The sequence below is a fragment of the Arvicola amphibius genome, chromosome 4 (assembly GCF_903992535.2).
Source record: "Arvicola amphibius chromosome 4, mArvAmp1.2, whole genome shotgun sequence".
Lineage (NCBI taxonomy): Eukaryota > Metazoa > Chordata > Mammalia > Rodentia > Cricetidae > Arvicola > Arvicola amphibius.
The window spans coordinates 24296384-24426203 of NC_052050.1; the positions used below are offsets into that span (position 1 = coordinate 24296384).

The 129820-nt window shown below is 41.3% G+C and overlaps 1 protein-coding gene and 1 pseudogene across 2 annotated transcripts; one reads left to right on the top strand and one right to left on the bottom strand.

Moving 5' to 3' along the window:
• Positions 1-26256: 26256 nt before the first annotated feature.
• Npepps (aminopeptidase puromycin sensitive) lies at positions 26257-121216 on the top strand. Of its 2 annotated transcripts, XM_038325741.1 has the most exons (23): positions 26257-26617; positions 42539-42623; positions 64102-64179; positions 72478-72599; positions 77235-77342; positions 80548-80748; positions 81307-81403; positions 81515-81548; positions 82455-82569; positions 86057-86221; positions 88891-88995; positions 89846-89906; positions 91270-91379; positions 97487-97550; positions 99569-99708; positions 101774-101908; positions 103128-103347; positions 106955-107097; positions 107808-107864; positions 114909-115016; positions 115454-115609; positions 116089-116136; positions 119762-121216. In XM_038325741.1, the coding sequence occupies exons 1-23, from the start codon at positions 26363-26365 to the stop codon at positions 119912-119914; spliced, it is 2760 nt and encodes a 919-aa protein (XP_038181669.1). In that variant the 5' UTR covers positions 26257-26362; the 3' UTR covers positions 119915-121216. The 2 variants fall into 2 exon arrangements, with proteins under 2 accessions (XP_038181669.1, XP_038181670.1); XM_038325742.1 differs by lacking the exons at positions 26257-26617; positions 42539-42623; positions 64102-64179 and adding an exon at positions 70350-70452.
• On the bottom strand, positions 73752-73957 carry LOC119811752 (annotated as a pseudogene).
• Positions 121217-129820: the final 8604 nt, after the last annotated feature.

Here is a 129820-nt window from a genome sequence, read left to right on the forward strand (position 1 = left end):
GTAGACCAGATTGGCCTCTGCCTCCCAAGTGCCAGGATTAAATACATTCACCACCACACCAGGCTTGAGAATTATTTTCTTACCTTTCCTTTATTTAAAGGTTCCAGTCACCTCTAAAGTAGGGCCGTGCTTCCTAAAGCCATTAAGTGGTTTCCAGGAAAGTCGATTTTAGCACTCTCCTTTGGCAGAGGGCGTGGAGTCATTGCAAACAAGCCAGGACATCCTTTCTGCCAGCACTCCCCATCTGGAAGAAAGAGAGTTTCAGAGTTTTCCAGAAGGGCTGCCTAATGGGGAAGAACAGCAAGAGAGCCTCAGAGAGAAGAAAGTCATGGGGCTGGACCCCTAAGCTTCATAGTTCGAAAAGATGATCAAATTCTGGAGACATGGCCCGGCACCCCTGTCCCTCTCTCATCCTCCTGACCCTCTGATGGAATTTCTCTTGTTCCCCATTCCTTAATGCAATCTTTTATTTTATTGTTTAGACAGGGTTTCTCTGTACCCCAGACTGGTCTTGCACTTGTGATGGGAATGCCTTAGCATCTCGAGTGCTAGAATTACAGGTGTTCACTTCCGTGTTTGGCTGGTTACTTAATCTTTCCTATGTGTTTACCTATCTCTCCTACCTCTACCCAGACATTTTGTTTTATTTATTTGAGATTTATTTTATGTGCATGGGTGTTTCATCTGCATAGATGTCTGCACACCACCTGTGTGTCTGATGTCCACAGGAGCCAGAAGAGGGCATCCAGTCTCTTGGAACTGGAGTCACAAATGGTTGTAAGCCACCACATGAGTGCACGGAATCAAACTTGAGTCCTCTGGAAGAGCAACCAGTGCTCTTGACTACCGAACCATCTCCTCAGCCCTATTTACTTATATTTTGAGACAGGATGTCGCACTGGTTGGCCTGGAACTCTCTATGCAGGCCAAACTGTCCTCAAACTCAGAGGGATCTGCTTGCCTCTACCTCCCTAGAGTTGGGATCAAAGGTGTGCACCACCATTCCTGCCTCTTAAACAATGTCTTACTATGCCATGGAAAAATAGGACTGCAGCCGGGCGGTGGTGGCTCACGCCTTTAATTCTAGCACTGAAAAGGCAGAGGCAGGCAGATCTCAGTGAATTCAAGGTCAGTCTGGTCCACAAAATGAATTTCAGGACAGCCAGGACTGTTACACAGGGAAACCCTGTCTTAAAAAAAAAAAAAATCAGGGTGTGTCGTAAAATGAAAGGCCATTGGTAAATATATCAGGGTGTGTCATAAAATGAAAGTCCATTGGTAAATTAACATTGACTTAGAAATTCATTTATAATAACATTATTTTTAAGGCAAAGCCTTGCTGTAAGGCCCAGGCTAGCCTAGAATTTGCCAGGCTGGTCCCAAAGTTACCAACCTCTTGTCTCCACCTCCTAAGTGCTGGGAATAGGACTATTTGTTCGTGCAATGACTATTTACCATGAAACAGGTACTTCTGTAAGCACTGAGGGTACAAGGATGAAAAGGACATGCTTCTGACCCAAAGGTGCTAGCATTTGACAGTAAAAATACACACACACACACACACACACACACACACACACACACACACACCTCACCAAACGCTGGCAAAGACTAAGACAAAAGCAATCACAAGGTACAAGGAGATACAAGGAGAGCATGGCAGTCCTTTGGAGGCATGCAGACAAGGCCACATTTGAGTCTGAAAAGACGACATTCCATGGGGACAGGCATGCTCAAAGGCACAGTAGTTTAAAATGACCTAGGATCAATTGGACGTGGTGGAGCGTGCCTGTAAACACAGCACTTGGGAGGCTAAAACAGGAAACTTGCTACAAATTCGCAGTCAACCTTGTCTACAAAACAACTCCCAGGTTAGATAGGGCTGTGAAGAAGGATCCTGTGTCACTAAAATGAAAACAACAAAACCACCTCTGAGAGGCAGAGTGTTCTGTCGGAACAGAACATTGCTTCCGGACTGCGGTATCCAGCTGCCAAGGTTTCAGATACAGGCTGGAGCACGGAGAGTCTCCCACCAAATGAAGAAATTCTTACAGCTGTAGCAGCCTGTCACCCACATCTGCCTGGACCCCCTCAGTACCAGGAAACCTAGATCTTTGTATGCACTCCATTCTGTTTCTGAATATCTGGTTGTGAGAGAGCCCTTTCTGTTCTGATGATATTTCCTTCCCTCTTACACATGGTGATCCTCACTACCCTCTGCAGCATCACAGGGTGACTCTATGTCCTGTTTCTATTGGGTCAAACCAAGTGAAATAGCTATTACTATAGGTCAGTTGAATACGGCCAGTTTCAAATCGTCAGTGTTCAACAGACAGTTTGGTATTTGAGAGCAGGTATTACGGGTCACCTTAGTTTTCCTTCCTGCATCCTCCTCCCTTTCCAGTGCTGCTGGGATCACAGGGCACGTGCCACGAAGACCAGCTTTTAAAGTATTTTATTTTTTGACTCAGTCTCACATGGACCAGGCTGGCCTTGAACTTGCAATTTAGTTAAGGCTCACCTTGAACCGCTGATACTCTCACCTCCATGTCCCCAGTGCTGGGATTACACATATACCTCACTCACCTCACAAGTCATGAGAGCTTCCTCACCGTGATCCCTCACTAAACACATCCTACCTTTTCCCTGTCTTTCTTAACTGACAAGGCCCGAGCTGGTCATCGTAACACACAGTGCGATTATGATCTCTCTACAGGACATTCGCCTGAAGCCGAGACTGGACTGTTTGTTGGCACCTGAACCTTTTCACCGAAAATATCTTGTCAAGGAAGTTCAGCTCCTTCCTGTGCAACTGTTTCTTTCTTTTTTTTTTTTTAAAAAAAAAAACAAAACAAAACATAACTGAGCCGGGCGGTGGTGGCGCACACCTCTAATCCCAGCACTCGGGAGGCAGAGGCAGGCGGATCTCTGTGAGTTCGAGGCCAGCCTGGTCTACAAAACGAGTTCCAGGACAGCCAGGGCTACACAGAGAGACTCTGTTGAGAGAAAGAGAGAGAGAGAGAGAGAGAGAGAGAGAGAGAGAGAGAGAGAGAGAGAGAGAACAAATCATCTCATAGTTTGACATGGGAGCCTTCAGATCAGAGACCTAAAAACTCAAGATGAACTATTTCCATATTCTATGAAATTTGGACTGCAGTGCGGGAAAGATGATTTAACACAAAGGGTGTGGCCAAAGAGGAATAGATTAAGGGGAAAACCCAGTGGGGCCTGCCTGTTGAGATTCCTGGCCGGTGTGTGCAGTGTTCTCCCTTCCAGAGTGGGTGGGGTAATAGGTTACAATCACAATTTAAGTGTAAATTTCTTCACTCAGGCGAGGGGTGGAGGGAGCTGCAGTAACAAGGCCAGGTTATGTGGCTGGCTTTGGGGGAAAGGGCTGCTCTTCCTCTTGTCACACTTGTGATCTGCCTCTGGGAAGAAGAATCCTGGTGTCTGTGGCTTGCCTCGGAGAGACTGAGAGGGTCAAAAGACAGTGGGGCAGAAGTCAGGAAGAAACAGCTTCGAAGATCTTTCTTTGGGGGTATTTGCTGAGTCATCCACGGCTTTCAAGCTCATTTTCTTGTCCTGCACCTTTCCTCCTTATTAATAACATGCTAATACCACCAGTCTGGGGCTGACCCATTAAAGCAAGCTGATCCCACTAAAGCAATCATTGAGGACCTCCTTGTTGAAAAGAAGTCAGTTTTCTTTCTTTCTTTCTTTCTTTCTTTTTTTCTTTCTTTCTTTCTTTTTTTGACTTTTCAAGACAGGGTTTCTTCCTGTAGCCCTAGCTGTCCTGCAACTCACTCTCTTGACTAGGCTGGCCTTGAACTCATAGAGATCCCTCTGTACCTGCCTCTTGAGTGCTGGGATTAAAGGTGTGCACCACCACAGTCCCTCCAGCAATTCTGAGGGAGGCTTTGTGATCACCAGCACTCATTTTCCCGCTAATCCCTGAAAACTGAAGTCTGGAAGGTTCTCCCCTTTGGCTCTTTCAAAAAACTTTTTTTTTTTTTTTTTTTTTTTTTTTTTTTTTTTTTTTTTTTTGGTTTTTCGAGACAGGGTTTCTCTGTAGTCAAAAAATTTTTTTTAAACATCAATTTGTTTATTTAGTGTGTGTGCACACACACGTGCGTGCCTTGTGGGTGGTTGTGCTATCCACAAGTGTGTATGCGCAGTCCTCACAGTAAGTATGTGGAGGTCAGAGGACAACTTGTGGAAGTTGGTTCTCAGCTTTTATCTTCTCGAGGCAGGATCCCTCATTTCTGCAGCTGCATCCTCCAGGCTAGCTGACCCTCAAGAGTCTGGATAATTCTGTGCAGGTCCTTATCCCACAGTGTGAGTGCTGGGATAACAGATGTGAACACCCTATGTTTGCACTGTGTAGGTTCCTGGGTGGAAGAGTTTTTACTATGCTAAGCTATCTCCTTAGCAGTAGAGAGGGTTTTTTTGTTTGTTTGTTTGTTTGTTTTTGTTTGTTTTTTTGTTTTGTTTTGTTTTTGAGACTGGGTTTCTCTGAGTAGCCGTAGACCAGGCAGACATTCTGTTCTTGGGCTAGTTTTACTTAGATCCCTACCAAATTCTAATTTAACTGCCCTAGTTCCTAGTGGTCCCTGCAACTATAGTTCAGGCTTTGTCTCAAGCTGGCCACACAGCCTGTTCTGTTTCTGCTCAGCGACGGGACCTAGCATCCTAAAGAGCACAGGTTCTGGGCTGCTTCAGCCTGTGCCTGAGAACGTGTCAGGTGGGGTTGTAGGCAGAGGAGTGTAGTTTAGGCAAGCTCTTACCCTCTGCAGCAGGGGGGCCTCTGTCTTCTGCTCTCTAGAGGATCTTCCAGACAGGAAGCAGTTGGCCTACCAGTCAGATTCCTGCAGTTTAGCACACTGAAGTTCGGAAGGTGCTTGAGGCCAGTTCAGGCAAGGCTATTCAGACGTCTATTAAGACCCCACAATGGGCTAGACGTTGCTGTGGTGTTGGGTACAACATAATCAAGTCACATTTTTTTTTTTAAGTGAAACGGATTGCCTGGGTTGCTAGCTGCAGGAGTGTGCTAAGTGTCTAAAGAGCTAGAGACTTGAGGGTATTGTTGGAGGAGAGGCAGTCAGTGGAGAAAGGGAGAAGGGAAAATAGGGTAAGATGTTTATCCCTGGGGTTTTTGATTCTTAGGAACAGCTGAGATTGAAGACCTCAGGAGCACAGGCAGAGGGAGGCACCTTCTGAAGTCTTCTACACCAAGGTGAGTCAAACATCTTGCCTGTTTATCTGGAATGGTGGGAAGAAGGGAAGGCAGGAGGGCAAAGAGCAGTCGGGCGGTGATCCAAGGCCTCTGAGTGTGTTTCTGCGTGTGGGAGTGGCTGTGTGAAATGCTAATTCCTGCGATTTCTTGGCAGCTTTTCTGGAAACTGTGATGACAGCTACTGGTGGGAAAAAATCACCAGCAACCACAGTTATTTCCCTGCTGCCAGGTAACTGGCTGGCACCTGAGCCATTTCTTATGGCAGACTCCCATCGACTCATTCCTTCTCTCTTGCTCATTTGATATAGATAGGGCATTATTTTCGCTGTTTCACATCTCTTGTTTTGGGTAGAGAGAAAAGTTCATTTTTTTTTTTCTTTTTCCTTTTGAGACAGGGTCTCACTATGCAGCCCAGGTTGGCCCGGAACTTGTTATCTGTAGACCAGGTAACCTCCCATTCTTAGAAATATTGCTCTCCTGCCTCTGCCTCCTGAGAGCTGGGGTTATAGGTGTGGACCATCATGCTCCGCTGAGAAGTTTGTTTTGTTTTGTTTTGTGTTGTGTTGTTTTGCGAGACAGGGTCTCTCTGTGTAACAGCTTTGCCTATCTTGGAACTCACTTCATAAACCAGGCTGACCTCGAACTCACAGAGATTCACCTACCTCTATCTCCCAAGTTCCCAAGGGCTGGAACTAAAGGAGAAGCTCATTTTCAAAGAGCAGAGAATGAGAATTGATAAGCCACAATCTCGATATAAACCAAAGAGCTTGTTGAAGAATAAAGAGCCCTGGACAGGAGACCAAGTCCACAGAAAATACAAAGTTAGTTAGTTTATATATTTATTTAATTACTTATTTACTTACTGTATTTTTCTGAGACAAGGTTTCTATGTGTAGCTTTGGTTGTCCTGGAACTCACTCTGTAGACCAGGCTGGTCTCATACTTAGAGATCTGGTTGCCTCTGCCTCCCAACCAAGTGTTGGAATTAAAGGCATGCGCCATCATATCCAGGGTCAAAGTTTCCTTTTCTTTTCTTTTCTTCTTCTCCTTTTTTTTTTTTTTTTTTTTTTTTTTTTTTTTTTTGCTTTTTTTGTTTTGTTTTTGTTTTTGAAGACAAGGTTTCGCTGTGCAACAATCCTGGCTGTCCTGCAACTCACTCTATAGACCAGGCTGGTTTTGAACTCACTGAGATCCGCCTATCTCTGCCTCTCCAGTGCTGAGATTAGACAAACTTTCTTTCTTTTTTTTAAAATATTTAATTATTATGTATACAATGCTGCCTGCGTGTATGTCTGCACTCTAGAAGAGGGCACCAGATCTCATTACAGATGGTTGTGAGCCACCATCTAGGTTGCTGGGAATTGAACTCAGGACCTCTAGAAGATCAACTGGTACTTTTAACCTCTGAGCCATCTCTCCAGCCCATAGACAAAGTTTCTTTAAAAAAAAATTAAATAGCACTCGGGAGGCAGAGGCAGGCGGATCTCTGTGAGTTTGAGACCAGCCTGGTCTACAAGAGCTAGTTCCAGGACAGGCTCCAAAGCCAGAGAAACCCTGTCTCGAAAAACCAAAAAAAAAAAAAAAAATTAAATTAAAAAAATGTTTTTTGATTCAGAAAAATGGCAACAAATGAGCACAGAACTAGTCCAGAATGCCACAGGTCCAGGGCAAAGGGCCCATGGAACTGTTTTGGTTGTAAGGAAGGCAGTCAAGGCTCTCAGGTGGTCTCTGCGAGCAGATGGTGAGGTTCCAGCCCAGGGAGACTTACCCCGACAGTAGCGCACACTCCCACAACTTGTACCAGCGTCCTGGTCTTCATCACCCCTTTCTTTGCCCCTTCGGCCTTTGTGTGTGGACAGGCTAGTTTACTGGAACCTCGGCCTCACCTTTCTTCTCTTGTGCTTCAGCCTGCGCATTCGCTTCTTCCTCCACTTCGCTCCCATGGCACAGGAGTTTCAAGGAAAATGAGCCTAAGGCCGGGAGCTGAACTTTTTATTTTATGTGTACAAGGGTTTTGCTTGTGTGTATGCCTATGCACAACATGCATGCAGTGTCTTGGGAGGTCAAAAGGGGGCACTGGATCTCCTGGAACTAGAGTAACAGGTGGTTGTGAGCCGTTCTGTGGGGGCTGGGAACAGAGCATGGGTCCTTTGGAAAAGCAGCCAGTACTCTTAACTCTTGAGCCATCTCTCCATCCCCTAAAGTAGATAAAAACAACAACAAGCAACAACAACAAAGACCTTTCCTTTTTCTTTTTTGTTCTTGAGATGGGTTGCATGTAGCCTAGTCGGGCCTTAAACTCAGTAGATAGTTGAGGCTGGTACTGAACTCTTCATTCTGCCTCCACCTCCCCAGTGCTGAAATTACTGTGTGATAGAGTTTTTATCGTGAGGTATGTGCGAACTAGCTTCAGACATTCCCAAGATATCTTTAGGTAATTTATTTGTGTGGCAGGAATTTGTGTCCTCCAAGATACCATGGAAAGGAAAAGAGAAGCTGAGCATGGTGATATACAACTATAATTCCTGCACTGGAGAGGCAGAGGCAGGCGGATCTCTGTGAGTTCAAGGCCAGCCTGGTCTACATGAGCTAGTTCCAGGGCAGGCTCCAAAACTACAGAAAAACCCTTTCAAAAAACAAAACAAAACAAAACAAAACAAAAACAAACAAACAAACTAAAAACTAGGACAGGCCTCAAAAATGTTTAAACTCCTAAGGAAGTAGTACCTTATAGAACATTCTTTTATTGTTTTCTCAAGCTATTCTGTTAAAGTAAACTGTCTGTGGCTGACCTGTCACTTTCTTAAGTGGATGCTGGGCATTGCTAGGAAGCCTCTGGAATAGTTTCCGCCTCTTAACTGGGCCCCAGATTCTGACTACTGACACACACAGAAGGGTCAAAATAGAACTCAGCTCTTCTCCTACCTCCGATTTTCAATACACGCCATGGATGCATTTAGTTCTGGATTCAAAGCTAGATCACTGACCAGGCATTGTGGCCCATGCCAGTAAACCCAGCATTTGAAGCTTGAGGCAGGTGGATACAAAATTTGAGGCCAGTCTAAGCTATGTACAGTCACCCTGCCTCAAAAGAAGAGAAAAAAAATCAAACGAGAGCATGTGGACACAGACCAGCTCTATTGACATGTGTGCTAGTGAAGAAATATGAATTAAGCAATGAAAGAAAAGAAAGCAAAGGCTTGATTGATGTTCACACCTGTAATCCCAGGACTCGGCAGGTGGAAGGAGGAGGATCAGGCACTAAAGGCCAGGCTAGGTTACGTAGTGAATTAGAATTTGAGACCAGCCTGGGCTAAATGAAATCTTATCTCAAAGGAAAAAAGAAACAAAACAAAACAGAGGGTTGGTGGTGGTGGTGCTGGAGAGATGGCTCAGCAGTTAAGAGCACTTGCTACTCTTGTAGATGACCTGGATTTGGTTTCCAGTACCCACATGATCATAACCAGGGGATCTAATGCCCTCCAAAGACACAGACATACATGCAGGCAAAACACCCAAATACATAAAATAAATTAATACACAACAACAACAAAAATGGTCAGTCACGGTGGCGTATGCCTTTAATATCAGCACTTTGGGTGCAGAGGCAGACTATGGGTTCCAGGCCAGCCTGGTCTACACAGTGAGTTCCAGCCAAGGCTACAAAGTAAGGCCCCTGTCTCAAAAAAGGAGAGAAGGAAAGAAAGAACAAAAGGATCCACATCTGGAAACAGATGAAAATACATAATAAAAGACTTGTGAATGTTACAATACATGGAATGCGCAGTAATGATATGCCTTGTGGTCAACATGTCACCTTTTAGGAATGCTGAGTTCACTGTGCTGAACCAACCTCAGTGCACAAAATGCTCACACAGCATTTGTTCAGCTCTGAAAATAAGTTTGCGGTGCTTTGTCTCAGGCTGTTGATCTTTGACTTTCACTGAATGAGTCTACAGATCCCATAAAAATAATCACCAGTTCGGTACTTCAAAAGTAAACCAGATTCTGTGTTTTCAGGCTTTCTGGGTATCCATAGCTTCTAGAGACATGCGTTGAAAATGAATGCAGTGAAGAATCTAGAGAAAGAAGGAGAAAGAAGAAACAGAAAATGGGACCATGGAAACAGGGTGGAGAGAATTGTTCATATGCAAGTAGCACACACGGGTCCTAAAAAAATACTGTAGTATATCCAAGGAAAGTCAGTAAGAAGGGCAGACAGGAACTGGGGAGAAGGCTCATCAGCTAAGGGCACTGGCTACTCTTATAAGAGCACCAGAGTTAGTTACCAACATCCACATTGTGGTTCACAACTTCTGTGACTCCATTTCCAGAGGATTCAACACCATCTTTGGGCTTCCAACAGCTCCTGCATGAATGTGGTGTTGGGATACTCATTTTTTTTTGTTTTGTTTTGTTTTTTGAGACTCTGTAGCTTTGGAGCCTGTCCTGAAACTAGCTCTTGTAGACCAGGCTGGCCTAAAACTCACAGAGATCTGCCTGCCTCTGCCTCCCGAGTGCTGGGATTAAAGGCATGTGCCACCACCGCCCGGCCAAGGGTTAACTTACATTTTAAGAGCTAATTGGGAACAAGCCTAAACTAAGGCCAAGCTTTCATAATTAATAAGAAGTCTCCATGCCATTATTCAGGAGCTGGCAGCCCAAGAAAGTACCTGTTACAACATGGCGCACATTCAGATGAGTATACACATAAATTAATTTGTTTGTTTTGTTTTTTTTTTTCAAACAAGGTTTCTCTATGTAACAGTCCTGTGTAGCTATAGCTCTGTAGACCAGGCTGCCTCAAACTCAGAGACCTGTCTGCCTCTGAAATGCTGATTAAAGGCCTGCAACACCACCAGTTAACACACAATTTTTTAAGTAAATAAAAAATACTGAGAAAAGGCATGTTTCCTGGCGGTCATCTCCTTGATTTCCAACTCTGCCTTCAAATCCTTTATTTGTCTGTAGACTCTAGAACCCCTCAGTGCCTTGACTTCGTCTGTGAAGTTGGTTGTTGGACTAGATAACCTCTGAAGTTCTTTCTGGCTCTGAAATTATATGTAACTTCTTGGTATGATATGTGTGAGTGTATGATGTGTGTGAATCATTCTAGACCATCAACATTTAAAGTTCTTTTTCAGACATCTTACAACTGTCTGTAACTCCAGCTCCAGGGGAATCCGGTGCATTTGAGGACACCTGCACTCATGTGCACAACCCACATGCAGACACACACACTTACATATAACTAAAAATACTAAAATCTTTAAAAAAAAAAAAACCTAAAAAACAAAAGAGGCCAGGTAGTGGTGGCGCATGTCTTTAATCCTAGTATTTGAGAGGCAGAGGCAGAAGGACCACTGTGAGTTCGAGGCCAGCCTGGTCTACAAATTGAGTTCCAGGACAGCCAGGGCTACATAAAGTAACCCTGTCTTGAAAACAACAACAGCAAAACCAACAAACAAAAAATCTCAAAAGATTAAAAACAAAGAGAATGAATTAACCATTAAAAGGGGGGGAATATTAATATTCATATACCCGATAAAGCACTTATATCCAGATATAAGGAATAGCTAAAAATCAACAACAACAAAAAATGATTCATTGAAAGGCAAGATTTGAACAAATACTTCATGAAGATGAACAATAAGCCCTGAACAGGCACTTTCAGTAATTGCTGTGATTCTCCTTTCAGAATGAAAAACCTTGTCCTCAGCGGTCGGGAAGGCTGCCCGCCAGCAAACAGCCCTCAACTGTCAGTCCACTTTAGTGGTGACCTCAGCTTGGCTAAGGTCACTCCCTTTCCTCCTGGTGGCCTGTATCCAAAGACTAATGAACATGGGTGTGTAAAGGCCCAGCCCTTTGCCCGAATTCAGAAAATCTTGAAGGTTATCCAGGTCCATTGCTTTCTAGAGGCCCGGCTGAGCCCTCTGATGGGTGATAGCTCTCTTCTCCTGTTTCAGACTTTTACACTTTTCCTTTCCTTTCTTTCCTTTTAGATGTGGTCTCACTCCATAGCCCAGGCTGGTCTGGAGCTCACAGACACCTGCTGCATTCCGCTCTGTGTGTGTGTGTGTGTGGGTAGGACATGCCACACTTCAGTGTGAAGATCATCAAATAACCTCAAGTGTCAGTTTGCCTTTCATCTTTGAGTCAGGATTTCATCCGTTGCTCCTGGCTGCATATAGACCAGACTCTCTACCTCGGGAGTTTCTGGGTACTCTCCACCTCAGTAACAGTGGCGGAATCATAATCGTGCCATCAACTCTAGCTTCTGGGGCTTCTGGAATTCCAGTTCAGGTTCTCACCTACTCATAGCGAGAGAGCTGTCCACTGAACCATCTCTCAAGCCCAAAGTCCACATCACAGAGATTTAACCATCGCTATGGTTTAGATACAGTTTCAGTGGGTGCCCTGGGGGTTCATGTCCTCAAAGTTTTGTCCATAGTAGCAGTGTGAGTAGTTGAACCTTTCAGGGGTGGAACCTAGTGAACGGTGATTAGGCTATCAGAGATGCTCTTCTTGGAAGAGATTCATAAGGTTACAAAAGCATCCTCATTAGTTCTTTTAGAATGTATCATTACACAGCAAGGCTACCCAGCATGCTTAGCCCTTTCTGCATACAGCCCCTTGTCTTTCTGAGTCTCTGCCAATGTTGTTACATAGATGTCACAACTGTGAGCTAAATAATCCTGTTTTCTTTCTCTTTCCTTCCTTCCTTCCTTCCTTCCTTCCTTCCTTCCTTCCTTCCTTCCTTCCTTTCTTTCTTTCTTTCTTTCTTTCTTTCTTTCTTTCTTTCTTTCTTTCTTTTTCTGGGTTTTCCAAGACAGGGTTTCTATGTAGTTTTGGAGCCTGTCCTAGAACTAGCTATTGTAGACCAACTGACCTCAAGTCACAGAGATCCACCTGCTTCTGCCTCCCAAGTGCTGAAATTAAAGGTGTGCACCACCACCGCCCAATCACAATCCTGTTTTCTTTATAAGGTATTCATCCTGAATTTTTTTTTTTTTTGATACAATCTCCAAGTTCATCTTTTTTTTGTTTTGGTTTGGTTTTTGTTTTTGTTTTTTTGAGACAGGGTTTCTCTATGTAACAGCCCTGGCTGTCCTGGAACTCACTCTGTAAACCCGGCTGGTAGTTAAGAGCACTGCTCTGCCAGAGGACCTGAGCTGGATTAGAGGACTTGGGTTCGATTCCCAGCACCTACATAGTGGCTCACAACCACTGATAACTCTTAGTTCCACGATATCTGACACTCTCTTCTGATATCCACAGATACCAGGCATGCAGACAAAACAACCATATACATTAAAACAAATAAAGTTGAAAAAAATACAAGGTCTTGCTATGTGTCCTTGTTTGGTACTTAGCCTCTAGTCCAGGATGGCCTTAAATCAAGGTAATCTTTCTGCCCTGGCCTCCCAAGTACTGGGATTACAGGCACATGTGAATAGGACTGGCTTAGCTCTATTTTTAAGTTAAGGTATTTTGTTATACCACCAGAAAATACCCTCATATGCTTCAGATTGTGAGCACAAAGACATCCTTTGAAAAGTTTCCTTCCAGGTAGCTGTGAAGATGGCTCAGCTGATAAACTGTCTACTGTATGAATATGAAGACCTGAGTTTGAATCTTTAGAACCTACATAAAACCCAGAAGTGCTAACACATCTGTAAAACCCTCACTCTGGGGCAGCTAAGGCAAGAACTTCTTGAAGCTCAATGGCCAACCTCCCTAGAAGGATTGACAGACTCTAGGTTTAGTTAAAAGTCCTGTCCCAAAAACTAAGATGGAGAGTGATCAAGGAGGATACCCAGTGTCTTCTGGCAGACACACATGTACACACACGTGTGCACATAGCTACATATATATGCATACGCTACCTATCCACAGGCTGGTACCGCTAGCTAAGCGCGGAGACACACGCCATAACCCCAGCACTCAGGAATCGGAGCGCTGAGGATGAGTAAAGTTAAAGGTTATCCTCGGCTACATAGTGAGCTGGAGCCAGCCAGGACTGCCTGAAACTCTCAAGGCCAAAAAGCAACAAACCAAGAAAGCAGCAATAGCAACAGAAACCCTTCCTGCCAACTAATTTTCTCCTTGAGTTTACTACCCAGGGAACCCGACTGTGATAATGCCCAAGATGATTAATGATCAAGGGATTTGAATTAAATGCAAATTGTGAACTGCCACTTCACATCCACTAGAAAGGCAGAAAAGACTAACAGAAAATGTTAGTGAAGATGTAGAGAAACCAAGACTCGCAGGCAGTGTGGTAAAACAGTAACACTACTTTGAAGATTATCTGGAAGTTTCTTCTTCTTTCCTTTTTCTTTTTGTTGTTGTTGTTTTCTTTTTTCTTTTTCTTTTTCAAGACTGGGTTCTACTGTGGCCCTGGCTGTACTGGAAACTTGTCTTTGTAGATAACCAGGCTGTCTTCGAACTCACAGAGATCCGCCTGCCTCTGCCTCCGGAGTGCTAGGATTAAAGGTGTGGACAGCCATAACCTGGCTGGCAATTTCTTATAAAGTTATAAAGATACTTAACCCATGATCCAGCTCTAAGTTTGCCAAGTGTGATAGCACATGCTTGAGATCCCACCACTTAGGAGCAGCAGGGTCAGAAAATCAAGGTTATTATTCTTAGCAACATAGTAAGTTCGAGGCCAGCCAGAGACTTATGAGACTCATGAGACAAATAGGCAAGCACATTGTTTGTTTGTTTTGGGTTTTTTTTTTGTTTTTTTTTTTGTTTTTTTTTTTGGGGGGGGGTTTCGAGACAGGGTTTCTCTGTGGCTTTGGAGCCTGTCCTGGAACTAGCTCTTGTAGACCAGGCTGGTCTCGAACTCACAGAGATCCGCCTGCCTCTGCCTCCCGAGTGCTGGGATTAAAGGTGTGTGCTACCACTGCCCGCCCTAGACAAGCACATTGTATAAAATAGATTTGGGCCACAGATGCAAACCATTCCAAAAGATCCCACTGCTGGAAAGTACAAGAACAAGAGGCAAAAATTACTCTGTGGCACTGGAAAGTGGAAAGTAATTGTCAGGTTATGTGTGAGTAGGGAATAGCACTGACTGAAAAGCACCATGAAGAAGCTCCTGGCTTGTTGCTCAAAGGCTCCATGTCTTGTTTTAAATCATAGCTACACTGCAGCTACAATTCGTTGTAGCTGACCACTTCAGACTTCCCAGTTCACTTCATGTACATTATTTTTTAGCAAAAGCTTATATACACATATGAAAAAGGTGAATTTTGGAGGGCTGGCAAGATGGCTCAGTGGTTAAGAGTACTTGTTGCTCTTCCAAGGATCTGGCTTCTATTTCTAGCCCCCCACATAGCAGCTCACAACCATTTGTAATTCCATTTCCAGGAGATCCAATAATTTTTCTGATATCCTTGGGTACTAGGCACACACATTCTGAGCAGATATGCTTGCTTGTAGGCAAAATATATACCTATGCACATAGAATTTTTAAAAAATGATGGCCTGGCAGTGATGGCATCTTTAATCCTAACACTCGGGAGGCAGAGGCAGGCAGATCTCTGTGAGTTTGATGCCAGCCTGGTCTACAAGAGCTAGTTCCACACAGGCTCCAAAGCTACAGAGAAACCCTGTTTCTTTTCTTTCTTTTTTTTTTTTTTGACATGACATGCAGAGTGAGGTTGAATATTTATTCAGGGGGCTATGAAGGGGGAACGGAGAAAGGGGGAGAGAGAGACAGAGAGGAGAGAGGAGAGAGAGGGGGGAAGCAGAGAAGTGGGGAGAGAGGCAGAAGCGAAGCTGCCTCTCGGAGAGGAAGATGGAAAAGAGCGAGAAACCCTGTTTCAAAAAAGCAAAAGAAGAAAAAGAAAAAAAGAAAGAGCCCAGATTTAATGGATGCCAGCGCTCCTAGGTAGCCTTCCAAGCCCCCCAGGGATGGAGATGGGAAGGAAGACTGGGAAAGCCACAAAAAGAGGAAAAGAAGACCGGAAGACAAAGTGTTCATTCTCTCTCTCTCTCTCTCTCTCTCTCTCTCTCTCTCTCTCTCTCTCTCTCTCTCTCTCATCTCTCCTCTCTCTCTCTCCTCTCTCTCTCTCTCTCTCTCTCTCTCTCTCTCTCTCTGTGTGTGTGTGTGTGTGTGTGTGAGACAGTTTAAATAGCCCGTGGGAGTGGTCTTCGCCCTCTCTAGGGAGGGGGCCACCATTTGGCTGTGGCAACTCCCAGGGGACGGGGCCTGGAATGGAAACCTCCACCCAAACATTTCAGACTCCTTGGACACATGGATGCCAGGGGCTGGGGTGAAGCTGGACCCAAACATTCCAGACTCTGGATATAAGGATGTTAGCTGCTGGGGTGAAGCTTCCAACCAAACCCTTCTTTTCTTAAAAAACAAACAAACAAACAAACAAACAAAAAACGACGACACATGGTTGTTTATCCAAAAATTAAAATGGATAGCTGGAGAGATGGCTCAATGATTAAGAGCATTGGCTGCTTTTCCAGGGGATCCAGGTTCAATTCCCAGCACCCACACGGCAGCTCACAACTGTCTGTAACTCCAGTCCTAGGGGATCTAATGTCCTCATCTGGCAGGAACCAGGCACTCACACAACGCACAGGCATAACATTCAGGCAAAACACCCAGACACATTGAATACCAAAAATAAGCTGTAAAAAAAGAAATTCAAATTTAATTAGGTTTCCTTTTATTTCCTGTCAAACCTCTGACCTGGCTGGTGAGTGTGCTGTTAGCCGTGATCATAATGAGGACAGAACTTTCTGCTCCATGGATTTTCACTCTGTCCCCTTTACATGGTGAAAAACATGTAAATACACTTTTAATCATTTGGTGCAGGAATGGATCGTCTGTTAGATAAAGTGGACAATTCATTTGCAGCTCTTCAGTTAGCGTTTGTGTAAGGGCTAAGAGCCTGGGATTAACCATACAAAGCTATGGCTAGAAAACCTGTTTCTCATGCTAGGTTTGCTGTTCCTACTGAATGAGTAGATTCAGTTCTGTAAAGCAGTTTGAGGCCTTCACAAACGCTGAATGGGAATATTTTGTTCAAATGAAGTCATCCCCGTCTCTTTTCCCTAATGGGTTACCCTATTGTTTGGCCTTTCAGGACTTGTCAGACCTCCAGGAGAGAAGCCTGCCAAACAGAGACTGGAACATTGTTATTCCAGAGGGGGCTTGAAAAACAGCTATCCTGGTTGGGTGTGGTGGCACACAAGCTAGCCATACCTGCACTCCGGGAGGAGGCAGACCTGTGAGGTCAGCCTGATCTACCCAGTGAGTTCTGGGCCAGCCAGAGCTATAGTGAGACTCCATCTCCGAAAGGATGAAAGGACTGGAAAAAGAGGAGGAAAGAGCCCTGCTGTGCTCAGCTAGAGTACTCCACTCAGCGCCCGCTGACTCTGCGGCACAGGATTCGGTTACCCTCATCTGAGCAGCCTGGCTAATTCCAGCAATCAGATCTTTCTGTCTCCTTCCTGCTTCTTGACCTTGACACTACCTATTCACGTGCCTTGACCCCAGGCACACAATCCTTTAGTTTTCTTTAAACTCAAATGCCAGAGTATTGGAATTTTCCAAATGTTGGTCTGTCTTAGGACAACCATGAAAAAGCGCATCTGCCATTGGGGAGTGCCCTGTAAAACGTAGCATAGGTGCTCTCTCTAATATTTGGACACTTATTCTCTATAAGTAACAGAAAACAGCAAGGATCTTCGAATGGGAGATAGGGCTGGGAGTTTGAACCCCCTTCTCACTGTGCTTTTAGTTTTTGCTCTCGATTAACTTGGGCAGACTGCTGGATATTTGTCCTGTGTCAGTTTCCTCTCCCTTTTATTTGAAGAACCAGTGACAATGACAAGAGAAATGAACTAGTTTCCAACTTCTTTTGGCTAGTCTTGAAATACAATCTATGAATCTTACGGTTTTGAGAGAGCACACTGTGTTTCTATGGCCCTTTACCACAAACTGGGAGAAAGGTTGTGTAAGAGAAAGGACTTGAAGATTTTCCCATTTGAAACAGAAGTCCTCGATTTTCGTCTCTGTGTGGTTTTGTTGTAGTGGTTGTTTTGTTTCATTTTGGCAATGTGGAGATGGAATCCAGGGCCTCATTCATACATGCTAGGCAAGTAAGCTTTATGCTCAGCTGAATTCTTCGTGTGTGTGTGTGTGTGTGTGTGTGTGTGTGTGTGTGCGCGCGCGCGCGCGCGCACGCAGGACCACATTGGTGCACATGTGAAGGCCAAGGTCAAGCTCATCAGGAGCCGTCTACCTCGTTTTGTTTTTTTTAAACAGGGTCTTTCATTGATCTGGGGCTTGCTAATTAGGCTGACTGATTGGCCAGGGAGCCCTAGGGATCCTGTTTCTGCCTCTCCAGAGATGGGATTCCAAGAACGAAGTACCACACCAGGCTTTATTGGATGCTGGGGTTAGAATCAGGCCAGTAGGCTTGCCTGATGTATACTTTACCATCTCCATAGTCCCAAACTTTTTGTTTTTAAAGATCAAAGGTTGTTTGTTCTTTTTAAAAAGACTTGTGGAGGCTAGAAGAGCAAGTCAAATCCTGGAGCTGGAGTAACAGATGGTTTTGAGTTGCCTGATGTTGGTGCTAGGAACTGAACTTAGGTCCTTGGCAAGAGCAGGAAGCCATCACTCCAGTGTGCCCCACCCCTTGTTCCAATTCCTTTTTTAGGAAAAAGAATGATACACGCCTGCTTTTACAGGAGCTAGTTCCAGGACAGGCTCCAAAGCTACAGAGAAACCCTGTCTCAGTGCAGACAGTCATACTAGCATTTTCTGTCAAACTTTGTTACCTTTCCTACATCTACTGAGCTTTTGTTAGTGTGTGTGTGTGTGTGTGTGTGTGTGTGTGTGTGTGCATAAAACCAAACAACAAAAGTAACATGGTTCAAGAGAGACAACATATTTTGGCATCTCTTGGAACATATACACCAGGTCAGGACACCCTAGAGTTCATTGTGTTTGCTGATGCAGACTGGATAACATTGTGGCTTCCAATTCTGAGTGTGAGGTAATAAGAACATAAATCTCTTCTGAATGGTTTAAATTGTGTCTTTTGTCTTTTGACTGAGGATTTTTTTTTCTTGACCTGTCCTAATTTCTGATGTCAGGTCCCTATGGCATTTGTGCCATGTCTCTCAGTTCTCAGTGAATGTGTATTTTATACAGTGTGATCGCACTTTGAATTAAAATAGACCATAGCCAGAACCTGCTTGGGCAGGCTTCTCAGGGCTAATGAGCAGGCTCAGTTGCTTTTTTGTCGCTTTAGTTTCTTTGAGTTGGTTAAGAATACAGAAATGTTGCATTTACATCTTAGATTGTATGTATAATTTTTAAAAAGATTCTTAAAAGCTGGTTCCATAGTTGGGTGTGGTGGCACACGCCTTTGATCCCAGCACTCAGGAGGCAGAGGCAAGCAGGTATCTCTGTGAGTTTGAGGCTAGCCTGGTCTCTAAAGCAGACAGCTAGGACTGTTACCCAGAGAAATCCTGTCTTGAAAAAAATCTGAAAATGGAAGTGCCCCAGATGGTGGCCTTGCAATCTCTCTTCGTGCCAGGTAGTAATAGCACACACCTTTAATCCCAACACTTGGGAAGCAGAGGCAGGTGGATTTCACTGAGTCTAAGACCAGCCTGCTCTACAAAGCGAGTTCAGGATAGCCAGGGCTCTTACACAAAGAAACCCTGTCTCAGAAAAACAAAAATGATCTTTATTTACCTCTATTATTGCTTTTTTTTTCCCTTAGGGACAAGACAACTTCCAGTTGAGTCACAAGCCAATTCCCAGCTCTCCTTCCACTTTGTTTTGAGACAAGGTCTCATGTAACCTTGATTGTCCCCAAATTTACTATGTAGCTGAAGATGACCTTGAACTCTTAATTCTACACCATCTCTCTAGTGCTGTGATTACAGGCATTTGCAACCATACTTGGTCTCTTACGCTTTTGAAGTGCCTTGAATTCAACAGTGACTCTACTGAGGCTGGCAGGAGAGAACTGTCATCTTCAGTTATTTATGTGGCTAAGACTCCAAGGCAAATTGCTGTTATAAAAAGTCACACCCCATGAGATGAGATTCTCCCAGGTGTTGGCAGACCTTTGTGTCTTGGATCTCTTTTCTTCACCACACCCTTAACCTGGGGTTGGTTGGGCTATTCTCTCTGCTAGGCATGGGATCAGATACTGAGGGAGGCCTAATTCTGATGTCAATTCTTCCCGTCAAGGACTTAAAAAAGAAAAAAAGCCAAGGGTGGAGAAATTGAGGCCTTATGAGTTATTGTCATGGTGTTGAGGCTTCTAATCCTCTTGGTTACACCAATGCTCTGGTTCAAGTTGAGTCTACAATGATTTTCTTTTTCTTTTTTCTTTTTTTCCTGCTCCCCTTCCCCTGATTTTCTTTTTAAAAGTTATTTTGTGTATATGGGTGTTTGGATTATATGTATGTCTGTGTACCATATGTAGTGAGAACTGGAGTTACAGATGGTTGTTAGGTACCATGTGGGTTCTGGGAACCAGAGCTGGGTCCTCTGAAAGACCAACAAGTGCTCTTACCCTTCCAGCCATCTCTCAGGCTCCTGTTTATTATTTATGCATGTGTGAGTCTATGTGCATGAATGATGCATGTGTGTGAGTGCAGGTGCCAAGTCAAGCATGTGAACAGAGGATGGTATCGTGGGTTTGCTCTCTCCCACTTTTACATAGAATACGGGGGTGTGGAACTCAGGTTGCCCGGCCTGAGTGACAAGGGCCTCCACCCACTGAGCCATCTCCTGGCTGGATTTTTTTTTTAAGTCAATGCAAATGTGGTTGAAACCCAATGCCAACATGCCAGCACTAGAACACTGTAACCTTTAAAGACTTGTGATTCCACGAGAATCATTGCAGCTGCATTCCAGAAACCCACACTGCAGACACAGACATCTGCCTTCTTGCCTGCAGCTGTTGGCTTCACTCCTTAACACACATTCTGCAAAGTCCCGGTGTCTCACACTTCCCGAGAGAACAGAGGTGAACAGGCCCAACTCTAGTTGAAGATTGCCAGTGAATGGGCTGGGTCTGCTGTGTAGCTGCCAGTCATTCGGGACTGACACACTTTAGTAGCAATTATGAGAAGGGTGATGGGTGTTCAAAAGGAAATAAGACAGGTGGAAATGTATGACTCAATTTCCTGATGGAAAGATACCAAGAGAAACAGAAATCTTTTGGACAAAATAGGATTAATCTTTGGCCTCAGTTGGATCTACACAATACCATTGCCATTCTCCAGTACACAAATACAAATCTGGGCTGGGATATATATATATATATATCAGTGGTAGAATACTTACCTACCATGAACAAGTCCTTGGGTTAGAATCTTCAGCACCATAGAACAAAGAAAGAAAAAAAAAAAACCTGAAAAAAATCTCTATCAGTCAGGCGGTGGTGGTGGCGGCGGCGGCGGCGAAGACCTTTAATCCCAGCAGGAGGCAGAGGCAGGCAGATTTCTGAGTTTGAGGCCAGCCTGGTCTACAGAACAAGTTCCAGCACAGCAAAGGCTACACAGAGAAACCCTGTCTCCAAAAAAAACAAAACCCACAAAAGACAAACAAGAAAACCTCTAACATATATCATAATATGATACATACATCATATAATATACACACATTATATATTATATACAAATATATTATATGATATATATTATGGCCCAGAACTCATTATATAGGCCTGCCAGGCTGGTCTCAAACTCAAAAAGATCCACTAGCCTCTGTCTCCTGAGTACTGAGATTAAAAGCATAAACCAATACTCTGTCCTGTACTGTTCTATAAGTATAATATGCTGCTTCTTTTTTTTTCTTTAGTTTCTCAAGACAGGGTTTCTCTGTGTAACTGCCATGGCTGTCCTGGAACTCACTTTGTAGATCAGGCTGGCCTTAAACTTAGAGATCTGCCTGCCTCTGCCTCCCAAGAGCTGGGATTAAAGGTGTGCATCATCACTACCGGGTAATATGCTTATTAATATATACTGAATTACCTACTTCTATTTCATGAACACAGGAGAGCGGCGACATACAGTTTAAATTTCCAACTGTCATTACAACAGCCATTTTAGCTTTTGGAAGGAAGCCAAGGCTGGTGTTGGGTCTAGACAGAGTGTGCTCCCACTCTCTGTGTCCCTGGCTTTCAGAACCCCTCATCATATTCCGCAGGTGAGACTCATGTTAGTAGAAGTAGAGCTATAATTTCTACCCTGGAAATTGGTGTTGAGGCCATAATTTCCAAGTCAGGAATAGTGATGTTTTGTTTTGATCTAACATGGTGGGTTTTATGGTATTCCATATTTTTTACATTTTTCTCTTCTCTTTCCATGGTCCACAGCCAGGGTTTCTTTTCTGTCTAGATATTTTCTCTCCCTACTCTAACTCTTTTATATTATCTTTGCTTTCAGTGATCTACATTTTTTTCATGTATCCTTCATGCTATCCCTTTACCCATTATATTACAAAATTGACAAGACTCATGCTGGGCGGTGGTGGCGCACGCCTTTAATCCCAGCACTCGGGAGGAAGAGGCAGGCGGATCTCTGTGAGTTCAAGACCAGCCTGGTCTACAAGAGCTAGTTCCAGGACAGGCTCTAAAAGCTGCAGAAAAAACCCTTCTCAAAAAGAAAAAAAAATTGACAAGATTCTTTCACAGAAAATTTCAAGTCACAAGTGAAAAGCACAGATCTCATTTATGGATGTTGAAACCAAGACAGGGAATGCATATGACTTGTTCTTGGTCAGAGAGGACACTGAATTATCTGTGTCCTCAGAGTCTTGAGCTCAGGGAAAGCAAGCACTGTATCACTATGTCCCTAGCCTATTTTCTTAGCCTTTGAAATTTTATGTAGGTTTTGATTATTATTGCTGTTCTTTTAAAAAAAAAAATGCTATGGAGTCCCAGGCGGCAGCTGTAGGCAGGCAGCGGACTCTGTGAGCAGCCAGTCCCAAGGCAGAGACGGCCCAGAGCGAGCAGTGATGGCGGGCCATGCGGCCGGGAGACAGAGACATGGATAGACACTAGACACGACTTGCAGAGTGAGGTTGAATATTTATTCAGGGGGGTTATGAAGAGGGAAGGGTGAAGGTGGGGGGGGAGAGCAAGAGAGAGAGAGAGAGAGAGAGAGAGAGAGAGAGAGAGAGAGAGAGAGAGAGAGAGAGAGAGAGGAGAAGAGGGATGGGGGAAGCGGAGAAGTGGGGAGAGAGGCAGAAGCGAAGCTACCTCTCGGAGAGGAAGATGGAAAAGAGAGCGAGTTCAGGCCAGAAGCTGAAGATCAGCCTGCCTCAGCAGATGAGGGAGTGGGCGTGGCTTGTCTCTTAAAGGGACCAGGGACCAAAACCATAACAATTATTTTTTTTTGTTTTTTGTTTTTTGAGACAGGATTTCTTTCCATAGCCTGGCTATGCTGGAATTCATTATGTAGACCAGGATGGCCTTGAACTTCCAGAGATACCATTTGCATCTTGAGCTAGGATTAAAGATATAGGACATTATACCAGTCTATTCTTTTTTTTTTTTTTTTTTCTTGAGATAGGGTTTCATGTAGCCCAGGCTGGTCTCAGACTATGTAAGGGAGAAGAACCATGAACTTCCGATGGTAGTGCTTCCACTTCTAATCACAATTGCTCCATCACATCACACCTGGCTAAGGCAGGCAAGATGGGTTTTTGATTGTTTGTTGTTTTTGTTGTTTTGGAAGATAGCTCAGGCTTTGCCTGGAACTTACTATGTAGCCCAGGTTAGGTTCAAACTTGTGGCAGTCTTGCCTCAGCTCTCTAAATATTTTTCTCATATGCCCTCCCAACCTCCTAGCCCCATGTGTTTGTAGGCTGTGTGTGTGTGTGTGTGTGTGTGTGTGTGTGTCACAGAGCAAACAGAGATCAGAGGACAATTTGCAGGAGTTGTTTCTTTTTCCCAGTATGTGAGCTCGGGGGATGGAACTCAGATTGTGAGGTTTGGAGGCAAGTGCCTTTATTCCCTGAGCCATCTTGCTTGCCCCCTTTCAAACTGTTGTTGAAACTTATGGACTAGAACAGGATTTATTATTTTTTTTTTCATAGTTGCATCTTTTCAAGGGCTTGGTAAAGATGCCTAAAAATCTGTTAAAAGTAAGGCTGACTCATGATCTCATGATAGCACTGACGTTCCTAGTCTGTGAGAAGCACTAAGGAGAATTTCCAAGCGCCCTGGAATTCTCCATTTCAGTTGTTCTAGAGAAGCCTTAGAAGGTTGGATGTTAGAGGCGTATCCAGCCCCAGGTAGGAAATGACTCGATACACTGAAATCTCCTGTGTTACGTAAATCAGGAATGGGGCTGAATAAGGTTGTTCTCTTCCTTCCCAGCAGGCTCAAATGACTGCTGGTGTGATTGTGGCGGGCTTGGAATTGAACCCAGGATTTTCTGCACGTGTCTGGCAAGCACTCTAACACTAAGCCTACACCTCCAGCCCATGCACATTTTCATTTTCAGTCCTGTGACTTTAAAAAAAGAAGACTGTCTATAGTCTTAGGTTCACAGTTTCTCTGTGGGGCCCAGATCTTGAACAGAAAGACAACACAGACTGAATGGGATAGTCTCTCCTGGCTAACTGTTAGTCAGCTCAGTAACTGAAGTGTACTTTGTTCAGGGTCTACTACTGAAAGCAATAAAGGAGCTAGAGAGTGCTCTTAAAGAAGTAAATGAAGCAGAAAGAAAATGGAGTGAGCTAGGTGTGGTGGCTCCAACCTGCAATCCCAGCACCCAGGAGGCCGCGGCAGGAGGATAACTATGTGTTTAAGTCCATGGAGGGCTTCAGTGTGAGACCCTTTCTCAAGAAGAAGAAACAGCATGGCATGGCGGTTACTGCCTTTAATCCTACTATTTGGAAAGCAGAGGCAGGCAGATTTTTGAGTTAGGAGCCAGCCTGTTCTACATAGTTAATTCCTTTCCAGTCAGGATCACATAGTAAAACCTCTTCTTAAGGGGGGCAGGGAAGAGGAAAGAAAGAAGAAAAGGTAAAATAAGAAAACAAACTGGTAGTGGTGCATGCCTGTAACCACCTGGGGGAGGCTGAGGCAGGAGAATTACCAAAACTTTTATGCCAGCCTGGTCTATACATGGTCTGAGGACAGCATGGGCTATAGGGTGAGACCCTGTCTCAGGACAAGACAAAACGAAAACCAAAAACAAAACAAGCCAACTCTTGCTAGTATTTATCCTACGAACAAAATCAAACCCAAACTCTAAACATCCAATTGCAAAAAACATTAAGAACAAGTCCAAAGGAGTCATCAGAGTCAGTACCAGAGCTAAGGGGGTGGAGGAGCTAGAGCTGGGTGGAGTTAGTCAATGAGGACTGTTCCTGGCAAGGTGAGGAGGGGGGGAGCAGGAGATTGAAGATGAAGAGGCCTTTCCAGCACTAATTTTTGAGCAATGGTAGAAGGCAAACGAGCAAGCTGTAAGGGCCAAACAGAGAATTTATGTTAAAAGATAAGGGGAAAAAAAAGTCACAAGAGCAGCGGTAGAGCACACCTTTAATGCAGCACTAGGGAGGCAGAGGCAGATCTTGGAGTTCGAGAACAAAGGAGCTCAGAGACAGCCTTAGATGATTAGAAATCAATTTTGCTTTCACACAAGGAAGCCTTTTGGGTATTTTTAAAGGTGAAAATGTTTTGAGTTGATGTACAGTTGGATTTAGAATAGAAGAAAATGGCAGAATTATGAAGAAGGGAGCTGTTGTAAAGCTCTCAAGGATTCGGAAGAAACGGCTGGGTCCCAATTTCAGCTCTGCGCGTTATTAGCTGTAGATAGGTCATGGGCAAGTCACAACCTTTGCTTTTTCTATTTATTTTCCAAAACAGGGTTTCCCTGGTCATCCTGGAACTTGCTCTGTAGACCAGGTTGTCCCCGAACTCACAGAGATCCACCTGCCTCTGCCTCCTGGGATTAAAGGCATGCGCCACCACTGCCCAGCTATTTCCCTTGTTTTAATTCTACCCAGTGGCTCAATGTGATGTTGTGTTGTCTATGGGACAGTGCTCGTCCAGTGTAGCATTCTCCACTGAGTGTTGGAAATGAAGTTTCTTATATATGCTTTTAGGAATGTCTTTTCTCTTGATCTAACTTAGACATAGAGATAACTACAGAATGGAGAGAGCCATATTAGGACATTTTTATGAAAGTCACAATTGGCAAAGGGTCTTTTCATTAAAAAAAAGCAGAAAAAAAAAAGAGGAGCAGCTTGGGGTGTGGCTCAGTGGCAAAGGGCTTGCCTAGCCTGTGTGGAAGCTAAGAGTTCAATGCCTAGCACCACAAGAAGATAAGATCCCGGAGACATATTTGATTAATTATTATCATCTATGTTTTTTTGAGTCAAAATCTTACTCTGTGCCCAGACTATCCAGGAACTTACCCTGGAGACCAGGCTGGCCCATGATGATTCCCCCTGCCTCAGTCTCCATGCCCAACTCTGAAGTACCTTGTTTTAAACATTAAATCATGGGATCCAACCTTTCTAATGTTTGAAATCACTCTCCCAAAGGTCCAGATTTCACGCGCTGGAGCGACCTGGAGAACTAAAGGTGTTCTGGTAAAAAATGTTTCCAGGTCATTCCTTCAACCAGCTTTTGAAACAGAAAAGAGCCTCAGGTTAGAACTGTTCCGCTGAGACACAATGGCTGTTTCCACACGTCACCCCGGCTGAACTGACCGCTGGGGAGGCTTCCATTTCCCACAGCACCTCCGAAGCTCCTCCACGCCCTTCACGGCTCGCTCCTGCCACAGGCCGAGCGGCGCCGACAGGTGCAGCGAGCAGAGCCGCGTCGCGTCTTCCCGTCAGCCGGCCGCGCCCTCGCTGCCCCGCCCCGCCCCCGGCGCGCGCCCTCGGCGGGGGCGCGCCCGCCCCGCGGGGCCGCGCACGCCGCCGCCTCCCTCCCTGCCCTCCTCCCCTGCCCTCCCCTCCGCCCCCTTCCCCGTAGGCAGCCCGCCCGCCCGCCAGCCCTCCCGCCCGCACCGCCGCCCGCCCGGCCCAGGCGCCCGCTGGGTCTGTCCCCCGCCCCAGCCTTCCCGGCGGCTCTCGGCAGGCGGTCGCCCGCGCCCCGGTGGATGTGGCTGGCAGCCGCCGCCCCCTCCCTCGCTCGCCGCCTGCTCCTCCTCGGCCCTCCGCCTCCTCCCCTCCTTCTCCTCCTCAGCCGCTCCTCTCGCCGCCGCCGCCTCCACAGCCTGGGCCTCGCCGCGATGCCGGAGAAGCGGCCCTTCGAGCGGCTGCCCGCCGAGGTGTCGCCCATCAACTATAGCCTCTGCCTCAAGCCCGACTTGCTGGACTTCACCTTCGAGGGCAAGCTGGAGGCCGCCGCCCAGGTACGGAGACCCCCGGGCGCCGGCGGCGAGCAGCGGGCCAGCAGTTAGGCCGCGCCCGCGGGCTGTGCTGGAAGCCTGGGCGGGCTGGGCGCGTGGGCCGCGGGATCGGGCGGGAGGCGGCTGCGGCGCGCCCCTCGAGGCCGGCGTACTGGGCCTGGCCGGGCTGGGACCGCATCGCTGGAGCCTGCGGGCGGAGGGCGCTGCGCCCCTCGGGGGCCCGCACACCTGTGTGCGGCGCCCCGAGTCCCCGCCTTCCGGGCCCCGAGCTCTGCGAGAGGCTGGGTGGGGGGTGGGGAATTGGTAGGGGGCTCAGAGTGTCTGCTCGGTCCCAGCCTGGCGGACTTGGTTCTGTTCCGGTTGTCCTTTCGCCCCTTCGGGGTTAGATTGGAAGGGGCGGTCATCAGGCACTCGGGAGCGAGGAGGGGAGTGTGGGGGGGGGGAGTGGAACGAGAATGTTAATCCCAGGCAGCCTCCCCGAGTTCTCTGGGCCTGATCCTGCCCAGGGGCCGGGTTTCCAGGATGATCCGCCCCCATCCCCCTTCCCCTCAAATGACAGTGCAGCGGTGACTTTGTTCTCCCCTAACCTCCGGAGAAGCTGCCGGGGGACCCTGGCTCCGCGTTTCCAATCCCTCTTGCTCGCGAAACCTTTGAAGCTGGTGGATTTACGGCTGCAGTGCTGGTGGTTTAGTCGTCCCCTCCTCTCAAAGAAAGCGCTCGGTTTTAGCCTGCCACTGGTGAAAATATTCCATTACTCTTCTTGGCAGTTTCTGGTGAATCATACTCTCCTCCCTCCTCCCCGAAGCATTATCTGGCAGTATTGTTTGATTTTTGGAGACCATTAGTGTAGATGGCCCATAAAGGTCCCAGACGGGTATAGATACCATGGTGCATGATGTGGTAGATGAAATCGGAGCTGAAAATTACGAGCGGTTTAATAACTATCTGCGAAAGGAATGGTGGTAAATAGAGTTGGTTCCGTTTTATTTTCCTACCCCAGCCAGGGGTGGGGGAGCCGGAGTGCTGGAGGAAGCTAGGCCAGTAGGCCTCAACCTGAGGGATGAGGGTGTGTGTTGCAATGAAGTGAGAGAACTGCAGACGAGTGCTCGTGAATTGAGAGCCAGGAAAGCATGATACTCAGTTTGAAAACTGGTGTAAGAGTGCAGGACTTACAAGTATACTGTTAGGGGCTGGAGAGATGGCTCTTCCAGAAGACTCTGGTTCAATTCCCAGCACCCACAACTCACAGTTGTGGCAGTTCACAACAGTCGGTAACTCCAGGATCCAGCCGCTTCACACAGACAAAACACCAATAAATAAATTGTAAAAAATATATATTGTTAGATTTGGGGCATTGGTTTGAAAGCTTGAAGGCTGTAGGCAGCATCAAAAGGCAGAACTTTTGCGAAAGTGAGATGATTTACAATTTTTCTATCAAGAATATAAATCACGATGAGTGCATGTTGGGTCTAAATGACTTGAAAGCGTTATTTATTTATTTATTTATTTATTTATTTTTGAGTCAGGGTTTCTCTGCAGCTTTAGAGCCTGTCCTGGAGCTAGCCCTTGTAGACCAGGCTGGTCTCGAATTCACAGAGATCCGCCTGCCTCTGCCTCCCGAGTGCTGGGATTAAAGGCGTGCACCACCACCACCCTGCTTGAAAGCGTTATTTAGGAAGCTCGGGTTTATGCCAAGTGACTTCAGTTTGATATATATTGGCAGGGGGCAGATAGAAGTAGAGTGTCTTGTGGCTTGGCAAACCTTTGGAAGAAGGACCTAGCTTTGGATGAGTTTGAATTTCGTGAAAAGACTAATATTTAAAAAGTTGACTTGAAGCCGGGCGGTGGTGGCGCACGCCTTTAATCCCAGCACTCGGGAGGCAGAGGCAGGCGGATCTCTGTGAGTTCGAGGCCAGCCTGGTCTACAAGAGCTAGCTCCAGGACAGGCTCTAAAGCTGCAGAGAAACCCTGTCTCGAAAAACCAAAAAAACAAAAAAAAAAAAAAACAAAACAAAAAAAAAAAAAAAAAAAAAGTTGACTTGAGCAGTGATGGCGCACACCTTTAGTCCCAGCACTGGGAAGGCAAGAGGCAGGCGGATCTCTGAGTTCGAGGTCAGCCTGGTCTACAGAGGGAGTTCCAGGACAGCCAGGACTGTTATATTGAGAGACTTATCTCAGAAACCTCCCCCCACCCCGAAAAAGTTACCCCGAGTTCATAGTTCTGGAGGGTGTACGTATTGAGTGAAGAAGTTTGAGAGAAAAAAAATAGTACAGATTTGTGTGCTTGTTACTGTTTTATTGAAGTGTTAGAACAGCAAGCAGCGACATGCTGCTTTTGCCCCCCCCCCCTTTAAAAATGTGTTTGTGAGTAGGTGGGGATGTGTGGGTGCTATGGCATGTATGGTTGGAGGACAACTTTTGGCATCTTTTATCCTCTCACTGTGGGATCTTGGGCTCTTAACTCAGGTTGTTTTGCTTCCATAGCAATGTCTTTTACCCCATTCTGCTTCTCTAAAGAGATGACAATGTGTGGATGATTGATTTTTGCCATTGGGAAACCCAAGGTTGTCTGTTAGCCATCAGTGGGACTTAGTAATTTTCTTTGAGATAGAGATCTAGTTGTCCAGAATGGCCTTGAACTCAACTATCCCATACCTCAGCCTCCAGAGTAGATTCTAGGTGAACACCATTGTGTCTGCCTTTTGGTGATTTGCTACCCAAGGAAATAAGTGAATCTTTTTAATAAAAGAGACTTCATAAAGAATTAACAAAACATTTCCTTCATTTATTTATCTTGTGTGTTTATCTGTGAATGCATATGTCTTTGTGCACACTTGGGTGACACGGTGTGCTTGTACAGGTCGTTGGACAACTTTTGGGAGTTCTGTCTTTTCATTGTGGGCTCTGGGATCAAACTCAAGTCAAAGAGTCTTGGCAGTAAATGCAGTTACCCACTGAGCCATTTTCTTGGCCTTCAATCCTCTCCCTTCACCCCTTACCCCAGGTAATTCTTTTAAGGGTAGGTGGCAATACAAAGATGGGGTGATAGTGAATCTTAGCAATAAGGGATGAGTGGACTTTTTAATTGTACTTTTGGAAGTGTAAGTGACATTAATAGTAGTTAAAGCAACTAGATCCACAAATTTGAAGCTATATGTTTAAGTTGTAGCATTAGGTGATCCATTGTGGAAATTTAAAATATTAAACTTTAGGGTGATTAATGACATGGGGTCATTTTCTTAACAGTTGATATTATATTGCAGAGTGTGGCAAGTTGCTTGGTTGTCCTAGTTGTTTAGAGTTGCAAAATTTTGTGGCAGAGTATTTGTACAGGTTACATATTAGAAACTTGGTGGATTTTTAACCTGACTTCAGGTGTTGGACACCTCTGAAAGTGAAAAGAATTAGACTGAGTAATGCTGTCAAAATTGTCTTTTACAATGTTTGTTTAGTCCTAGGACTAAGGAGGAAGAGGCAGGCAGATTTCTATGAGTTTAAAGCTAGCCTGGTCTACAGAACTAATTCTAGGATTCTAGGACAGGAAATACTGACTTGAAAAACAAAACAATAATAGCCACAACAAAATTTCCTTTTATATAGATGACTTTTGTCTCCTCCCCGCCCATGAGGTTTCTCTGTGTAACTAGCTGTGACCAGGCTGGCTTTGAACTCAGAGATTCGCCTGCCTCTTTGTTTTTTTCAAGACGGGTTTCTCTGTAGCATTGGCTGTCCTGGAACTTGCTGTGTAGACTAGGTTGGCCTAGAATTTAAAGCTCCACCTGTCTCTGCCTCCCTAGTGCTGTGATTAAATGTGTGTACCACCACTGCCTGGCTCATAGACACCTTTGTTGTGTTTTTGGAACAAGGCCTCACTCTGTGTGTGGTTCAGCCTGACTTGGAACTCAACTGTGCATTCCTGGCCACCCTCAAAAGCTCATCTCTGCCTTTTAGAGCACTAGGATTATAAGCATGAACCACTGTGCTCAACTTCAACAGGCTCTGAAAATGTTTTATGGGCTAGAGCGATTTTTAGGTCTTATAAATTAATTTCATTTTATTTTTCACTTTTATAGGTAACTTTTTGTTTTTTAAAATGTGCATTGGTGTTTTGCTTGTATGTGTGTCTATATGAGAGTAGTTGTGAGCTGCCATGTGGGTGCTGGGAATTGAACCTGGGTCCCCCAGAAGAGCAGCCAGTGCTTCTAACTACTGAGCCATCTTTCCAGTCCCTCATTTCACTTTTACATTGGATGTCTTGGATCAATAGATGTCTGCAGAAATTTCAAAACCTAATCTGCCTTTATCGGTGATTAATTAAATTGTATTCTAGGCTTATGTGAGTGTGACTGCAGTCCTTGGTTGAGTGGCTAGAACAAGAATTGGACACTCTACTGTGGAAATACTCTATCTGTATCACTCCAGAAATTGGAATATACTTATAAAGTCTCTGGGCTCTATCAACAAAATGACTACATTGGCAGTAAGAGGAGAGTTACAGATATGGGGTTGGTTTGGCAGGCCTAAAAGCTTGCCGTCTAAGTGGATGTTATTGCTAGCCCTGTGTTATGAAAATTTGTGCCCAAATTTTTCATACTTTTTTCTGTAATCATGGGTGACAGTTTTTTAAATTATTTTTAAAAACCAGCAAAATTAATAATTACTATTATGCTAACTCATTAATTGATCTTAAATTTGTGGTGTTAAGGGTATAGGTTAATGATAAGAATGTATGCTTCAAGGGCCTGTGTTCAATACCCAGCAAATAAACAAAGTTTAGAAGATGGTGTTTTAGAGTTCCTATTGCTGTGATGAGACACCATGATCACAGTGAATTTTTTTTTTGTTTGTTTTTGTTTTGGTTTTTCGAGATAGGGTTTCTCTGTGTTGCTTTGGAACCTGTCCTGGAACCTGCTCTGTAGATCAGACTGGGTTCCAACTCACAGGGATCCACCTGCCTCTGTCTCCTGATAGCTGGGATTAACTAAAGTGCATCACCACCACCGGCAAAGGAATTATTAGGACTGGTTTACAGTTCAGAGGATTAGTCCATTGTTGTCATGGCTGGTAGCATGGTGGCACTCAAGCGGCCATGGTGCTGGAGAAGGAGCTGAGAGTTCTGTATCTTGATCTTAAAGCAGCAGGAAGAGAATGCTACTCTAGGCCTGGCTTGAGTTTCTGAGACCCCAAAGCTCTCTACCAGTGACACACCTCCTCCAACAAAACCACACCCTCTCCAACAAGGTCATAGTGCTTAATAGTGCCTATTCCTTGTGGGCCAAGCATTCAAACACTTGAGTCTAGGGGGCCATTCTTATTCAAACCATCACAGAGGTTAATAAATTTGCTCACATTTTATGTTCAGCTTTTAAAAAGTGTATCTATAAAATTAGAAATATAAGACTCTAAAGTGGGCCTCATAATTTTAACCCTGATGGGGCAGGAGGGTTAATTACTACAGGTTCAAGACCAGTTTCAAGTCAGCCAGGAATGCATAGTGAAACCCTGTCTAGAAAGACAGAGACAGACTGACTGACACACAAAAGAAAAAAAAAGAAAGAGATAAAAAAAGGCACCCCCCCAAAAAAAACTGGGTGGTGGTGGCGCACGCCTTTAATCCCAGCCAGCACTTGGTAGGCAGAGGCAGGCGGATCTCTTGAGTTTGAGGCCAGTTCGGTCTACAAGAGCTACCTCCAGGACAGACTCCAAAGCTACAGAGAAACCCTGTCTCAAAAAAAAAAAAAAAAAAAAAAGAAAAGAAAGAAAGAAAGAAGGAAAGGAAGAAAGAAAAGAAAAAAATCAAAGAAGGGGGCTGGAGAGATGGCTCAGAGGTTAAGAGCACTGGCTACTCTTCCAGAGGTCCTGAGTTCAATTCCCAGCAACCACATGGTGGCTCACAACCATCTATAATGAGATCTGGTGCCCTCTTCTGACATGTAGGCATACATGCCAGCAGCACATTATATGTATAATAAATAAATCTCTTAAAGAAAAAAAAAGAAAGAAAGAAACCACAGCTGGGTGGTAAAGGATTTAGTCTGTGTAGGAACTTAATGCACAGTCCCCAGCTACACAACTCCTCAAAATACAACTTTTATGTATTAAGCTTTTGTCTGAAGTTGAAGTTAGTATTGAATTCTGTAGTGAATTTTCCATATAAATCAAATTTATATTTGAAACATTTAAACTTTATTCACTGATTTGGATGGAAATGTTTAAGCTTTATAATTCACACTATATTTTTTCCCTTTTTTAAATACTAGATCACTCTGAGCATCTATCATTGTTGCTAGAATACTTAGAGAAGTTATCTCTAACTGTGCACTATATAATTCATTAATTTAGTCCCTGTCCTTTAAAGTTGCTTTGTGTGTTCCCTGCTCTTGGCATATTGCTCACTGTGGATTGTGTCTTGTTACAATGCTTATTGTGCACTTTGTCCTGTCTTCTGTTTTATTGAACTTGTGCTGGAGACGTCTATGTAGTGAGTCAGGCCAGCTTGTTTAAGCCTAAACATGAGTTTTTAAGTAAGAGTTTGATGGATTCTCTTGTAAGTAAACGATATGAGTTTTAGTATATGGACTTTGTATTATCTATTCTGGCATTGTGTACACACCTTTTTTGTTTCGTTTTAACTTCCTGGTTCTAGATTATCAATGTCTAATATAGCCTGGGTAAATGTGGTCTTGAGTAACAAGTTATCTATGAAGCCTCTTTGAACTTTGCTACATAAATGAGCATGTTTTGTTGTACAGTAAATCTGTTCTAATCTGTGTGAGTCAGTGTCAGAGAACTGAGCCTTCTGATAGCTGTTGTGTTGCTAACTGACCTTAGCTTCCCAGATCTTAGAAATTTCTTCGGAACAGTGTATGAACCTGTGGTTTTATTTTTTTTATTTTTGTTTTGTTTTGTTTGTTTATTCTTTTTGATAATTTGTAATTTCTGAGTCTTTTTTAAATTATGAAATGTTTTAGAAATATAGAAATAACATACTTAGATTCAGTATTTTGCCTTATTGCTTCAGATTGTTCATACTACTTTTTGGAAAAGGTTAGAGATAGGACTGGGGTTGCAATTCAGTAAATAAGAATACTTTTCTAGTATACATAGGCTTCCTAGCACCACCAGGAAAGCTTGGTGCTTGGAAGGTAAAGGCAGGAGGAGGATCAGAAGTTTAAGGTCATCCTTGTCTGCACAGTGAATTCAAGACTAGTCTGGGCTACATGAGATCCTACCTTCCTGGACACGCCTCCCACCCCCCCAAAAAAGTCTGGATAGTGGCACATAACTTTAATCTTGGCATTTGGGAGGCAGAGGCAGGCAGATCTCTGAGCTCAAGGCTAACCTGATCCACATAGAAAGTTCCAGGAGACAGCTACATAGACTGTCTCAAAGGGTGGCGATAGTCATGAATACCCCTACAATTCATTCCCTTGTCTCACCATGTTCAAAGGTAATTTCTGTTGCTTACTTAGAGATACTTAATGTGTCTATACAGTTTTAACTTTATCGTTTATAAATAGTCACAAGGGCTGGAGAGATGCTCGGTGGTTAAGAGCTCTGGCTGCTCTTTTAGATTACCTGAGTTCGATTACCAGAAAGCGCATGGTGGCTCACAACTATCTATGGTGTGATCTGATACCCTCTTCTGGTATAAAGTTGTACATTCAGATAGAGCACTTGTATACATTAAATAAATAAATAAATAAAGTCTTTTAAAAAGTAGTAATAAATGTTAATATTCTGTGTATTTAAACACACACATCTATTAATGATGTTTATTGATGACTAGGAGTGGTGGTACATGCTTGTAATCATAACTTTTTGGAGGTAGAGACAGGTGATTCTCAAATTTCAGCCAGCCTGGGTTACCATAGTGAGTTGGAGGTCAGCCTGAGGTACAAAACAAACTAGCTTACCAAAAAAAAAAAAAAAAAAAAGCAAAAAAACTAAAACAACAAACCACACATACACACTGAAAAAGTACTTACTTGATTTCGTTTGACTTGCTTTTTTCAACATCACTTGTAAGAAAATTTAGCTGAATTCAAATTGACTGATAATTTGCTTCTCATTGACTTGAGAAATTATAGTTCTGTTCCACCAAGGCAACAATTATTGCAAAGTTTTAACAGTGGAGTCACTTATTAGGGAGTGCTTCAGACTTCCAAATGATTGTGTTTGTGATTTATAGCACTGCACATTTTCCTTTATTAGTTTATCTGGATTTGGCAGCTGGGGGAAAAAAAAAACTATTGAGTCTTACTATAGTAAATGCAAAATGTATTTACTATGAATCTGATTAAGTACAATACAAATCCATCTTCCCAACCAACAGCAAGGACCTGGTGGATGACAGAGAAGGCTGTCAGGAAAAATTGGATACACTTGCTACCTGTGTAGCGCCTGGGAATCTCCCACTGTATTATTGTTACCAAGGACCATGCTGCTTTAGTACAGCCATTTATGTTCATTTTAAGTACAGTCTGTATTAAAAACAAAGAAATGATATTCTACTGTTTTATGGCATTAAATAGAAGAATTGAAAGTGAGTTTATTATCAGCACAATTTGTAGGCAAACTTAAGCATTTCCCTTTTTAAAGTTAGAATTTGGTAGTTTTAGTGCTGAAATTCATTTAAATTATACCTGTTGCTCTTTTTTATTTTTGTGCCTGTGTGTGTGCGTGTGTGTGCATCGCATGTGTGCTTCATGCCCATGGACGTCAAGAGGGCATCAGGGTGGCTGGAGAAGAGATGGCTCATCAGTAAAGTACACTGGCTGCTCTTCCAGAGGTCCTCAGTTCAATTCCCAGCACCCACATGATGACTCACAACCATCTATAATGGGGTCTGGTGTCATCTTCTGTCTGATTCTCTCTTCTGTCATGCAGGCATACGTACATAGACCACTCCTACATAAAATACATAAATAAAATTTTTTAAATTAATCTTTAAAAAAAGAGAGAGAGAGAGGTGGCTGGGTGGTGGTGTTGCGTGCTTTGATCCTAGCATTTGGGAGGCAGAGGCAGATGGATCTTAGTGAGTTTGAGGCCAGCCTGCTCTACAAAGCAAGTTCCAGGACAGTCAGGACTGTTACACAGAGAAATCCGGTCTCGAAACACACACACACACACACACACACACACACACACACAGAGAGAGCAAAAAGGGACATCAGAGGGTATCATCCTCTGGAAGAGTTAGGAATGGTTGTGGGTACTGGGAACCACATCCAGGTCCTGTGCAAGATCACTAATGCTCTTTACTGCTAAGTCATCTCTCTATTGTTCTTGGTTTTTTTTGCTTCAGTTTTTGGTCTTTTTCTTTTCTAAATGGGTTTCTCTGTGTCTCCTTGGCTGTCCTGGAACTCACTCTGTAGACCAAGCTGACTCTCAGAGATCCTCCTGCATTTGCTTCCCAAGTGCTGGGATTAAAGGTGTGTGCCACCATCACCGGGCAGCATTTTTGTTTTTAATAGTAGAACACAGGTATTATTTACTAACATGATGGTATCAATATATGAAAAGTAACATGCTACTATCATCCGGTTCTTGCTGTTGGAAAGATGACTTTGTATTGTCTTAAAATTAGCACATATGCCTGGGTCTGCATGCATATTTTAAATTATCTCTGTTGAGTAGAACATTTGTGCTGGCACCCCTAAAACTATGATACAGCACAGAGTTCTTAAAGTTTAAATCAGGTACCGACTGGGTACTTTATATACTGTTGGGTGAATGCTGCTTTTTAAATTATATGAGACTACAGTTACTTTGGGGTATGTGTGTGTGTACACAGTATCCTTTAAAGTGGTTACTACTTACCAGGCAGTAAATACTAAGTCACTTTTTGTGGATTATCCTATTTTTGGTTGCCTTTTTAAATGCATCTCTAATAAGGGACAAAAAATTGACTTTTTTAATAATATTTTTATTATTTGGGAATTTCATATAATAGATGCTGAGCACACTCACTTCCCAGTCCTCCTAGGTTCACTTCTCTCACTCCCTCTACCTTTGTGACCCCCGCCCCCCAAAAATGTCCAGTTTGTGTTGCTCATGTACTCACTGGTGCATGGTCAAACTCCTGCTGCGTAGTCCCATAAAGAAAACAATCCTCCACCCGTACGCCACCACAGTTCAGCATTCTTACCACAGTTTTTTTCTAAAGGCTTATTTATTTATCATGTATACAGCATTCTGCCTGTCTGTCTGTCTGCAGGCCAGAAAAGGGCACCAGATCTCATTACTGATGGTTGAGAGCCACCGTATGGTTGCTGGGAATTGAACTCAGTACCTCTGGAAGACAAGTGCTCTTAACCACTGGGCCAATTCTCTAGCCCCTCTTATCACAGTTTTTAAGAGTTCTCTTTGTTGGCTTCTTGTCTAGGGTGTTACTGTTTTGGGGGAGGTGAAGTGATATTGACTAATATTTAAATGGTTTAATGGAGTTCTGTTTTTTTTTGTTTGTTTGTTTTTTTAAGGCAGGGTTTCTCAATGTTGATTTGGTGCCTGTCTTGGAACTATCTTTTGTAGACCAGGCTGGCCTTGAAATGACAGAGATCTGCCTGCTTCTCTGCCCCTTCCCCCAGTATTGGGATTAAAAGTGTGCACCACCACTGCCTGGCTGTGGAGTTCTATTTTTAAGGCACATGTTGTTTTTCCTCTGACTTTTAAAAATGTCAGTAACCTGAAAAGAAAAAGTTGCTGTTAAGTAACAAATAGCTTGGTTTATTAGTATAAGCAGGTAGATTTTCCCTAAACACAGGAGGAATGAGAAAATACTGGTAATTTGCTATTGTACACAATGCTTTCTAAAGTAAGTGAACATTTTAAGCTGACTGTGATTTGTGAATGTAAAGTAATGCAGTTGTGTTGACCTTGTTAGATCGGATGACGTCTGCTGTGAGAATCCACTGTCTGTGCTGATGCATGACAGTAGTGGTTGCCTAGATGAGGGTTAAGACCAGCAACTAACTCAGCTTTTTAAAAAAATAATATATTTTTATTTTATGTGCATTGGTGTTTTGCCTGCATGTATGTCTGTGTGAGACTGTCAAACCTTGGAGTTACAGGTAGTTGTTAGCTGCCGTGTGGGTGCTGGCAATTGAAAATGGGTCCTCTGGAAGAGCAGTCAGTGCTCTTAACCACTGAGCCATCTATATCTCCATCCCCTAAACCAAGTTATTTTGTTGGCATAAGCTTCAGACTTTGAAAAAATATTCTTTCAGTTCTGTCTTTGGAGCAAACTACAGTTAAGTGTCTCTTTCCCCCTGCATTTCTTTTTTCTAAAAAAGTTACATTCATCTGTTATTTGTGGGAGATGGTTTGGGGATGCCGTGGTATGTATATAGAAGTCCTGGGGTTCGGATTCAGGTTGTTAGGGTTGGCAGCAGGAGTCTTCACCTACTGAGCCATCCTCAGCCACCTTTTTGGTTTTTTGAGACAAGGTCTTGTTTTGTGACCCTGGTTGGTTACCCTCCTAGCTTTGCTTTCTCAGTACTGTAATTACATGCATGGCTCCCACTCCCCTTCTTTAATTCTGCTTATGAATAGGCAGAAGTTTTTTTTTTTTTTTTTATGACCAGTTGGGCATAAAGGTTTTGGTACTGATTGGGAATGTTCTGATGAAATACAATGAGAAAGGCCGGGCGGTGGTGGCGCACGCCTTTAATCCCAGCACTCGGGAGGCAGAGGCAGGCGGATCTCTGTGAGTTCGAGACCAGCTTGGTCTACAAGAGCTAGCTCCAGGACAGGCTCTAAAGCTGCAGAGAAACCCTGTCTCAAAAAACCAAAAAAAAAAAAAAAAAAAAAAAAAAAGAAATACAATGAGAAGGACTATTGCTATTTAAAAAAAATTAAAACTATGTGACATTTTCGTTTTGAAACAGGAACTTTTATAAACTCTGTGTGTGTATGTGTGTTGGAATTTGAAATAAGGACTCTGGATATTCAAGATATAACAGTTTAAACAAGAAATTTCCAGGGGGAAATACAAGATGTGTTTAGTAACCAGAGTATATAATTTGGGAGATTATAATTAAAATCATAGAATGCCATTTAGTATTTACCAGATTATCAGACATTAAAGTGGTTTAGAGGGTACTGAACTTCTTTACTCTTTGTGCAGTGGAATGTCAGTTGGAGCTACTCTGGAGGGAATTTGTTGAGTCTTGGTAATGTTATACACACACACACACACACACACACACGCATCCTGCAGTCTAGAAAAATTGTTTTTTTCTCTGAAAAAATTCTGCATGTGCACAAGAAAACTCTAGACCAAGATGTTTATTATAGTATTATTTTGTTTATATATAACATATAAACAAGTAGCAAAGCAATGTTTTTTTAAAAATAGAAATAAACTTCTTTTGGAAGCATCTTCATAAATAACTTTTAATCATAGGAACACTGCAAAGTAGTTCAAATTAATTAGATCATTACAGGTGTGGTGAAGTACTCCTATAATTTTAGGGGAGGCTGAGGGAGGTGACTTTCTGTGAGTTCTCCATAGTGAAATGCAGAACAGCAAGGGCTATATTGTGTGTGATAAAACAAACAAATAACACACACATTTGAATACCTGAAGTCATAGGAGCATATTTTATGGCTTTCCTATATGTTTTAGAGTGTTGCCACGTGGTATAAGAACTATTCTGTTCTCCTTTTTTGTTGTTCTTTTCTTTTCTTTTTTTGTTTTTGTTTTTGCTTTTCTACACAAGATTTCCCTGTGTAACAGTCCTAGCTGTCCTGGAACTAGCTCTTGTAGACCAGGCTGGCTTCAAACTCAGAGGGATTCACCTGCCTCTGCCTTCTGAGTGCTGGGATTAAAGGCGTGTGCCACCACCGTCCAGCTGCTTGTTGTTTTCAAGTCAGGGTTTCTCTGTGTAGCCCTGGCTGTCCTGGACCTCTGTAGAGTAGGTTGATCTTGAATTCAGAGATCCACATGTCTCTGCTTCCCAAGTGCTGAGATTAAAAGTGTGTGCTGCCATGCCCAGCTTGTTCTTTAATGGAAGAACAAGCTTTATATTACTATCTTTGTACTTTTGGGCCTTTGTTAAGTAAAATAATAGTTGGATACAAACCCTTGGATGTCTCTACAGTCATAAACAATTGGATGTCTCTAACAGTCATCTGATAACCTGGATTTCTAAGGTTATGACTAGCTGTAAATGGAATTATAGTCTGCCTAAACTGGACAAAGGATTCCTTGACAGGACAGGAGATTTTATGCTAAGCTGTGTAATTTTTTAAAAAGTAATTTTTATTTTTAGATTTTATTTTATTGAGACTTTATATTTCTATTTTCTTTTTGTTTTGTGTGTGTGGTGGTGTTTTTGCCTGCTATGTGTGGTTTTGCAGTATGTAGGCAATGCCTAGTGCCTACAGACTTCAGAAGAGGGCTTCAGAGCCCCTGGAACTGGAGTTATAGGTGGTTGTGAGCCACCTTGTTCTTCTTTCTTTCTTTCTTTCTTTCTTTCTTTCTTTCTTTCTTCCTTTCTTTCTTCCTTTCTTTCTTTCTTTCTTTCTTTTTGGTTTTTTGAGACAGGTTTTCTTTGCCCTAGCTGTCCTGGAACTCACTCTGTAGACCAGGTTGGCCTGAAACTACTGAGATTTGCCTCCAGAGTGCTGGGATTAAAGGTGTGTACCACTACTGGCGCCTTTTTTTTTTTTTTATATAAAGAAAGGAAGTGTGGCTGTGTTGTTCAGGCTAGCCTTGAAGTCTCTGTATATAGAGCCCAAATTGGTCTGTAACTTTTGTTCCTTCTGCCTTATTTGCCCAAGTACTGGTGATTACAGACATGAGACACTACCTACCTTAAGTGTACCATTTATCTATTTTATCTATCATGTGTACAGTGTTCTGCCTGCATGTATGCCTGCAGGCCAGAAGAAGGCACCAGATTTCATTATCGATTGTTGTGAGCCACCATGTGATTGCTGGGAATTGAACTCAGGACCTCTGGAAGAGTAGCAGTGCTCTTAACCTCTGAGCCATCTCTCCAGCCCCTTAGGTGTAAAATTTAAGATTTAAGAATTGTTCAAGCCGGGCGGTGGTGGCGCACGCCTTTAATCCCAGCATTCGGGAGGCAGAGGCAGGCGGATCTCTGTGAGTTCAAGACCAGCCTGGTCTACAAGAGCTAGTTCCAGGACAGAAAAAAAAAAAAGAATTGTTCAGATTTAGGATTTATCTAAATGGTAGAGTGCTTGTCAAATATAAGGCCGTAGTATCACAAAACAAATAGGTTTTGGAACTTTCCATTTAATATTTTCAGGCTGTTGATCAAGGATAAGGAGTAACCATCCCCCCCAATGTGATGACTGAACTCAGGACCCTGTGCTTCTAGGCAAGTGCTCTACAATTGAGCTATTCCCAAACCCTCCCCCCTTTAAATCTAACACAAATGAGAGATTGATATTAATATTGATGGTAAGTCATAAACCATAGTGTCTTTTACATTTCAAATGTTTCCTTGAGAAAAGAAAAATCTAAACTAAAAAACTTTTTTTTTTTTTTATTGTATATAGGTGCTTTGCCGCTTGTATGTGTCCCATTTACATGCAGTGGACAGATCAGAAGAGGGTTTGGATCTCTTAGGATTGGAGGAGTTACAGTCAGTTGTGAGTTGCTGTGTGGGTGCTGGGAACTAAACACCATCCTCTGGAAGAACAGCCAGTGGCCTTACCACTGAGTCTTCTCTCCAGCTCCTATTTTATGAGGTTTTTTTTTTTTTTATATCATAGTTTAGTCTCAAGGAAACCCTCATGTCTTCAATGTGCTGATATAGTATGTAACTAGTGTAATATGTAAGAAACGTCTTCGTATTAAATTTTTCTTGAGGGGCTGGATTGGTTCAGTGATTAAGAGTACTCACTAGCTGCTCTTCCAGAGGACCCCGGTTCAATTCCCAGCACCCACATGGCAGCTCACAACTGTCTGTAACTCTGGTTCCAGAAGATCTGACACGTTCATACAGATATACACGCAGACAAAAACACCATCAAAAGAAATAAAAATTAAAAAAACATTAATTTTTTTCTTGAAATTAAAATTCAGTTAGTGACTACGGTTTAGGAGACTGGAGGTTTGACTGGCTCAGTGGTTAAGAATGATTCCTGCTCTTCAGAGGACTGGACTTTGGCTCAACTTGTTTTTGTTTTTTTTTTTTTTTAAAAGATTTATTTGTTTATTTCAGGCTAGAAGAGGGCACCAGATTTTATTACAGATGATTGTAAGCCACCATGTGGTTGCTGGGAATTGAATTCAGAACCTCTTGAAGAGCAACCAGTGCTCTTAACCACTGAGCCATCTCTCCAGCCTCCTTAGCTAAACTTTTTAAAGATTTATTTTTTTAATATGTGTGTGTGTGTGTGTGTGTTTGGGGGTACAGATGGACGGGGGTACTTCCTGATGTGGATGTTGGGAACTAAACTCTGGCCGTCCTTTATTAATGGTGAGCCTCTCTCCAACCCCTAATATTAAAATGAATCTTTTTGATTTTTTAAAAATAAAGATGTAGGTATAAAAGATTTTATTAATTGATCAGATATTTAAATAGAATGAAAAACTTAGCTGAGTGGTGGTGGTACACACCTTTAATCCCAGCACTTGGGAAACAGAGGCAGGTGGATCTCTGTGAGTTCAAGGCCAGTCTGATCTACAAAGTAAGTTCCAGGATAGTTAGGGCTGTTACACAGAGAAACCCTGTCTTGAACACCCCCCTCACCAAAAAATAAAGTTTGAAAAACTTAAACATGTAATGTAATTTAGAAAATGTGAGTTGCTTGGAAGTATTAAAACAACTTATTTTACTATTGTATAAGTCTAAGTTTTAAAAAAATTGGATGAAACATTAGCCCAGGTTGAAGGTGAACGTATTTTTATGCTATTTCTGATAATAACTGTTTTTGTTTTCTTCTTAGGTAAGGCAGGCAACCAATCAGATTGTGATGAATTGTGCTGATATTGACATTATTACAGCTTCATATGCACCAGAAGGAGATGAAGGTAAGACCTGACTTCCATTTTAATTTGGTATGTGGAGAGACAGAGATTGAATGACTTGTACTTTCAAATTGAGACTTCAGTGCTGATTAGTTTAGAATGAGCCAGGCATGGTAGTGCATATCTGTAATCCCAGGATGGGAGGCTGAGGCAAGAGAGCTATATGTTTCTGGCCAACCTGTTCTATGTGGTGAGATTCTGTCTCAAAAAGCAATAGAACAAAGGAAAGCAAAGCAAGTTTGTTACTTGTTTATGGGAATATTTAAATAGTATTATCTACTATTGTATTGTGTATTGTAAGATAAGGGAAGGGTCAGAATTTAAATTTTACTTGAAACATTTTGTTGTTATCCTGGGAATTCACATTTTTATAATGTAAAATGAATATGATAACAAGCATAACAAAGCCGATTTTTTTTTCTTGAGACAGGGTTTCTTTGTGTAGCCCTGGTTGTCCTGGAACTCACTCTGTAGATCAGACTGGTCTCAAATTCAAAGATCTGCCTGCTGCTGAGATTAAAGGCCTGTGCCACCACCTCCAGACGTCAATAAATAAATACTTTGAACATGAAAGTTTTATCAAAGGATCTTATTTTTTATGTGTATTTTTATTTTTTTAAAAATATTTATTTATTTATTATGTATACAATATATGCCTGCAAGCCAGAAGAGGGCACCAGACCTCATTACAGATGGTTGTGAGCCACCATGTGGTTGCTGGGAATTGAACTCAGAACCTTTGGATTAGCAAGCCATGCTCTTAACCGCTGAGCCATCTCTCCAGCCCATGTGTGTTTTTCTTAAAAGACCTCATCACCTTGAACTGTATATTTAATTGAGATAGTAAATCTTATAACTGAAAAAAAAAATACTTGCTTCATGAGGCCAAGTGTTAAGGTTAGAAGCTAGATATTGGTGTTGTTCATGAGGATGTTAAAAAACAAGCACGGTGTATTTTTGTGGGTGCCCAGTTAGCATCTTTAAATGAGAACTATTGTAGATGTTGTAATTTCAGTAAGGTTGTAATAGATTTGGGGTTCAAATCTTATCCCAAATAAGATGAATGGAGCCAAATTGCTTTTTACTTTAGTGTTTAACATTTCTTGTCAGAATATTTTTTTAGTTACGTACAGAAAAATCTTATTTGACATAGAATAAGTTATTGATATTTTGAAAAATTCCCCTTTTGGTTTTTCGAGACAGGGTTTCTTTGTAGCTTTGGAGCCTATCCTGGAACTAGCTTTTGTAGACCAGGTTGGCCTCGAACTCACAGAGATCCGCCTGCCTCTGCCTCCCAAGTGCTGGGATTAAAGGTGTGCGCCACCACCGTCCGGCAAAAAATTCCTATTTTTTTTATTCTTCTCTTTTGCTTTACAGTGTGCTGAAAAAAATCATACAGATTTATTTTAAGGTCTGGCATTTGTGTCTTGACTTTTCTAAGATGCCTTGTCAGTAGGAAGATGAGGTAGAAGAGGTTGCCTATCCTGTTGCTGCAGTTAGGTTATGCTCAGTAGTTTAGTTTGTGATGTTGAACTGCTACATTTTAAGTTTAGAAGAAGATTCTTCAAATGAACTTGAACGAGAGCCAGTTTTTAAAAAATTGCCTGTCAAATAAGAGAAGGATCAATTTCCTCACCTCTTTGGAAAAATGGAAACACTTGAGACAGTTAAATCAAGGCTAGCTTTCAGTTAGAAAATTTAAGTCAGTGCAGGGTTTTAATGAAGTATCTAGTGTACATAGGCACGTTTAGTTTTAGCTCACTTAAAAAAACAAGGCATATGTATATCTGAGTTCCAAGTCAGCCTGTTCTACAGAACAAGTTCCAGAACAGCTAGGGCTGGCTACAAAGAGAGATCCTGTCTCTAATACCCAAAAACAAACAAAGAACAGACACTTCCTTACAAACTGCAAGAAAGGGTTCGGAAATTTAAAAGGTTCTGAGTGTGCACAACTGCATGGTGCTTAAATTGGCAATGAGCTGCCTACACTTTGTGCAACCTTAGTTATTGCTCTCACGGAGTCAGGAAAGCAGTGCACATTTAAGGAAAGAGAATTTGTAGAGAGATTTAGATAAAACATTACCATTTTTTAGATACTTAAAATATTTTCCACTGGCTGGTGGTGGCATATGGCTTTAATCCCAGCATTAGGAACATTTAGGAGGCAGAGGCAGGCAGGGCCAGCCTGGTCTACAGAGTGAGTTCCAGGACAGCCAGGGCTACACAGAGTAACCTGTGTCAAAAAACAAAACCAACAACAAAATTTTCCTTCAGAACTAGCTAAGACACATTTCGCAATCCTTTTCTCTTATAATATCAGGGGAAACCCAGTCGTGTGAAGCTTGTTTGATTTTAGAATATAATTTCCAAAATGTTATTTTTTCTTTTTCGAGACAGGGTTTCTCTGTAGCTTTGGAGCCTATCCTGTAAAATGGTAATTTTTGATTCGATATTTTAAGGATTGTATACGCAGCAGGAATAGATTTGACCTTCACACACACACATACACACACACACACACACACACACACACAGTCACATACAATCACATACAATTTAATTTTGCTCTTGGCCTAGTAGCATTTTATGGTTTTTTTTTTTTTGGTTTTTCGAGACAGGGTTTCTCTGTGGCTTTGGAGCCTGTCCTGGAACTAGCTCTTGTAGACCAGGCTGGCCTCGAACTCACAGAGATCCGCCTGCCTCTGCCTCCCGAGTGTTGGGATTAAAGGCGTGCGCCACCGCCGCCCGGCTATGGTTTTTATATTATAGGTGAGTATGGCATGTTGTCCCTTTAGAAACTGGTGGTTATAAATTCGACCCAGCTCTTTCCAGAGCTATCTACTGCTAACAGGGAACATTTTAACTTAGCTGATTACATCATGTAGCCATGAATACCTATTACCTTATGCAAGATTGATATTTCAGCACTGCAGGCAGAGGCAGGTGGATCTCTGTGAGTTCCAGGTCAGCCAGGGCTACACAGTGAGACCTTGTCTTAAAAATCAAACAAACAAAAAATTCAACATTTTGTTTCAGATATCAGGAGCCACTAAATTTTGATGCTTTAGGGTAAAACCAACTAGAAAAGTATCTGAAGCCCTGAAATTGCTGCGGTAGAAAGTTTTAATGGGTGAAGAGGCCATCTTGTGATATATGTATTAATCCTGAGATACTATTAGACGCTAAAGCATTGTCTTTTAGGCATGGTTTATTTTAAGAAACTATTTGAGATCTTACTTTGTAATATATTTTTTTAAATGAGAAACTAGTAAGCGAAAACGGCTGAAAACTGTTTTTTTACTGTTCTGCACTTCAAGGGTTGGTGAAATCACTAGCACTTAAGCCAGTGCAAGGAATGCACCTCCCTACACAGTTCAGGGATTAGTATTGTCATCAGCTTCTGCAAGAGAAATACGAAACTCTTGAGTGCCTGAACTCAGGTCCTGACAGGTAAAGAGTCTTTTAATTTATCCTTAATAGACAGCTTGAGTAAAGCCACATAGAAAATGATCATTGGAAAATTTTGTGCCAGGTGTATCCTATCTCATATCTGCTTTCAGCATTAGTGTGTGAGAAAGGATTGTCCCTGCTGGTGTCTCCATACAAAGCTCTAGTACATAATTACAGATATACCAGCTTCATGTTGGCTTATCTATATAAGGACCTAAATTACATTGTTGTAATATAGTTGTATATTTGAATGTGTGCTTATGGAAGTGTGCATGTGTTTAAGGTAACAAAAGAATATTGCCAAATACATTATCAGAACAAATTGTTAACTTGACAAAAAGTAATGGTTCTTTACACTTGACTATAAGCTCTTGTCTATCCTTTAGTAATGTATATTCTTTCATATAATTATGTATAAATAAATAACACTAGCCACCATCTCTTTGAAGTAGGCTTATTTAATTTCATTATTCTAAAAACTTATGTGGCCCTTAAGAAGGGGAGACTGAAATGACTATCTCTAAAACATATGTATTAACGTGATGGAGAATTTCATAAAGACATTTCAGTGGAAAGGAACTTGAGTGCGACTTCAGTTCTAGGACAGAGATGTACATTAGGGCCTTCGGTCAGAGTTACTGGGCAGTCAGACAAATAAGAAAATGACCAGGGCTGGAGAGATGGCTCAGCGGTTAAGAGCATTGCCTGCTCTTCCAAAGGTCCTGAGTTCAGTTCCCAGCAACCACATGGTGGCTCACAAACATCTGTAATGAGGTCTGGTGCCCTTTTCTGGCACACACAGACAATATCATATACATAATAATTAAAAAAAATTAAAAGAAGAAAATGACTAAATTGGGTTGGGATTAGGAAAATATGATGGGACAGAGGCTAAAGTAAAAACAATGTCTATCTCATAAAAACATGTTCAAGGTTTGTAGATACAGTCAGTGCTTCAGTGGTTGCCCAGCATTCATGAGGCTCCAGGTAATAGATTCCCAGCCCAACAAGATAAGTAAGTCAAACAATTAAAAATACATGTATTCAAATAAAACAAGAACAACAACAAAACACTTCTGAAAGGCACATATGGAGAGACATCTCTACTCTCAGCACTCAGGCTAGTGAGGCATAAGGTCACAAATTTGAGGCCCACCCAGACTACGTGGTTGAGACCTAGTTCAAGCAAACAAAAAGTCAAGAGACCTCTGCTCAAACAAAACATTTCTTTAAATGTTTTTTAAAAAAAATACTCATTTATTTAGCAGTGTTAAAGCTGGATCTTAGGGCTTCATGAATGTTAGGCAGGTGCTCTAGAACCAAGATGCATTCCCATTCCCAAATAAAACATTTCTGAAGGCCACATTGAACTTGGTTAAAACTTGGAATTTCTGAAAGAGTCCTGGGAACTGATTCCAAGGAACTGGAATATTCTACATCTTCTTCATCATTTGTACCTCAGTACAAGATGTGAGCATAAGCCATCCAAGTAAAAGGGAGTAAAAAAGAGGTTTGTTTATTTAATTTATGATGCAGGTCTTCCGTAGCTCAGGCCTGCTGTCAACTCATTGTGTATAGTTCAGACTGGCCTTGAAGTTGAGATCCTTCTGCTTCAACTTGCCAAGTGCTACAAATGCAAGTGTGTTCTGCCATTCCTGGTACAACCTTAAGGGCGTACAGACTTTCAGTGAAAATTAGCATAAACAGTGTATTAATTACAACGAAACATATTAACTAAGTTGTTTGAATTTATTTGCCATTGTTGTCTTTGTGATACTATAGATACCAAGATTTCAAGGCTGGCAAGACGGCTCAGTGGATAAAGGCCACATCCCCAACCTCATGACTTGAGTTAGCTCTCCTGAGCTCACATGGTAGAAGGTGACATGTGTATTAGCATGCTGCCACCTGAAAATAATGTTAAAAAATATTCAGCTGGGCGGTGGTGGCGCACACCTGTAATCCCAACACTCAGGAGGCAGAGGCAGGCAGATCTCTGAGTTTGAGGCCAGTGGTCTACAAGAGGTAGTTCCAGGACAGGCTCCCAAATTGCAGAGTTCTTAGACCTTTTGTATAAAAACCAAGGAGTATAATTGCTAGATCATATGGTACAAAGTATTAAGTCTCATCCATCTTCTTTCTGAGGCAGGTTCTAATGTAACTCAGACTGGCCTTGTATATGTAGCCAAGGATGATCTTGAATTCCTGATCCTCCTGCTTGTTTGTACCTCACTAGTGCTAGAATTGGAGGTATGTGATACTATGTCCAGGCTATTCAGTTTTTAAGCAACTTCTACTTCCAGAGTGACTGTTTCATCAGCAGTGAAGGAGTTTCAATTGCTCTACTGCCTTACTAGAATTTGGTGTTCTGGAGTTTGGACATTATAATGAGTGTGTTGGTTTTCATTTGAATTTCTGTAATGATGTGCATATTCTTTGCATAGGCTTATTTGCTATCTCTTCTTTGGTTTAGATCTCTGTCTTGCTGGGGATCTGACCCAGTATCTTGCACATATTTAATAGGAACCCCCACCATCGAGCTACAGTGCCAATGTCTACTTTGACCCCTTAAGTGGACTACAGGCTTGAATCATCCTTTCTTTCTTTCTTTGATAGTAATGATAAGGAATAGGATCTCACTTAGATTGGTCTCACATTCATGGTCCTCCTGCATCCCAAGTACTGGGATTAAGGAATGTAGAATAGCTTTATTTATTTATTTATTTATTTATTTATTTATTTATTTTTGGCTTTTTGCAGTTTGCTGGTCCCCTCCACCCCCCCCTTTTTGTCTTTTTTTTCCCCCCAGATATTCTCACTACATAGTTAAAGCTGGCCTTAAATTCAGAATCTTTTGCCTCAGACTCTCAGTGCTGGGATCACAGGTGTACTCTCTCCAGCTCTGTTATTGTTGAGTTTTTAGAGTTCCTTGTATATTTTAGATAATACTCTTTTTGTCGGATAGGTCTTCTACTAATGTTTCTCCCATTTTGTGACTTATCGTTCCGTTTTTAGTGTCTTTTGCAAAGCAGTTGCTTAATTTTAGTTAAGTTTATCTTATCAGTCATTTATTTCATGAATTCATGCCTTTGTTGTTAGAGATAAAAGTCATCACTGTACTTAAGTCATCTTGGTTCTGTCTGTTGCGTTCTGGGAGTTTCATAATTTTAACTTTTCTTTATATGTATGGTCCAATTAAAGTTGTTATGGAGGATATAAACGTTTGCTTTATTGCATGTGGACGCTTAGTTCCAGTGATCTGCTGAGGAGACTGCCCTTTCTCTATAAATTGCTGTCCCTTTGTCAAAGATTGGTTGAGTTCATTTGTGTTTGTCTCTTTCTGGGTTCTTGTCTATTTTTTTATTCTTTCACCAGAATTGCACTGCCTTCATTGCCATAGCTTTGTAGTAAGTCTTACAGATGGTTGATGTAGTTAGTCCTCACTTGATTCTTCTTCAATACTGTGTTCACGCTGGTGCATCTATAATGTGATCTGGTGCCCTCTTCTGGTATTCAAACATACATGCAGGCAGACCACTGCATACACAATAAACAAACAAACAAACAAATAAATAAAGATATATTTTAAAAAATTGTTCTAAAACTTACCCCGGGCAGTGATGGCACATGCCCATATCCCAGCACTCGGGAGGCAGAGGCAGGTGGATCTCTGTGAGTTTGAGGCCAGCCTGGTCTACAGAACAGCTAGTTATAGGACAGCCAAGGTTACACAAAGAAATCCTATCTCAAAAGAAAAAAGTTCAGAAATTAGAATGCATTACATAATTAATAACATGCTGTAGTGAAATTGATTCTTTTTTTTAGTGATATGTAAAAGGTTGATAGGCATTATGTATGTTGGTGTTGTATTTATTTATCATGTGTACAGTGTTCTGCCTGTTTGCATACCAGAAAGAGGCATCAGATCTCATTACAGATGGTTGTGATCCACCATGTGGTTGCTGGGAATTGAACTCAGGACCTCTGGAAGAGCAGCCAGTACCTTTAACCTCTGAGCCATTTCTCCAGTCCATTAGTGTTGTATTTATTAAATTTATTTTTTGAGATAGAATCTTGTTATGTATTCTAGGTTGGTCTAGAGCTCACTCTGTAGCTCTGGCTGATCTCAGGTGTGATCCCTTCCACATCAACTGCTCAAGCTGAGGTTATAAGTTTGCACTGCACCCCTGGTAAATTGCTGATATTTAGGTTAAATTAAATTTGGTAAGCTTGCGTACATATGCTTTTCCTTGACTTTAAGAGGAAGTTAATAAAGTCTGGAAAAAAATTTTCGAAGACCAAGCCTTTAAAACATTGAAAACATTTTTTCAAAAAAAGAAACGTTTCTTCAAATAGTGTCTATAACTTATTTTCATCTATTTCTTTTTAAATATTTTTAAAATTTATTTATTTTTTATGTATACAACATTCCTTCCATGTATGTTTGTATGCCAGAAGAGGGCACCAAATCTCATTATAGATGGTTGTGAGCCACCATGTGGTTGCTGGGAATAGAACTCAGGACCTCTGGAAGAACAGTCAGTGCTCTTAACCTCTGAGCCATCTCTCTAGCCCCAATAATTTTTTTTTTTTTTTCGAGACAGGGTTTCTCTGTAGCTTTGGAGCCTGTCCTGGAACTAGCTCTTGTAGACCAGGCTGGTCTCAAACTCACAGAGATCCGCCTGCCTCTGCCTCCTGAGTGCTGGGATTAAAGGCGTGCGCCACCACCGCCCGGCTAATAATTTTTAAAATATTATTAGAAACTGGGTGTAGAGAGCTAAAGAAAGCATCAGAGTCCCTGAAACTTGAGTTAAGCCACCACATGGGTGCTGGTAACTGAACCTGGGGCCTCTTCTAGAGCAGCAAGTACTTTTTAAAAATTATTTATTTATTATGTATACAATATTCTGTATATGTGTATGCCTGTAGGCCAGAAGAGGGCACCAGACCCCATTACAGATGGTTGTGAGCCACCATGTGGTTGCTGGGAATTGAACTCAGGACCTTTGGAAGAGCAGGCTCTTAACCTCTGAGCCATCTCTCCAGCCCCAGCAGCAGCAAGTACTTTTAACTACTGTGCCATCTTCCAGCTCCTATTGTGATTCCCTTACTAAAAAGAAAAGGAAAAAATTAATATTTTGTCTCAGAAAGTATTGCCACAAAAGCCTGATGATCTTAGTTGAATCCCTGGAATCTTCTTAAAATTCAGAGGAAAGAGCCAGCTCCTAAAAGTTGTCTGTTGACCCTCACATGCACATGTGTGGGTGCATACATACACAAAATAGTTAAAAACAATTTTTGTTGTTCTTCACATGGTGTTGATAATCAAACCCAGAGTCCCATGAATGCTTTGTAATCATACTACCACTAAGGTATACTCCAGACCAGAAAGGAATAGGGATATTTTTCTTTCTTTCTTTCTTTCTTTCTTTCTTTCTTTCTTTCTTTCTTTCTTTCTTTCCTCTCTCTCTCTCTCTCTCTCTCTCTCTCTCTCTCTCTCTCTCTCTCTCTCGGTACTAAGGTTAAAACAGAGCCTTACACATGTCAGACCAGTGTTCTGCCTATGAGTTATATCTTCAGTTTGAGAATATTTTCTTAATTTTTGGAGAGTAAATCTCATGTAAGCTACCTAGGTTGGCCTCAGCCTTGTTTTGTAACTGAAGGTGACTTTGAATTCCTGGTCCTTCTTCCTCCTCTACCTCCCAAGTACTGGCATTAGAGGGATGTTAACAATTCTGGCTCAGAAGTTCTTATTTATTTCATTATTACTTTTTTGAGACAAGGTTTCTCCATGTAGCAGCCTTGGCTGTTCTGGTACTCACTTTGTAGACCAGACTGGCCTTGAACTAGAGAGATTCGCCTGCCTCTGCCTCCCAAGTGCTGGGATTAAAGGTGTGCACCACAACACCCAACTATATTACATATTTAATTTTCAAACAATGAAACCATGCTCTGCTGGCTGAAAATATCTTCCCTTCTTTCTCCCTTTCTTCCTCTTTCCTTCCCTCCTTGCCTTCCTCCTTTCTTTTAGCCAGGTGTGATGGTCCTTGAGGAATTCAGAAGAGGGCATTTGATCCCCTTGAACTAGTATTAGCGCCAGTTGTGAGCCTCAGTATTGAAGTGCTTACTAACTAATGGCTAAGTCATCTCTCCAGCCCTCAGAATATTTCTTAGTAGTTATAACCAATATTATTTTGATCACTTATAGAATATATTATACATTTAATTATTTTTTTGTTTTGTATTTTTGAGATAGAGTTTCACTATGGAGCTCTGACTGTTCTTGAATTCACTTTGTAAACCAGGCTGACCTCAACTCACAAAGATCCACCTGCCTCTGTCTATCAAGTGCTGGGGTTAAAGGTGTGCACCACCACACCCAGCTATAATACACATTTAATTTTCAAACAATTAAGAAATACATAGGGCTGGAGAGATGTCTTAGCTGTTAAGAGCATTGGCTGCTCTTTCAGAGGTTCTGAATTCAGTTTCCAGCATCCAACTACCTAGTGTCTCACAACCATTTATTTTATAGTGGGATCTGATGCCTTCCTCTGTCATCCAGGCATGCATGCAATAGAGTACTCATATACATAAATAAATCTTTCAAAAAGTACATAGTGAAATGATTTTATTTTTAGAGGTAAGGAAATAGTGTTGAATAATAACTGTCTGATCATATGCTCCTGTTCCCATGCTTGTTTCTGTGGGGTTGAGGGTTAAACACAGGACCCATCTGTGCTAGGTATGCTCTGTACTACTTAACCTTATCCTTCCACTTTGAAGATTAATTTTTCCAAGTGCTTTTAGGCAAGGTCTTACTATATAGCTTAGGATAGCCTCCAACTCAGCTTCTTTCTTCCTTCCTTCCTTCCTTCCTTCCTTCCTTCCTTCCTTCCTTCCTTCCCTCCCTTCCTCCCTCCCTCCCTTCGTCTGTCTGTCTGTCTCTTTCTTTCTTTCTTTCTTTCTTTCTTTCTTTCTTTCTTTCTTTCTTTCTTTCTTTCTTTCTTTCTTTCTTTCTATTATGTATACAATATTCTGTCTGTATGTTTGCAGGCCAGAAGAAGGCACCAGACCTCATTACAGATGGTTGTGAGCCACCATGTGGTTGCCGGGAATTGAACTCAGGACCTTTGGAAGAGCATTAAAGCAGACAATGCTCTTAACCACTGAGGCATCTCTCTAGCCCAGCTTCTCTTTCTTTAGCCTGTAAGAGTACTGGGTGTGGAGGCATATTTCATGCCTAACCTTTAAAAGATTTTCCAGTAAAGTTTAAAATAAGTTTGTTAGCCAGACATCATACCCCATTTCTATAATTAATCCCGACACGCAGGTTGCGTGAGGTAGGATTAAGAGTTTGAAGCCTGTCTGGGCAACATATAAATAGTGTGATCTAAGATTTTTTAATTTTGGGACTGGAGGGTTGGCTCAGCAGTTAAGAGCACTTGTTCTTACAGAGGACCTGAGTTTGATTCCCAGCATCCACATGTTGGTTTACAGGCTTTTATGACTCCAGTTCCAGAGGATTCAAGGCCCTCTTTTTTGAGCTCCATGGGCTCCAGGCACACATTTAGGCAAAATATTCACATATATAAAACCAGCATCTATGCCTTTGTTTGCCTTTCTCTGTGTGTGTGTGCGCACATGTGTGCATGTATGTGTGTATTATCTGTGTATTTGATGCCCAAAGAGTCAAGAAAAGGGCATTGTGTTATCTGGAATAGGCAGTTGTGAACTACTACCATGTGAGTGCTGAGGATTGAGCCTGGGTCTTTTTCATGAACAGCAAGTGCTTCTAATTACTGAGACATCTCTTAGGACCCCACAAGATTTAATTTAGATGTGTACATTTAAAATGTGACTATAAGGTATCTCCTTTAGCACATAAATCTCATAAAATATGAATGTAAACTGTAAATGTAATGCTAGTTGTTATAAGTATATTAACGTTAGTACTAATGTAAAAATATCTTTGAATCAATGTTTGTTTTGCTTCAGAACATTTTTCTTTGATGATGCATATTATTTAGTCTTTTGTTTATTTGTTTTTTGAAATAGGCATGCCCCACTAGATTTGGCTCTTTCTTTAGATTTTTTATATTCATTTTTAGTATTAATGGTTTTCTACTTTCTGAACAATCTAATAGTTTCATACCAAATGCTATCTGTTAAAGTGTTTGAAGCAGAATACAATAGATTACAACTTGAAAACTTATCAAGTTAATTCATAAAACATCAGTGTTATCCAGTTGGTGGTGGCATGGCCTTTAATCCCAGCACTCAGGACATAGAGGCAGGTGAATCTTTGTGAGTTCAAGGCCAGCCTGGTCTACAGATCAAGTTCTAGGACAGCCAGTGCTACACAGAGAAATCCTGTCTCGAAGAAACCAAAAAAGAAAAATTAGCGTTATCAGATTTAGGGGTTTTCAAACAAACCAGGTTTGGCCACCTATCCTTGACAAACCAATTAAAAGAGCCAAACTAATAGATTAAAGCCGGAAAATATTTACTCAGTGTGGTTACATTAAGAAGAAGGGCAAAGAGAACCAGCAATTTCTCCATTCTTATCTTTGTGATTTTAACTTGCAGGTAAGGTTTAAATAGGAGGGAAGAATGTATATAATATGTATAACTAGCTGGGTGTGGTGTCGAACTCCTTTAATATCAGCACTCAGGAGGATCTCTGTAAGTTCAAGGCCAGCCTGGTCTACAGAGCAAGTTTCAGGACAGCCAGGGCTAAATCCCGTCTCAATAAAAACCATAAAAAAAATCAAACTAAAAGAAAAAATATGCACAACTAAGCAGTCTAGCTTCACTGAGTTCCATGCCCAAGCCTCTCTTGCAAGTTTCCATTTCCACAATCATCTTCAGTTGTAAACCTTTCTCCTTGAAACCAATTCCTCCTAATGTCTTCAGACTTCTCCACAGGGGATTACTGAGGAAATTCTGATTTATTGGAGTTCATTCTTCCAATGTCCAGTAGCCAAAGAGGGGAACACACAAGTGTCCCTTTAAAATGCATGTTTTCCTGCCAGGCAGGCCAGTGGAATTAGTAAAGGTAGTTTTCATTAGTACAGCTTAAAGGATGAACTCCGTGGCAGAATCACTGACTGCTTTATGAATTCATTCATTCCTTCTACAAATATTTGCTACTGTATCTACAAACTTCTAGCTGTTCTGTGAGAAAGGAAGCCAAAGCTCTCCTAGCATTCATGAGTCCCTGGGCGTAAGCCCCAGTACTGAAGGAAAAAAAAAAAGGCAACAATAAAATTATCAAAAAAAATCAAGCCTGGCGGTGGTGGCGCACGCCTTTAATCCCAGCACTCGGGAGGCAGAGGCAGGCGGATCTCTGAGTTCGAGGCCAGCCTGGTCTACAAGAGCTAGTTCCAGGACAGGCTCTAGAAACTACAGGGAAACCCTGTCTCGAAAAACCAAAAAAAAAAAAAAAAAAAAAAATCAAAACAACACAACCACATGGAAATCTCAACACTCATTCTTTTTCTTTTTGTTTGTTTTTTTTTTGTTTGTTTGTTTGTTTTTTTTCAAACAGGGTTTTTCTGTGTAGCCCTGGCCATCCTGTAATCGACTCTGTAGACCAGGCTGGCCTCAAACACAGGTGTGTCTGCTACTGCCTCCTGAGTGCTGGGACTAAAGGTGTGCACCACCACTGCCTGGTTCCAACACTCATTCTTTTCATATTTTTCTTGTGAATCTGAGTCTCACTGTGTAACTGTAGTACTGGAAAATTAGAAGCACAAGGTAAAACCACCCAGGTTTGCAACTTGTATCTGAAGAGAGGGGCAGTAACTATCTTAGGAACTGAACTCTCAAACTATAGGACCTGATAAGAACTATAGGTAGATGGCATAGAACAGAATCGGAATTAAAGGCATGACTCCCTAGTACTAGGATTAAAGGTGTGAGGCACCACCATCTGGATTTGCTTCTGCATTGATCTTGTGTAGCCCAGAGATCCATCTGCCTCTGTTTCCCAAATCCTGGGATTAAAGATGTATGCCACCACTGCCTGACCTCTAGTGACTTAGCTTTGCCCTTCTGATCTTTAGGCAAGCTTTACATAATTATTAAAACGTAAATAAAATATCACTACAGGTTCATCATTGTCTAGGAATTTCTCTTGTCTGGAAGCTCTCTGAACTCTGTCCTTTTGGCTTTTGTTTTTTTCTATTTCGAGATAGGGTTTTTTTTTTTTGTTTTTTTTTTTTTTTGTGTGTGTGTGTGTGTGTGTGTGTGTGTGTGTGTGTAACTGCCCTGCGGGTCCTGGACTTCTTTTCTGTAAGAACAGGCTGACCTTGAACTCACAGAGATCCACCTGTCTCTGCTTCCCAGGTGCTGGGATTAATGATGTGTACTACCACTTCCTGGCTTCCTTTTGGGTTTTTGTGGCGACTGTTTCATATCTAATGCTAATAAAATTAATTGGTGAGAAAATCCAGATTCCTCTTGGCATCTCCATGTAGCATTCTTTCCTGAAATGGAGGTGACAAAGAAAGGCAGGGAGGATTAAATTATGTTTAACTAATACCTACTTTAGGAATGGAGTTATGAACTAGTGCCATTGGGAAAAACCCCAGATACCTGTGTGTATTGATCAGTCATGGTAAATTTAGTTTATATTTCCTTGATGGCTAATAATGTTGAACACTCTTTCATTTTTGCTTTGACTGTTTATTTTGAGCTTAAGAGCATCACAGACTTTGATTTTGGGTTACAGAACGCTTCACTTACATCCGTTCAGCATAAAATGAATGCATAGTTCTGATAATACAAGATACTTAAAAAACATTCAGCTGGGCAGTGGTAGTGCACCACTTTAATCCCAGCACTCAGTAGGCAGAGACAGGCCTGGTCTACAAAGTGAGTTCCAGGACAGCCAGGACTGTTACACAGAGAAACCCAGTCTCAAAAAACCAATGAATAAATGAATGAATACGAATGAATGAATGAATACGAATGAATGAATAAACAAACAAACAAATAAATAAATTCAGATATGTGTCTGCTCTTTTCTGAGGAAGCTTTAGGGGGAGTTTGATTCCTTGGTAGTTAGTTAGCCTGGTTGTACTTAGAGTTGGAACCATTTATTGTGGAGTGGAGTGTAGCAATACAGCACTGGCTTGTTCTGTTCTCAGACATTTCATTAACATCTTGCCAGTTTGAAATGAAATGTTTCTGTAGATTTATAAGAACAAATTGGTTTTTAGTAGCAATACCTCAAAGCTACCATCATCCCATTTTCTCTTAGAAGAGATCTTTGTCTGGGGCGGTGGCTTAGTTAGTTGGTAAAGTACTTGCTGCACAGTTGTGAAGACTTGATCTCAGATCCACAGCACTCACATCAAAATGGACTTAAAGGTCATGACTTGCCAGCATAGCCAAGTTATGAGCCGTAGGTTCAGGGAGAGACAGTCACAAGCATGAAGTGGAGAGTGAAGCAGGAAGACACCCAGTGTTGCCCTCTGGTCTTCATGTGCACACGTTCATACCACATACTACAGAAAAGAATATTGTTTTCTTTGTTTGGTTATTTGAGGCAGTGTCTCACTATCATTCCAAGCTGACCTCGGATTCATCATGACCCTCTTGCCTTCACCTCCCAAGTGCTGAGTTGGCTAGTGTGTATGACCACACATCGCAGAAGTAAACATTTTTAGGTGTTGAGGTGATAATTGCCTTTCCTTCAGGTTATTGTAATTTTATTCTATGGAATCACTTTAAAGCATGCTTTTAGTTTTTGTTCTAATAGATAACAATTTTCTTTTCCCTAAAAAATATTTATTTATTTGTTTGTTTATTTATTTATTTATTTCACAGTGTTTGTATGTATGCCTGCAGGCCAGAAGAGGGCACCGAACCTCATTACAGATGGTTGTGAGCCACCATGTGGTTACTGGGAATTGAACTCAGGACCTTTGGAAGAGCAGTCAATGCTCTTAACCGCTGAGCCATCTCTCCAACCCTATAACAATTTTCTTTATACCAAAATTTTAGGTATCTGTTTAAATTTAGATGCAATTTTAGGATTATATAAAGAATTATTAGAAATAATTACAAGGTGGCATCTAATATTTAGTCTAGCCATGCATTCTTCATCATATCCTTAACTTCATTTTCTGTTTTTTTTTTTTTTTTTTTTTTTTTTTTAAATCTTTAAAATAAGGTTTATTTAGGGGATCAATGTAAGGTCTTCCAGAGTCTGAAGTTAAAAGACTGCTTTGTAAAGATTGTACTTCTAGTCAGGCAGTGATAGCACATGCCTTTAATCCCAGTACTCAAGCTTTCTCTCCAAGTTCTCAAATAACTACTCAGAGGCTTATTATCACTTATAAATGCTTGGCTGATGGCTCAGGCTTATTTCTCCAGCTCCCGAAGGTTTTTACTTTAACATAGTAAAATTACTTACAACAAAGCAATTATCAAGTAAGAATTACAGTTATAATATCTAGTCCATTAGTATTTGACAAAATTAAATATTCTGTCATCTGTCCTATCTTTTATGAGTCTAAAGTTTTATAGATAATTCATCTTTTATCATAACTAAGGAAAACTGTAATTATAACTATCTAGTCTTCTGTTCCTTCAGAGACCCGAGAAGGAAATAATATTACCTAAATAAGCAGGAAGTGCAAACAGTCGACTTGGAAAAAATGTGAGAAATGAGAGAAACACCTGGCTGCCTGGACAGTCACTCAGGGTTCCTGTGTAACATGGGGCATCCTTCTTCAGCCTACAGGCCTAGAATAGCTGACAGATTTTTCTGTGAAGCAGGATATTCTTTTTTAAAAAAACAAAACAAAACAAAAAACCCCGGAGGGACAGTTGTGGGTGCTGGGAACTGAACTCTTAAATTTTTGGTTGTGAGCCTAGTCTTTAACAGCTGAGCCATCCCTGCAGGCCAGCACGGTATTCTGAAGGCCTGTCCTGCCATGTCTTGCCAAAGTTTGAAAGTCATTTTCTCTGTGCCTGCTTGTCCAATTTGGACAAGATACTGTCAGCAGTTGAGGCAAGGGCACTTTCTTGCCCAGTGGCTAACTTTTGCCACAGAGAAAGTAAACTCTATATGGAGTTTCTTTGATGCCCATCATCTTCTCCAAAGCAGATTGGTGCTGCCAGGAACAGGCATGTATCATTGTCGTTAAAAAAAAAAAAAAGAAAGAACCTATGTTTTTAAAACATCTTAAATGCCACATTCAGTAGATCTCTGAAGTATTTGAAGTCTATCTAAAACATATCTCTGTTTGACCTTCAAAACATAACTAACATGACAAGTTTTATTGTAATAGGTAACTAAGTACTAAACTGTATTTCTATATTATCCTAAGTAGTTTGTAATAATAACTTGGGAGGCAGAAGCAGGCAGCCTGGTCTACAAAGCAAGTTCTAGGACAGCCAGAGCTGTTACATAGAGAAATTCTCTCTCGAACCCTTCTCCCCCTGAAATTTTAGTTTTACAGACACATGTATGAACCTTAGTGATAATATAAAACTCTTTGAAATTCTGCTAGTCAGTTTAAAGATTCTACATGACTGGATATGGTAATCCCAGTATTTGGGGTGAAGAGCTGAATCACTGCAAATTACAGACTAACCTAAACTATAGCGTGAGATGCTGCCTCATAAAGCCAAACATTATATTATGTTTTAAAAATTTATTTAATTTTATGTGCATTGATGTGAGGGTGTCAGATCCCCTGGAACTTGAGTTTACAGACGGTTGTGAGCTGCCATGTGAGTGCTGGGAATTGAACCTGGGTAGTCTGGGAGAACAGTCTGTTGTAATTTAGAAAAAGTGATGCGAGAGAGAAAGGTACCATGCAGCAGAGCTCAGGTGGAGGGGTTTTTATTGAGGGAAAGTGAATGGGAAAAGGGAGGAAAGGAGATCAGCCTCTGGGGACAGAAGAGAATAGAGGGGAGGGAGAGAGAGAAACACACGCATGGATGGGTGGACAGACGGACAGAAACAGAGAAAGGGAGGGATGGGAGGTGGGCAGGGTTCTTTTAAAAGGGAACATATTGAATGTGGCACCTGTGGTGCTCTTAGTGGCTACAGATGAGGATGTATACCCCAAGGTCAGGCTAGTACAGATGCCTGACTACTAACACAGTCTATTCTTAACCGCTGAGCTGTCTCTCCAGCCCCAGAGTCAAACATTTTAAAAATGAATAACGTACGTAGATTTCAACAGCTTTTAGTTTGTTCACAGACATTGTATGGCCATCAGCAGACACAATCAGTATTTCACAGCTTCAAGAAGAAAGTACTTATTGCCCATTTCCCTTCAGTCTGCCACTCATTTAGTTTTTTTTTTTTTTTTTTTTTGGTTTTTCGAGACAGGGTTTCTCTGTGGCTTTGGAGCCTGTCCTGGAACTAGCTCTTGTAGACCAGGCTGGTCTCGAACTCACAGAGATCCGCCTGCCTCTGCCTCCCTAGTGCTGGGATTAAAGGCGTGCGCCACCACCGCCTGGCTACTCATTTAGTTTTTAAGACAGTTATCTCATACTTGCAATGTACCAAAGGGTGGCCTTGAACTTCTGATTCTTCTGTACCTACCTCCTAAGGGCAAGAATTCTAAGTATGTACCATCATCTTCAGCTGTGTCTAGGCTTTTGTGTGTGTGTGTGGGGATTTGGAATTAAACACAGGGCCTTGCATATATAAGGCAAACATTCTGCTACTGAGCACCCTTAGCCTCCTATTTTTTTAACCCTAACCCTATTCTAGACATTTCATATGAATTTCTTTTATATATATCTTGTTTAACTTGGTATATATTCAGTTTCAAGTTCATAGGGACTGGGGATGTTGCTCAGTAGTAGGGTGCTTTAAAAAGACAAACAATATGGGCTGGAGAGAGATGGCTCAGTGCTTAAGAGCACTACCTGTTCTTCCAAAGGTCCTGAGTTCAATTCCCAGCAACTACATGGTGGTTCACAACCTCCTGTAATGAGATCTGGTTCATGCACGCAGACCACTGTATATTTAATAAATAAATAAATAAGACAAACAATAGGGTGGACTTACTACAATAGGGTGGATTTACTGAGTAAACTGCCATATGAGGGTTTGAGTTTGGATCTCAGCACCCATGTAATAAGCCAGGCAGGGCACACACACTTCAGTAACCTAAGAACTGGGTGGGCAGAGACAGATGAATCTTTGAAAGCCAACCTAACCAAATCAGTAAGCTCCAAGGTTAGTGAGAGTCCCTCTCTCAAACACACCTTTAATTCCATCCAGCGCTGGGGAGTCAGTGATAGACAGATCTCAGAGTTTGAGGCCAGCCTGCCTGATCTATATAGTGCGCTCCAGGACAGCCAGCACTACATAGTATAACCCTGTCTAGAAAGAACATAAACCAAAACCCAAAAAATTAAGGTGGAATTATTCAGAAAGACACTTGATATTGACTTAGCCTCTATACACACACATGCACACACGCACGCACACACACACACACTCCCTTTACCCACTGAGCCATCTTGTGTCACAGCACCTCATTTCTTCTCATTGTTAAATAACAGTTCATTGTTACTCACATTTTTTTTTTATATTTATTTATTATGTATACAATATTCTGTCTGTGTGTATGCCTGCAGGCCAGAAGAGGGCACCAGACTCCATTACAGATGGTTGTGAGCCACCATGTGGTTGCTGGGAATTGAACTCAGGACCTTTGGAAGAGCAGGCAATGCTCTTAACCTCTGAGCCATCTCTCCAGCCCCCTGTTACTCACATTTTATCTATTCATTTGTTGATGGACATTTGGTAACAGAAACCCCACTTTGGAACTATTAATAATAACATTATGAACATTTGTATACATATACATATACACACACACATACATATACAAGTCTTTGTGTAGACATAGTTCTTCAGAGTGAGATATAGAGAGACAGAGAAAAGGAGAGAGAAAACACACAGGAGAATGGAATTGCTCCATCATCAGGTGGCTGTATATTTAACCTTTTTGATGAAGTACCAAACTGTTTACTCGATGTCTACCATTTTATATTCTACCAGAAATATATGTGGGCTTCAGTTTCTCTACAGCCTCCCTAGATGTGTCTATAATTTTAATTATAGTCATCATAGTGGGTTTGAATTGTTTTTTTGTTTGTTTGTTTAATAGGGAACATCTTTTCACGTGCTTATTAAAGCCCTAACTTTAACCATTATTTTTATTTGGAGTGTACTTGGGATGTGTTGGTTGGAACTGGTTTATGAATTCTTAGTGTGTCAAATAAGCATCCTTAAGTAGCATTAAATTAAACAGTTTCTTCTCCCTCCTGGTTGGTGGTAATAATTGGAGTCTTAATGTATCTGTTCATGTTATTATTTAATTTATTTCTGTAAAATCTAAGGGTAAAGAATCCAGAAGAGGGTGTGATTTCTATCAGAGTTTATGTTGTTACTTATCTTGCAGGGATCGGTGTGTAAGACTCTGATGATATATTTTTTTAATATTTTTATTTATTATGTGTACAGTGCCTGCGTGTATGCCTACTTGCCAGAAGAGAGCACCAGATCTCATTACAGATGGTTGTGAGCCACCATGTGGTTGCTGAGAATTGAACTCAGGACCTCTGGAAGAGCAATCAGTGCTCTTAACCTCAGAGCCATCTCTCCAGCCCCTTCCTGATATCTTTAACAGTGAATTCTTGGCACTGTACTAGATCTTCTAAAGATTGGTGAGTAGGTGCAGCATAGAAAGTAATACTACAGTCTCTTAGGAATTATAAGTCTCACAAGACTATCAACTCTGGAAGCTGAGGCAACAGAATTGTTAGCTGAAGGATAGTTTAGGCTTTATAGCAAGACCCTGATGATGCATTTATATAATTATTCTTTATCAATAAAATCTCAGGAGTCGGGGGCTGGAGAGATGGCTCAGAGGTTAAGAGCACTGGTTGCTCTTCCAAAGGTCCTGAGTTCAATTCCCAGCAACCATATGGTGGTTCACAACCATCTGTAATGAAATCTGGTGCCCTCTTCTGGCCTGCAGGCATACATGTAGGCAGAACACTGTATACACAATAAGTAAATAAATATTTTTTAAAAAAATCTCGGGAGTCAGTTATGGGGTAAGAACCTGAATGATGAGAGAAGCAATGGAGAAGCGGCCAGTGATGTCCTGTGTCTTTTGTTCCTCCATCTAAAAGGGCTGAGACTCTCTCAGTGCCACCCTACTACTTCCTGTGTCTTATCTGTCCTTGGCCCTTCAAAACCTCCTTGGCTAATTTTGGTCAGCAGTAATTAGCTCCACTCTCTGATTCAAAACAAACTTTATTGTCAGTCTCAGGTATGTCAGAGTGCAATCAAAATGTCATATAACACCCTATCTCACAAAATGAGCACAGTATAAATGCATAAATAGAAAACGGTATCATTTGTAGTAATCCTATTTTCCTTATATCACCAAAGATGGCAAATTTGTAAAGAGATATAATTATTTTCCACACGTGTGTGTACACATGTGCATACTCGTGTGTATTTATGTATATGTGTAGTCAGAGGACAGTTTTGCAGAGTTGGTACTCTCCTCTTTTTGCATTATAAATTCTGAGGCTTTTGAACTATTATTACCAGTCACTTGTACAGCAACTGCCTTTACCCATTGAACCATCTCAGCCCACGAGTATTTCTTTTTAAGGAGAATATTTTACTCATTATTGAAACTTGATTTACTAAATTGTGAATGTTGCATTTTTCCCAGTTGGGTAGCACACACCTTTAATACCAGCACAGGATCTCTGAATTCCAGGCCAGCCAGAGCCACATAGTAAAACTTCATCTCTAAAACACAAACAAGAAAAAAGGAAGGTTGCTAGAGATCAAGATCAGCCTGGGCTACATAGTAACAGGGCGTCTAGCCAGACCTACTGTCTCACAAAACAAGCATATTTCATTTGTTTCAGTAGAAATTGTGTTAAAGGTGTTGACTGCGAAGTCTACATTTGTTCTTTTCAGCATACTAAGATTTGTCATTTCTTTCCTTTTTCTTTCCAGAAATCCATGCTACAGGATTTAACTATCAGAATGAAGATGAGAAAGTTACCCTGTCTTTTCCTAGTACTCTACAGACAGGTGAGAGACTCTCTGAAATCCATAGAAACTATCTATGTGTGTTAACTCCCCAGGGAACCTGTACCATCTCTGTCCTGAGTGTTGCTCACAGATTAAAGTGTTGACTTCTCTCTCCCTAAAAGTTCTGGGTTCTGAAAGTTAAAGTTTCAAATTTCTGTTTGTGTTTTACTTAAACAGAAAACTGGATGAAAGGCTAAATATCATTTACTATAGAATAAGATGTTTAATTTTTAATTGTTCATTTTGTTTGTTTTTCAAGATAGGATTCCTAGAACTCATTCTGTAGATCAGATTCGCCTCCAACTCACAGAAATCTGCCTGCCTCGGCCTCCTTATTTCTGGGTTTAAAGGCGATCGCCACCATGTCCAGCTTGGTTTCTATTTCTTAAAAATATATTTACTTAGCTCCATCTGCTGCTGGTTGAAATCTCTATAGACAGTGCTCCACTTATGATTTTGGTATACAACCAGAAAGAGAGATTTTGCTAGTGAGGGCACAGAAGGGAAGATTTGTTGGTATGTTACTCTTTGGCATATGTTGGTGAAAGAATTAGAATTAATATTTGTTCAACTCTGAGTTTACATTCATTGCGATGTATCATAAGTGAAATATATTTAGCAGTAAAAGTTTGTTAATTCTTATTAATATAATAAAATGCTTATTATAATACAGATTTTAAAACTCCAAAGTATATATCAAGTCGATGAATCCTGTCTCTAAAATAGTACAAATAGCATGATGCTCAGCTGGATATAGTGGCTCACACCTGTAATCTTAGCACTTGAGAGATAGGAGCAGGAGGATCAGAAGGTCACCTTGGATAGGGCAGACCCCATCTTAGTACCTCCTTCCTACTTACTCTGTAGATGTCTGGATTGTGTCTGAATATTTACACAACTGTTGTTTTTACTTCTGCTTTCCAGAAATTTTTAAATTTTTAACAAATTGGTGTGTGTGTGTGTGTGAGTCAAATGTATGTATCTGTGCATACATATAGTGTAACTTTTGGAAGTCATATTATGATGAAATAAATGTTTTAAAAATATATTTATTTTTATGTGTATTGGTGTTTTGCTTGAACATATGTATGCATGTGTGCATGTTTGTATGTGTACCACATGTATGTAGTACCCCCAGTGGCCAGAAGAGGATGTTGGATCCCCTGGGACTGGAGTCACAGAAGTTTGTGAGCCAACATGTGGGTGCTGGGAATTGAATCCTGATCCTCTGGTAGAGCAGTCAGTCATCTTAAGTCTGAGTCACCTTTACACCTCTGCCTTCTCTTTTTAAGTAAAAGTTTCAGAAAATGAAATTGAATATTTCTCAAACTACAGGAAAAAGCAAAGAAATGCAAAACAGAAAAATAGGAAAACCGAGAACCAGTCTATCAGAGCCAAAAGCCAAATAGTTTATAAAAGAAAAAATTAAAGAACAGAAAAAATGGGAAGAAGATTTTATTAAAGGAATAAATTCCGCCAGCAAGATGGTACTTGTCACCAAGCCTGCTTACTGTAATTTGACCCTGGGACCCAATCAGAGAGAAGAACACTGATTTCTGCAAGCTGTTCCCTGGCCTCCAAGCCACGGCACTCTTCTCCCTTCCCACCTGACTGACTGAATACATAAATGTTATTTTTAAAATTCTAAAAAAAGAATAAATTAAGAAGTCTCTGAATTAAACACAGGAGTTTTCAATCTACAAAAATACACCTTTGGCCGGGTGGTGGTGGCGCACGCCTTTAATCCCAGCACTTGGGAGGCAGAGGCAGACGGATCTCTGTGAGTTCGAGACCAGCCTGGTCTACAAGAGCTAGCTCCAGGACAGGCTCTAAAGCTGCAGAGAAACCCTGTCTCGAAAAACAAAAACAAAACAAAACAAAACAAAAAATACACCTTTGGAGACTGGGTGGGGGCTCACACCTCCCAACATTTAGGAGGCAGAAGTAGGATCTCTTTGATTTTGAGGTCAACTTGGTCTACAGAGTAAGTTCCAGGACAGCCAAGGCTACAAGGAGAAATGCTGTCTTGAGGGAAAGAAAAAAAAAAAAAAGAAAGAAAAGAAAAGACATCAGAGTTGAATCCTTGGTTTCTGGGTACTTATAGAGAGCACACTAGCTGGGACTTTTAGCCTGGGGCTGCTGTATCAGTTTAAAATGTGAGCTATTACTTCACAAAAATAAATCATTTTGGTCTGGCACATTCCTTTACTCCGGGCACTCTAGGGTAGAGGTAGGAGGGTCTCTGTGATTGGAGGTAATCATGATCCAGATAGTGAGCTCCAGGACAGCCAGGACCACATAGAGCAATTCCGTCTCAAAAAAACAAAGCAAAAACAAAAAGTAATTTTATATATAAGAGTGTTTTGCTTGCATATATAGCTTAGCACCAAGTGTGTTTTTGATGCCAGTGGAAGCCAGAAGAGATGGTCAGATCCCCTCGAACTGGATTTACAGATGATTTTGTATGACGTGTGAGTGCTGGAAATCAAACCTGGGTCATCTGGAAAAGCAGCCAGTGCTCTTAACTGCTGAACCATCTCATTCCAGCCTTCCTACTCAAAAGAAGTATGTACCATTAAGGGACTATATTTGCATTCATTCATTTGTTCATTTATTTATTTTTGTTGTTTATTTTATTCATTCATTCATTCATTCATTCATTCATTTGTAGGCAGACAGGGTTTCTCTGAATATCAGCTCTGACTGTCCTGGAACATCATCGCATATTCCATGTATACTGTGACAGTATTAGAAATCAATAGCAAAGTGGGTGTGGTGACACATACCTTAAATCCCAACACCTGGGAGGCATAGGCAGGTGGATCTCTTGAGTTTCAGGCCATGGCCTATAGAACTACATAGAGAAATTCTGTTTTGAAGAAAAGAAAAAAAATAATAGAAATATGTTTCCTTTTTCACATATTGAATAATTGAATCAAAACTTGTTTGGAAAGTTAAAATAGCAGAGCATTTGGTTAGTGTGTGCAAAGCCAAGTGCAGTCCCCAGTACTACAAAAATATATAAAAGGGAAGAAAATCAGAAAACCTAGACATGATGGCCTGTATTGTAGTCCTCGCTCCCTCAGAGGCCAGAACGAGGACCAGGGAGTGTGAGACCCTCGTGAGAAAACTAGTAAGATTCCATCCAAAATAATGATAGAAAATATTTTGAAGTGAATAAGAAATGTGCAGCATATCAAAACATATGGATATTTACTTAAAGATCAAAAAAAAGAAAGATCGAAAATTAATCAGCTAAATATCAAGCTCAAGTAATCAAAAAAATCCTTACAAGAAAAGGAGAAAGGTGGAACTTAACTATCATGCTCAACGACTCGGATTTAATCTCTGTTGGCAGTAAAATGAAGGAAGAAAAGAAATGTGAGAAAATACAGGTTTGCTACATATGAGAAGCCTGACAACCTCAGTTTGATCTCCAGGACCCACGTAAATAGCCAGATGAAGCTAGATGGGAGGTGGAAACAGGAGGATAACTTTCCAGCCAGCTCTCCTTTAGTGCCAACCCTGCCTGGGCATCATACTCCAGTTCAAAAATAAATAGAGCAAGCAAAAGTCTGTTTCATGCTTTGTAGTTTGCGTCTTTGTTCACAATACTAGACACTGAATCCAGGGCCTCATACCCAGTCATTTCACCTCTCATCTGTGTTGCCTGAGCCTCCCTCCCTTTCCCTATCCCTCACTCCCTCCATCCCTCCCTCCCCCCCACTTTCTCTACCTCCCCATCTCTCTCCCTCCCTGTCTTTCTCTTTCTCTCTTGTTTGCTTTGTTTTTGAGTTTTGTTTTTTGTTTTGTTTGTTTGTTTGTTTTCTAGATAGTCTTTGCCGTCCTGGTACTCCTTAGACCAGTTAGACCAGGCTGGCCTTGACCTCAGAGACCCACCTGCCTCCTGAGTGCTGGGATCTGGCACTTTCTGTTTTTGTGATAGGTCTAGACTGTGTTCCTCTGGCTGAATTGGGTCTTCCTATGTGAGCCAGACTGACTTTAAACTTATCTCTGCCTCACAAATGCTGGTATTATGGTGTATGCTGCTGTATTCTGCTTAGGTTTTTGTTTTGTTTTGTTTTTGTTTGTGCATGTGTGTGTTAATGTTTTTGTTTGTTTGAAGCAGTCTGTGTAGTTCTGCCTGGGCTACGACATGGTAGGTACATCATATTGGCCTTAAACACAGAAATGCCTCTGCCTCCTGAGTACTGGGATAAAGGTATGGGCCACTATGCCCAACTTGAGCTCAGAATTCAATCCCTACACTCAGTTGTGACCTGAACCTAAAGTTTACACATGCCGGACAAATGCCCTTACCACTGAGTTATGTTCTTACATCCCTACTTCTGTTTTATCTTAATTTTTATTTTATTTTGACAGTTATTGCTATGCTACATTGCTTGAAAATTTATATGCTACCTAAATGAAATTTTGCTTTGCCCTCCTCTCAGTTCATTTCTTAAATAAAATCAGTTTTCTCTGTATCCTTAGAAACTATATCATAGTCTTGTAGCCATCTATATATGCTGAAATTGTTTTTAAAAAACAATTTTATGTGTATGGGTGTTTTGTGCACCATGTGCGGGCCTGGTGCTGGAGGAGGCCAGAAGATTGCATCAAATCCCCTGTAACTGGAGTTACAGATGGTTCTGAGCTGTCAGTACTGTGGGTACTGGGAATCAAACTTGAGTCTTCTGGAAGAGCAGCCTGTGCTCTTAACTACTGAGCCATCTCTCCAACCACAGACTATATCATTCTTGATAATTCATAACACACATGATAAATGTCAAAGCCACTTCAAATAATAACAGAGAAAGTTACTTATGTAATAAATTATATTTCAGCATAGTGTTTTTATCTGTTCCATATTGTATTTGAAATTGAGTTTATATATAAAATATCTTGTATAGTGTTTAAGTTAACAGAACTTTTTTTTGCTTGTTTTCTGTTGTTTTGTTTTGTTGTTTTTTGTTCTTTGAGTTAGGGTTTCTCTGTGTAGCTTGAGTGTGTCCTGGAATTCACTTTGTAGACCAGGCTGGCCTCGAACTCAAAGAGATCCTCCTCATGCCTCTGCCTTCCAAGTACTGGAATTAAAGGCAAGTGCCTCTATCACCTAACAGAGTATTTCTTTTAAGAAATGTATTTATTTTATGTATATGAGTGTGTTCCTGTATATGTATGTGCAGAGATTACAAAAGTCAGAAGGGTGGATCCCCAGGTACTGGAGTGCCAGACAGTTGAGAGCCACCAGGTGGTTGCTGGGAATCCAGCTCAGGTCCTCTGGAAGAGTAGCCAGTGCTCTTACATTTTAAATTATTGAATATCTTTGATAATGTCTGTTGGGAAAAAAAATCACTGACTTCCAAGTTATAACAAAGAATCAGATAGATACCCAGTCCTTCGTTGCTTTAAATAATGGTCTTATTTCACAAATATCTGTGAATTAGGATGAAATAAAACAACTTAAGAAAAAGTTCTTTATCTTTTCAGATTTTTATCATATTATAGAATTGGTCTTGGGTATAACTGAGTAAATATAATCTTAAGGTTTTTAGCCTTCTTTTTTTTTTCCTTTTTTGAGACAGGGTTTCCCTGTGTAACAGTCCTAGCTGTCCTGGAACTAGGTCTTGTAGACCAGGCTGGCCTCAAACTCACAGGGATCCACCTGCCTCTGCCTCCTGAGTGCTGGGATTAAAGGCGTGCGCCACCACCGCCCGGCCTTTTTGTTTTTTTGAGACAGGGTCTCACTATGTAGTTTTGGCTGACTTGGAGCTCTCAATTTTAGACCAGGCTGGCCTCAAACTCACAGAGAGATCTGCCCAAGTGTTGGGATTATGTATAGGCGTGGGCCACTAAACTGGCTTTATATTATGCTTTTAAAGGTTTACCATCCAAACATCAGTAGTTTGCATATTGAAATTAAGTATCTAATTTGAGAAAACAATGTATTTATGTGTTAATAGGTGTAAAATTAAGACCAGTTGGCAGTTGATTCATCATGGTATTTGATAATCAGATTTGCCAAAAGTCCTTTTTTGCTATTCACATTAAACTTTTATGTTAATAGTAATACATGTGATTAGTATTGTATAATGTGAAACTAATTTATTCATGATTTAAAAAACATTTAACTTGTGTTTTGTTTGAATTTCAGGTAATTATCCTTTCCAATACTTTGTATTTTGTTTAGTAAGCCACTCTTTGGAAGTGGTCACTGTCAGTATCTTGTTATGGTTTGATGGCCTTGGAGATTTAAAACCAAGTAAAAGTGTAAGCCGCCTTTCTTATTTAGTTATGAGTTTTAAACCCACTTTTGTTCCAAATAGGAAAGACTGAAAGTACATTTACTGTGAATGAGAGTTGTATTAGAAAACATCTTGACAGTGAAAGCAGACTGCCAATTTCATCTGTGGAACTGTAACATAAAATTCCATCAGTCAGTTCCCAATGAGAGTAAGAGAATTTAAAAAATAATCTATTATATTTTCTTTCTAAAACTTCAGTAATGTTAATACATATTAAGTTCCTGTAAAGAATAGTGGATAAACTACACTTATTTTCTTACATTAGGTATTCTTTTTTTAAGATTTTTTATTTTATGTATATGAGTGCTCTGTCTACATGTACGCCTTTATTCCAGAAGAAGGCATTTGATTCCACAGTAGATGGTTGTGAGCCACCATATGGTTGCTGGAATTGGACTCAGGACCTCTGTAAGAGTAGCCAGCTCTTATCTGTTGAGCCATCTCTCCAGCCCTAGTTATTAATTCTTATTATCCATTATTAACCCATCAATAATAAGACTCTCCTAGAGTCTTATAGTTGTGATACTATTTATTGTCCTAGTAATCTGCCATTCGTGTTAAAGAATTGATTGGAGTTTGGGATATAGCTTGGCAGAGAACCTTCATATCTATACAATTGAGCTTCAGTTAAGCTGTTAGTGCTGTTTTCCAGCATGGTTATTTTAAGAATATGATAATATTTTAGTGCTTACTTTGCTATTGTACTCAGATTTATAACTGTCAGAATTACTTATTGACACATAAGAAAATGAGTTTAGCCACATGGCAGATGCACTTATTCTTAAGTAGAGTCAGTGCTTTTTGTCCTTTGTTTATTGTATAAACTTCTACTTATGTGACTTTGAACCTTTCCAAAGAACAAATTCTGTTTTAGGCATGAAATTTGACTTCAAGACCATACAAAAAGATATATGAAAGGAGAAAAAGTCAATGACATTTAATCAATGTCAGACATCTTTACTTTATAGCATTTCAAAATGACAATTTGAAATATTAGGATATCAAAGTATGGTATGACTGACTAATCATTTTCCTCATGTCTTTAATCTGTTAGACTCACATTCTCTTGATCTTATAAGTAGGCATGGGGAAAGAGCAGGTCCAAAGTCGACATTTTTTCAAAATGCTTTGTGTGTGTGTGTGTGTGTGTGTGTGTGTGTGTGTGTGTGAGAGAGAGAGAGAGAGAGAGAGAGAGACTTGATTTGTGTGAGGTGTAGAATGGGATTGTTGTTTATCCATGCATCTGAACATAAAAGCAGAAGTCAAACATAAAGGCAAAAACTTGTTTTGCTCTTGAAACAATACAGATATGTATTTAGGTTGCATTTTTGCTTCAATTTAGTAATTTCTTTCTTTAGTATTAGTGCTGAGATGATTGAGGTGATCCTGAGAGTTTATTTTATGCCCTTTAGTTGATCGAATAATTGTTCTTTTAATTCCTTACAAGAATATGCAGTCAGTGTTCTATCTAGATCAAACATACTGCCTTTAATGGTAGAATAATTGGCTGCATTTCTTTTTGTGTGCATGAAGTTATCTAAAAAGACTAATCACGTGGTATAATTGGTAGAGAGCATATTTTGAGTAAAAACATCCTTGCTGCTTACTGATGACCTTTGGAAAGCAACTTTAAATTTTCAGCCCTCATTTTTCTTCTAAAAAGGGGACACTACTTCCAACCTTAAAGTTGGAAGTCTCATATGCAGAAACATATGTTAGACATTTAATGTTTTCTTGTTTTCATATATCGTGGTAATTTGAGACTTATTGAAATTATTTTCTAATCAGTTACCCTAAACAAGATTTGAAGGATTAGTTTACCATTTATGTCAGTCAGTAGAGTATTTTCTTCAGTGCCAAAAGGAGTATTTGAGAAAGGAAATGCTTTGAACATAGTAATAGCCGATTGAATATAGTATTTTAACATATTTCTGATACCTGTATTTATTAACATCTCCATAAAAAGACTTCTGTTTATCTTCAATCACAGGTACAGGAACCTTAAAGATAGATTTTGTTGGAGAACTGAATGACAAAATGAAAGGTTTCTATAGAAGTAAATATACCACCCCTACTGGAGAGGTGCGCTATGCTGCTGTCACACAGTTTGAGGTATGTGTTACTCTTTGCTAATGTAATCCTTTTTTTTTATTATTTTTATTCATTTATTTTGTTTTTCGGAGGCAGTTTCTCACTGTATCTCTGCTGTCCTGGAAATCACTTTGTATACCAGGTTGGCCTTGAACTCACAGAGATCCTTCCTGCATCTACTTCCTGAGTCCTGGGACACACATACCAGCCACTAATACAAACCTTTTCGTTGTTGTTGTTGTGCTTTGCTTCCCTGTCCTTCCCTTCTTTTCCCTTCCTCTTTCTCTTTCCATTTCCTCTCCACAGGGTTTCTTTGTGTAGCTCTGGCTGTCCTAGAACCAGCTCTGTAGACCAGGCTGGCCTCAAACTCCCTGTCTCCTCCGCTGGGAGTGAAGGAGTGTGCCACCAAACCTGGCCCTGGAATTCGTATTTTATATTCAGGATATTTTCTATCTATGTAAAGGACATAAGTAGGCCTGGGGATATTGTTTGTTTGTTTAAGAGTTCATTTGGCTCTTGGAGAAGACCTGAGGTTGGGTTTCTTGTACCTATATTGGGCAACTGAACAAATCCACCTCCAGGCGATCTGATCCCCTTCCTAGGTCATCTGCTCTCCCCTGGGTGCCTGCAAGTAAGAATCATCCTTAAAAAAAGGGAAGGACTCTGGGCAATGTTGGTGCACGCTTTAATCCCAGCATTTGGGAGGCAGAGGCAGGTGGATGTCTGAGAGTTTGAGGCTAGCCTGGTCTACAGAGCAAGTTCCAGGACAGCCAGGACTGTTTCACAGAGAAACCCTGTGTCGAAAATAAAAAATAATTTAAAAAAGGGGAGGGAATAAAAGATATGGGTTGAAGAGTAATATTATATTTGGGTATATATATATACATATTCATGTAATGACATTTAATCAGAATTGCTTTTGTTGTTATTTTAGACTGAATAGCGAATTTGAGGCTCCCAAGGCCACTCAGTGTTACCCTGTAAAAATAAAGCAAAGCAAAAGTATAGTTAACCTCAGTTATGTGTGCTTGTTTTTGCAGTTCTTCTGGAGTCTCAACTGCAGCACACCTCTAGTTTTTGTTTTTTTTATTGTTGTTTTTGTTTGTTTTGTTTTTTTATTGTATTTGTTTTTTACTTTTCAGGATTTTTAATAGTCAAATGCAGTGGTCTGGTTCATTTCAGCTCTTTGACTGCCAAAGTAGGGGACAGGGACTGCTTCAGCTTCTCTGCCTTCTTGTCTGTGATGACCAGGCTATAAAAGCACCTGCTGCAGCAAATCTTGACCTTTACCTTTTCCTAGTTCTTACTTCTAATGGATTTAGTATCCTTCCACTGGACTGTGAGCAGAAAGTCCTGATTTCCTCGATTTTCCAAGGCATGGTTATGGGCTATTTGTGCTGGTAATTTCACCTGGCTGTGGATTGTTTAGGATCTAAGTCCCTTCCCCATCTACTCAAAAAACTCACACTTTCAGGGGTATTTTTGAGACAAGATTTCTCTGTATCTCTATCTGTCCTGGGACTCACTTAGATCAGGCAGACTTCGAGCTCACAGAGATCCACATGCCTCTGCCTTCCCGAGGGCTTGGATTAAAGTTGTGTGCCAACACCGCTCGGTTACTGTGTGTGTGTGTGTGTGTGTGTTGCGGGGGGTGTGTGGGCGAAGGTGTAGGCGCCCCAGAGGTCATTTGTTTGTTCTTCTGGATTTACAGGAGGTTCTGAGGACCTTGGCCTAGCTGCTAGGAACTGAATCAGTACATGCTCTTAACCTCTCCCATTTATATATTCCTGACTCTGATTTTGACCAGGACCGTCTGTGTATTGCCATGGGATTGGAACTATCAATTGGAGTCTAATGGGCTTGATACACAGTTTAAAGCAATGACTGTCCCTCTCCTAGAATCTCCTAGTTGCCAACAGTTAGCATGGAAAGCAAACTCTTGTGGTTTTGGTTTTTTTTTTTTTTTAACTTAATTGACTTATTTTTTTATATGGCTGAGTGTTTTACCTACATGTTTATCTGTGCACCATGTGTATACAGTGCCTGTGGAGTCTAGAAGAGGGTATTGAACCCCTGGGTCTGGAGTTACAAATGGTTATGAGCAGCCATGTAGGTGCTGGGTCCTTTGGAAGAGCATAGTTATTATATGCTATGGCACTCGTGTAGAAATCAGATGACAACTTGGGGGAGTTAACTTTTCCATCTACCTTGTGGGTAGAATTGATCTCAGGTTGTTAGACTTGACAGAAGTACCTTTAGCCAGTTGAGTCATCTTGCTAGGTTTCCAAATAAGGTTTTTTTATTGGGACTGGAGAGATGGCTCAGTGGTTAAGAGCATTGCCTGCTCTTCCAAAGGTCCTGAGTTCAATTCCCAGCAACCACATGGTAGCTCACAACCATCTGTAATGAGGTCTGGTGCCCTCGTCTGGCCTACAGGCATACATGTAGACAGGCTATTGTATACATAATAAATAAATAAATATTTTTAAAAAGGTTTTTTATTGTTGTAATTTGTATAATTCAGGCTTGCCTTTGTTTACATTCTTCATGGTCTTCCTGCCTTAGCCTGTAAAATGTTGGGTTTTTCAAATATGTATCACCAGTCCGGCTCTCTTTGGTTTTCTGATAGCACCCAATTTAAAGTGTTCTATTTTTATTTTTTTGCATCTGCCTCAAAAAACCTGAACAAAATAGTCTAACATGTTTTTTAAGGGCTTTTTTTTGGGGGGGGGGCAGTGTGGAGAAAAGGTCTCATTTGGTCTTGGCTGGTCAGGAACTTGATCTATAGACCACAGTGGTCTCAAATTCAAGAGATCTGCCTGCCTCTGCCTCATGAGTGCTGGGATTAAAGGTGTCCATCCATGCCTTTATTTTAAAAAGAGATTTGTTTTATTTTTAGTTTGTGTGTATGTGTGTGGATGTGTGTGTGAGCACGTACGTGTGTGTGTGTCACACACATGTAGAATTCAAGCGTCCTAGGAGGCCAGGAAGAAGGTATCACATCTTGATGAAATTGGAGTTATAGGCAGTTAAAAGCCATCTGATATGGGAACCAAACTTGGGTCTTCTACAAGAGCAACAAGAATTCTTAGCCAGTGAATCATCACTCCAACTCCTGTATTTTCTTTCTGTACATTCTCTTCTTTGCCAATGTCTTAATTGTTCCCTGATAGAATTCATGATTTACTTTGAGACTGCAGTCCCCATAGCCCAATGGTAGATTATTTTCCTAGCATAACTGGTATCTTGCAAAACCACCGAATTGTACTTTGCTTTAAGCTTGTTTTTTTTTTTTTTTATTTATTCACTTATTTTTGAGATAAACTCTCAGTGTAGTCCAGGATGGTTCCAGTCTTACTATGGAGCTAAAAATATCCTCAACTTTAGATCATTCTGTCTCCTCGTTCCAATTACTCCTGTTTTTAGTGTGCTACCACCCTTGACTTTTTTTCTTTTTGAGATGGTCTCATGTAGCCCTAGTGAGCTCAAAATTACAATGCAGCTGAGTTTATCCTTGAACTCTTTCCTGATCTACCTCCTGAGTGCTAGAATCACAAGCGTGTAGTACCATGCCTGGCTATTTAGTATGTATTTGTGTGTGCAAACAGGTATACATACGTAAGAAGATGCAGGTATACATACATAAGCAGATGCATGTGTTCATGAGGTCAGAATTCAACCTCAGATATTCTTCAGCTATTTTATTTTCTTTTTAAGAGTCTCAATTAGAGCTGAGCATGGTGGTGCACGTCTTTAATCTCAGCACTTGGGAGGTAGAAGAGGCAGGCAGATTTCTGAGTTCAAAGCTAATTTGGTCTACAGAGCAGTTCCATGACAACTAGACCTACACGGAGAAACCTATCTTGAAAAACAAGCAACAGTCCCCCTCTCCCCCTCAAGGAAACAAGATTGGGAATTTATTTATTTATTCCAATACCTAACATGTTCTTATTTCTGTATTGATGATTTTTACTTGAAAAGCCAAAGGCACCTTTTCTCATGTTTTGCCTAATCTGAATTCTTATAGCATGGTATTAATTTTTTGTGCTTTGTGTTATATCTAAACTATTGGTAGTTATTCATGTTAAATCTGAAATGTTAAAATATTTTAATAAAAAGCATAATTACAAATGAGTCTTATTTTGTTAAGATTTATAGCAGAATAGTTCCCAAATAGTTTCTAGTGTGATGGTGGGTTGCAGCATTGTATTTCCTTTGTAGTCAGCACCTGGCTCATTTCCTAGCAGAGTAGAGATTAAATGTTTGAAGACTGGACATAAAGATCAATAGAGGAGGGCTGAGTTCAATTTTCTACACTAAAAAGAAGGAGCTGGAGAGTTAGCTCAGAGCATAGTCTGGTCTTGAAGAGGACCCACGTTCAATTCCCAGCACCCATAGAGCTACACAAAACCATCTGTAACTCTAATTCCAAGGGGATCTGACATCCTTTTCTGCTGTCTGAAGGTACTAGGCAGAAATGTGCACAAACATACATGCTATGAAAGCACCTGTATACATTAAATACAACTTTTACGAAACAGAATGAAAGAAAAAATTGACTAAATAATGAATGAGTGATAGTAAAATGGTGTTTCATGAAAAAGCCTCTGGAGTTAATTTAATGGTATTTATATAAGCTTATTTTTTTTCCTTAAGGCTACTGATGCCCGGAGAGCTTTTCCTTGTTGGGATGAGCCTGCTATCAAAGCAACTTTTGATATCTCGCTTGTTGTTCCTAAAGACAGAGTTGCTTTATCAAACATGGTATGTATGTGCTAATAGATGTTTCATAGTCTTTGTATATTTACTTTGTTTATTAACCAGGATTATGTGAAATCACCTAGTCTCGTGCTTACTGCATAATAGAAATGTTAGTGTTAGTTTATTTTGTTTTTCTTTGTTGCTTTTTGATTGTTTTTCTCCTCCAGGAAGAACTTTTCTGTTAGAGCCACTGACAAAATTCTTGCTATTTGTTGTTTTAAGTCAGGGGACATTGTATCCAAGGCTGTCCTGGAATTCACTTTGTAGCCCAAACTGGCCTTGAACTCCTAACTATCTTCTGCTCATTTTCCTGGGTGCTAGCATTATATCCATGTGACACCATACCCAGATTATCTGCTTTTGAAAATTGAAGGACATAAGTAAGGGGCAACCTTATATATTACCTGAAATAAGAGTAATGGCTTTCTTATTAAATCCTAGAAGTGATAGCTATATTTAGATTTTTGGTTGACTATATTTTTTAATATGCTCTCTTTACTATTATTGATCTTTTTCGTAAATAAGAGACGCTTTCATTACTTAAATGGTATTGTCTAAGACCACCTAGTTTAAGATGTATATTTACTCTGACTGTGGAGAACTAAGAATTACTCATGTGGTGATTCATACCTTTAATCCCAGCATTTGGGATACTGAGCAGAAAGACCGCTGCAAGTTTAAGGCCAACCTGAACAACATAGTGAGTTTCAGGGCAGCTGGACTACCGAGTAAGAAGCCAAAGAAGCCAAATGTGAACAAGTCAAAACACCCAGTTTTTGCCCACTTATTGGTGGAGAGAATTCCATAGAAAATGCTATTTTCTTCTTAGGCATTCCTAGAGAGGAGACTAATACACTAAAAAGAACATTTTAGTATGAATAAATCTAAGGTCTGTTTCTTTTCTCTTTTTGGTTTTTTCACGATGACTTCTCTTCTATAGCCCTGACTGTCCTGGAACTTGCTCTGTAAACCAGGCTAGGCTAGAACTCACAGAGATCCACCTGCCTCTTCCTGCCTCCTGATTGTTGTGATTAAAGGCCTCTTCCATCAGCACTGGGCAAGGCCTGTTTCTTAAATACAGCTTCCATGGAATAAAGGATAGAGAGTTTAAGAAACTGAGAGCCTGAGTAAGGGGAAAACACCAAAAGAAAGGTAGGGACTTCCATAAGTAAAGTGGAAGTTTTGTGTCTTCCCAGAGAGAGCTAGTTTCGGTACAGAGGGTATTTGAAATTTATAAGTCCATACCTTTTTTTTTTTTTAAAAATATTTATTTATTATGTATACAATATTCTGTCTGTGTGTATGCCTACAGGCCAGAAGAGGGCACCAGACCTCATTACAGATGGTTGTGAGCCACCATGTGGTTGCTGGGAATTGAACTCAGGACCTTTGGAAGAGCAGGCAATGCTCTTAACCTCTGAGCCATCTCTCCAGCCCAAGTCCATACCTTTTAAGATACAATTCCGGCCAGGTAGTAGTGGCACACTCTTAATCCCAGCACTCGGGAGGCAGAGGCAGGCGGATCTCTGTGAGTTTGAGGCCAGCCTGGTCTACAAGACCAGGACAGGCTCCAAAAGCTACAGAGAAACCCTGTCTCAAAAGAAAAAATAAGATATGAGATTCCATAATTATTTTTATTATTGATTCACTTTCTTCTGTTATTTTTACTTGAAAAGTATTGAGGTTTTTTTATTGATTTTTTTTTTTTTAAGCTGCTGGACAGTGGTGGTGCACGCCTTTAATCCCAGCAGGTTTGAGGTCAGCCTGGTCTACAAGAGCTAGTTCCAGGACAGGCTCCAACCAAAGCTGCAGAGAAACCCTGTCTTGAAAAACCAAAAAAAAAAAAACAAAAACAAAAAACAAACAAAACAACAACAACAAAAAACTGGGTAGTGCTAGCACATGCCTTCAATCAACACTTGGGAGGCCGAGACAGGTGAATCTTTGTGAGTTTGAGGGCATCCTGGTGTACAGAGTGAGTTCCAGGACAGTCTCCAAAGCTACAGAGAAGCCCTATCTCAAAAAACAAAACAAAACAAAAAAAAAAACCGCACAAAGTGGCGGCGGGGATCCCAAGGCAGAATTGGGTTTAAAGTTACATGCCTTCAGCACCTTGGAGGCCTAGACAGGCTGGCTACACTGAGCTCCATCCAGGTCACCCGGAGGTGCATAGTAAGACCCTATCTCAACAACCAACAACTGAAACAAAACATCCATGTAAACTGTCCAAGACAGTCGATTCTTCTTAGTAAGTCCTTGGGTATTCTCACAGTTTGCTTCCAACTTCTTAGTGTAAGAACTTTATTCAAGGGCTGGAGAGATGGCTCAGAGGTTAAGAGCACTGCCTGCTCTTCCAAAGGTCCTGAGTTCAATTCCCAGCAACCACATGGTGGCTCACAACCATCTGTAATGGGGTCTGGTGCCCTCTGCTGGCCTGCATGCATACAGAAAGACAGAATATTGTATACATAATAAATAAATAAATATTTAGGAAAAAAAAGAAAAGAAGAGAACTTTATCCAAACCCAGGCAAGGTGGTATATGCCATTGAGCTAGCATGGTGGCTCTCTCTAAGTTGGAGGCCAGCCTGGTCTGCACAGCACGATCCAGGCCTACTCTGGGCACATACTGAGACCTTATTTTAAAAACAAAGAAAAGAAGAAGAAAAAGATGTGTGTGTGTGTGTTTCTTTTTGTTTTATTTTTTGAAACAGGGCTTCTATGTGTAGCTCTGACTGTCCTGAAACTCACTTGGAAGACCAGGCTGGCCTTTAACTCAGATACCCTCCTGCCTCTGACTTATGAGTGCTGGGACTAAAGATATGTGCCACCACTGCCCTGCTGAGGAAAAAGAACTTTATCAGATCATTTTCCTGAGAAGAAGAAAGACCTTCATGATATAAAAGCACTGATGGGTCAGGCAGTGGCTCCTTTAAGCTCGGGAAGCAGAGACAAGCGGATCTCTGTGAGTTCGAGGCCAGCCTTGTTTACAAAGTGAGTTCCAGCACTGACTCTGTAGCTACTGAGAAACTGTCTTAAAAAACAAACAAAAAACCACTGGTGAACTAGGATTAAAATAAGCCTTAAAAAAAGGAAAGGGAAAGGGAAAATACTCAATCCTATAGCTTTTGCCTACTGTGCACTCCAAAATACTAATATAAATCTCCTTAAATTTTGTTTTTGTTTTCTGTTTTTACTTTTCTCTTAAGAATGTAATTGACCGGAAACCATATCCTGATGATGAAAATTTAGTAGAAGTGAAGTTTGCCCGCACACCTGTTATGTCTACGTATCTGGTGGCATTTGTTGTGGGTGAATATGACTTTGTAGAAACAAGGTCAAAAGATGGTGTGTGTGTCCGTGTTTACACCCCTGTTGGCAAAGCAGAGCAAGGAAAATTTGCGCTAGAGGTAAATGTCCTTGAAGAGGATTGTTCCAACAGTCCATAACTCCAGGTTGGGGAATTTACATTTCTGATCAATTATTAGTACAGTCATTTGTTATTTAATTGGAAAGTTTTTTTGATACTTTCATTTCACTTTTATTAGAATTTTGGATATGCCAAACTTGATGTTGCATTAACATTTTATAAGATAATGATCTAGAAAATAGGAAAAGTGAGGGTTGGAGGTTGTGGTAGAGTGTGTATTTATTAGTACAAGAAGTCATGGGTTCAAACCTTTGGCTGTGGATAAATGAGCATATAAAAACAGAGTTTTGTTTTTCTGTGGAATTACCATGAAAATATATAGTTATATTGTACATACCAAGTTATAAATGGATAACAGTTTGACCAGTGATATAAAGCTTGTGACCAACGCGGTTTTCAAAGAAAGTAGGGTTTCCTTGAAAGTTAGTTTGTTTCTGAAAGCTTATGATAGTTTGGCTTAAAACAGGTTTCCTTTGTGAATTTCTGTGTGACTCATAGTAAAATATTCATAGGATATTTTTTTGCTTGTGCTTTATAGGTTGCTGCTAAAACCTTGCCTTTTTATAAAGACTACTTCAATGTTCCTTATCCTCTACCTAAAATTGATCTCATTGCTATTGCTGACTTTGCAGCTGGTAAAGTAAATTTCGTTTTATTGCTGAATTGTATAACTTTATTTGAATTTTGTGATATTTGAGGAAAAGTATGCTTATATATCAATAAATGTTTATATTTATTTTATGAAGGTGCCATGGAGAACTGGGGCCTTGTTACTTATAGGTATGTTAATGAAACATTACCCTGCCCTCTTTCAAATCACAGATTGCATCCTGTTCACAGTTGAGTGCTTTTGCTTTATGTTCTAGGGTACATTTTTCTTCCTCTAATGAATATTTCAAGCATGCAGATGGACTTCCCTCTCTGGTGCTACTGTCTGAGGGTGCAATATTTTTAAAGGGAGCACTTGGCACTTATACCATTTTTAACTGTGTTCTTGACTAAATCTCACTCGGTATGGCTCCTTCCCAGCAGTTACTCAACTTGAAGAGCCTCCCTGAGTCTGTGTTTTCTAAGCAGATTTTTATATGTCTGTCAGTACAACACAAACATGGGTTACATAATTTCTGAGGTTGAGTCTATAAACAATCTTTCCTTCCACTTTTGTGTGTGTGTGTGTGTTTTTCTGAGACAGGGTTTCTCTGTAGCTTTGGAGCCTGTCCTGGAACTCGCTCTTGTTGACCAGGTTGGCCTTGAACTTACAGAGACCTGCCTCTACCTCCCGAGTGCTGAGTCTAAAGGGGTGCGCCACCACCGCCCTGCCTTTCTTTCCACTTTCAGTCGTCTTTTTAGATGAGCTAAGCTTTGCATAGCCTGCTCCGTGTCCTTTTTGGGACTTTAGAATGTCTTCCACTGCTCCTTCCTTGTGTCTTCCCTGATTAGCAAAGTCTTCCTATTCAGCAGATAGCACACTGATAAACTTGTATGTCTTTGATCTTCTATTGTACAATGTCTACCAACGTAGTCTTCAGTCTTCCTGGACCCTACTAATATTACAAATGCTGAAAAAATATTTACTTGATATTGTGAAAGCCTAACATAAAGACTTACTGCCCAAACCTCCTTTACTTCTGCATACCTGCCTTTATTGAAACACTTTTACCATATTACTATTTTTTTTTAATACAGGGAGACTGCGTTGCTTATTGATCCAAAAAACTCCTGTTCTTCATCACGCCAGTGGGTTGCTCTGGTTGTGGGACATGAACTCGCCCATCAATGGTTTGGAAATCTTGTTACTATGGTATTTAATATTTTTAAGTGCTCAAATATATCCATCTATGTCCTGTTGCACATTATTTTGGCCTCGCTGTTTTACATTCTGCTATGGTAGCATAGTAGTGATGGTTCCCGCCTTTTAATCCCAGCACTTGGGAGGCAGAGGCAGGTGTGTATCAGTGAGCTCGAGGCCAGTCTTGTCCAGAGCTTCACAGTGAAACCCTGTCTCGAAAAACCAGAAAGAAAGAAAATTTGGCTATGATGCTGTGTCAAAGAATTGGATAGAAACATTTTATTTTAAGCCACTCGTGGTGGCGCACACCTTTAGTCCCAGGGCTGAGAGGTAGAGGCAGGTGGATCTTTGAGTTTCAGGCCAGCCTGGTCTACAGAGCAAGTTCCAGGACAGCCTGGGCTACACAGGAAACCCTGACTCAGAAAACAAAACAAAAACATTTTCTTTTAAAAGATTTGTTTTGCAGAAACATTTATCAGGGCTAGGCAAATAGCTCAGTGGTTAGGTACTTGCCCAGCATGCTCAAGGCCAGCATAGAGAGGGGTTGACAGAAAAGGGGAGAGAGGACAGAGATGATACCATGTGTGTTAGCAGGAAATACTTAGTAAACTTATACGATTTGTTTGCAAATAGGGAATGTTTAAATATTAATTTGGATAAGAGAAAAATTTGTCTTAGACAAAGAGAAATTATTGGGTAGTGAGATTCCCAGCTATCTATAGTTTCTTGAGTTATCTCTGTTTTGTAGTTTGCTAGTTGAAAAGAAATGTATAAACAAAGTTTATCTTTATTTAATTAAAGTATTGTTAAGAGTCATTGTAGTTAGCTAAAATAAGATGAAATTTGGTGGCAATAAAAGTTTTTTTTTAATCTGTAGAATAAAGTTGTACTTAAATATAGCTAATTGGAGTTTTCAGTTATATGTATTGTGTATCTGATGTTTCCTAATGGTTCACCTTTACTATAAATAAAATTCTGATAGAGCTAATTATGTTAGTGTTTTGAAATACAGAGTTTAGTAAATGACTTAGAGGTACCTGTGTAGTGAAAGAATTCCTTGATAGCCAAAGACCTGAACCTCACGTGGAAATTGGTCTAGTCCATATATCTTAGAAGTGATCAAGAAAGGAAGATATATTTCAGCTATGACTTAGCTGAGAGCATTTCTAAAGAAAGTCAGTCTGTTTCTGAAAATAAGCTCTCCCACTTTTCTTTAGATGCTTAAAACTTTTTTATAGGTTACAAGTTTTTTATTTTTAAAATAATTTCATTGGAACTATACAAGTTAATGCTGCATTCAAGTGTGTGTAGGAATTGTATTCTCAAAAAAAAGAAAAAAATCTCTCTTTCTCTATTTTTTTGTTTTGTTTTGTTTTGTTTTGTTTTGTTTTTGTCTTCTTGAAGCAGGGTCTCCTTATACAGTCCTGGCTGTCCTGAAGCTCATTATGTCCATCTGACAAGGCTGACCTCAAACTCAGAGATTTTCCTGCTTCTGCATCCCAAGTGCTGGGATCACAGGCCTACACCACCACTCCTGGCCTGATAATTTCTTTTAATGAAGCAAGTCTCCTATTTCTTATCTTTTTTTTCCTTCGTTTTTCTTTTTGGTTTCTCAAAGACAGTTTGTTTGTATAGCCCTGGCTGTCCTGCAACTCACTTTGTAGACCAAGCTGGCTTTGAACTTACAGAGATCTGTGTGCCTCTGCCTCCTGAATGCTGAGATTATAGGTGTGTGGCACCATAGATGGCTTGCTACCAAATAATTTTGTTCAACTTTGAGAAAATTTGATTTATGGCCAACAGTAAGTTTTAGTGCAGGGAATATGTGCTTATTGTTTTGAAACTACTTTTTACTGTGCTTGTATAACTAATTGTCTTTATTAGATGCCAGTTGTTCCCAAGGTTTGGTGTTCAGTAGCTTTGAGGCAGGAGCTTACCTAAATGACACAGCCTTTAGTACTTAGTATTCAAAATGTTTGATCTTTTTAAACCGTGTGAGTCCTCTTTTATTCAACAAAACATCTCTGGCCTCTGTCTTTGATTCATATATTAATTATTCTCTTGAGAGATTTACTCAACTTCAGTGAAAATTAGATTGTTGTGTTCTAAAAAGATGGTTCCTAAATTTTCTCATTTTTTACTCATTTGTTTCATTATACAGAGAATTCTTTATTAGTTTCTGTGATTAAAACCACATAGATAAGACCTTACATTTTTAATAGTGTTGTCCCTGTACAAATATAATAAATGTTTAATTAATGTTTCTGTACCTGTATGTGTAAACTGGAACACCTGCACTCCCAATGGTATCTGTTACTGATTTTATTCTTGATCTGTTCCACTCGCTATGCATATGCATACTTACGATGTGAATTTTCTGTTTCATAAATACTTAAGTATCATTTGTTTTTTAGCTACTTCCTGCCCTGACATTTCTGTAAAGTTTATATAATCCTTATAAAGTTGTACTAGTTTTTTAATTTATTTAGAAGTAGAAACCCAAGTCAGTGTTTCTCCTAGTCATTGTGTGAATAATTTTCGAGTTTTTGGCCATGATAGCTGTGGTTGGGTTTTTTTGTTTGTTTGTTTTTTTAAAGAAATTCTTGGCTGCAAGCAGTACTCTGGTTTTCTCCCCAGCCTGATACTCTGTTGTAGTGGATTTAACAGATTGTTTTGCTGGTCAGTGAGTGGGGGAGAGTGAGACTCTTTCTTCTTTCTTCTCTGTCTGTCTCTGTCTCTCTCTCTTGAGAAAGGTCTTACTGTGTAGCCCTGGCTAATCTAGAACTGGCTATGTAGACCCAGTGACCCAAAATATCAAGAGACCAACTGTCTCTGCCTCCTAAGTATTGGCATTAAGGTATATGCCAGCATGCCTGGCCAAAACTTTTTTCTTTGTGGCAGGGCTAGGTAACAAGATTTCACTTTGTAACTCAAATGATCCTCCTTCCTCATCCTCCCAAGTTCTGGGATCATAAGAGCATATACGCCAATAGGGGCTGGAGAGATGGCTCAGCAGTTAAGAGCACTGGCTTGTCTTCCAGAGTTCAATTTCTAGCACCCACATGGCAGTTTACAACTAACTGTAACTCCAATTCCATAGGATCCACACCCTCATATAAACATACATGCAGCTAAAACAATGCACATGAAATAAAAATACATAAAAAATAAAAAAATAATAAACACTTTTTTTTGGCATGGTGAGGCTTTTATATCTGGTCTCTTTGCTTATGTGTTCTGTTTCCCTTTCTGTATACTTAAGTCTCTTCCTTTCTCCTTTTTACTTCTGGCAGTAAGAAGTTCCTTATTACACCAGTTGACATTTCTTTTATCCTTTTTTCTCTTCTCAAATATGGGTTCTTTACTAACTTGCTTCTGTTGAATTTTAGTTTATTAAAATTATAAATTTTCAAGTATAATAGAAGGGAGACATGCTATTAAAAAAATAGAATGACTATTAGTTTGTTTCCTTCATTTGTTTCTGCCTTTTTCTTTTTAGGAATGGTGGACTCATCTGTGGTTGAACGAAGGCTTTGCGTCCTGGATTGAGTATCTTTGTGTAGACCACTGCTTTCCCGAGTATGATATCTGGACGCAGTTTGTTTCTGCAGACTATACTCGTGCCCAGGAACTTGACGCCTTAGATAACAGCCATCCTATTGAAGTGAGCTATACTTCCCAACCCTTTTAGTGAAATACATAACTTATTACGTCTCAATATGCTTAGGATACTGAAATGAAAAGAAAGCTGCATGGGTGATTTCCCTTGGGTGATTTATTTGTTCATTTATTTATTTATAGCTCATATTTCCCTGCTTGAAACTGTTACGAATAAGTTCTAAGTAACATTTCTCTTTAAGGTAGGGAATAAATTTTGTTTTTTTAGAGGCAGAAACCATGGGCAGTTTTGATGAGAAAACCATGTCTATTGAGCAATACTGTAACTGATTTCAACAACAATTCTGGACACAGTTCAGTGTCATCAATGCACAGTGTGTTTCTCTAGTTCTTGGCCTGTCCTCACCTCTTGTAGTTAACTTTGTTAATTATTAATAAGCTGTGGGTTTTTGTTTCTTTTTCTTTTCTTCTTGCGTTTTTGAGACAGAGATTCCCAGCCGGGCGGTGGTGGTGCACGCTTTTAATCCCAGCACTCAGGAGGCAGAGGCAGGTAGATCTCTGTGAGTTCGAGGCCAGCCTGGTCTACAAGAGCTAGTTCCAGGACAGTCAGAACTGTTACACAGAGAAACCCTGTCTCGAGAAAAAAAAAAAAAAACAGAGACAGAGACAAAGAGATTTCCTATGTAGCCCTTCCTGCTGCCTGTCCTGGAACTCACTCTGTAGAGAAGGCTGGTCCCCTAACTCAGCCACCTGCTTCTGCCTCCCAAGTACTAGGAGTATTGCGAGTAAAGGTGTATGCCATCTTGCCTGGCTTTGGCTTTGGCTTGGTTTGGTTTGGTTTTGGTTTTTGAGAGGGTTTCTTGGTGTAGGTTTGGAGCCTGTCTGTCCTGGTACTCTGTAGACCAGACTGGCCTCAAACTCAACAAAATCTGCTTGTCTCTGCCTCCTAAGTGCTGGAATTAATGCATGCACCACCACCACTCGACTTTATTATTTTTTTTAATGTTGGTAGGAACCTGGCATCATCATTATTATTATTATTATTATTATTATTATTATTATTATTATTATTATTATTATTTTTACATTGGTGGGAACATGTGCCACAGTATGTGTGGGGATATCAGAAGATTTTTTTTTGAGAGCTGGTTCTCTACTTCCTCTGTAAGTCTTTTTTTGGTTTTTCAAGACAGGGTTTCTCTGTAGCTTTGGAGCCTGTCCTGGAATTAGCTCTTATAGACCAGGCTGGCCTCAAACTCACAGAGATCTACCTGCCTCTGCCTCCCAAGTGCTGGGATTAAAGGCATGCGCCACCACCGCCCGGCTCCCCTTTTTAAGTCTTGAGGCTCGAACTTGTCAGGCTTGTGTGGTTAATTCTTTTACCCACCAGACCATCTTGTAATTACTACTTTTAACACATTTTTAAAAAATTATTTTATGTACATTGGTGTTTTGCCTGCATGTATATCTGTGTGAGGATATCAGATCTTGGAGTTACAGACAGTTGTGAGCTGCCATGTAGGTACTGGAACTTGAATCTATGTCCCCTGTAAAATAGCCAGTGTTTTCAACCACTGAGTCATCCCCCCCCCCTCCCATTTGTTGGATTTTAAGATAAGATTTTGCTTTATGATCCTGGCTAGCCTAAAACTCACTATGTAGCTTAGGCTAGCCTGGACATCATGGGTGATTTTCCTATAATTGCTTTTTTGTTTGCTTGTTTGTTTAAAGACAGGGTTTCTCTGTAGCTTTGAAGCCTGTCCTGGAACTCTTATAGTCGAGGCTGGTGTTGAACTCACAGAGATCCGCCTGCCTCTGCCTCCCAAGTGCTGGGAATAAAGGTTTGCTCCACCGCCGCCTGGCTGTATTTAAGAGCTAGGAGATGCACGTGTGTAGCTCATGTAGTTTATAAATTTTGCATCCAAAGAACTGGAGTTATAATCCTGCTTTGTATTTAACTATTGTTCTAAACCTGAGGTTCTCAGCCTTCCTAATACTGTCACCCTCTAATATAGTTCTTCGTTTTGTGACGATCCCCAACCATAGTTATTTCTTTGCTACTTCGTACGTATAATTTTGCTACTGTTAGGAATCATAATGTAAATATCTGATACGCAACCCCTGTGAAAGGGTCATTTGACCCACAGAAAAGGGTTCTTGTATAGGTTGAGAACAACTGTTCTAAACCTTTATAATTTGTGGGGAAAAAAAAATCAAAATTGTTTTCATCATGATATTCTTAACAGATACACTCAAGAATAAATGGAGGACTAGAGAGATGGTTCAGCAGTTAAGAGTGCTGACTGCTCTTCCAGAGGTCCTGAGTTCAATTCCCAGCAACCACGTGGTGGCTCACAACCATGTATAATGAGACCTGGTACCCTCTTCTGGCCTACAGGCAGGACACTGCATAAATAAACAAACAAACAAACAAACAAATAAAATAAAATCTTTAAAAAAATAAATGGAACTTTAACAGCTTGCCTTTCATCAGAGAGTCAGGATTAAAGCCTGGGCTGGGAATTGTTATAGGGATTATGCCATATATTCTGTCTTATTTAAGTCAGTTACTCTTATTTTTGAGGATTGTTATATACTTTTTGACTAAATTAAAGGCAGAAGAGTTAGAAGGGTTTTCCTAGAAAGCTTTTTATGTAATTCAGTGTTACAGGCTGTCTGCTCCCTGTCATAACCCTGAATCACACTGTCTGCCAGGTCAGTGTGGGCCATCCATCTGAGGTTGATGAGATATTTGATGCTATATCGTATAGCAAAGGTGCATCTGTTATCCGAATGCTGCATGACTACATCGGTGATAAGGTAAGAAGAAAAAAACCTATTCTTTCAATCCTGAAATCATAGTTTTAAAGCATGCACAAAAGTTTGGCCTTATTTTAAAATTAAATTTCTACATAATTTTTAGTTTATTTAATTTTAAAAAGTTTTTTTTAAATCTTGGTTATTATAGTTTCCTAGAAGAATGATACACAAGTTAGAATGTTTGGTAAGAAGGGGAATTGAGGCTGGGTGATGGTGGCGCATGCCTTTAATCCCCAGCAATTAAGTGGCAGAGGCTGGCGGATCTCTGTGAATTCAAGACCAGGCTGGTTTACAAAGTGAGTTTCAGGACAACCAGCCAGGGAAACACAGAGAAACCCTTTCTCGGACAGAGAAAGAGAGAGAGAGAGAGAGAGTGAGAGAGAGGGAGGGAGGGAGGGAGAGAGAGAGAGAGAGAGAGAGAGAGAGAGAGAGAGAGAGAGAGAGAGAGAGAGAGAGAGAGAGAGAGAGAGAGAGAGAAATAAAGGGTAGCCGGGCGGTGGTGGCTCATGCCTTTAATCCCAGCACTTGGGAGGCAGAGGCAGGCGGATCTCTGTGAGTTCGAGACCAGCCTGGTCTACAAGAGCTAGCTCCAGGACAGGCTCTAAAGCTGCAGAGAAACCCTGTCTCGAAAAACCAAAAAAAAAATTAAATAAATAAATAAATAAAGGGTAGTTACTTTTAGATAAAATTTAGTAGGCTTTAACAGGATATGTGTTTCTTTAAACACATATTCTTTAAAAGCATATCTGTTACTTTAGTATTGGAGTACATTGAGTTTTGACTAATGTGCATATCTACTATAAATGCTGAGGTCTGACTCACTTGAATTTAAAAATTGTATTTTTTCCAGGACTTTAAAAAAGGAATGAACATGTATTTAACCAAGTTTCAGCAAAAGAATGCTGCCACAGGTAATCTTTGCATTTTTATTTATTTTTGTTTTAATTTTTACCACCATCCTTGCTTTCTTCTTTTTGTCATGCATGCAAAGCACAAACTCTACCAGACTGAGCTATACCCTGGTCTTAAAGATAATATTAAATAACTTGAGCTAGAACTACAGATAAAGGCCCTAGGTTTGATTCCCCAACACCAGAGAAGGGGGGTGTTGGAAATAAAATGTTAGCATTCTACACAGGGAGGATCGTTTTTTGACTAGTCATTTGCAGATTACAGACTACACTTTGAACAGAAAAATGTACTATTTAATGTTTTTATTTCAGCCATTTATGAAAGATACTTGTCATTCTCTTATATGGGCACCATGAATGGTTTTCATACTCTTGCTAAAATTTCAGTGCTTTCTGTCTTTTCTCCTTGCTACTCCCCAAATATATGGCTTGTGATCTGTTAGAATTTTGTGGTTGCCTACTAGTACTTTGCTCAAAGGCTGAAGCTACTTCTCACAAGTATTGCGCTACTTTCTATTGTATTTGCTTAGTGTTGAAGTCCATACCTCTTTTATACATCTTTGTAAGCCATGCTCCCCTAAGTACATTAGCCTGTGTCATTCTTCTTCTAGAACTCACTGGACATATTGCTGTTACTGATTTCTTTCATTCTTTCTCTTTTTCTCTATTTCTTTCTTTAAATTTATTTGTTTGCTTGTTTTGGACAGTATCCTCTATGTAGTCTTGGCTATCCTGGAACTAGCTATGAATACTGGGTTCTTGTACTTGCTTCTGCTTCCCAATTATTGAGATTTCAGGCATGTTCCACGACACCCAGCGACGTGTGTGTGTGTGTGTGTGTGTGTGTGTGTGTTTCTATGCACACCATGAATGTAGAAATCAGATCACTTTTGAGATTTGATTCTCTTCTGTCACTAAAGGTGAGGGTAGAGTTCATATGTCAGACTTGTGTAACGAGTGTTTTAACTTATGTATATGGGTCCATACCCATACATGTGCACAAGTACATATGCCCTGAAGGCCAGAAGCTGGCCTTAAACTCAGACAGATCCTCATGCCTCTGCCTCCCAAATGCTGGGATTGAAGGCGTACACCACCACTACCAGGCCCCAATTTTTTATGTGGGTGAGTACTGGGGATTTGAACTCAGAACCTCATGCTGGTATGGCAAGAACCTCACCTAGTGAGTCCTCTACAATACTCCTTCAAGTAGAATTTACTTATAATATTGTGGGTGGGGCATTTGTTTGATCTATTGTGTGACAAGCAAAACAGTTGGTAAGCTATGCAATGTTAAGAGTTAAATGGATTTACTGATTTAGGAAATAAGCATTTCAGGTTATTGTTTTTATTTACCTTCTAGAGGATCTCTGGGAAAGTTTGGAAAATGCCAGTGGTAAACCCATAGCAGCTGTGATGAATACCTGGACCAAACAAATGGGATTCCCTCTCATTTATGTGGAAGCTGAACAGGTAAACCTGTAAGAAGTCCTTGCACTGCCTGGTGAGGTGTGTCACCCTGTGATCTCCATAGTTAGGGGAGACAGAAGGAATCATGAGTTTGAGACCAGCCTAGCCAGTTTGGGAAAAAAAAAAAAAAAAAACCAAAAAAAAAAATATTAGCACAGTTCATTCCTCAAAACTGAAGCATATTACTGACTGCACTAAATGCAGACTGCTAGATGATACTTATTTGTCCTTATATAATTCCATAGCCTGTGGATGCCGTGCCACATGCCTTTAATCCCGCCACTTGGGAAGCAGAGGTCAACAGATTTCTTGTGAGTCTTAGGCCACTCTGGAAGGAAAACCAACCAGTCAAACAGTGCTTCTAACTCTTGAGCCATCTCTTTGGCCTGAATTTTTTAACTTTAGTTTTATTTTTTTTTAAATTTATTTAACTATGTTGCTGTGAAGGTACCAGTTAACTTTAGTTTTTAAATTTCTATCCATTCATTCATTTATTTAATGGTATTGTAGATTGAATCTAGGACCTTTTCTTCGTTTTTTCCTCTCTTTGATGTTTGGAGACAGTCTTTCTCTGTGAAGCCTTAACTCTCCTGGAACAGTCCCTGTAGACCAGGCTAGCCTTGAACTCAGATGTGTGTAGAAGGAACAGTGGGTTGCATTCCTGCCTGGCTCCTGGCCGCCTGGCTAGCTCTGTAGAAGGAGCAGCTGGCTACGTCCCACCACCCGGATCTCGCACGGCTAGCTTTACACCCGAAACAACACACAAATGGTATTCTTTTTTTTTTTTTGGTTTTTCGAGACAAGGTTTCTCTGTGGCTTTGGAGCCTGTCCTGGAACTAGCTCTTGTAGACCAGGCTGGTCTCGAACTCACAGAGATCTGCCTGCCTCTGCCTCCCGAGTGCTGGGATTAAAGGCGTGCGCCACCACCGCCCGGCACAAATGGTATTCTTTTAAACACTGCCTGGCCCATTAGTTTCAGCCTCTTATTGGCTAATTCTCACATCTTGTTTTAACTCATATTTAGTAATATGTATAGCACCACGAGGGGTGGCTTACCAAGAGAGATCTTAACTTGAGTCTGTCTCGGAGACGAGGAGAGGCATGGCGTCTGCCTCAGGCATCTGCCTGACTCTGCTTTCTTTCTCCTACAGTTCTGTTCTGTCTACTCCGCCTACCTAATTTTCTGTCCTGTCAAAGGGCCAAGGCAGTTTCTTTATTAACCAATGAAAGTAACTTATAGACAGATGACCCTCCTCCATCATTTCCCCCTTTTCTGTTTAAACAAAAAGGAAAAGCTTTCACTTTAACATAGTAAAATTACATATAACAAAACAGTTATCAAGCAAGAATTTCAGTCACAAAATATAACTTAGGAAAACTATAAATATCTGTCCATTCTTCAACTCCCATCAAAAACTTCAGACAAGTCCTGGGATTAAAAGTATGCACCAACACCACTCAGCCTGACCTTTTCTTTCTCATGTTTGCTTGCTTTGTTTCTTTCTCTGTTTTCTTTTTGAAAACATTGTCTTCCTATGTAGCCCTGGCTGGCCTAGAACTTTAGGAGATGTACCTGCTTTTTCCTCCCTAGTAATGAGATTAAAGGCTCTGAAACTATGCCTGGACTTCATTTGTTTCTTGTTCTTAGTTTAATTACTAAGGTCATTTTTTGCCGCGCACCATGCCCCCGTGTCTGTGCTCTATGCGCGATTACCCAGTTCCCTAGCTTCGGGCAAGGGGCAGGAGGTTAAAATTCACAGACACACACAGACAGCGACACAGGCTATCCTTGAATTCCCCAAGAATGCCCCCTTTATTGTGTTCAGGGACAGATTATATAGAGATAGCCACGCCTCAGCCAAACCCACCAGAAACCACTCTCCTGCCATCAGGAACTCCTGAAGTTCTCATGCTCAGAGCAGCTGTAGGCATTCAGATCAGGGGATTACAAGAAATTCAGGATTTAGGGTCTCAATGCTCCCAACATCTCCCCCCTTAAATTTTTTATAGTGTGACCATATCAGACTCGGGACTTTTAGGAGTGGCTTTGCCATCACCCCAGGAGCAGTCAGAAACCACTGCTCCTTCTGCAGTCCCCTAAATAACATACTCCAGCTGCCATACCCCCGTGGCACATTCATTCTTGTCAGCTGAGTCCATGGAAGACACTTTCTCGCTAGTGCACATCTTTGGCTTCCCTAGCAGCCCAGCTGATCCTGCTTCTGCTAAGTGACCATATGCTGCATTCTCATGGATTGTCTGATCTTACACAGGATTTGAAGATGAATGCCCATGGCAACAGGCGTTAAGATTGCCAGCAGTAGGGTCCCCAGTCACCCTGGACCCAGCCTCCCATTTGAGCTATGGTCTTCAACCATCCCTTTGGCTAAACAGTACAATCTGGTGTGCTAATTGTTACATTTCAACGGTTATTCAAGTAACCATTAAGTTGTTTCACCACATAATCGGCATTAGCAATATTTAAATTCTCTCTGCCGTAGACTCATCGGCGTGCAGATCCTAGAACTGCCACTGCCTTTTCCTTGCCCCGCTGTTGTGTTCTTGGGCAGCCCAGTGGGGTCTGTGCTCCAGCTTGTCTGAGCTCCAGCACTTGTTCTTGCATTTGCTGATACTTCTGGCACTGCTGTGGCATCCCCCAAGCTAGGCATTGACTGGGCTGAGGCAATGTGCCTTCCACCACCGCCACCTAGCAAAGCTCTGCTCCAGCTGCCTTCTAGCCCCAGCTGCATTCGTTCTGGGTCCAGACTGGTGCATGGAGTGGAGTGGAACTCAGGGAAGCAGGCTTGCTGCTCTGCAACCACTGAAGGTGCCCCACTTAGGGAATTTGGGCGTTGTCAATCTGTCTGGCTACTTCCTGCTGAGCGGGAACGCTGCATTCTTAGGGGTATTTACTGCAACATTTCAGGAGGTCTTGGTGATTCAAACCACATGAATCTCAAATAAATCCTCAGGTTCTCATCATCTCTGGAGATAAAAACAGAACCTCTTTTCCAAAACATCAAATCCTTAGGCTCATATTTTAAAGTCAAGATACCTTTCCTAGAATCAAATGTCTTTCTCCAGTCCAGAACACAAAAGACAACACAACATATCATACATCTGTACACATTTATCTTTTTAAGCTATATACATTCTATCTTTTCCCAATACATATGTCCCCTCTGGCTGGGGACAACCCTGTTCGCTTACCCTTCTTTCTCGGTTGAACTTCCTGGAACCGAAACCGAGCGGAGGTCGTCAGGATTAACACATGCCCCAATCCACCTTCACCTTCTGAGGGCAACCTCTCAGCGTTCCCTAGTTCCCGATCTCGGCTGGGACCTCCAATTGCCGATACCTGGGTGGAACCTCCAATTGCTGCGCACTGCACCCCCGTGTCTATGCGCGATTACCCAGTTCCCTAGCTTCGGGCAAGGGGCAGGAGGTTAAAATTCACAGACACACACAGACAGCGACACAGGCTATCCTTGAATTCCCCAAGAATGCCCCCTTTATTGTGTTCAGGGGCAGATTATATAGAGATAGCCACGCCCCAGCCAAACCCACCAGAAACCACTCTCCTGCCATCAGGAACTCCTGAAGTTCTCATGCTCAGAGCAGCTGTAGGCACTCAGATCAGGGGATTACAAGAAATTCAGGATCTGGAGTCTCACTGTTCCCAACAGTTTTTTTTGTTTTGTTTTGTTTTTTTTTTTTGTTTGTTTGTTTGTTTGTTTGTTTTTTGGTGTTTTTTGGTTTTTCGAGACAGGGTTTCTCTGTGGCTTTGGAACCTGTCCTGGAACTAGCTCTTGTAGACCAGGCTGGCCTCGAACTCACAGAGATCCGTCTGCCTCTGCCTCCCGAGTGCTGGAATTAAAGGCATGCGCCACCACCGCCCGGCGCTCCCAACAGTTTTTAGTGTAGGTTTACTTAAGATTAATTTAAGTAAGTTCAAATCTGTTATATTGAATACTCTTTGAAATATCCCAGAATGCAGTATTGATGAACAATCAGGCAAATGGCTATATTTGAAGCTGTTTCCTCCCTCCCTTTGGTGGAGGCCAAATGTGTGGTGTAGATGTACATGTTTGTGTGTGTGCGTGCAGGTGGTGAAGGATAGAGGTCAGTGGGCTGTCCACCTTGGTTTTCTGACAGGGTCTCCCACTAGAACTTGGGATTTGACAGTTTGACCAGGTTTACTGGGCAGCAAGCTCCAGGGAGCCATTGTTTCTACCTTGCAGACACTAGGATTATAAGTGTTTGTTGTTACACCCCAGTTTTACATGGTGCTGAACTGAACTCAGGTCCTGATGCTTGCATGGCAAGCATTATAGTGAATTGTCATCTTGTGCAAAATGTGTGTTTGTGTATGTGTGTGTGTAAAATTTATTTTTATTTTATGTGCATTGGTGTTTGCCTTCATGTGTGTCTGTTTGAGGGTCTCAATTCCCCTGGATGGGGAGTTTCAGGTATGAGCTGCCATGTGGGTACTGGGTCCTCTGGAAGAGCAACCAGTGCTCTTAATCACTGAACCATATCTCCATGCCCCATATTTTTTAAACATATAAATCATTGCTTATTGTTTTCTAGTTATTTGCAGTCACCCTTTTGTAGTGATGAGCTGTGGGCCGGCTTCCTGCCACCCTATGCCCCAAAATAACAACACACAAACTGTATTCTTTTAAATACTGCCTGGCCAATCATTTCCAGCCTCTTATTAGCTAATTCTCACATCTTGCTTTAACTCATTTCTAATAATCTCTATAGCACCACAAAGTGGTGTCTTACTGGGAAAGATTCAGCATGTCTGAACAGCTGGCTCCATCGCATCTTTTTCCCTGAGCCAGAGGCACAGCAGTCTGCCCCAGAGAGGAGAGGCGGGGCAACTGTCTGAGCCATCTACCTCACTTCCTTTTTCCTGTTCTGTCTACTCCACCTATCTAAAGTGTATCAAATGGGCCAAGGCAGTTTCTTTATTAACGAATAAGAGTCCTCCATCACCCTTTTGTGTTTTATTGTAAAACTTGTACTTTAAAACAAGACATGTTGGCCAGGCAGTGGTCGCGCACACCCTTTATCCCAGCACTCAGGAGACAGAGGCAGGTGGATCTCTGAGTTCAAGGCCAGCCTGGTCTACAAGAGCTAGCTAGTTCCAGGACAACTAGGGCTGTTACACAGAGAAACCCTGTCTCAAAAAACCAAAACAAACAAACCAGACATATTGCTTTTACATTTAACAAGTAGCAGTCTAGGATTTAAATTCTGAATATTGAAACTACCTGTTAATCTAAGAAAGTGAGATAAACTATAGATATAGTCTTTCTCTATCAAGAGTAGTATAATTTGAAGTATTTGTTGTGTATACTTTGGGGGAAGTGGGACAGGCCCAGGCTCACTTTAGACTCACTGTGTAGCATTTTCAATACAACCGGAAAGTCCTACTCCTTCTTTCTCCCAAGAGCTAGGATTACTAGTGGGCATTGGCATTCCTGGCTTTTTGTTTTATATAATTTTAAAGACAAATAATTTGCGTTTAGGAATTTCTTTCATCTGAGTGTTACACACCTTCAGAGAAATTATATTACATAGGAATTGGTCTTTTTTTAAAGTTTTATTATATTTAAATTAATTTTGTATATGTATTGAATAGCCGGTATTTAAACAGGACCTTTTTTTCCCCTGAGATCTAAATGAAAAGGATTTATTTTTTTTTAATGTATTTTTTGAGTTTCATGCATATGTACAGTGTATCCTGTATTCCCAGAACACATCCCACTCCTACCTTCGTGGTTTTGTTTTTTTTTTTTTTTTTTTTTTTTTTTAATAATTCACTGCATTCATATGGGTATGGGGCCAGGCACTGGAGCATGAACCACCTACAAGGGGCCACACATCTGAAGAAAATTGGCACCCCTCACCCCAAAGCAGCTGTTGATCAGCTAGGGGCGGGCTTATGATGTCCTCCCTCAAGAGTGACTTTTTTTTTATTCTTTACTTTCCTCATCTGTATCGTGAAAGAGATTTGTCTGTCCCAGCTCCCTACCTACGCTGTCACAGAAACACCCTCCACAAAAGTCACAGTTGTTACAGCCTTGACTTTGCTTCTGTAGGTAGACGATGACAGAGTGCTGAGGCTGTCTCAAAAGAAGTTCTGTGCCAGTGGACCATATGTTGGTGAGCATATGTGCTATAAGAGGGGACTGATCAATAAATTTGGGTTCCTTATTAGACGTTTTCAATTTAAGAGTAAATAATACCATATTATTTATTATTTGTTTAGCTATACTTTAAATTTAATTTGTCTTATGTATATGTGTGTGCTTCTTATCTGTATGTGCACCAACTATGTACAGGTACCTAAGGAGGCCAGAAGAGGGCATTAGATCCCCTAGAATTGGAGTTACTGGCAATTGTTAGTCATGATGTAAATGCTGGGAACTGAACCCTTGTCCTTTGGGAAAGCAGGTAGTGCTCTTAACTGCTGAGTGATCTTTCTAGCCACAATCTTAAAATTTTGTGTCTTGGACCAGGCGGTGGCGGCATATGCCTTTAATCCCAGCACTCTGGAGGCAGAGGTAGGCCGATCTCTGTGAGATCGAGGCCAGCATGATCTACACGAGCTAGTTCCAGGACAGCTATTGCTGTTACACAGAGAGACCCTGTCTAGAACGCCCCCCCCCCAAAGTGTCTCTCTTATTGAAAATGACTGAGAGAATTGGAGAGATGATTCAGAGGTTAAGAGCACTGGCTGCTCTTACCTTTGTAATGATATCCATAATGATATCCATAATGAGATCTGGTGCCTAGTGCCCTCTTCTGGCAGGAAGGGATACATGCAGAAAGAATACTGTATACATAATAAATAAATCTTTAAAAGAAGAAAAGAAAATTAGTGAAAAAGGGTTGGAATATGTAAGAAATTATTTCTGCAGTCATATTCTCTAAGGAATTACTGTGTTACTTATTTTTTGTTCAGTTATTGTGTGTAATAAGTCCAGTGGTGATTGTCTACTCACTAGTCATCATAGTAAGCACTAGAGTTGGTTCATACTTTATTTTCTTAGCATCTTTACAAGGTAGAGAATAGTATTTTTCCTTTTATACACACAAAAGCTAAGGAATCGCTAGTTTACTTAAATTGCTCAAAGTCAGCTGGGTGTGGTGGCATATGCCTTTAATCCCAGCACTGGGACTCAGAGGCAAGTAACTATGAGCATTTGAGGCCTACATAACAAATCCCAGTACAGCCAGGGCTATGTAGAAAGACCCCGCACCCCCCACAAATTTTTCTTAAAGTCACGTGTCTAATAAGTTTAAAAGAGTGGGAATTCACAGAAGATAATTAAAATCCTGAGTTTCCCTCTCAACTACTATATTCTCAGATAATTTCTCTTGTCATTATGCTCTTTCACAATAAGGTTTTACCCAGGAAATTAAATTTTACTTGAAGAGATTAAGTTTCCTTTCCTTTAAAATAGTAATCTCAGTATAGTCCCTGTGACCAGACAAGTAAAGGCTGGAGTATCTCAGTGGAGGGGCTTGAGCTATGATTTAACCTTTTTTGTTTGTTTTGAGCCTGGGTTTCACTGTGTGGCTCTTGTTGTCCTGGAATTCACTCTGTAGACCAGTCTATCCTCAAATTCACAGAGATCTGCCTTTGCCCTCCATGTGCTGGGGTTAAAGGTGTGTGCCACCACTCTCGGCTGTGACTTAACCTTTTTAACCAAGGCATGTACCTTACTTAAATGTTGATTGTGTGCCTTCTTTAAATAGCTCTGTTAATGCCCTAATACAAAGTCTGATTTGCTTTTTGATATCTGAGACAGTGTTCTATTTTTCAAATGATTTTGCTTTTAGATATGGCTTCTCAGTAAAGAAATACAGTAGCTCCCAGGGTTTGTCCTGTCCTAGTGTAGCAAGTGAGAGCCCTTTAAGAAAAACACCTTAGAACATTCACTGCTCAAAATTAACAACACAGTCGTTGTTGTCTTTATTGCTCTACCTTGAGTTAATTCTCCTTGAGACAGCTGTGATTTTGATATTACCTTCTCTTTTCCTTTGCACTAATGTTACTCAGGTCACCTTGAAGCATTGTGTAATGCTGAGAATGTGTCTTGGTTACAACACTGGCAGTCATCTGTCTGCCTTACCACCTGCTTCTTTCAATTTTCAATTTTCTTCTTCTTGTTTAGGTGAAGACTGTCCTCAGTGGATGGTTCCTATCACAATCTCAACTAGTGAAGACCCCAACCAAGCTAAACTAAAAATACTAATGGAGAAGCCAGAGATGAATGTAGTTTTGAAAAATGTCAAACCAGACCAGTGGGTAAAGGTGAGTTGAGAATGGCATAGCCGTTTGTACTTTATCAGAAATGATTTATTTCTTTTACTTGCCTTCTGTGGCTATATCTGAATTGTATTCTTTCAGTTTAGACTATAAAGTATAGAAAGGAAAAATAAGTTGACTGCATTTAGTCATGCACACCTGTAAACCCAGTACCCAGTAGGCTGAGGTAGAAGGTTTGAGTTTGAGGCCAGCCTAGGCTAGTGAGACTTTTAAAAAAAGAAAGGAAAGGAGTAAATAGCAGAGAACATTTGTAGTCTTGCAGCTGCAAACTGCACTACCATTCTAAAAAGTCAAGCATGGTGGTGAAGACTTTTAATCCTAGCCCTTGCGAGGCAGAGGCAGGTAGATCTCTGAGTTTAGTCTACGGAATGAGTTCCAGGGCAGCCAGGGCTACACAGAGAAACTCTGATTCAAAACAAAAACAAAACAAAACAAATAAGCTGCCGGCCCTTTCTAGCGGTGTGTTGACCTCAGTCCTTATTGTTTCCTGTAACTGTGATTAAGGGAGGTCAGCACTGGGGGTGGGGGGGGGCGAGAGGGATAAGCAGGCGGATCTCTGTGAGTTGGAGGCCAGCTTGGTTTACAAAGCCGAGGGCTACACAGAGAAATTATCTCCCGAAAAACCAAAAAGGAAAAAAAAAATCAGTAGGTAAGTATTATTTATCGTTGTTTTATACTGAGCAATAAAAATTTTTACTACAATTTCTTCGTATAGGTTATCTCAAATTTTTAGTTGCTAAAATATGACCACTTAGCCAGGTGGTGGTGGCACACTTCTTTAATTCCAACATTCAGGAAAGGCAGGCAGATCTCTGTGAGTTGGAGGCCAGCCTGGTCTACAGAGTGAGTTTCAGGACAGCTAGGACTGTTACATAGAGAAACCATTTTGAAAAACAAAACAATAACAAGGGTTATTTAACTATTTTAATATTTAAAATGTACTCTGGAATATAAGATTAACATTTGAAATTATGAAAGTTTCTTATAAATTAGAAGTTGTATATACCATGATCTTAGTAATAATTGCATTAGAATTGTTTGGTTATAAGTCTGGTGGTGGTGGCCCATGCCTTTAATCCCAGCCCTTGGGAGGCAGAGTCTCCCAAGTCTAAAAAAAAAAAAAAAAAAAAAAAAAAAAAAAACAGAATTGTTTATTTATACAATATCTTTTTATGTTTCATTATTTTTTATTTTATGTGTATTGGTGTTTTGCCTGCATGTATGTCTGTGTGAAGGTGTCAAATCTTGGAGTTATAGACAATTATAAGCTGCTATGTGGGTTTTGGGAATTGAACCTGTGTCCTCTGGAAGAACAGTCAGTGTTCTTAACCACTGAACCATCTCTCCAGTTCCTATTTTTATATATTTTTACATAGTAAATTTAATAATTTCCTTTTACATATGTTTTTTTGTTTTTCAAGGTAGGACGTAGCTCAGTGAGAAAGTGCTTGCTTCCTATTTAGGAATCCACGAGTTTGATCCCTGTAACTACCACACCTCCCAAAATAAACAAACCTTTTTGATTTGGTTTTGTTATTGTTGATTTTTTCTTCTTCTTTTAAGGCAGGGTCTCACTATGTAGCTCTGACTGTCCTGGAACTCATGTAGACCAGGATGGCCACTATCTTCACCAAAAAAAAACAAAACAAAAACCTTTTTAAAAATGGAGTGGCTGGGCTGGAGAGATGGCTCAGAGGTCAAGAGCACTGACTGCTCTTTCAGAGGTCCTGAGTTCAAGTCCCAGCACCACATGATGGCTCACAACCATCTATGAGATCTGGTTCCCTCTTCTGGCCTGCAGGTGTACATGCAGGCAGAACACTGTATACATAATAAATAAAATCTTAAAAAAAAAAAAGGAGTGGCTGACCGAGTGGTAGCTCTCATCTTTAATCCTGGCCCTCTGGAGGCAGCAGCAGGCAGATCTCTGAATTTGAAGCCAGCCTTGTCTAAAGAGTGTATATATTATCCAGAACTACACAGAGAGACCCTGTCTCAAAAGAGAAGTCAGGGAAAGAAGTGGTTAATACTATTTGTTGGCTCTTTTCAGTTAAACCTGGGAACAGTTGGGTTTTATCGGACCCAGTACAGCTCTGCCATGCTGGAAAGTTTATTACCAGGCATCCGTGACCTTTCTCTGCCTCCAGTGGATCGACTTGGATTACAGAATGACCTCTTTTCTCTGGTGAGCATCTCACACTTAGGTCATATGATGCATTTGTTTGTTCAAGGGTCCTGTTTCTCCTGGAATGTATAAAGCATAATTAGAAAGATACAGTTCTTTCTGAAGATGGCACATTTGGGATGACAACAAATGGTTAATTATTAATTAACATAACAAAAATTGTACCCATATTATTTGCCAGAAGCAAATTTCATTTCACGATTTCTAAGTCAGTTTTATTTAAACTATCTTTTGTAAGGCAAAAAAGTCCATTCTTTTCTAAACAAATGGATATGAATCATGAAGAAATTTCCATGCTGATTTTTTAAAAACTAATTCAGAGTGATTTCATGTTTTTCTTAAGTAGTACTTATATTTTAGTAGGAAAGACAGAATGTTTTAACAGTAAGTTATTACTCAAATTATAGCATATCAGCCCCAGAATTATATACGTATTTGACTTTGTTCCATTAAGGCTTTAAAGCATATTTTGTCTTTATGACTCCAGCAGGTTAGGTAATTTCAGGATGTCTTTGCCTGTGGTAAAATTGTCATTCTTTCTACTGTTCCTTTAAATTGGACCTGAAATCTCCTTACTCTCTGTGATTGCTGATTGGATTCCTTCTTTGTATAAATGCAGATTAGCATTGATGGACAAATCCTCCCATCTGCTGATCTCACTGATACGGGAGACCTGTCCCAGGAGAGCAGGCTGTGCAGTTGGCTGATAGAACAGAAGTTCTTTTTCAAACTCTTGTTAGTCAGTGCTGAAAGCAAGCACTCTAAATTCCTAGCCTTCCCATTCGTGTTCTTTAGAAGTGAGTAAAGGAGAGGCTCCAGTTGACACAGTTTTCAGGCTCAGCCCTGAAAGAGTCTTTGTAAGAACTGGAGCCCTAGCTTTTCTTGAGCTTTTCTGAAAGTATAAAAAATTTGAAAACATTAAAGTGATGCCCCAGAAAGTGAATAGAAATAAGAAGTTAGCTGAGTTTTGTTGGTCCCAAATTATGATGTATAATGTAATTTTTTTAAGGAGTTCTTTTACAAATAGCAAAGGGATAAATAAAAGATTTTGTCATAATAGGATTTTTATTCTATTAGTATTCTAAACTTATTTAGCCTCATTTCCTTAAACAAACAAACAAAAAAATGACTAGTAGTAGATAATGCCAAAGTACATGTTTGTTTGTTTTTTTTTTTCTTGTTTGAAGGCTGGGCTAATTTGTGTTTTTTCCTATCCCAGGCTCGAGCTGGAATCATTAGCACTGTAGAGGTTCTAAAAGTCATGGAGGCTTTTGTGAATGAGCCCAATTATACTGTATGGAGCGACCTGAGCTGTAACCTGGGGATTCTTTCAACTCTCTTGTCCCACACAGACTTCTATGAGGAAATCCAGGAGTTTGTGAAAGATGTCTTTTCACCTATAGGAGAGAGACTGGGCTGGGACCCCAAGCCTGGAGAAGGTAATGAATGAGCATTGTATGAGGACGGAATCTGTTCACTTGTCACTCACAGTTAGCACTTGCATCTCTGTATCCAGTTGTTACTAGTCTATTCAGTTAGCCAGAAACTACATCTTCTGAACCTGCTGGTGAAATTGTCACACCCGCAGCAAACAATAACTCAAGTAGCATGGAACCCATAGAGACTTTCCTGCCTCAGCATGAATCATCACCTGGCATTGTTCAGCTTTCTGAAGTAAGGATTGCTTGCCAGGCAGTGGTGGTGCACACCTTTAATCCCAGCACTCGAGGCAGAGGCAGGTGGATCTCTGTGAGTTTGAGACTAGCCTGGTCTACACAGTTAGTTCCAGGACGGCCAGGGCTACCCAGAGAAACCCTGTCTCACCAAGAAAAAAAAAGCTACTATGTTTGTATTCTCCATGATTATGTCTATAATCACGCACCTTTTGTAGCTGTTAGTTTAAGTGTTGTGTTGAGACTGGTGATTTACAAGCTTTAAATGCAGTTATTTGTTGTCATCATTTGTTGCTCACTAAATAAGGTGTTTTCTTCTGACTAACCTTAATCTAGGAATTTTTTCTTTTTGTTTTGTTTTTTGTTTTTTGAAACAGAGTTTCTCTGTCTAACAGTCCCAACTTTCCGGGAACTAACTCTTATAGACCAGGTTGGCCTCGAACTCACGAATATCTGCGTGCCTCTGCCTCCTAAGTGTTGGGATTAAAGGCATGCACCACTACCTCCTGGCTGTTATTTCTTTTTCTAGTGCTGATTTTAAACCCAGGACCTAGCCTGTTCTAAACTCTGTCAGTGAGTTATTCCCAGGTCACTAATCTGAGAATCTTTTAATAAGAGTAATAATAGTAGCAATACTTGGCACTATCTTTTCTTTCTTGGTTCAACTAATATTTATGTAGCTAGTAAAAGTCGGGTGCTATTTTAGAAGCTGGTGGTAGAGATGAGTAAAGCATTGCCCTGTATAACTTACATTCTAGTGGGAGACACTGCAAATTGTATCATGCTGGTGGAAATTATCATAAAGTAAAATTAGACAATGTAAATAAAAACTACTAAGCTAGCATTTTATAAATAGTTGAGAAAAATGATCACAAATAGTTGATCTTTGAGCATAAATGGAGACTTGAAAGAAAGGTTCAAGAATAGAGCAAACATAGTTCAGACCAGAGGGACCAGCAAGTAGCAAGAATCTGAAGTAAGAGCATGCCTGGAGTGTTGAAAGAATAACCAGAAGTAGCTGGTGTGGTGGCACACAACTTTATTCCCAGCGTTCTGGGAGGCAGATTTCTGTGAGTTCAAGGCCAATCTGGTCTACAAAGTGAGTTCCAGGACAGCCAGAGCTATTACACAAAAAACCCTGTCCACAAAAACCCTGTCCCAGGCTGAAGAAATGGCTCAGAGATTAAAAGCATTGCCTATTCTTCCAGAGGTTCTGAGTTCAATTCCCAGCTTGGCCTTCTTCTGGCATACAGGCATGCAGGCAGATAGAATACTGTATATACCATAAATAGGGTAAATCCTTTTTTAAAAAAGAAAGCAAGAACCAGGTAGTGGTGGCGCACGCCTTTAATCTCAGCACTTGGGAGGCAGAGGCAGGTGGATCTTTGTGAGTTCGAGGCCAGCCTGGTCTACAGAGCTAGTTCCAGGACAGGCTGCAAACTACAGAGAAACCCTGTCTCGAAAAACTAAAAAAAGAAAGAAAAGAAGAAAGGAAGGAAGAAAGACCGACCCTGTCTTGAAAAATAAACAAGCGAAATATATATAATCGGAAGTCTAGTGAGGTCAGGACCAGATAAAAGAGGGTGAGAGGCCCATGGCAAATTAACAGTATCCCACAGGGGTGTGAACTGTAGTAAGTTCTTTTTTTTTTCCCACATTTTGTGTTACTAGATGCTAGTTTTAAAAATTTTGAACATGATTTGTGTGACTGTGAAAAACAATCTGAAGGAGAACCATTCGGAAAGCTATTTGAGTAGTCAGTCCATTTGAGGTGTTGGGTTCAGCTAGCCCTTCCAAGCAGCATATTCTCAGTGTGTTTTGAAGCTAGTACTAAAACTGTGTGGGGAAAACTGAGTGTGGTAGAAAGAAAAGTCATCAGATTACTTGTAGAGGACCAGGCTCCAGTGTTTAGGTGTTTAGGAGGTCTTGAGTTTAAGGCTAGTCTAATGTCCACAGAGAGTTTCAGGCCAGCCAGGTTTACATAGTGAAACCCCTCTCTTTAAAAAACAGTGTGTGTGTGTGCGTGTGCGTGTGCGCGCGCGCGCGCGTGTGTGTGTGTGTATGATATGTTTGTAGACATACATACTTACCTATATACATACTGCTGTAGAAGCACCTTTGGGTGCAAAAAAGAGGAGTTTGATTTGGGGTCTTTCAAATTGAGGTCCTTTTGGATATCAGCATAGAGAACACCTAGAGATCCAGGCTAGGTAAATACATTTTGGAGTTAATAGCATGCAGGTAGTATTTATAGCTGTGGAAGTAGGAGAAATCACCTAAAGACTAAGAATAAGAGAGGCTTGAGTATCATAGTTCAGGATTTAGAAATTGGTAGAAGAAAACTCAAAGCCGGACATACTGATGGTACATTCTTGTAATCAGGAAATAGAAATATACAAGATCAGCCTAATCTGCCTAGAGTTCTTTGTTCTTTGTCTCAAAAAACAAAAACAAAGAAGACTTGGCATGGTGGTCCACACCACTAATTCTTGGGAGGTAGATGATCAGGAATTATCCTCAGCTTCATAGAAAAGCCAAGGTCACCCAGGACCGTGTAAGACTCAGGGAGAAGAGAATGAAGAACCACAAAAGAAATAGTGAGAAGGAGATCCAGGAGAAAGGGTAGTCCAGAACTTATCTAGACAACTCTTGAAAATGTAATTTCCAATTCCAAGGAACCCATAGGGTTAAACCAAAGGCCTCTGGCTTGCTCTACCACAAAGCTGTATCCAGACCTTACATGGAGACTTGTACCTTTAACAACGATACTGAGTTGGGTGTGGGTACTTAGTGATAATTTTGCATATCACTGGAGGATGAATCTATTTGATTTTCATTTTGAAATCTAAGGTTTCAGTTTATTGTCCAAAGAACATTTACATGTGGGTCCTTTTAAGCAAAACTTGGGTCAAACCTGCATGATGTAAGCCTTTCCTTTTCATGTTACTTTTGTGGGTTTTTTTTTTTTTCCAAGACAGGATTTCTCTGTGTAGCGCTGACTGGCCTTGAACTCACATAGATTCATCTGCCTCTGCCTCCTGAATGCTGAGTTTAAAAGCCTGCACACATCACCACCACTCAGCTCATGTATTGTCTTTAACAGTATAATTAACTACATCGAGAGTACATTAGTAGGCTCTGATAGCTGGCACTTAAGTCAAGACAAAGTCAGCAAATTCATTTGCTTGTCTAGTATGTTTAATTCTTCCCTCATACAATTTGATAAATTAAGTCAAGTGTTCTCTCAAGTTTTAGAGTAAATTGTGTTTGTTCAAGACTATAGACTTGGTATAACAAAGCTAAAAAATATTTAGGTAGTGAATTTATAAAAGCAGACTTTTGAAGTAGTCCTGTGTCTTCACTTCTCAACCAGGTCACCTAGATGCACTCCTGAGGGGCTTGGTGCTGGGCAAACTGGGAAAAGCAGGTCATAAGGCAACTTTGGAAGAAGCCCGTCGTCGTTTTAAGGAGCATGTGGAAGGAAAACAAATTCTCTCTGCCGATCTAAGAAGTCCTGTGAGTTATCTTAATAAATTTCCTTGAAAGCTGGGCATGGTGGGACAAGCCTTTAATCCCAGCACTCAGGAGGCAGAGGCAGATGGATCTCTGAGTTTGAGGCTAGCCTGTTCTACAAAGCAAATTACAGGACAGCCAGGGCTGTTGCACAGAGAAACCCTGTCTGGAGGGAAAAACAATAATAGTAATAATAAATCCCATTGATTTCAGGTATTAGTATCAGTCTGTGAAGCTAAAAATTGACCTAAGAATTGACCCACAGACCCATCTGCCAGTTTTAACTGTGCCACTTAGGTAGTTTATAACCAGCTCCTCATTTGTTTCTTAGGCAGCACATCAGTGCTGCAAGGTGATGAGCATTGTGCATTTCTCCGCGGGAACTGATATAAGCTGTTGTCAGGACATTTCAGCCCTCTGATTATTCGCCAGTAGTCTATTAGTGATTGATAAAGTCTGTTTGTGCAGATGCGTAACTATAATTTTTTTACTTCATCTTGTAGCTTTTCTTTGTTTTGTTTTCCCAGATAGGGTCTTACTATGTAGTTCACAGAAGCCTTAAACTTACAGTCTTTCTCCTGCCTTACTGTCTACAGAGTTAGAACAACAGGCCTCTGACAACATGCCTGGCTACTTTATCTTAGTTCTAAAGAATATTTAACAAAGTGCATGTAACTCAAATGACTTCTTTTTCTCCTGGTGTTCTTTTGTAGGTCTATCTTACTGTTTTAAAGCATGGTGATGGCACCACCTTAGATGTTATGCTAAAGGTAAGTGTACCTGGAAAAGGCTCCAGGTTCCTGCTTTTGAATTTGGATATACCCAGTGCCACTTTAAATGGTTTGGGGAGTTGGGAAAGCCCTGGTAAAGAAATATATGTGCTGGGTCTGACTTTTAATTCCAGGTATTAAGGAAGTTGAAGTAGGGCAGAGTTTAAGGCCTATCTGGTGACAGACTTGAGTTCAAAGTCAGACTGGGCGACTTTTTTTTTAAAATAAAGATTTATTTATTAATTATGTATACAGTATTCTCAGTATTCTGTCTGCATGTATGCCTGCAAACTAGAAGAGGGCACCAGATCTTATTACAGATGGTTGTGAGCCACCATGTGGTTGCTGGGAATTGAACTCAGGACCTTTGGAAGAGCAAGCAGTGTTTTTAACCACTGAACCATCTCTCCAGCCCCCACTGGGCAACTTTTTGAGAAAAAAAAAGTAAAAGGGCTGTAGGAGTGTAGCTTAACGGGAGAGCTGGCCTGGCATCCTGGAGGCCCCAAGGCCCAGACTCCAGTACCATTATCCTAGGAAGAGAGGGGAGAGAAGTCGGTTTGGGTATTTTCCAAATGATGCTGAACTCATTTTTCAGGTTTATTTGTATATTTTTCCTTCACAACTTAATCTTAACCCTGAAATAGTGAAGTTTGACCCCAGGACTTTGTGCGTGTGTTAGGCAAGGGTTCTGCCACCAAACTATAGCCCTGTTTGTTTTGTTCTGTTTTGAGACAAAGTCTCAGGTAGTCCAGGCCAACTTTGAAGACTATTGTTGATTTTCTGGCCCTTGTGCCCCTGCACTTTCCCAGTGCTGGGTCACAGATGTGCCACTATGACCGTGTTTCTTTTGTTTTTGTTTGTGTGTTTTGGTTTTTGAGATAGGGGCTCATTTAACCCAGTACTACTCTACCTCCCTTTGTAACTGAGGCTGGCCTTGAACTCTTAATCTTTCTTCTACCTTCCCACGTTGCTCAGATTATGGAGATCACAGACATGCATCACATCTGCTCCCACCTCTTTTTAAAAAGCAGGGTCTTGTTAGGCAGTGGGGGAACATGCCTTTAATCCCAGCTCTCGGGAGGCAGAGACAGGCGGATCTTTGTGAGTTCCAGGCCAGCCTGGTCTACAAGAGCTAGTTCCAGGACAGCCAGAGAAACCCTGTTTCAGGGCCAGGGAGAAGGCGGTGTCTTAGTAGGTTATTCAGGTTGTCCTTGAGTTTACTATAGCCCAGTCAGGCTTGAACTAATTCTTTTGTAACCTCCCAAGTGGCTGGGCTCACAGCTTGAAGAACCTACTATGCCCCTGTCTCTGTCAGTGGTTCTCAACCTTCCTAGTGCTGTGACATTTCAGTTTCTCATGTTGTGCTGACCTCCCCAACCATTAAATTATTTTATTGCTACTTCATAACTATAATTTTGCTACTCTTATGAATCATAATGTAAGTATCTGATACGCCAGGATATCTGATATTTGACCCCAGTGGAGGTCACGACCCACAAGTTGAGAATAGTTGGTCTAGATGATTAAGCCAGGTTATTTAAAACTTATCCTATGGAAAGCCAGGCAAAGTGGTGCTTACCTTTAATCCCAGCACCTGGGAGGCAGAAGCAGGCAGATCTCTGAGTTCAAGGCCTGCCTGATCTACCTAGTGAGTTTCCAGGGCAGGATTGCACAGAGAAACAGAAAAACCTTGTCTCGGCAAAAAAATCCCAAACTTGTCCTATGTAAGTGGTAGTTATCTCTTGACCTCCACAAGTATGTTCATTCCTACACACAAACTGTTTAAAAAATGTACAACACTTTTCCTTGTTATATGCAGGGATCTGGAGTCCATCCCAGTATGCGAAGGAAGAGACAGGAATAAAATGGAGGGAGGGAGGATCAGGTATCATAAGCATATGGGTGACCAGGAAATCATCTCACTTGTCTTCATACATTTATTAACATTGGGAACATACAATTAACCCTTGCACCATAATGGTAGTGATCTTATAAGAGTTTGAATTGATAATAATACTTGGGACAAATGCTATATTTAGTCCCTGTGTATTCATTTCTAGTCTTTTAAAAAATAGCCATGCTGTCTATGTTAGAGGTGAAAGGACCAAAATATGCTTATTGTCATCATCAAGTAATTATTCAAAATGTGCCTAAATACCCATATATCACCCGCCAGAACTATGTGCTCATTAAAAGATTTACATGTAAGCTGGGCATGTTGACACAGACTAGTGGGCCAGTCACTTTAAAAGTGGAGCTAGGAAGATTAGGAGCTCAAGATCATCTTCAGCTGCACAGAGAATTCACGCTGAGATATGCTATCCTGTCTCAGCAACAACAAAAAAATTCTCAAAGATGCTTCAGTGGCTAAAGGCACTTGCTGCTCTTACAGAAAACCCAGGTTTGCCTCCAGCATCCACATTAGTGGCTCTCCATAACTTCAGTTACAAAGGATTTGGCACCTTCTGGCATCTGAGGGCACCAGACACATCTACAGTGAACTTACATATATGCAGGCAAGCCTCATATGCATAAAATAAAAATAAACATGTCTTTAAAATACATTCATGCTGGGAGGGGTTTTTTGTTGTTGTTCATGTTCCTTTATTTATTTATTTTTAAACAGTCTTTTCTCATTTATGTATCTATTCCAATTCCCACTCCATCCACTTCTCAGAGAGGGTAAGGCTTCTCATGTGGAGTCAGCAACATCTGGCACATCAGTTTGAGGCAGGACCAAGGCCCCTCTCCCCATTATATCTAGGCTGAGCAAGGTATTTCTCCAAAGAGAATGGACTCCAAAAAGCCAGTTCAAGCAGTAGGAATAAATCCTGATCCCAGTGTCAGTGGCCCCGCCGGTTACCCCTGCCACACAACTGTCACCCACTTTCAGAGGGCCTAGTTTGGTCCTATATAGGTTCCCCACTGTCAGTTCGGAGTCAGTGAGCTCCCACTAGCTCATTCGTCTGTTTCTATTATCCCCATCATGGTCTTGACCCCTCCCACTCTTCGACTAGACTCTGGGAGCTTAGCCCAGTACTTAGCTGTGGATCTCTGCCTCTGCTTCCATCAGTTCCTGCCTGAAGGTTCTATGATGTCATTTAAGGTACTCATCAATCTAATTACAGGGGAAGGTTAGTTCAGGCACCCTCTCCACTATTGCTTAGGGTCTTAGCTGCTGTCATCCTTGTGATTCCTGGAAATTTCCCTAGTGCCAGGTTTCTTGCTAGCCCCATAATGTCTCTCTTAATCAAGATATCTCTTTTCTTGCTTCTCCCTCTCTGTCCTCCCCCATTTCAACCATCCCACTCCCTCATGTTCTCCTCCTCCCCTCCTCCTGTCCCCCTCTCATTCTGCCCTCCCTTCTCTCTGCCCCCCACGAACCCACTTCTCCCAGGAAATCTTGTCTATTTCCTCTTCCCAGGGGGAGAGGCAGGCAGATCTCTGAGTTCAAGGCCAGCCTAGTCTACAGAGGACTTTCAGGACAGCCAAGGCAATAGAGAAATCATGTCTTGAAAAACTAATTCAATATATAAAATAAAATAAAAACAGATCCACATTTATAGATTCATAGATTAAGAATACTTCTGTTGGACTGGAGAGATGGCTCAGAGGTTAAGAGTACTGGCTATTCTTCCAGAGGTCCTGAGTTCAGTTCCCAGCAACTACATGGTGGCTCACAGCCATCCGTAATGAGATCTGGTGCCCTCTTCTGGCATGCAAGCATACATGCAGATAGAACACTGTATACATAATAAATAAATAAAATCTTTTAAAAAAAAATACTAAGGCTAGGTGGTGGTGTCCCATGCCTTTAATCCCAGCACTCGGGAGGTAGAGGCAGGTAGATCTCTCTGAGTTCGACACCAGCCTGGGCTACAGAGCGAGTTTGGTTCCCAGCAACCATATGGTGGCTCACAACCACCTAAAATGATATATGGTGCTCTCTTCTGGCACACAGACAAAACACTGTACATATAATTAATAGATAGGTAGGTAGGTAGATAGCCTAGAGGTGGTGGTGCATGCCTCCCAACAGGTTTATCTCTGAGTTTTAGGCCAGCCAGGTCCAGGACAGATTCCAAAGCTACACACAAAAACCCTGTCTCAAAACACCAAAGCCAAAGGGGAAAAAAAAAAAAACCTTAAGAAATAAACAAAACACTAGGTCCATAGTACAGGGAATGTCATGTCACATGCAGCAGTCTCCTACCATTAAACTAAGGCTGTTCTCGATTTTTTTTTTTTTTTTTTTGGTTTTTCGAGACAGGGTTTCTCTGCAGCTTTTTTAGGGCCTGTCCTGGAACTAGCTCTTGTAGACCAGGCTGACCTCGAACTCACAGAGATCCACCTGCCTCTGCCTCCTGAGTGCTGGGATTAAAGGCGTGCGCCACCACCGCCCGGCTGTTCTTGATTTTTTTAAAAAAAGGAGAAGGCCGGGCGGTGGTGGCGCACGCCTTTAATCCCAGCACTCGGGAGGCAGAGGCAGGCAGATCTCTGTGAGTTCGAGACCAGCCTGGTCTACAAGAGCTAGTTCCAGGACAGGCTCCAAAGCCGCAGAGAAACCCTGTCTCGAAAAAACCAAAAAAAAAAAAAAAAAACCATAAAAAAAGGAGAAAGAGGCAAAAGAAAAGCTACACTTCAAGGTTTATTGCTTAACCATGTTATGCACGGGCTTCCTTTCCACTAATAAAAATTGTTTTGGATTAAGCTTTCAACTAAACATTGAGTGCCCTTGGTCTTCATAGTCTTGTGAAGCTGTATTATAAGTCAGATGAATGAAATATGTGTGAAATATCTGTTCCAGGGTAGAGCATATTGCACACATCTTTAATCCCTGCAGTTGGAGGCAGATCTCTTGAGTTCAAAGCCAGTCTGTTCTTCATAGCAAGTTCCAGACCAGCTAAGTCTGCACAGTGAGACACTGTCCTAAAACCAACCATCAGACAAACAAAAATGTTCCATGAATAAAACTAAGGATTCTGAAAACTCTATGCCATATAACCTTAATATATTTCATGTCATGGCAATATTTTAACAATTTCCATTAGTGTGTGTTTTAATAGTTCACATTTACACAACATGAGAAAATTCATAAAAATCACCTTTTTTCTGGGAGGTAGGGAGGACCAAAAACTTTATTGATGAGAGATGAGGGTTGTTTTCGCCTGGTAATTTAGAAATGATGAGTTCAATTTAAAAATGATTCCTGCTGTCTTGAAGTATGGTTAGAGTGCCATCTAGTGGATGTGTCTTAACATGTTTTCTGGAAGAGACATGCTCCCTGAAAGCTAAAATTCTGACCTTGACTATATCAGACTTTTCTTTCTTCCTTCCTTCCTTTTTTTTTTTTTTTTTTTTTTTTTTTGAATTTTTCGAGACAGGGTTTCTCTGTGTAGTCTTGGTTGTCCTAGACTCGCTTTGTATTTGTATATCAGGCTGACCTTGAATTTATAGAGATCTACCTGTCTCTGCCTCCTGAGTGCTGGGATTAACTGCTTGCGCCACTACTTCCTGGCTATATATCAGACTTTTAAAAAACCCCGGAGGGGGCTGGAGAGATGGCTCAGAGTTTAAGAGCATGGCCTGCTCTTCCAAAGGTCCCAGCAACCACATGGTGGCTCACAACCGTCTGTAATGGGGTCTGGTGCCCTCTTCTGGCCTGCAGACATACACACAGACAGAATATTGTATGCATAATAAACAAACAAACAAATAAATAAATAAAAACTCCGGAGGCAAGAGGCAGGGGTAGTGTCACAAAATTGAGGCCAGTCTGATCTACACAGTGAGCTTCAGACTATTCGGGGTTGCATAGTGAGACCTTGTCTCAAAATGAACAAAAGAATATTGGTTACCCAATTCTTTTTTAAATACAAGTATAGGTGTTTTACCTTCATGTATGTCATTATACCCCATGTGTGCCTGGTAACCTGCAAAGCTCAGAAAAGGACTTCTGATCCCCCTCGAGCTAGAGATAACAGGCAGTTCTGAGTCACCATGTAGGTGCTTAGACCCAGATCTTCTGCATTGCATAGCCATGTCTGCTGCGCCAAATATTCTTGTGTGACTTTGAGGGACTGAGGAGAGGGTTCAGTAGGTAAGAAGCTTGCTACGTACAGCAAGAGGACCTGAGTTTGGATTCCCCATGTAAGAGGTACAGTGAGTGGGCAGATAGGCAGAAGCTTATAGTACTAGCTTAGGTGAAATGAATGGCAATCTCCAGGCTTATTGATAGATCCTGACTCAAGGAAACAAGGTAGACAGCAATACAGGAAGACTGCTGACATTGACCTCTACCCTCCACAGGGTACTCATGAGTGAGCAAAGCTACAGGTATGAGCACATGTACGCACACATACAAAAAATTTTAAGTAATATTTCATAATGTATCTTCTTACTTTGTTTTTTTGGGACAGGGTCTTTTGTAGTCAAGGTTACTTCAAACTTTCTGATCTTTTTGCCTCTGCTTTTCCAATGTTGATTTTTTTTTTTTTTTTTTTTTTAGGTTTTTTCAAGACAGGGTTTCTCTGTAGCTTTAGAGCCTGTCCTGGAACTAGCTCTTGTAGACCAGGCTCGCCTCAAACTCACAGAGATCTGGGTGCTGGGATTAAAGGCTTGCACCACCACTGCCCGGCTAATTCATCTTTTCTTAAATGAGTAAATAATTACAGCCAGATACTGGGTGTCTAGATTACTTTCAACTTCTACTGTTACAGGCTAAATTGAGGCTGTTTAGTGATAGTTTATCCATCTGATGCAAAACATTAGTCAGGTGTCAGTGGATCTTAATGTTAGACTCTGTAAAACTGAGGCAGACTATCTAGCGAGTGTGTACATACCTCTAGTGGCTTACTGCTATGGTAAATGTGGGTGTTAAGTGCTCAGCCATGGTGACAACGTATTCTCCATGATGTAGTGTCCCACTAGTCTTGTCCAGTGAGAAAGAAAAACAGAAATTTGACCTCATTGGAAGAGAAGCTGGTATAAACATACATAGAATCCAGGGATGAGCTAACTATTCCTCATTATTTTTCCCTGTAGCTTCACAAACAAGCTGATATGCAAGAAGAAAAAAACCGAATTGAAAGAGTTCTTGGTGCTACTCTTTCACCTGAACTGATTCAGAAAGTCCTCACTTTTGCACTTTCAGTAAGTTACAGTCACATTCAGGAGAACTGCAGTTCACTGACCTGTGGCCATTTCGTTGATTCAGCATGCTCATAACCTTTGGGGGCACTGATAGGAGCTTTTTGCTTTGTTTTCAAAATTTTAGTTGCTTTTTATTTTGTATGTGGTAAGATGGGGTGGGGATGCGAGTGGAGGTGAATGGTTCTCCCTTCTGTTGTGAGGTTTCCAGAGAGTAAAATCAGGTTTTGAGGCTTGGCTGCTGTGCTGACTACTAGCAGTGAGGATCAAAATATGTTGAAGAGGAGGTGGTGCCTTTCAAATGCCTCTTCCTACTGAGTCACCTCCCTGGAAGGGAGTGTCTTCCCTGCTATTACTTGAATTTTCCAATAGTTTGTTGTATTCTCTGGTACCAGAAGATATTCCTGACAGTCAGATTTCTGATCTTTTTTTTTTTTAAGGAAGAGGTACGTCCACAGGACACTGTGTCAGTAATTGGTGGAGTAGCTGGAGGCAGCAAACAAGGGAGGAAAGCTGCTTGGAAATTCATAAAGGACAACTGGGAAGAGCTTTACAATCGATACCAGGGAGGATTTTTAATTTCCAGACTAATAAAGGTATGTCAGAGTCATGAGTAGCTAATCTTGAATGTTTCTGAATAAGATTATACGTGACTTATTAAGAGTCTAGTAGATTAGACCCAAAAGTCAGGGTCTTTCTTCTTTAAAGGGGTCTTCAGCCAGGTATAGTGGACCATGCTTATAATCTCAGCACTCTAGAAGCTGAGGCAGAAGAATTGCTATGAATTTGAAACCAGCAAGTGGGGGACCCAAATCCCCACTCCTACCCTCAAATAAAGGGTTCCTTAAGGGCTGGGTTGCATCTCACTCATAGGATTGTCCTGTACTAGGCCCTGGGTTCAAGCCCCAGGTATCAAAAATATTTTTACTCAAATAGTTTCTGTGGTTTGTTTAAGATTGTGCATGTCCCCATCTTATGATCTTTGCAACAAACCAGAGTGCAAGAGAACAGAATGGTCTGGTTTGGGTGAATGGAAGTTTGTTCCTAGTGTTTAAAACTTCTGGTTTGTTTTCAGCTGTCAGTTGAGGGATTTGCAGTTGATAAAATGGCTGGAGAAGTTAAGGTAAGGAAAGTACTCTTTACTTTTTACTTTTCAATCCAGAAAACAAAAGCATGAACCTAGCCTTCTTTTTTTTCCCCCTTAAAATTAATTTATGTACGTGAGTGTTTTGTGTGCATGTGTCTGTTTGCCATGTGCTTGCTTGGTTCTATGGGTATCAGAGGGCATTGGGTCCACCGGAACGAGAAATATGGGAAATAGATGCTAGGAACCTGGGTCCTCTGCAAGAGTAACAAGTGCCCTTACTCTGAGTCATCTCTCCAGCTCCATGAACCTCGTTTTAATGAGTATTGGGAATGGTGTGTTTTTGTGTCTCCTTGTTTCTTTAGAAAGATTTAAGTTTGCCTTCAATATCTGAAAGAGTTTTGAGTGGAGAGTTAACCAGTTTTGTTTGTGTAGACCCTGAACCTAAACTCCCATCATATTTTAAACTTCATCATAATGCCAGTTTTACATTTATCTTCTTGGAGGCAATATTCAGAGCTATGATCTGGTTCACTATTGGAGCCATTGTTAGGAATAAGTTTTATAGCCAGACGTGGTGGCTCACACATTTGATCCCAGCACTCAGAGACAGAGACAAGTGGATCCCTGAATTTGTGACTAACCTTGTCTACAGAGCAAGTTCCAGGACAGCCAGGGGTACACAGAGAAACACTGTCTGCGGGGAAAAAAAAAAGTGGGGTTGGGGGAGGAATGTTTTACTATTTTTAGAATTTGAGAAAACAGTAAAATGCTTGGTTTCTGCTGTCCTTTAGGTTCCATTGTGTATTGTACTGTATGAGCAGTTTCACTGTAAAGGTAACGGAACTATGAATGTGAAACATGTAATAGGTTTGAAAATTAGGGTAGTGGCAACCTGAAGCTGGTAAGGCAGACTTTCCTTAAGATTGAAGATAGGCATGGTGGCTCATGCTGGTCAGGCTAAGGCAGGAGGATCCCTGTAATTTGAGGCCACTCAAGTTATTGTGTAGAGGATGATTTGGAATGAGAAAGAAGAGATTAAGATAGTAATTTTCCAAGCAAGAAAGACACGTAACTTAGAGAAGAAGAATGGTATTATGGGATAATAGAGATTCAGGGTGGATTTTCTCAGTAAGCATTGGAGGGTATGGAGTGAGATAGGGCTTTACTCTGTAGTTTGCCTGGCGCAAAACTCACTGTGAAACCCTAAGTTGGCCTTGAATTTATGATGATCCTTCTATCTCAGCCTCCTGAGTACAGAGACAATGATTTTTTTTAAAGATTTATTTATTTATTATGTATACACCATTCTGCCTCGATGTATGCCTGCATGCCAGAGGAGGTCGCCAGATCTCAGTACAGATGGTTGTGAGCCACCATGTGGTTGCTGGGAATTGAACTCAGGACCTCCGGAAGAGCAGCCAGTGCTCATAACCTCTGATCCATCTCTCCAGCCCCCAGAGTGAACCACCATCCTGGCTTTTGTTTAATCTTTAATTCAACAGTATTTCTCTATGTTGTAACCGTCTAAGGCAGTAGTTCTCAACCCCTCCCCCCAATGCTCCAGCCCTCTGATACAGTTCCTCGTGTTGTGGTGACCCCCTCCCAACCATAAAATTATTTCATTGCTACTTCATAACTATAACTTTGCCACTGTTATGAATTATAAAGTAAATATCTGATAGGCAAGAAATCTTATATGCGACCCCTATGAGGGTCTCCACAAGTTGAGAACCGCTGATAAAAGAGAAGGGGGGAAAAGAGCCAAGGATAATTTTCTTTTTTTTTTTTTTTTTTTTTTTTTTTTGGTTTTTCGAGACAGGGTTTCTCTGTAGCTTTTGAAGCCTATCCTGGAACTAGCTCTTGTAGACCAGGCTGGTCTCGAACTCACAGAGATCCGCCTGCCTCTGCCTCCCGAGTGCTGGGATTAAAGGCGTGCGCCACCACCGCCCGGCAAGGATAATTTTCTTGTGGGGCATGCCTTTCAGCCCAGCTCTCGGAAGGCTGGGGAAGGCAGGTCTCTATGAGGCCAGCCTGGTGTATATAGTGAGTTCCAAGACAGCCAACACTATCTAGAGAAACTGTGTCTCAGAGACAAAGGTGATTTCCAGGTGTAGGGGATGATACAGTGCTAGTACTGTTTGTTGAGATGGAGCTGAAGCATTCCAGCCCTGAGAAGCCCACAGAGCCATTGCCTTTTCTATGACTCAGGCTGTTAATTGCTGAAGTTTACCCTTCACCTGATGAGTAGTCGTTTCTCTTTCACAATCTGGTGACAGGTACAGGATAGGCCTGGTGGGTGGCTGTTGCTGTTTGGTGTTTCCATATGCTTTGTTTTCTGTGAAATCGGATGGACTTGTTAGAAAATAGCTTAGGGGGCTGGAGAGATGGCTCAGAGGTTAAGAGCATTGCCTGCTCTTCCAAAAGTCCTGAGTTCAATTCCCAGCAACCACATGGTGGCTCACAACCATCTGTAATGGGGTCTGGCGCCCTCTTCTGGCCTGTAGGCATACATGCAGACAGAATATTGTATACATAATAAATGAATGAATGAATGAATGAATGAATGAATGAAAAGAAAATAGCTTAGGAACGTTTGAAAATAAACCTTCATGAACAAATTCAGGGGCTAGAGAGATGGGTTGTGTTTAAGAGCACTGACTGCTTTTCCAGAAGTTTTGAGTTCAATTCCTAACATCCACATGGTGGCTCACAACTGACTTATAACTGTCCCCTGGGATCCCATGCCCTCTTCTGATGTATAGACATATGTGCAAACAAAATAGCCATATACATAAACAAATCTTTTACAAAAAACTAGATGCTGGGCGTGGTGGCGCATGCCTTAATTACAGCACTCATGAGGCAGAGGCAGGTGGATCTCAGAGTTCAAGGCCAGTCTGGTCTACAAATAGAGTTCCAGGACAGCTGGGACTGTTACACAGAGAAACCCTGTCTTGAACAAACAAAAAACAAATAAAAAAAATAAATAAAGTAGGTTAGATTCTGAATAAAGTGAGAGAAAAGTTAGTTAAATAGGCTTGAGGAGGGTAGAGGGAATCTGACCATGCCATACTCTGGAAGGTTATCCTTTGCCTTCCTGAGACCATACTGCTCAGTGCAGACAAAAGCCTGTAGGATGACAGACATGACAGTGGAGAACCGGAAATGTAGCTGGTCTATAAGTTATAGAATAGCCCAGACTTTGAAGACTATTCAAGAAAAAACAATCTCTAAGTTTCTAAATATCTGTTACATTTGGAGTAATATTATTTTGATCTGCCTAGTTAAATGCAATTGAGAAAAAACTGCACCATCAAGTTATTAAAAATATAATGCTTTCAGTAGGTTTACGGTTATATACTGAACCCTGTTTATAGCTGACTTTGGCTGTTCGTAGCTTCTGCATAGGCCATAAGTTGGACACGTCGGTAGACAATTAAGATTTTAAAAAACAGCAGATCCCATCTTTTTTATCGGCTTTTGATTAGCTTTTATGTATTCACTTGTTAAGGAAGGATTCCTGTGTGTATGCTCAAGGAGTTGCTTATTCCAGCCTGTGGTGGTAACAGGTCATTCTCACACCAGTTGTTCTGTTACTTAGTCCTAACAGTAACTTCTTACTGTTGCTAATGGTTCTGCATTCTGGATTGTTTTATACCAGGCTTTCTTCGAGAGTCACCCAGCTCCTTCAGCTGAGCGTACCATCCAGCAGTGTTGTGAAAATATCTTGCTGAATGCTGCTTGGCTAAAGCGGGATGCTGAGAGCATTCACCAGTATCTCCTTCAGCGGAAAGCCTCCCCACCCTCAGTGTGAAGCCTCAGCACCAAGGTCTTACTGCCTCTCTGCAGGGATGAGGTGGAGCTACCAAACAGCTGATTCACATGCCAAGAATTTGGAGTCTTAGACCAGTGGGGGTTGGACAATGAATGTAGTTAACTGGTTCCTACTCACACTCCAGAATTAAATTCTATTGAAAAAGGAAAATCAACAATTCAGCAAAAACAAAATAAAAAATAAAAAAATAAAATAAAAATGTAAATATGATAGTAATAAACTAGAGCATAACGAAACTGTGAAACTTCCTGAAGCCTGTCATGGTTCAAAGTATTGGACTCTCCTGTTAGTGACAGATGTTGTTTTAAAACCTACCAAAAGGAAAGAATGGCTTTTGGGGAAAGATTTTTGTGAAGTGGGTTCTACATGCAGCCTGACAAGCCGGGTATGTCCACTGCTGGGATCCTGACAGAAGGTCGATCCTGGCTCACATAATGGAGTCTGTGCATAATTCCAAGTGGGTTGGGTTTTTTGTTGTTGTTGTTGTTTTTCCTTTCTGGCATGGGGACTGAGCAGGAAGGTATCTTTTCCTGCATAACTCAATCTAAACCAAGGGTTGTAGTTCCTCCTTGCCTCCCTTCTGTGTGATTCCCTCCCCTCCCCCGCAAAAAAAAAGTAATGAAAAGTTTTTAAAAAGTAAAACAACCCCCCACAACCTCCATCCGGGGTTCTTCTCCCTTAGTTCAGCCCCAGCCCTGACCCTGTCCTTACTAGAGATGATGAGGAACATCTTTGACAGCCACATTAAATAAGAAGAGCTGATAATACTTGTTTTTCTTTTTTAAGATAACTCTTAAAAACCCTGAAATGCATAACAGGTAAGAGATTAGAAATAAAGATTATCAGCCAGGCCTTTTGCTGGAGTGATTCTGCTCAAAACGGTCCCAATTACCTGACAGGCCAAATGCCACACCTTTTCCGAACAGTATCAGTGAGCGCTGGCTCACCAGCCTGTGCATATGAGGAGCCAGTGGGGACTGCTGCGTGGCCCAGACGTCCGCTCACCGTCGCTTCACCAGTGTGCCCACTAACGAGCCTCGCCACCTAACCCAACGTGTTTTTACTAAGTCTTAGCCTCTTCCTCTTTCCCTTTTTTTCTCTTTATTTTTTTCTGAATCTTTCTTTTTTTGTGTGTGTGTTAACAGAAATTCATATTTGGTGTGGCTTAATGTATTTCAGAAGGTCGTCAGATTGTGAGACTGCTTCCTTGGAACATTTTTGTGCTATTGTTTTAAATAATAATTAAAAAACTGTTGGCGTTAATAAAAATGTCAATGTGAAGTTGATGTCCTGATTCTTTCAGCCTTCTTGGAAAGAAACGAGAGTCCCTGTGCTTCAGCAAGAATTACAAGAAGTCTGACCACTATAGGATTCTTGAGCAACTATATTACGTTTTATGTGTGTGAACATACATATGCCATAGCACATGTGTGGAGATCAGAGAACAACTGTGGGCACCAGTTTCCTCCTCTACCTTGTGAGTTTAGGGATTGAACTTAGATTCTCTGACTTTGTAGCAAGAGCTCTTAACCTCCTGAGCCATTTTGCCTGCTCCTGCTCATTTGTGTTTTCTACAACCCAGCTAAACTAGAACTCTATGTAGCTCAGGCTGGCCTCAAACTCAGAATGATCCTCCTGCTTCAGCCTCTACAGTGTTGGGATTATTGGCATGAGCTACCAGGTACAATTTGCCCACAGGGTATTTTTAACTCAAAGCAGACATAATGGTTTGTGCTTATTTCTACATTCTGAAAGTTGAGGCAGGAGATTAAGAGAATTTCAGGGTAGCATAGGCTACATAGCAAGATCCTATCTCAAAAAAAAAAAAAAAAAAATCGCCAGGCGGTAGTGGCATGGGCTTTTGATTCCACCATCTGGGAGGGAAGGAGAGGCAGACAGATCTCTCGAGTTTGAGACCAACCTGATCTTTGAAGCTGGAACTGTTGCACGGAGGAAAACAATGTTTATGTAGATACATATACACACACACACACACATATACATACAGGACTGGGATGGCAAATCTTTCAGGCCTCGGTTTAACATTATTTCCTTTGCACTTTGCCTGAACATTTAAGCTACATGCAAAATCACCATACACATAATTTTTTAATTGAAAAGTAAAGCATTCTAGCAACACTACTAATATATTACTTGTAGTGACTTTGCTATCGAAAGGAACAGCACCCAAAAGTTCACATCTCTTTGCAATGGGAGACTCTCCTGACCTCCAAGGATCTGATGGAAAGGTCAGAAACACACTTCACTTGCAGTGTGAGGTCCGGAAGCCCAGGGGGTGAGTTCAGCTGTCTGGAGCAGGAGCTGACCATTTATGGCAATGTGTATTTCTCAACTCCAATTCCTCAACACAAGTTCCAGAAAAGATCAGCATTCCTCCTCCTCAACCCGGTGAGGCAGACCCACTAGAGCGTGCTGTCTTCCCCGTTTCTTCCAGCCAAAGCTTGTTCCTAACACCTACTAGCTTAAACACCATCATTCCAGAATGTTAACAGTCCTCCAAACCATCCCTGTCTCTTGCCCATGCATTAGCACTTGTGTGACATTTAAGAAAAAGACAATGTTTTGTGAGTTGATACTTAGAATGTACATTTAACTAGTCTCATGGGATGCATGAGAGAGCTAGGACTTAGCTTGCCCTTAAGACTGAAGCCTGTATTCTACTGTGTAAAACTTAGGGATCATCCTGGGCCATTTCAATGCCCAAGTATAGAGGCTGAAATTTGACTGCGGCCGGTCTCTGCAGCCTCTCCCAGATCGGAAGACAAAGCAGACCCAGTTCTCTCAGAGGCTATTGACTGTAGAAAAGCCAGTAAAAAATCAGAGAGACTACAAACGGGTGGGCATTTTCCCCTTTGGCCTACATGGTACCTTTCTCTTTTTTGTTGGGGGTGTAACCTACGACGTTGCTATCTTAGGGAAGTATGCTACAACTGAACCACATAGTCCTTACAAAATGCTATTGGTTTCAAATACCAGCTTTTTTAAAAATTGTTTTTATTGAGTTATATATTTTTCTCTGCTTCCTTCCTTTCCTCCCCGCTCCCCTTCTAGCCTCTCACATGATCCCCATGCTCACAATTTACTCAGGAGCTCTTATCTTTTTCTACTTCCCATGTGTGTCTCTCTTAGGGTCCTCTTTGTTGTCTAGGTTCTCAGGGGTTGTGAATTGTAGGCTGGTTTTCTTTGCTTTATGTCTAAAAGCCACTTATGAGTCTTTCTGGGTCTGGGTTACCTCACTCCATTTGTTTTCTAGATCCATCCATCAATGCGAGCTTTTAAATTTTGTTTTATTTTTAGTTATGTATGTGGATGCATTGCAGGTATCTGGGGACAGAAGACACCTTGGAGCTGGAGTTCCAGGCATCTGATATGGGTGCTGGGAACTGAACTCAGGTCATGTACATGAGCAGTGCATGCTCTTAGCCACCGAGCCACCTCTCCAGCTCCCTAAAAGTCAGCTTGATTACTTGGGCTCCTAAATTCAGGACCAGCCTTGGCAGCATGGCCAGAAGACTCAGGAAATCTGAGTTTTGAGAGGATGCCCTGCTGATTCTGAGACCTTGGGCAAGGCACCCACTGGAACATAACCCCTTCCTAGCTTGAGGGTAGAGCAGGGCGGACAGGTCAGACTGTATGCTGTTCAAATACTAGGTGTGGTCTTCATCTCAAATTGCAGTTTCTGTAGTGACTCAATATAGTTTAGATTTAAAAAGAGCAGGGTGAAGCTGGGCAGTGGTGGCACACGCCTTTAATCCCAGCACTCGGGAGGCAGAGGCAGGCGGATCTCTGTGAGTTCATGGGCAGCCTGGTCTACAAGAGTTAGTTCCAGGACAGTCTCCAAAACTATAGAGAAACCCTGTCTCAAAAAACAAAAAACCAGCCGGGCGGTGGTGGCGCACGCCTTTAATCCCAGCACTCGGGAGGCAGAGGCAAGCGGATCTCTGTGAGTTCGAGACCAGCCTGGTCTACAAGAGCTAGGTCCAGGACAGGCTCTAGAAACTACAGGGAAACCCTGTCTCGAAAAATCAAAAAAAAAAAAAAAAAATAAAACAACAAAAAAAGAGCAGAGTAGTGGGGAGAGTGGGCAAGTTCTACTTAGTGTCCAAATGCTGCAGATGAGCGAACACGAATTTACCATCCACAGCGCTCATGGCCCAGTGGGAAAAATAAACAGACCTATGAAAGTATAGAAATTAGTTTATCAAGGGCTAGCCTACTAAATAGTCTGCCTTCAAGGCGTACACAACTAGCAGGGTGGTAATGGTGCATGCCTTTAATCCCAGCATTTAGGAGGCAGAGACAGGCAGATCTCTGAGTTCGAGGCCAGAGTGAGTTCCAGGACAGGCTCTGAAGTTATAGAAAAACCCTGTCTTGAAAAGCAAAAACAAAACAATACACACACACACACACACACACACACCTGTACTTCCCGTGATAGGATGAAAGTTGTCTGTAGACTTCAATATATATTCTGGGTAAATCAGAAGCCATCAAGTTACTGGGCCACACGTTTAATGCTTCAGATATTTAATATAAACAATGAAGTGTGTTTATGTGCACACTTTTGTCCATAGCTGTTTGGACATTTTCCTGACCTTTTTGTCTTTTCCTTTCATTTTGGTTTTGTTGTTGTTGTTTTGTTTTTGTTTTGAGACAGGGTTTCTCTGTGTAACAGCCCTAGCTGTCCTGGAACTAGCTCTTAATAAAGAGTCAGGAAGGACAACTGGAGAAGTAGACATTCGGGCTGCAGGGGAATAGGTCGTCTATGCCAGGGTGGGAATCAACAAGCTGTTTTCTATGTACGATACACACACCTGGACAGCTCAGACTGATTATGTTGTTTGTTAGTTTTTTGTCTGACTGAGACAGAGTCTGACTATGTGATCTTAGTAGGCATGAAAAGTGCTGTGAAAACCAGGCTGGCCTCCAACTCATAGACCTCCTCCTGCTTCTGCCTCCCAGGTGCCAAGATTGAAGGCATTCATCACTGCTGCCCATCAGTTTTTAATATCTGGAGTTACAAACAAAAACAGGGCTAGATTTCCTCAATGTCCTTGCAATGACCATTCTCCCACTCACCATCAGTGTGTGTATTCTTATAGTAGCCGTTCCATTTTATTTCTCGGATATGTCACTTCTTTTTATTATTAAATTTGGTTTGTGTTTGTCTTCTGGGGACAAACTAAGGAAACTCGTTGCTTCTTTCTACTATGTGGGTTCCAGTGACTGAACTCAGGTTGTGAAGTCCCAGTAGTGGGCACCTTTACCCAGAGCCACCCTGGCCTGGCTGCTCTCCAGACCTGCCTGGCAAGTTAGTACCCTGGCATTTTCCTCACTGTTGTCTTGAGACCTTTATTCTGACCCGTGTTGACAGTCCTGATTCCTGGACTGTCTTTTTTTTTTTTTTTTTTTTTTTTTTTTGAATGATGGTTTTGCTTTTGTTCAAACGGGTCTTACTTTGTAGAACAGGTTGGTTCAAACTCATGGCAATCCTACTTCTGCCTCGCTAATGCTGCTGTTGCTGGGCAAGCCACCATGCCTGGCTGCCCTTGTTTTATTTTCCGGTTTTAATTTGTCATATCCCCCAGCTGGCTCTTGAGAAATGCTGCAGAGATAGGAAGTCAAAGGTTTTGTATTTTCATTTCGTGCATCTGTAAATGTGCTTACTTGCCTGAATCGCTATCTTGGCTAATTTATACGGTGACAGGTCGTGATTATCAGGACAGCTGGTGAGGAAAACTGCTCTTGGGAGTCTCTCCATGGTCTCCCAAACCAGAAGCAGAGAAGCATGATGTTCCCAGTGGCTGTTTCTGTAACCTGCTTTTTCCCTTTGCATGCTGGGATCCTCATGCGTCAGAAACGTCATGACGTTGCCTACTGCTTACAAGCCATTTTCATCCTCTGAATCACACTCATGGAGTCTTCCTTCCGTTCTGGAAACCCGTGGTTCTGGGTGGGTTCTTGGTTGTTCTGTCAGGACTGCTTTCTCCTCTCCACTCTCTCTTTGCCGTTCTCTGAATACTGGGCCTCCTGTGCTGCTGTTACCTTTTCCCCCCTTGTGTTTGGACAGGAGCTCCTCGAGTTATCCGGGCTTGCTAAAGCCCAGGCAGGCTTTGAACTTTTAGAGAACCTCTTGCAGCAGCTCCTGAGTGCTTAGGTTAGTCATGTGCCACCTTATCTGGTTTATCTGCTACCCTTTGGGTATGTGTGACTGTGTGCATGTGAATCAGGTGTGCTTACCCATTGTGGCACAAGTGGAGGCCAGAGCTCGGTATCAAGATGTCTTCCTTAATTTCATAGCCATCTTATTTTTTGAGGCGGACTCTCTTACTGAACCTGTAGCTTGCCGCTTTAGCTACCCTAGCTGGCTGGAGACGCCCGGAGATCGGCCTGTCTTCTGCCTGCAGTCCTGGGGTTACAGATGTGCATTGCCATGATCAATTTTCCGTGGGTGCTGGGATGTGAATGCAAGTCCTCAGGTTTGCACAGCAAGTGCACCTAAGCCGTCTTCTTAGTCTTCCACCTCGGCATTTAAAATTGGTTATTTGCTTATTTTATTTTTATTTTATTTTGGTTCTGAAGACAGGGTTTCTCTGTGTAGCTCTGGCTGACCTGGAACTCACTTTGTAGACCAGACTGTTCTCAGAGATCCACCTCTTATGCCTCCCGAGTGCTGGGATCAAAGGCGTGTACCACCACTGCCTGGCTTTATTTACTTTTTTAAGACAGGGTCGTCTCTTTATATAAAATTGTTTTTAGTTCCTCAATTTTATCTTTCAATTTTTTGAAGTTGTTCTATTTATTGTATATATTTATGGGGATGTGTGTCATCTTGCTCACCTTATTTAATTTTGGGGGGCTGAGACAGGGTTTCTCTGTGTAGCTAGTGTTGGTTGTCCTGGAACTTGCTCTGTAGACCAGGCTGGCCTCAAACTTAAGAGATCCACCTGCCTCTGCCTCTTGAGTGCTGGGATTAAAGGTGAGCGCCATCACTGCCTGGCTATATATTTATGTGTATGAGTCTTTTGTGTGCATGTATGTATATGTATCACATGAATTCCTGGTGTCCAAGGAGGACAGAAAAGGGCCTCAGATCCCCTGGAACTGGAGTTACAGATGGTTGTGATGATCATGTGGGTGCTGGGAATTGAACCCAGGTCCTTTGCAAGTACAAGTGCTTGTAACTGCTGAGCCATCTCTTTAGTCCCTCCATCACTGTATAGTACTCGTGTGTGAATCTGGGTGTGCATGCATAGTGTGCATGTGAAGACAGAGTATGCTGTCCTGCACCACTGTTGTCATCGTTGTGTCCATGCACCCCTGAATCATCTCCACTTCCCCACCGGAGCCCTGGGAATACAGACACCTGTGCTGTGTGTCTGGCTTTGTACTGGGTCATGGAGATCTGAACTCAGTTCCTCATGCTTGTGATGCAAGAGCTTTTGCACACTGAGCCTTCCCATATTACACTTAAAATGCTCCAACACTTGGGGAGTTACCAACTAGTGTAGTTGAATGTATCAATGATGGGAAGGGACAGGGAGAGAATTCTAGGCAAGGAGAGGCTCAGGAGTGTGGGAGGTACCTTGATCCCCATTCCTATGGGCTAAGGTGAATGATGGACAGCACAGCTAAGCTATAAAGCATCTCTGAAAAATCAGTCACATGAATATGATGCATGCTAATTATGTCTGTTTTAGCCACTGAACACATTGAGAACCTACTATACGCCGGGCACTACTTTAAACAGTGAGACACATGATCCTGGCCTTGTAGAACTTGTCATTTAGAGGGGGTAGCAGCGGCAATAAATGATCCTTTTAGGTAGCAAGAGGTGTATTGAAGAATAGGGCCTGACACCAAGCCCCCCTGGGTCCTACATCATAGCATATGCCTGTCATTCCATGGCTAGGAGAATCACAACTTCTGACTCCTTTGGGACTAGGCATACACATGATATACATACACACACAGAAAACACTCATGCACATAATTCTAAAACAAAACCAAGATCAAATCCCTGAGAACCAGCACTTTTCCTCGTTGGGATGGAACTGGCTTTCTGGATGCTCAGCCAAGTGCTGCCTGCTAAGCTACATCCCCAGCCCTTTTAGCACCATTTTACAAGAGGAAAGTACATCTAAGAAGAGGGAGAGCTGGGGACATGAACCCAAGCAGGCATTTCTGATGTCTGTCTCAGCACTCAATGCAGTGGTGAACGCAACAGTGTAGGAATACATGTGATAGGAACGAGACAGCACCATTACTGACTTTAGCTCAACAACAGAAACACATCCCATGTTGGTTTCAGTAAGAACCTGATGTTGATGGGAATTTTAATGCCAATCTACTATCCTTCCAACATCTCATTCTAGGCACTTTTAAAAAATCCATTTCTTCAGCCAGGCAGTGGTGACGCATGCCTGTAATCCCAGCACATGGGAGGCAGAGGCAGGAGGAGCTCTGTGAGTTTGAGGCTAACCTGGTCTACAAAGGGAGTTTCAGGACAGTCAGTGCTACACAGAGAAACCCTGCCTCAAAAAAAAAAAACCAAACCCGGGGGCTGGAGAGATGGCTCAGAGGTTAAGAGCATTGCCTGTTCTTCCAAAGGTCCTGAGTTCAATTCCCAGCAACCACATGGTGGCTCACAACCATCTGTAATGGGGTCTGGTGCCCTCTTCTGGCCTGCAGGCATACACACAGACAGAATATTGTATATATAATAAATAAATATTTAAAAAAAAAACCCATTTCCTCTGACTGGTCCTATTATGACTGATGCTGAGGCAGATGTGAGCTCAGCAAACTGCAGGAAAGCAACCTTCCCTGGAAACTGTAGTGTGAAGCGGTGGGGCTGTGTCCCGCCACCCGGCCACCGGCTAGCTTTACACCCGAAATAATTACACGGAAACTGTATTCTTTTAAAACACTGCCTGGCCCATAGTTTCAGCCTCTTATTGGTTAATTCTCACATCTTCCTTTAACCCATATTTAGTAATCTGGGTAGCACCACGAGGTGTGGCTTACCAGGAGAGATCTTAACCTGCGTCCATCTCGGAGAGGAGCAGCATGGAGACTCCCTATGGAGACTGCCTGAAGCGTCTCCCCAACTCTACTTCCTTGTTCCCACAATTCTGTTCTGTCTACTCCACCTACCTAGTTTTCTGTCTCTTAAAGGGCCAAGGCAGTTTTCTTTATTAATTAACCAATGAAAGAAACATAGACAGATAACTCTCCTCCATCAGGAAACAAACCATGGGCCTCATCCTGTGTCAGCAAGACAAATGAAGGATTCTCAGGGATGTCATCTCACTAAGCATTATTTTTAAATGGCCAGAAGAGCACTGGATCACCTGGGTTTGGAGTTAGAGTTTGAAACTCCCATGCGCTGGGAATTGAACCCAGGTCCTCTGGAAAAGCAGAACCATCTCTGCAGCCCCTGTTTATTTATATTGAGGGTCTCAAGTAGTCTTGATGATGACCTTGAACTTCTTCTGATCCTTCTGTGCCTCCCTCTCCAAGTGCTGAGATTACAGGCATACAGTACCACGCCCAGTTTATGCAGAGCTGGGGATCAAAGCCCCCTGGGCTCTTTTCACACTAGTGCAATGGTTAGACTTGGTTGTCAACTTGGTCAATGAAGAGACTCACTCCCTGGATAGGTTTGTCAGGATAATCCTGGACTGATTAACTGATGGTGGGGGAACAGTGTTCCCCAGAGTGAACAGTGGTAGCCAAGAGGGGAAAGCAGGTCTGATTTTGCCTGCCAGCCTTCACATTCTGCTGGGAAGTATATCTACCAAGTGGCTGCTGCTGCCATCTTCCACTAAAACCAGCTTCTTTGCCCTCCCAACATGGACTGAA

Excerpts from the sequence above, each read along its gene's own strand:
- Npepps (XM_038325741.1), top strand. The coding sequence starts at position 26,363 with ATGTGGCTGGCAGCCGCCGCCCCCTCCCTCGCTCGCCGCCTGCTCCTC. Across the intron at positions 82,570-86,056 it reads TTGGAAATCTTGTTACTATG|GAATGGTGGACTCATCTGTG; the intron begins GTATTTAATATT and ends TTTTCTTTTTAG. Across the intron at positions 97,551-99,568 it reads TGCCAGTGGACCATATGTTG|GTGAAGACTGTCCTCAGTGG; the intron begins GTGAGCATATGT and ends CTTCTTGTTTAG.